Source organism: Tinamus guttatus, unplaced genomic scaffold (assembly GCF_059628265.1).
Source record: "Tinamus guttatus ecotype Peru unplaced genomic scaffold, ASM5962826v1 Tinamus_guttatus_pri_ptg000004l, whole genome shotgun sequence".
NCBI classification, from domain to species: domain Eukaryota; kingdom Metazoa; phylum Chordata; class Aves; order Tinamiformes; family Tinamidae; genus Tinamus; species Tinamus guttatus.
In genome coordinates this window covers 12,808,449-12,950,974 of record NW_028288538.1, presented here as the reverse complement: position 1 = coordinate 12,950,974, position 142,526 = coordinate 12,808,449, and the positions used below count along the sequence as shown (strand labels likewise).

The following is a 142,526-nucleotide window of genomic DNA, read 5'->3' as shown; positions in this document are numbered from 1 at the left end:
AATTGTTATTTCAGTCCTGGAAATTCAGAAAAACATTTCTTGCTGTGCATCTTCCCCTGTGGCAGCCTTCCTCGGTGAGAGCTGGAGCTCCCCCCAGCCGCTCTCCTGAGGACAGGGATGTGCTGGGGTGCAGGGACCGGCCTGGGGCTGCTGGTGGTATCTGGCAGTACAGACCTGCGCTGTGCTCTGCGTTCACCAAGCACCTGCAGTGTGTGCGGGGCGCTTGCTGCTAATCTCAAATTTTGTCTGCAAGCTGCCTCCAAAATAACGTCTTGGATAGGGGAATTCTGGTTCACATCTGGTCCTACAGGCAAGAAACCAAGAAAGCTGAAAGTGAGGAAAAAGTGAGGGAAAGTGGTGGGAGGAGCCTTTCCTCCGATACTAGCTGTGGGCTTTTTAGATCAGCCTTTCGCTGGCCCAGCAGGAATGCTCCTCATTTGCAAAAATTCTTTACCCCCAGCAAACAGGGTCCAGCCTAGGGTGTCCCCACACTGTTGCTGCATATGAAACATGGGAACACTTTACGCTCCTGGTATATTTGAGGGTCTCACAGAAATTGTGTAGCTCTTCCTTCCAGCTTTAGTCTAACTTCTAGGCCCTGCGGTGTCCTCGCTCTTATGTTTGTGGAAAATACAACGCAACGCTGGCAAGTCCAGTGCCCGAGTCGGGGAGCAGCCTGTGTAAGAGCAGCAACACGCGGGCCATGCCAGGGTCGTTGTCCTCGCTCCGTCCCTCCATGCCCGGTGACGCCTTGCTGTCCTTCGGCACGGACAAACGGGGCTGCAGCACTCAGGACGCTGCGTCCACAGGCAGTGCACAACACAAGCACCCAAAGGGAAGAGAGGTTGCTTTTAAATGCAACAAAAAAAAAGTACTCAGAACTGGTGACTTTGGAGAAATGAGAGACAGACAAAAGGGACCAGCAAAATTATCTGTGGGTCAGTTAGTGGAAGTCTAGTTACTGCACTGCAGTCAGTCTGGGGCAATTTTGGAATTATCACTTGTAAAATTTTAACATTTTGTATTGATTTCACATCTTGTTACCATGGTGTTTGAAATCTGCTATCAAGGCCCAAGATTTAGTAAGTATTCACACGTAACTGTACAGCTGAGAAGTGTTAGGTGCTGGGCTATTAACCATATCTTAGGTACCAGTCCCATTAATGAATCATTGTCATGGTAGTAGAGAAATTGAGATCACTAGACTATCAATAGGTGTTTACTTCTCTTAGTCATAGCAGTGATTCACTGGTATATTTTTGATTAACTCCCTTTTCTATGTAGTTTTCCATTTACCTGCCACTGTGACGCTGTGAGTGGTTCATCATCGTGTTTTCTATTTTATGACTCAGTAGAACAAAAGATAACAGGACAAAGATCTAAAAGTGTCATTTGCATTCAGATTTTTTGTTTAATTGCAGTAAAAATGACTTCTGATTTCTTTGTCTTGAAGTAAGAGCAGTAAAGATAATTTATCTAATTTAAAATCCTCTATAACAAAACTATATCGTCTTGAAATATATTTAATATGATATACAAAAATACTTTGATGATGTCCTGGCTTTTGTAGCTTAGCCATGACCACTGTTAATATATATATTCATAAACTGAAGATTATTTTATTGCCCTTTGAAATCCTGCAACTGATATCCTTTTATGTCCTTTGCTGACATTAACTCCTCCTTTAAGCACCCACGCTGGTGTGCGTTTTTTTAGAAGGACAGTTAAGTATTAGAGGATTTTCTTAAGGCCGTAAATGTATTTACTGTACAGAAAGAAACAAGCCAAATGTTGCCAGTGTATGTAAGATCCAGACCACAAATTGTGTCTACCAGGTTAAATGCTATCACTTAAGAGATGGAAAAAAATATTTTTTTTCAGCCTTTCAGGTGAATGACGGTTAATCAAGACAAAAGCCAAGCAGCTTTGCTACCAGATGAGAACTCACTACTGCAATAGAGTAATGAGATTAAATATTAATTTGTTTTTAATGGTTTTGATGCACGAGGAAGTGTGCCAGTGTGCAGTGAAGATCCAAATGCAGCTGAAAATCAATCATGTGCAGAAAGAAAAAGCTCCCTGAGATCTCTTCCACTGTTAGTCTGTAACTATGTAAGACCATAAAATATTAAATGCTGAAGATAAGAACTGGATGTATACTTAACAAAACAGATTGTGGGTTTATTTTTCTCCTATTTTTAACCACGGGAGAACTATTTTAAGCCCAAACCCCGCTTTGGGGGAGCACAAGTGGCGCTGCCGCTCCTCCTCCTCGTGCCGTTTCCGCGTCTCGCGGCCATGGCTGCAGGGCTGCTTTTCCTGCGGCTCCCTGCGGGACTCGGCTCTTCCTGCCGCCCGCAGCGGCTGGGGAAGCCCTGGGCTGGGGCTCCCGTGTGGGGCCGGGGCGCAGGCTGCAGGGGACAGGATGGGCTCTGCGCTGCCACCACCATCAGGCCCTGGCGCAGGGACACGTGCGGACAAGTTGCAGTCGCCTCTTGAGAACCACCTCACGCCTTCGCTGGAAACGCCCTCGTGCTCCTTTTTCGTGCGTGGAAAAGGGTCCTTTTTATGCTCGCTCTTTAGAAAAAAATGGAGATTCTTTATAGCGCCCTTGCCCTGGCTTCACACCCATCCCCTCACACTCTCCCTTTGCCCTCTGGTGCTCCCTGGCGCGACGGCTGCGCCCAGGCTGCTCCTTCTGCCACACGCGACGTCCTCGCCCGCCGAGCGCCCCAGCCGGGCGGGCGGAGGTGCAGGAAGGGCACAAAATAAGCAGCGGGGTTAGGCAGACCTTTATTTTAGAATAAATAAACAATAAAATTAAGACAACCACCAGCCAGCACGCGCATCTGGCCCTTGCGGGCACCAGCAGCGCCCTGGGCCGCGGCGGGCCCCGCTCCGCGCAACGGCCGCCCGGGGGGCGGGGCCTGGGGCGGGGCCGCCCCCCGACGGCGCGTGTCTCCGGGCGGGCCGCGGCGGGACAGCCAATCAGGAGCTGCGCTCGCCCTCGCGGGCGCCGCCGCGCCGCGTTCCCCGCCAATGGGGGCGCGCGGCGGCGCGGGCGCGGGCTGCGGCGGCGGCGCGGCCGGGGCGGGGCGGGGCGGGGCGGGGTGGCGGGAGAGCGCGCGCGCGGCGGCGGCGGCGCGGGGCGGGCGCCGCTCATCGGCACGGCCATGGCGGCGTCTCCCGTGGAGGTGTTCGGGCTTCCCGGCGAGGAGGTGAGGCGCGTGGCGGCCCCCGAGGCGGGTGTCCCCGCGGTGGGGGCTTCCTGCGCACCGGAGCGGGGCGCGGCGGCGGCGGCTTCCTCCGCCCGCCCTGCCGGGGTGACGCCTTTGTGTGGGCCCTGCCGGTGCGGGCTCCGGCCCGGGGCGCTGCTCGCTCTCCCGCACGGTGCTCGCGGGTGAGCGGCCCTGCGCGATCGCAGCGTCGCGGGCAGGGCCGGCCTGGCCCCCGTGCGCGGCGCGGGGCTGCCGGGGCGACCCCGCGGTCCCCGGAGCCGCCGCGAGCTCCTGACCCCCGCGCGGGGCAGCGCGCGCTCCTGCCGCGCTCAGCCAGAGGGTGGTTTTGACATGGAGCATCGTTTTTCGCCCGTGAGCCCGAGGGTTAACGGGTGTGTAGTGTTCCCGGAGGGGAGCAGGCACTCCGGTAAATATATATATATATTTTTTCTTAAAGCCTCAGTGGGGTAGGCATCCCCCTGGAAGCCAAGTGCCAGCACTCCCCTCCCTAGGTCCTGTTCCTGGTTGCTGGTAACTTTTGGGGCTCTTTAGTTGGGCTGAAATATTCCATGCCTTGGGCTCTGTGTTTTACTATATTTTATTAGATTTCAGGCAGCTTAGCTGTTGCCCAGCCTACGTGCTCCAGGGAAGGAGTTTTGCAATCGGCCTTTGCAGTTGAACAATTCTACTTTACCCTGTGCCCTTCGGAACATTAAGCCATTTGCAGGCAGGGGAAGAAAGCTTGTGTCTAACAATGATATTACATGTAATTCCTTTTCTATAATTTCAAAAACGTGTTGAAACTTTGTCAAGTCCCATTTTTTGAAAATGTGGCTGTTTGCTTTCGGCAACTTTGACATTCAGTTGGTTTGTATTGATAAACACTTAGAGAACGTGCTCAGTTTTCTTTGTAGTTTTGGCATTTAACTCTGCATGCACAATGTGAGCGATCTTAGGGTTATGGAAAAGCTACTGCCAGCTGCTTTGGGCTGGGGTGCTGGAGTTAAACCTAGAGTTCCTGCCTCCTTAGATTCTCTTTTCCTTTCCAGAGTTTAAAGATTGTATATGCAGAGTTACAGTGAAAACACTAAGTCAGAAAGCCAAGCTGTGCAGGAAGAAGTAGTACCGAGGAGCTGTGTGTAACCCCCTTGGGCGCCCGCGCGCTGTTCTGCAGCCTTCCCGTGGTTATGTCTGCGCCTGTTTTCCCCTTTCCCCAAAGCTGGAGCCTTTCCCCAAGAGGGGGGCTGCCAGGGCTATGTTCGGAGCCGTCTGCTTGCCCCAGCGCGCTTGCTGTAACGTGGAAGCAGCCGAACGCAGCATCGAGGCTTACGGACACAGCCCTCCAGGATGTATCCTGGGGTCTTGTTAACGTGACCCTTAGTACAGGGTCACTAATATCCTGTTGCTGCTGCAACTAAAATGATGGCAAAGAGCTGTGGGTCAGAAGGAAGCTGTAGCTTATAGGGCACAGTACGTACACTTGGACGTTGTATGTATTGTGCTGTATTTCAGTGTCTCAGTGTCGGTGTTTGAGTCTGGCAAATGCAGTTGGTTTTAGTCTTCTGTAGAATGGGTATCATACCATTTTGTCACCAACAGGACTTCTGTGGCTTGCTTGGGTATTGAAGTAGTGAGCATAAGAAAAGCCCATAAAAAGAGTTAATTCTGTATTCAGAATGAGTTCTTAACAGTACATGGAAGGCAGGATATGGGGTTGTATCCTGAAAAACGAGAAAGAAGAATATGGAATAGTTGCTCATTTAATACTACCAGTTTGTTTCCTTAATAAGGTGGTTGCCTCTTTAAAAATGTGACCTATGGTCATATCAAATTTTCTAGCAGGATGACATAGGCAGTCGCAGGCTAAAATGAATATGTGGTAGGAGCAACAGTAATTGCTGGATGATCACAGTTTTTGGTACCTCTCACTTTTTTTGGAGGGGGGAGGGAGGGGTAGGAGGGGCAGAGTTATCTTGAAGAACAAGGTTGAGTACTCCTCAAGTCTATGAATCTTTTTTTTATTGTAAATTATTCTACATTGCAGGAATAGTATTTAGAAGAAACATGAATGAAAAGAGACTACCTTCTGCAGTCATTCTCAATCTGGAAAAACAAAGATCTTTAAAAAGCATTTTTGTTGGTTTTTTTTTTTCAATTAGTTTTTTAAGAGGAAAATACTTTTAAGTGCGTTTCCCACCTGCAGGTCAGACTTTCTCTCCACACTCTCTGCCTGAGGCCACCTGAAACAGATCAGTTGGGAGCATTTGCTGCTGCAAACTGTGGAAGCTGCGGAACGGTACCTGTTGCTGTTACCACAGCAGTTAGTGCACTCTTGGAACGTGCCTGCCTTTGAGTTCCACATGTGGGGCTGGTTCGTAGATGCAGAAGCTGATGGACCCAACTGCTGCTGTTCTTTGTAGAAGTAGTGATAAATTGGCTGATGTTCTTAAATGTGCTCGTGGAGGTAGGGTGTCCTTGGCTAAATATTTTTGACTAACAAACTTCCAAACACAAAACTCTCAGCTTGTTCAAGTTTAGATATCTCTAAAGTTAAACTTATTGATCAAGCATTCTCTGACGCATTCACTCACTATGAATAAGTGTCTGTTTGTGGCAATCGGGTGCCATAATAAATACAGCAGTTTCCAAGAGCAGTCATGAAACCATCTTCTAAAAATTGAAGGAAAATAGTGGATATATCAGCTAATGCTCTGTTGTTTCTTTAGTTGCAGATTCTTTTTTGCTAGATTAAGAGTATCAGTGTTACAGAACTGTCTGGAATGATAAACTATCTATTTTTGTTTTCTATTTAAATTTTTCTATTGTAAGGTTTTGGAATGCAATTTGATAAAACTGTTGCTGCTTTTCTCTTTATATGTATTTCATAGTCAGTTTAATTAAAAAATTATATCAAAGTTGTTATGTTCCCATCCTGACTAAGGGCTTTTTTATTTTGCTTAGTCTGTTTCTGTTGCCTGAATTGCATGATGATGTTGTTAGCTTTTTTAAATCTGTTTACATTTTGTTTCAGGTATCAGACTAGTAATAAAAAGTTCCTAGTAATAGGAACTTCTTGTAGATAAAAATACACTTCCTGTGTATTTGCTGTTTTGGATTTCTCAATCACTTGAGAGCTGACCTATGTAAAGCAAGTGGCCTTCTTTTTTTGCACATCACATAAAATCTCTCCAAGGTGTATGGCATTTCGTTCTGGAGAACCGTAGGCCTGTGCTCTCTTGCCTTTAGGAGGATGTGCTGCTGGACCAGGTAGTTTGGGACTGGCTTGCCACTGAGGAGCTGGGCATCTTGGCTCCTCCATTCTCTTCTGTAGTGCTGTGTTCCGGAGGTTCTGTCGGTGGTGAGAAATCTTTCTGCCGTGACTTGTGGAACTGGTGTGAACTGAGCTCCCTCTGGGCTGCATAGGGTAGAACTGGTGATTTCCAGACGGGTGAGTAGCCTTCCAGAAAGCCAAAGCACATGCAGGGAAGTTGAGAAAGTACCTTGAGATTATGTTGGCAAGTGGATACACCCATTGATGGACTCTTCTGTTTTTGAGTCTTTTACTTAACTTGCAGTTTAACAGAGGTGTTAAATACAACTTGTAGCAGCAGCATCAGGCATTTCCTGAAGAATGAACCTTCTATGTATGAATAGAAAGTGCTCCCTGTGGTAGGATTTACAAGTTTATCTGCTGGCTTTGTGAGACTGAACTGCAACTGCCACAGGAAGGTTAAGGACTCTGTGTTTACAAGATTTAGTGTAGTTCTGTAACAGGAATCTCCCTGGAGCTAAAAGCTGCCTTGCTTATTCGGAGAGAATTTCTCTGAAGAAAGGTGCTTCACCTCTGCTGGCTGCTGTGGCAGGGAGAGGAATGTCCTGTGGATTGAGGATGAATGAGCAAGACCGCGGAGTTTCCTTCACATGGGGATGCCGTTTAGTATTACCTACAGGTCATTTAACATGTTGCAAGTTTGGCTTATTAGCAAGATCTGAATATTACAATCACTGTTTTCTTTAGATAAGGCTCACCCTTCTGTGGGAAACAGTCTTTCAAATGAGATGTTTTACAAGAGTGTTGCGGGGCCGATCCCTCGTGCTGGCTGTCAGCTCTGCCCCTCTGCTGCAGCGGCTGCTCAAGCCGAGGGCAGCGTGTGGAAGCGCTCTCGGTTTCGCCTTCTGCTTTCTAGGCAAAACCAAAGAATTTTGATTTTGAAGATTTAAAAAAAAAATTAAAGATATACTTTCTTGATAAGAACAGATCTGACTTATGTATTAATTGCTCTGTTTAAAGTTAGGTGGATGAAGGCTATCAAATATTTTCTTCTGAAGCACTTAGAATATTTTGGGCTCACCTCAGTGAAAATAATGGAAGAATCAAAATTCTAGCCATTCGGCCTTCAAAGCACTTATTTGAGATGAACAGACTGCTTATCACTCAAGTAAATATAATTAAAGAGTTTATTTTCAGGGTGAAGCACTCGGTCATATTTTTACAGTCAATAAGGATATGGAGGAAGAAAAGAACTTCATTCAGATTAGAAATGAGCAAAGTGCTTTTATATGGGTGATACAGACTGGGAAGCTTACTGAGGTGTGGGGATTTTGTTTACAAAACACAAGTTTTAACTGCTAGAATCAAGAGAAGTGAGAAGCTATTGTTCAAATAAAATATATATTCACTTGAGCTGTACATGGTTTTCAGTGGTATTTCCCAAAAGCTCTTGGGCTTCAGAGCTCTCTATCTGGTGATTTCTTTCTTTAATCAGCAACTTTGGCTACAAATGCAAACTGCTGATGGGGTAAAGCTGAGTGCCTTGAGTAAGGTCCTTTCACTGGTTTGAAGGGCGCGCCGTAAAAAGAAGCGGTGAATTTGTGTGAATCTTTTATACTAAGACTTGTTCTCTGTTGAGCTCCTGGCTTTAGTGAACCTCTCGACCTAAGTGCCCTAACTTTTCCTGTGTTTTGCTGCCGTTTCGTAGCGGTGCCTGTAGCCTGCGCTGCAGAACCCTCCATAGCAGTCGGTTGTCTTCCCCCTTCCCCCGAGCAGACCTCAGAGCTGGAACGGGATGCAGATAACGCGCCGATCGCTGGCCACCCCTTCCCCTTCCACGCTCACTGAGCCAGGCGCTCTGCTGGTATCAGCTGTGAACTTCCTAACTGTGCTGTAGTTGTTTCAACTTGCCATATTTACGCAAGCCCAAATTAGTATTTCTGTTTGCTTTATATCGCTGCATTACATGCAGACATAATACAAAACCTACAAAAACCTTACTCTATAATGCCGAATGTTACTCAGATCTTTAAAGGTGACGCTACCTAAGAGTTGGATGTGTGCAGTACCCTTGATGTTGCTTTCTTTTCTAGATTTAGTGGTAGCTGATTCTTGACCTAACTAGAACAAAAGAATAACAGAATAACAGGATGTTATTGCCTAGAGCAGTTGTTTACTACAAAATGTGCTGTTTAAGACTACTTAGACGTTTTTGAATTGGCTTCCTCAAAAGCTGTCTAGCAGTCCAGCAGACATCACTGTTTTATGTTGTACAGTAAATTAACCATTCTGTTTGTGGTTTCCTTTTGTCCTATGTTAATCTTTTCTGTAGTGATGTATTGAAGAAGCTTACCAAAAACTTGGCCCAAATATAAAATATGAAAATAGAGTTAACTTTTTATATACTGATGTAATATATACTCTGGAGATTCCTACTCTAGCACCTTTCTAACCTATAAATTGTTTGAATTTATGTGAATTTTACGTGCGATTTACATGAATTTTACATGCGTCTTAGATGTGTTGATTTGCTCTTTCTATATGGTAATTAATTGTTTATCAGAGTCTGTGACTCAAATCAGTCAACTGTGGGAGGTTCAAAACAGTCCTGGGATAAAGACACTTGATCATCATGATGTGATTTAGTCAGTACCTTGTACTTCATTCTTCACAACGTGAATATTGCTTAATTTACTCCTCCTTTCACCCCCCTCCTTTCTATATCTGCCTTTCACAGCCTCCTACTGTATCCTGGACTATCCAGCACTGAGTGAGTGCTGACTCTGTCAGTCACTATCCCAACAGTCTTCAGCATTAATTTCCAGTCACAGGAACTAGGGAAGAGGAAAGGATGGGATGGGGAAGGAGGACAGTTTTACTACCTGACCTTTATAGTTATTGACTATAGCAGCAGTTCGAACATTAGTGAAGACCATTCTATTCAGAAAAAAATGTAGACAAGTGTTAATTTTTTTAAAAAGCTTGAAGTTTCTCTGTCCAAGGACTTCTTACCTATATGTATAATAGTTGAATCTGCTGAATTCACCTTTCATTCATCAGACTGAATGAAAAAGGGATGGTTTGGAACTGTGAAATGTTGGTTTCAAACCATTTCACTGTAGGTGTAGTAAAGTAATTCTGTCCTTGAGTGGAGCAGACGTCTGCTGGCTGCCTCATCAGGGTGTTGGAAGAAAGGTTGGGGGAAAATCTGAGTGATCTTATCACCTTGAGGCTGTAAGGAGGTGCTGGAAGACCTGGAGAGAAACGGGGAAGTGCTCCCCCCACCCCTTTGAGCAATTGCCATTAATGGACTATTGACTAAGGGTTATTAAGGGTCTTGTCTTTCAGAGTCAACAACTGCACTTCCCAGATCATTAAAGTTGTGGATGGTTAGTGTTTTTAACTCGGTTCTTTACTTGAGGGCTCAGTGGCAGAGCAAGCAAACGTGCAGAGCTGGTGGATGCTGGGATTAAATCATCTAGAGCCACCTGCACGTAGTTGAGCCATGAGTTGTACTCAACTCACTGTGCTCAGTGGAGGGACCAGCAGTGTGCTAGTGATGCACAGGGCATGTCTATTTCAAAGAGACCATGGTAATCACAAAAGGTGGCACACTGGACAGTGTTAGCATGTGTGACATAACTGAGATCAGGAAAAGTGGTCCAGTGCTTTCCCTCCTGCACAATTTATATTCCTCAGCCAAATCTGCCAGGTGGTGGATGAAGTTTGCTTGCTTAAGGTTGTACTACAGCTATGTGAGAACCTAGTTCTGGGAATGACTGTACTTGAGTGATAAGCTTCTGAGAATAAAGCTGTTTTGACACTTCAGTCCTTAGCTGGCTCTGTGCACTGGTGCTATGGACTTTAGGGATCCTGGATTTACTGTAAGCAAAGAGCCTTCTCCTACGTAATCCTGTGACCAGAAGCCTGGAGATTTCCTCAGTGCTGGTAGTTTCTACTCTGCTGTGTTGTTGAGCAACAGAAGAAGAGAATGGAAACTTTGTTACCTCTTCTGTTCTTCACTTTGTGGTCTGTACAATCAAAGCAGTTAAATACATGATTGTCAGCCTCGTTGAAATTATCCTTCCTTTCAATATAAAACCACTACAGCCATTATCCATAGGAGGAGGCAGAAGATTGTGAATAGGTCCATGTAGTCTAAAGGGTCTTTCTGCATTTCCCTCACAAACTTATGCATCTGAGGCAGGTATAGCCAGAATCGAATCTCTGATGCGTTTTCTGATATTGTGCTTATATTGCATAGTCTTCAGCTGCATAAAATTAGATTCAGGCCCTCTGATACACTGATCTCAGTAAGCAGTTATTTGGGCCAGGTTTTGTGAGCCCTAGCAGCAGTTCCCTAGCAATTTTGTGGGTTATCAATGAATGGGGAGAAAAGGCCATAGGGTCACCCTGCAGCCCTGGGTGCTGGCAGCTGGCCTGTGTATCCTTTTCAGGTTGTAATGGATCATTCCAGTGTAATGCATTTCTTCTCACTGCATTTGTATCAAATTGTATGAATTTCTCATAACCTTTCTTTCTCTTCAGAGTGACTAGAGAACAGGTAGCCTTAAGAGAAGGGTCAGAGTGATACAGTGTGTGTTCTGTGGTAATGTACAGTCTCTTGTGTTTAAGTGTTGTCCTTGTGTTTTAGATTGGGGGTTTCCTCAAGGTTCAGGTGTTTTTAACTTGGAAAAGGAGAGGGGCAGTCCAGTACTCCCAATCAGTTAAATATATACAAACAAAAAAGATGGGATTTTTTTGGGGGGAGGAGATTGTAAACTGAAAAAGAGTGTAGAATAAAGTATTCAAATATATGGATGGCAATCTCTTGGTTCTGGTGTTGCTCTGTTTCAAGGAGATATATGGAGAAAAATTGTTCTGAATGGTCCAGAGGCTTTTAAATTGTTAATCTAGAAGGGTGTTTCTACATGACAGTTCATGGGCAGATGTCAGCTTGCGTCGTCGTTCTGCTGGGTTTACTAAAATCTTAGAGCTCCATTAGCTTGACACAGACCCCTAACAAATATATTCTGTTTCAGCAATGCCTTGCAGCGTGCCAGATGCAGGTGGTAGTTTTCTGAGATCATACATGAAGAAACTCTGTCTTTTTTAAAAAAAAATACCTTAGGTGTAGTAAAAAGTATTGTGATTCCAAAAAACAAACTGGTGAAACAGGGATTGCCCAACACCACAGTTTGTGGCTTATGATGTGGCTTATTTCTGTGTTTCTTCACCCACGGCCGGTGTGGGCTGTGGTGATGCTTTGACAAGTCTGTGTTTTGTGTGTCCAGAAGCAGCTCTCAAACTCTTTGCTCATGCCTGAGTAACAGTGATAAAAGGTCATGGTCTGAGCACCTAGATACGCTTGCAAGAAGAGGGATTTGTTTTTTAGGGCAGTGTATCATACCTAAAAAAAACATTTCTTCTTAGTTTCTTTTTGAGGAGAGGACAGTGGGATTTTCATGGAGTGGATCTTACCAGCTGGATCACAGTGGCTGTGACTGAGGCCTTTCTTCATGTGTATTGAGTGAAATAAGGAACTTCTCAGTGCAACAGAAGTATGTAGGTGATAACCTTTAGCTCAGTAGTCTCTGACATTCACTGGTGTTGGATATTGCTGAAGCAGTGAAATTTGCAGAAATTCAAAACTCCTTTGGAATGTCAAGGAAGGGTGGATTTAAAGCTAATTGCAATTTGTATATAAATATTAACAAATGGAGTTTCTTGGGTTGATGCCAGTCTAGTTTTGTATTTGTTTTCCTTAAACCTGTGGTTGCTGTCATAAAGCAGATTGCTTCATGCGCCTGAAAGCTCGAGCACGATGGGGAATTCGGAAGGATTAGGACACCTACTAGTGGTCAGTGCTGAGGTGGGTTTGTAGATAAGTCTTTGTTTCCCTAAGTATTAGATTTCCTTATAGGAGATATTCCTGTGAGGTAGCAGTAGAAGATGGACTTGTGCTGGACCAACTGATGCTTTTGTCACATAAGTGAACATTGTACATGTTCATCTTAATGCACATGCAATCACCTCTAATTATAGAGAGTGTATTGGAGAGCCTGTTTATTTTATTTATTTTATTTTTTCTTGGTTTAGGGGTTTGTTTTCAGCTTCACCTTGTGGACCAGCAGTCCCTACCTTGTCATCAGCACTCAGTCCCTCTCAGCTTTATGAACCTCTCCAGTTGGTGTCAGTTCAAAGTGCAGCCCTGTGCTTATGGAGGAGATAAAACATAAAGCAAACTTGCTCAGAGTGCTTCCTACATGTCTGCTTTTGAAGGCACTTTCAATCATATGTGGAATTCAGGAAGGCCCCAGGGGCAACATCTGCTTCACCACTCACTCTTGGTTTCTGTTTAACTCCTAAGCACCTGCATGGGGTCAGTGTCTGCGCGTGTGAGGAAAGGCCCCCCTGCCTGCAAAGAGTTTGTGTGAAACTGAAATCTAGTCTAGATTTCACAAACCTAGAAAATCTAGCTTTTTTTTTTTAATGCTATAAATATATACTGGCAAATTGCTTAGGGCATGTGCCTTAAATAGAAGGACTATGATCAAAAGTTTAGCTTGTCACTCTTGTGAAACCATAATTTGAAAGATAGGTAATGGAAAGATTGTTCAAATTAAGGAAAAAGTCACATACCTTGCTGACACTAAATAAAAATAGATGCAAGAATTTCTTGTTCTTACTTTCTTCGAGAATTCTCTACTGCTTTATTAATCTGTTTTAGCAAATGTGCTCTAGGTGTCCCTGCTTGAGCAGGCCGGTTAGACTAGATGATCTCTAGAGGTCCCTTCCAACCTCAACCATTCTGTGATTTTTCCTGTATTTATAGGTTATTTCCTACCCTCTTAAGTGTGCTGAGATAGTGTTAGACCTGAGCTTACTCTGCCCAGACACTTTTGTCTGTGTGAAATGCTGCTCACTTAAATAGCTAATGAGTTGTAGGTGGCAACCCATCCCTTCTTGTGTAAGAACAGCCCGGGCCCATGCGCACTAAAAGTTGTCACACTGTGCAGCACGCGTTCCTGCTAAGGAACCTGCCTGCTCTGTGGGAAGGACAGCTAAGAATTGCCTGCTGAGAAGCATTAAGAGCTGCTGCCAGAGCTGCTCCCAGGTGCTCTCCCCCAGGAGCTGGGAGATAGCAGAGTCCTTGAGCCACGCGGATTTTTCCAGCGGCAGCAGTAGCAGCTTGCTTCTCCTTGCTGTTGTGCCTAGGAGAAGGTTTTTGTGCGCGGGCTGCGCAGCGTGTGCACAGGCAACGTGGCAGGAGCGCTCTGCGAGCCGCGCAGGGGAGGCCGTGACTGTCACCCAGCACCATTCAGCCACGTCCCATCTCACTGCTGAGGGGCTCTGGGGAAAGAAGGCTGGTGGGAACGGTTGTACACTACTAGCTTACCAATCCTGTCACGTAGCGCTAAGCACCTTAACGCAAAATCCGACTCCCTTGGAATGCTGAGAAACAAAATCAAATGCTGAACTAAAAGAATCAAGATCTTGTATTGGCATTTCTGATTTATCGAGGTTTGTGCTTATTGTAGGTGGATACAATGATAATAATACTTTAAAGGGGACAAAAGCAGAATAAATTTGATGCTGATATTTAGAGCCATTTCCAACATAGAAAATAATAGCATCAGGCTGGCTATTGTTTTCTGTGTGAGTTGGAAGTTATGCTAATGGTTTTAGCTTTGTAAATTAAAAAATAATCTGAAGTTTAGATTGAATGTGTCTCAAATACATTATTTTGTGTTTTAGGATAATACACGAGTTGTCAGGGTGAAGATTATAGCTGGAATTGGCCTAGCCAAGAAGGATATCTTAGGAGCCAGGTAAGAATATATGTGGTTAATGTAAAGGGTCTAATACATTAAGGGATGCTTCATTTTCTTTCCACTGCTGTTGATTATGTATAGTGGACGTGATTTTAATAAATCCTACGTCTCTACTAGTAACTTTATAGAGTGATTAGAGACTATATAAATATGAAGACATCTGTTTTCTTGTCCAAGAGTCACTTGGACAGTTATGCATTGGCAAAGCAAAGTGTGGGAAGTTAAATCTTATTCTCTCTGTATGGTGAAATAGTTCTGGCACAGATGGGGTGTGGGGTCTGTGTATATATGTATACATAATGTATAATATTTTACTTCAGCTATGTTGTAGCTAAAATAATAGTTCAGAAGAACCAGCTGTAAGTGCTTATAAACCAAGTTCTGTCTCATCTGTGCTTTAAAGACTTGGAATGAACACAATACAAAACACTGGTAGGACCCAGACTATTTCAGCTCAATTTATATGCAGAGGAACAGCATTCACCACTTCTACAGATGTGGTAAACCATGCCAATGGCTTCAGGCTCTTTGTACACACAAATTTAGATGTTAACAATCTGTAAGGGAAGGAACAATTAAAGTCATTTAAAATGTTAACCACAATAAAGACCGGACTTTGTAATTGAAATGCTTTGCATTTGTCAAATTGGCAAGTGACAACAGGCAGCTTGTAGTAGAACTGTCTTTTCTCCTGGTCTGTATACAGAGGGCATAGAAAAGTACTGATGAATATAATACTACTGTCAGCTGTTTTGGCATGTGTACAGGAATGCTGTTATTTTAGCACTAGCAGTGTTATTGTTATATGTGACATCAGTTTAGCCTGAGGAAAAATTCTCGAGTGATAGTCGTATTTTCCCTTAGCCAGACAATTTCTTTCCAATTTGTTTTTTATGTATGAACTTTTTACTTTCAGAAAAACATGACACTTTTTTCCTCATCATAATGGAAATATGTGAAAACTGTATGCCCTCTTGCTGAGTGGCCAAGGGCTGTAATTACCTATGTTCATAGCCTGTGTGAGCAAATTGACAGGCTTGTGTCTGTTCATGAAAAGCAGAGAATCAGATAATCTCCACACAGGAGTCTTTAGCACAGGAAGAAGAAAAAAGAGGCACTGGGCCATTTTAAGCAACTGTATTGGACACCTTCATTAACAGAGAAATTCAATTGAACTCAAAATCTGTGAAGCTAACACACATTAATAAAAATAGTGTGTGTAGAAATGAGTACCCTAAATTCCAGATATTTTTAAATGTGTGTTTTTCTAATTAAAAAACAGAGCTTTAATTCTTCAGCCTTTTTCAATCACAACTGAAACTTCGATATGCATCTTACAGAAAGGCAGTAGGATCGCAGCAATATATAGAATGTCAAGTGGCATAGCTAGTATGGATATAATCAATAACAATAATGAGATTAGTTTATCTGCAGCTATTTAGAAAATATTTGTTAAGTATAAGCATGTAAAATGTTCAAAGAGTTCCTGGAACTGCAAATTTCCTGGCCTCCGTTATTTTAAGCCTTCTCAAACTCAACTGCTAATAATGCTAACAGAAGGAATATTTAACAAGAGCCTCTCCTTTTTTCTAGTGACCCGTATGTGAAAGTGACCGTGTATGATCCAGTGAATGGAGTCCTTACCAGTGTTCAAACAAAAACTATTAGAAAGGTTAGCCTTTTTGTTTTTGTTCCTAGCAGGGTGTGGAAATGTGCCAAATGTACCTCCAGAGTGAGAGGACATGGAAAATATTCCATGATTTATCCTGATTCTCTGTATATGTCATTGTTCTGACATCTTCCCTTCAATAATTTATAAATGAAAGGTAAATTAAAAGCCAAGTTAAAGCTGTTGTGCTTTCCTTTTAGGTGGATTATTAAACAAGATGAAATAGATATAAAACATGAAATGGTACCAGTAGTGAAAGGTCATTGTAACCAGTGTTGTCTTTTTTCGCTCCCCCTTCTTTATATAGTCCTTAAATCCAAAGTGGAATGAAGAACTTTTATTTCGAGTAAGTATTTTTTTTAATCTTATTATCTATCTTGGATATTATCATATTAGCAAAAATACTACTATTGAAATCAGAAATGAGGTTTTTATAATTAATGTTCAGATGTTTGCAAATTGCTTTCCACAGAAACACACTTGCAAGTATTAAAGCTTAAAATTTCATTCTAGCAGAAATAAAAATCTTACAGTGATTTAATGAGTTTGATTTTCACAAAGCAATAGTAACAAAGCAATTCATATATATTATGCATTTAATTCATTGTGGTTTAGATTCTTTAATGGTATCATGTAATACAAAGACTGTCTTAAAGAGAATCAGCTATATTCTTCCTACTCATTTGCCTTTTAGCAGTTAGATGCACAATCATGTTTTCTCCCTTCTTTATGACACCTTTTCTTCAAGGTCCATATTGATGGTGTAATTAAGTTCAGACAAGAATTTTTTCTCAGGTGTACTCTTCAATAGTGTGTTTTTTTCTCCTTCCTGTGATGTAAGCTCTAGTCTTTGTTTCATAAAATTAAGCAGAACAAGACAAATAATCCAGAAAAATTCAAAGAATTCTGATTTCATGCTTTGACACTTTATTGCTATAAAAACAGTTACTAAAATCCTTTTGAACCCCTACTATAGTTTGTGATTCTAGTTAAAAGGCTATACCTGCATACAATCTGACATGCAGTTACTCAAGAATCAATTATAATCTAGATGCCAAAATCGTTAAGTCACTTTAATTATAAAAGTCTCTTGTGTAATTTGGAAACTTATCTTTATATGTTAAATTAGAGTTAGCTCATTTTTGCTCAGATAGTCAAAACAGATCAAATATTTTCTTTGTTGTCAGCAAGGGCTTTTCAAGTATTCAGAGGATAAAGAGATTCTTTGTCAAATACCAGATATCCTCTATTACATATCATCAACTTACATGTAACTTGCTTGTAAGCATGTGATGTATAGCATGTAGACATGTATACATTAAATGTTTGAGAAAGCTTTTAAATGTTGTGGGGACAAATACTACCTGTGAGGAACATGGAGACAGGAGTATATACTTACAGGCAGTTGAAAATGCTTATCTTCCAGAATATAGATCTGCCTAAACTATTCATTTATTTATTTGTAAAAACAAGGTAACATTGTCAATTATGTTCCTGAGCTCACTTTCCAAATTCTAGGAGAAATTGCAGTTTGTAATTTTGTATTTTTATTAGTCTTATGTATACTCCCTTGTGTAAATTTGGACATTTTGCCAAATAAGACAAATGATGAAATTTACCATATGTTTTAACTAATACTTAACACTTTTCTTTTTCCTAGGTTAATCCTCAGAAACACAGACTCCTTTTTGAAGTATTTGATGAAAACCGTTTGGTAAGTCCTTTTGCGTTAATATTTCTGTTTACTAAAGACTTGTGTGAAAATGAGTTCGTCTGAATGCAATATAGATTAATAGGTTTTTTATAGTAAGAAGGTTCAAAACTCAACTTAGTTACTTATCTGATATTAATGCACTTTGCTATTTTTCTGAAACAGTAATATTACTAATGCTTAACTTTTAACTTGCTTTAACTTGTAAAAAGTCATCTTTTATGGTGCTTCCCAAATGACATGGTCAAATTCTTCAGTGGTTTTGAGAGCTATGCGCTGAATTCCCTATTTTTTTCAAACAAAGTAGTAGCAAGAATGCAAGTGTGTGCGTGAGAAGCTTTTTGTGAGAAATAGCTTGCGAGAGTGTGTGTGCATTTGTTGAAAATCCAGCAGTGGGGCAGTGGATGCAGACCTGGAAGATGGATGTCAGGCTCTAGGAGGCCGTGAGTAAGTTAGGGGTAGTTGTGTAGTTATTTCCAAAAAGAATTAATTGTAACTCTTCCTCTGACCCTGCTGTTATCTTCAGCATGAGCGTATCTGCTGCCTGTTTCTCTGTATTCTCCTGTAAATGGGTAAGATGGTGCAACACCGTTGCGACAGTTGCATTCTGCAGCTATTGAAGTCAGACGTTCGCTCTCCCTGGCGAGGCAATATAATTTTCACCCTGTGATGGTTTGGGCCTATTGTGTAAGATTGAGTGGTCTTTAGTTTATATTCTTAACAGTCTTGCTTTCATAGCCATTCTAAAGGATTTCTCTCTGTGTCTGAAGAATGTGGTGGCTATAAAGAACTTGGAAATAATTTAACAGTCTTTGGCTTAGGTTTGGAAACAGTGCCTTGTTTTCTATGTGTGATTGTATTTTGATACCAAAACAGCAGAACCTGATGAGTCATTGCATAGTTCTACCTTTGTCTCCCTACCAGGAAGGGAAGGGCAGTGATGTCGTTAAACAGATGGACCACTGAGGTGGTACTGAAATAACTAATGATGTTAAAATTAAGCGGGGGGTCTATTTTTTTTATGTCAGCACTGACACAGAAGCTTGTATTAAAAAGTCATTTTACACTGAAAAAGGAAGCTGTAGTTGCTTGGATGGAACTATAGATTTATAACAAAAGAGAAACGACATACTGAGAAATCTGACTGAAATTGGTAGTGCAGAGTTACCAATATCTGTCAGTTTATCATTTATATAAGTATCACTTCTATAAATAGCTGAAGTAAGTTTGGAAAAACACTTCAGGTTATTCCTGGTGGGCAGAAGGAAGGTGTTGCTTCCTTCTAGTAAAAGCAAAAGCTCTCTAATAAAATGATTCCACTTTGCATATTAGTTTAAATCTAGTAAACTATGCTACTAATAAGTTTGTTGGAAAGTTTAAGTTTGTTGCATTGTTTCCTTTTTTTTTTTTTTTTTTCCTCCTCTTGCATATATTCAAGTTTTTTATTTTACTTTTCAATATAGTGCTTGAAGTTCAAATGTAGCTTTTGGAAACTGTAACTAAAAAGCTTTTTAGGCTTTTTATGTTCCTTCCCACTTTCCCCCCACCTTTTTATAATATTTGAAGAAGTCCAGGTGGTGACATGTAATGAAATAGATGAGCTATTGTATTTGTTGGCCTTTTATGAATAAGCTAGTATTCGCTTAGTGCTGCATTCTAATAATGGCATTCAAGTAAAGGAGGTTAAGTAAGCCCTGGAGTATAATTAGAAAACAAATTTGTTGCCTGCAAACAGAGTACTGTGAATCTGATTTTTGGCTGTTATTTGGGAAGGGGGTATAAATGTTAATTTTATTGCATTCTAGCTTAAAATACAGTAAAGGTTAAATAAATATGAAGCAGAAAAAAATCCCGTAGTATGACCTATAAAAGTATAAATGGCCTAGTGTTCTCTTGTGTTTGCGCTTTTGCAGCAGCAGGAAGTAATGTTAGCATGGTGGAGTTCAGTACTGCATCGCATAGGGCTTCTGTATTCAAAAGCACTTTCATAGCTGAATGCTTGTTTCTAAAAACCACTTAAGAGCAAGATTGTCTTTTTTCAAAAGTCCCACTAGGTGCCAGCAAAGGCCCTTCTGTGACTATATGGAACACTAAAACGTTTGGAGGAATTCGGTCCCGTTACTTATACAATAGTCGACAGTCTGTTAATTTCTTTGAATGCCAATCACTTTATCAAAAAGTAAAAACCCAGTATCTGTGAATGTATGAACTGCCAGTCTGTATGCAATAGATCATATTGGGCAGCTTTTATTTCCTGTGATGGTACTCAATAATTATCTACTTACGTAGATGATCGGTCTACGATCATCTCAGTGTTTCAAAGTGTTTATATAGCTGGTCATATATTTGCATGCCAAAGCTACCTCTGATGGATGTCCATTTATTGTGGGCTTTTCAGCACACAACTTGAGGTAGTTCAGTTTGGAGAAAGAAAAAATCTTATACTGCTGTTCACAGTTTTAGTTTTGAAAAAGCTTAAAAATACATTGTTTAAAATGGTAGGCTGAAAATTAGTGCTGAATAACTGTTGTGGTTCTAATTCAGTATATTGCACTGAAAAATATTAAACAATTGAGAGGTTTTTATTATGTGTGAATCTGCATGAAGAGTGATTATTTAACAGTGTTTAGACTGAGATGCCAAGTTTTTGCAGGTTTTATTTAAATAACATAGAAAAATATTTTTTTAAGGGATGAGGCTTATTTCCCTGGTTTATGCATAATTCAGACCTCAGCAGTTTGCTAGCATGGTTACTATTTGGAAATTCAATCCTAGACTTGATACTCAATTATATGGGACTTCATTCCTACCAACTTCCTGTAATTCTAAACCTCTGGGTAAAAATATTAGTAGTCATACGCTGCTGAGGAAAGTCCGGACACATTGACTCAGCTCGTGCAGCTGCAGCAGGAGTTGCTGTTTTAATCTTGAAGTCCTGGGAGTTTATATTGTATTTGTTCGTGCAAATTGCCGAAGGTGGAATTGAAACAAGGCCAGCAGTGTTTGCCAGTGTGTTGCAGCTGAGGTCGTTGGAACTTAAGTACTTTGTAAACGAATGCTTTCTGACTACAAGCAGTCCAAGACGGACCAGAAACTGCAGTTCAACAAATTGCTGACTTGTTTCAAGAGGTACTTTTTTGTTGTTTGCTTTTTTACTTCTCCTCACTAGTATTCTGTAGAAACCAGGACAAAGACTGCAACTTTTATGGGCTTTTACTCCTGTAATGTGCTCCATCTCGGTTCTGTGTGGCTGCCTGTAGCCTTTATGCTGAAGGATCTTTGTGGTTTTCATTTGCTAACATGCATGGAAATGAGAACAAATGGCACGACAGTTAAGACTGCGTTTTGCAACCCAGAGAAGCAACACAGATCCATTATCAGAAACCTCTGAAGATGTTTTGGATAGTAACCGTCTCATGTACTTCAAAAAACCTTCACAGAATTCTGTACCTAATATTGCACAACTGAAGCCAACTCATAGACACGTTGCCTATGCACCTATAATGCAGGAAATAATTAATCAACAAGGGAATGCAACTATTTCTTCATCACACAAAAAAAGGAGCACCTCACTGCACATTTCTCTGCAGTCTAGAAAGTATAATGGATGTTTTCAGCCTGGTGATGGTGTGGCTGCTAGTGAAGACACCTCGTTTTTCAGCATTGGTAATGAAGGAGGCTGTGGCATTAGAACCGTGGTTGATCATGGATCTAATGATAGTCACCTGAACAGTGCTGCGTTGTGCCATGGCAGCCTGGGCAGCATCGCGGCCAGCGAGAACGGATCCCTCAGCAGTGCTGGCAGTGACTATGGATCATGCGCAAGTACCACCAGCGATGGAGGTTCCTACACCAACAGTATCATCAGTGACTGTAGCAGCTGTACCCTTTCAATAGGTGATGGTACTTTCTGTAATAATGTTGTATATGGTAATTCTTCGTATAGAAACATAGCAAACAAATGTAAACCTTGCAGGAACAGCTCGTCTCAGGAAACACTGTGTAGAGGTAATACTGCTTTTGATCAGGATGCTTTGACAGTGAGGAAGAAAACTAAAATTCCACTGCGACGTTGTTCGTCATTGGTAATCTTCCCTAGGAGTCCATCCAGTACTCCTCCGACTTCTCCAGTAAACTCAGGCCAGCTGTCGCAGAGAGGGGTCTATCAAACATCCCATAAGCTAATTATTTCTCCTGGCGAACCGGCACAAAAAGAAGATCCTACCATTCCCAAGGGATTCCTTTCCACTGCAGTCAATGGACTTCGACTATCTAAAGCAGTTTGCTCTTCTGGTGAAGTTAGAGATGTTCGACCACTTTACTCGAATAGTTCATTACAGGACAAAAATCAAATTTTGAATAGTTCTGAGCAGGCACCTTGTGAAGAAGTATCTGATGGTTACTCTTGTATTTCAGTCCATCTTGCTCAGAGAGCATTTCCATCGAGTAATGAAATGGTTAATGGCTGTTGCAGTCCAGAGTTAAATCTGAACTCCAGTGCAAAATATCCTCAGATAAAACTGGCACGCAGCACATCTGCATGTTTACCCTCAAAAATAGATTCAGAATATCAGATTAATATTAGTGAACTACGAAGACCGAATGCACAGATGAGCCGAACCCACCATGTTTTGCAAAGAAGTGTTTCATTAGAAGGATCATGTCAAAAAGTTTCTTGCTGTTTATCCAGTCTTAAATACAAGTGTCAAAACGCGAGGACGTCTCAGTTGCACATTCAGTTCAAACCGGGAAATGAAGCAAAACCAAATGGTGTTAAGAAAAGATACGGAACCTCTAAAAGGGAATTATCGAGCAGTTATTTGTGGAGGCCCCATAAGGTGAGTGCTGTGGTTTATAGAAAAAATTGACAGCATTTTACAAATTAAACTTAACTGGAAAATACTGAATATCATACTAAGGACTTAAATATAGATATTTAAGAAATTCGCAGTGGTGTTAAATTGTCACTATTAGGAGGTATAGTATTTTAATACTATTTGTAAAATGCTTGATTTTGTAGATTTGGTTTTTTAGACTGTAGTACCATTTGGTGAATAGTTGTTACAGCGCAATACCTGTATTTGAATGTATTATAAACCATAACTTTCTGTTTACATGAAGTCAAAGGGATTTTCTTGTCAAGTTAATTAGACATTTAGATTTAAAAACTTCACTTGCATTTTAGATGGAGTTTTAGTACATAGATTGTTCAATATGTATACTCAATAGAGTTGTTGAAATTGCATATAAATGCTTAAAAATTAATAGATTGCTATACTATCCTTTAGGTTTATGTAAGCTTTACTTTACAGAACAGTTTGCTCTGTGTTGAGTTAAAGATAAGTCCTATTTGAGCAGAGGAATTGTAAATACCATTTGTTTCTGTATACACCCTGAACCACAGGAATTTTCAGAGTTTCCTCTCCTTTTTTTCCTTCCAACCACTAGTTCAGCCTGAGCAGTACACTCTAACTTATTACTTCTCCCAACAACATTGCTGTCCAAATTATAGTACTTGAATTTATAAGGCTTATATTAAATATATTTTTTGGTAATGAAAGTCATTTGCATCTAAGATTCAGAAATATGTTTGCTCTTATTAACTCTTGAGGTTTGTTTACATTGGTAGTACAGCTTAAGTACAAGAATGGTGGATTTTAAAAAAAGGTTTTGAAGATAGGGTAGAATGGAAACCAAAAGCCTGAATGCCAAATTGTTGCAGCTCTGTTGTATTCTTCATCTATTTGCAAATAGCTGGAGTTATGCTTTGTTTAGATATGGATTAAAAGATGTAGAAAACTGGATCCTAAATGCTATATACCCACATCTTCTGTTTCAGTCTTCTTTGCTGAAGGACAACAGCCACAGGAGCCTTTGTGTCTTAAAGTGGTCCTTTCAATCTTAATGTAAAATCAGTTTCTATATAATATTCTGTAAAACACATTGTCAGAAGGAATAAAAACTCCTCAAAAAAAAAAAAAAAACCCATAGCTAACTACAGCAATTCAGCATTTGACTAGAATAAAATGCATCTTTGGATATTGCCCTTTCTATTAGCCTTCATGACAATTATAATAGGTTCTACAGTAATTATTTAATTATATAGGCCAGTTAATTATCATGGTGTATTGTGACTCATTTAAAAATAAACAACTCCCAAAATATTTCTCTTGACTCCAGTTAGTCTGGCCTAGTATATTGATATGCTGAGTCTGGGTTCAAATTTAACAAGTTGATACTGGAGTAGCATTTAGTAATGTCAGCTATCTGTACAGAGCAGTCATGAAATCAAATCAGTGCTTTGGTCAGAGACTGCAGAGTCTGAAGCAGCGAAAGGTCTAGGCATTCTTTTCTTGCATGCCTAGCTACTAGCCTTCAGCCACCTAATATCAAGTTTCCTGCTTTCTATAATCATCAGCTTGTTAAAGGCTGACTTGAAGAAAAAAAATCAAAACCATAAAAAAAGTTAGTGAGAAACTGTTTCTGTGACAACAGCCCTTGAATTATTTTTAATTAAGTTGAAAAATGTGGAGAGTTGATGGCCTGCATACCTCATGCATGCATTGGATGAGTTCTGCAGCACATAGTGGAATTTCATTTATGTGAAGCAGGAGGTGGAGGTATAAAAGTCTATGATTGCAGCATTTAAGATTGTCCTTGACTCTCTCTTTCTGTTTCTATTATTTTTCAGTGCATACAGCCCTTCTGCAAGTCAGTGCAGAGCAAAAACACTGTTCAGGCCAGTGATGCAAGGAAAGCAGTGGGAAGGGGGACAGGTTGCATGTCTACATGTATGCAAATATTAAGTATTAGAAAGGACAGGAGGAGCAGTTGGTACAGTTCCACTTGTAGACCATAAACATATGCCTAAAAAATGGTTAAACTGATTTCTTCCACAAGTATAATATTGTGTTGACTTTACTTTTAGTGGTGGCCATTCCTTCCAGATCAGGATCACTGCTGGTTAGAAAATATAAACATCTGAAGTGTACTTACAAATCTGTTTCAGCATGATATGCCTTCAAAATAATTTCTTATAAAACAAAGGGAAGCATTGTAGTCCTTTTTTTACAAGCTATTTTACTTAAATTTTATTGAATGGAGTGCAACAATATTGAAACAGAAATCTTCAGAGGTAGCATACCAAACTTTATATTGTCATTCTTGTATGAAGAAAACTTTCAATTGAGTTGAGCATGTTTCATCAGGTTCAGAACTCATTTTGTATTTGTAAGGGAAGATACCATTCAAATTTTCAATACTGATGGCAATAGTAGTATTGACTACCATCAACCATCTCTTTTATTTAAACTTGGATAAAAGGTCATGATGGTTTGGGGAGTTATGTCTCTTTGCTAACCTGCGACACAGCTGACACAAACATGCTGAGTGGACCAGAGCCTGCATTGGGAAGAACTTGATTCCTCTGACAAGTGCAGCACCACAGCTGCTGATGCTGGTGATGCTGGGAATGTCGTGTTCTCTTGCATCCTTTTGATGTCAAGTATAGCTTCTGTCCTTGCAAAACTCCTTCACTGCCTTCATGGTTCAGCCTTCCCAGGCCTCAGACCATGCAGGTTATAGAGCTGTTTGTCCTGCTTTGGTGCCTGGTGCTGGGAAGAGGGAGAAGGGGACAGGAGCTGTGGCTCCTCTCCAGCCAGCTCTGTCTTTATGTATTTTGAGCAAAGGGCCTCTATGGCTGTCAGTGTCTCCAGTCTGTGCAGGGAGATGTACTGCACACACAATTCTTGCGTCAAGGCAAATGAAAAACTGACTTTTTTTTTGCCTTTTGCTATGATAACCTCAGAACCTAATAATTTTCATATTGTTCCATATTGTGCATCTTAAAGGATCATCTTAGCGGGCTGTTTCCCATCGCTATTTTGGGTATCCTTTTAGTCGAAGAGAACTGAGGAGCTGTGTTACTGAAGGATCCTGATACCAACTACATTAGGCGTAAATGACATCAAAACTTAGTTTTGGGGGAGATTCAGATTTTCATGGCTTCAGCAAAGATCGTAAAAGGTTGGCTATTTTTTGTGTATTCTATTTTGTAGTTATTTCCCCATAATATTCTCTTTTGGTTTTTACTCTCACCTCTGGGCCTGCTGCAAATATTTCTCACTGTAACTTCTCTTCCACTGCATTTCTCCCAGCTTCTAATGGGATTTTTTTAAAAAAACTTATCTGTATCAGTTCAACTCATCAACCCTTTCACTCCACAAGCAGGGAAGCAGAATGTATTACTTGATCAGCAGGCCAAAGAATGCAGTCTTTTTTTGTGTGTTAATAATCTGATTATTGTAATAGAAATTTTGTTTTTTGTGTAATGCTGGGCAATAAGTTATTTTCTTATTTTGAAACACTATATAGTATATAAGTAATTTCAGAGCTCCTGAAACAGTTACATATATAGAGAGATTTTTAATTAACCCTCCTTCTAGTTGACTCATGGCCTTTTAATCTTACATGAGAGAGAGGGGCGGAAAAAAATAATGGTGTGGCTTCCTTAAAAAAGCCCCAAGTTATAGTGGTGCCATTTGTAAGAACTGCGCAGTTTTAAGAATGTGTTATAAAGTGAAACTTGCTTCCAAGGACAAAGAGACATTCTTACATTTACTCTTGACTAGACAAGTTGCAGGCTTGCAGATATATGACTGTGATCATTAGTCGGTCTACTTGTATCTACAACTCTTTTATTTTTTATTTATATTAAATAACGCTTTGTGTTGAACAGAAACATGCTCTAGGAAATGTAATACAGAAATTAGTCCTTTTAGTTACTATGGCATAAGAAAAATCCTTGACACAGTTACCAATACTTGCAGGTATTCTCCCAAGAATTGTCAAGAAGCTCAGCTACAAAATTGTTGAAATAGTCTGTAATGAATAATCTGTTAATCTAGTAGGATCCTTTACTGAAGGAAGGGTAGATGGTAAATAACATGCTGGTATTTTAAACAACCTAAGGGAATGGAGGGCATTACAGGTTCTTCTAAGAGGTCAATTTGGAAAAAGATTATGCTGAATTTGTAAAGGAGATTCACTACATAACTTCACTTTGTCTCACAACTAACCAACAGTATCTGATGATGCGTGATATAATTAATACATGACTCACTTAAATTTTCAAATAATACTTGCCAAGAATTCTGGAAAAATTTCCCCAAAATACAATCAAGGCATAAGTGACAAGATTGCATTCTCATGGTTAACAACTATTTGGAAGATAGGAAAGATAACTGAGAATTAAATTGTCAGCTCTGAAGTTGCAGAATATCTTGTGGTAGTGAGTGCCTAGGCACTAGAACTGGAGCTTTGAAAGTTGTTGTTGGTAAATGCTGAGGATCCTGCCCGGAGGAGAGGTGGCTGCTGATGCCTGTGCAGCAACTGTCTTCAGTGCCGCTCAGAAATATATTATGCCATGGTGAATGACTCGGTGAAAATGTCAGCTTCAAACTTGTTGGCAGTTAAAAGGTAAATTGAAGGGTGGGATTCATTAGAAAAGAAAAAAGAAATGAAATTAAACACCATTATGTACTTGTATAAATTCACATATCCGTGCTGTGCATAATTATGGACACCAAGTTTTAGAAAGTGTTTATAATAGAGCTATAAAAATAGAGAATGGTGACAACATCAGATGTGTTTTAAGGCAGGAGCCCCTAAATAAACGTGGGGATGTTTGACTTAGGAAAAGAAGAGTTGCAGGATGTAACACAAGTTTATAAAACCCTTGTGGACATGATGTGAAGGTGAACAAGGAATTTACTTTATCTTACAAAACAAATACTAGATGACATCCAATAAAACTACTTGTCAAGGGAACTTCATTCTCTCATTTGAGCTCACAGTTGTAAGTTATTTTTGGTACAGAAAGAATAAATGGATTCCAAAAAAAAGTGAGAAAAGGTCTATCAAATGTATGGATTTTAATTTCAGGATGAAGAAATCCCTAAACCATTTTGTCAGGAACTGGAGGGTATATTGGGGAAGTGTAATTCTTTACTTGCCCTACTTGCCCTGTTTCTCTCCTTTTCGTCAACATCAGCTCTTTAGCACTGTCAGGGCAAGGATACAACATGTCCAGAGCATGAGGCTTTTGCATTTGGTGCTTGCCCAGCCCTTCCAGCAGCCTGGGATCAGATGGCAGGAATGCTCTTTAAAGTTGCCCCATCACCCTGGGCTGTGGTTTCTCCTCTGTGCTCCAGCATGTGTTTTCTCATCTCCTAGAAGTGGATGAACTTCACAGATAGAGCAAATGAGCAAAACTGCCTGGCGTCTTTCAGGCGAGTCACTTGCTTATGACTGTTTTTACCCTTGTGTGAAGGGGACTGCCACGCATTTCTGCTAAGAGCTCTCCATTTCAACTGAACTTTCTTCCTCCCTCTGTCCGAGGAGCAGAACCTGCTCAGTTGGGAACACAGCCAGCAAAATGTTTGTAGCTCATTTCAGTGTTAGTTTATGGATCTATAATTCAACAGCACATCACTGTTTTTCCATCACGGTAGCTTAGGGTATACTGAAAGTCTGTTGATAAATACAGTTATTGTGTAAGACCTGGGGTTGCTTTCCACTATATCAAATGGCACCTAAGAAAACAGAATTTAAGGGTATCAGCATGTTCCTGTTGAAATTTTATGCAGACTTTAATTGAAGTCATTGAAGTTAGGGCATTTTGAAATGCAAATGTTGACAGTACAGCTACTCAGTAAGAGGAATCTGGGGAGAAACATGATACATGAATTCTGTAGGGCCTGCATGGCTTCTCTGGCAAACTGTGATTTATTTATTTATTTATTTTCCTTCTCCCCTCATTTCTTCCCCCCAGCATAAAGGAGAAATTCTTGTTCAGTAATGTGAAAGCAATAGGGCTTTTCAAAGAAAACCTTTTCTAGAATTTATGAACATTACTTATTCTGCAAAAGAGCTCCTACCTCAGCTAGTTGTATTTATTATTTTTATTTCTAATAAGTTTTCTTTGGGCTGAATGCCTAGCTTATAAAGAATAAATCTACAGTGGTTAACATTTGGTAAATAAACAACTAAAACACGTCTGATGTGGGAAGCATAGCGTAACTTCAGTAAGAAATGCCATAGAGCTTATCTAAAATAAATTGTTATACTGCTCTCGTCACAGAAGTAGTTGTGGGTAGATTATTTGTATTGTAGCTGCAGCGTGTCATAGAGGTTGAGGCATCCAAGGTCAGGTCATGCAGACCAGCTTAGGTCTGATAGGATTTATTAGCTCGAGCATAGCACAGCTGAAGGCAAACCAGTAAGTTCTCCTGGAGCCAGATCATCTGTGGGCTATGTTTAGGACTGGTGCAGGCTTGGAGCTCAGCGAGGTCACCACGTTCAGGCTAGGCTTCCAGCTAGGTCTGCAGGGACTGGGTGAGGCAGAAGAGCTTGCAAAGCTGGGTCGCAGCTGACAGGCCCCGAGCAGCGCTGAGGTGTGGAGGTAACGGGACATCCCGAGTCGGTGTTCATTTTTTGGTGCAGCAGTAGCAGAGTGGGTTTAAGGCTGCTTTTGAAAACCAACAGCCTAGCTTGCAGTTGGGCTGGTTAGTAGTCATGCAAGTCCTTCAGCATGGCCTGCTGAAGGCCTGGGTTCACAGAAACCTAGCAGAATGGGTCCATTGCTTGGACAGTCTGGGCCACGTGGTGAAGGCTGTAGCTAGGCTGAGCTGTGTGTGTGCAGAGAGCTGCTGTGGAGCCTCCAGGTCTGTGCATCTGCGTGGCGTTGCCTCAGAGCTAATCAGCTTTCCAGGAGTGAAACCATGAGGCAGAGATGCTCCAATTGCCAAATTATTCATGTTGATTTTTGATCTTGTTTTTCTTCCCCCCTTGCTCTGAATAATTTTACAATAAAATTGCCTGTCTTGAGTCCTCTGGCTGAGTGTTGTAGCCAGTGTGGCGAACATCTGTCATACCTCTCATTTCAGGGAGAAGATTACATACTCAGTTTTAACATTTGATAGGCCTTAGATTTTTGAAATTATCGGTTTTGATTATTAACCAGCGAAGGTAAAATTGTACATGCGGGTGCACACCTTATGCATTTGTTTTTCAAACTTTAATAGGAGTTGTAAGATTTGCCACAAAAACTCCTGCGAATAGATGCAAAAGTTGCATGTTTTTAATACCATTGTAAATAAGACTGACTTGTCAGAAGAAGCTTATCAAAATAGTACCTAGTAAAAATATGTAGTACTGTTTTCTGAAACTTTTTTAAGCATTGGTGAGTTTATCACTAGGGTGCCAAATCTGGATTAGTTCCTGACTTACAGAGCATAGTATTCCTGCTTTTTACATAGTAGATCACTTGACACACCTCTTCATAAAACCAGAACTCAAATTCATGAAAAACATGCGTTACCAATTTTTTGACATGTTCTATGTTTACATTTTGCTTAAGAATGCTTCAGTAGTATCAAAAGGTGTTTTGTCTTCCTGTGAGCCATGTGAAAATGGTCTTGTACACACAAAAAAGTAAAATCTTACCTTAAAGGAAATACTTTCATATAAGCACGAGTTCTCAAAGTTGCTAACATTGAATGGATTAATATAAAAATGTTATGATAAAATTACTGTAGACTAAATATGAATTTGCAGGGAAGTTATCTATAAAATACTGGTTCTAAATAAGAAGTACAAGCTCTGAATAGAGGAGCAGATGATATTTTTGCTCTGGCCTATATAGAGCAGCAGTTCTCTGAAAAGATCACTTAGAAGTGAGAAAGAATTAGGATAAATAACTTGAGTCTTGTTCCAAGCGCTGCCTGTTACCCAGATGATGATGCTGACGCAGGTTACGCCGACTCCTTGCTCTGGCAGCAGTTGGCAGGGTGAGGGTCCTGCAGAACACAGCTTGCAGAATAACCATCTCTCTGACAGGAGGTGTTTTCTCTAGTTGGAAAGTGCTGAGAGGTTCCTGCATCTTGTAGCTGTCAGCCGTATTATGGCCAGTTTGATGGTAAGTGTTAATTAACAAAGTGGTGTCTACATTTGATAGGCATCCTCCTCTTCTCCCTTAAAATACAGGAAACTGTGACTAGAATGCATTCCATGGAGGAGGGTACTTATTGCTTTGAATAACAGAGAAAACTGGTTTTTTTAGAATCCATGGATTTGGAAACAACTTGATGTGATAATTCGCTTTTGCTTTTCTGACGTTTTTATTTTCCTGTGATGAATAGCATATGCTGACAGTATGTTATGGAAGAAAAGAAGCTTGACTGACTTGATTTTAAGTTTGAGAGCCAAATAATATACCCAGTGCAGCATGAAAAGAAAAATACTTGATTTTGCTAGTGTAGCTCATGAAAGGTATTTTCTTTCTTTTTTTGTTTTTTTCTCCATTCTCATCAAGCTTGTAGCTAACATTGATGTTTGGGTGTTTAAGCAGGAAGAATGTTGGTTTTATAAGGGATCTATTGAGCTCTTGTTTTCTTTAGCAGCGATAGTCCGGATCACTGTTTGTTTTTTCAATTTGAATTGATACTTTGTATTCCCTCCAATAAAAGCTGTATGTTTTCCTCCTTTTCCCATACAGCTGTAGGTTTCTTCATTCGAGAAGAATGAAGACCAACTTCATGTACAACTAGCTGTCTGTTATATTAAGTAAAACCTGGGAATATACTTAGCTTGTACCTAGTTTGCTAAGACCAAAAGAATTACAGTCACAAATGTTGGTAGAGAAAATGTTATTTTAACACCTTGAACTTAGACAAGAGGCTTTTCAAATGGTGCCGTGAGGAATCTACCGATTAAGAAGGGCACTGAATTCAATTAATTGTCTTAGATAAATTATGGGTAGGGTTTTAAGTGATGCACTTATATGAGAGATTAAGACAAGCATGTGGATTAGTAGTTTAAAAACTTTTTCCAGTTTTTAATGGGAAATGTAAAAAAAGTTTCCGATTCTTAACTGTCGCAGCTTAAGTACAAATTCGTCAAATAGATGAGAATGAGTTTTTGATTTCAAGTATGTCTGCATGCTTTTTTAATGGTTTTCCTCACTGCGTGCTCGCTTTGGCATTACACTCGTTCTTTAAGTGCAGTGCGTACAGCAGCTGTCTCCCCTCTCGTGTTTTTAATAACTTTCTATAGACTAAACCACAGGATCAGTAATGTACAAGGCCTCTTTGTTAGCGTCCTGTATCATTAATTGAGGTTTGTGCACTTGTGCTTTGGCAAGCAGAAAGGCCTTCTCTGGCTGTCAAGAAACGAGGAGTCTGCACCCAGAAGTGCCCCGCTTGTCTTTTCGGGAAAAGCCGGCCCCTGCTCTCGTGACCCAGAGCTCGGGCGGCTCCGGCTGCACCGGCATTTAATGGTTAGTGCCCAGGGTGTCTGTTTGGACGCTGCCTTGGCACTGTTTTGAAGCCAGTTAGTCAGCTCGTCGCAGCGCGTTGCTGGGGAGCACGCCTGCCATCCGATCTACCTATTAGTAGTCTGGAGGTCAACAGAAATCTCCACTGGAGGATTTGGCTTTCTGGCTGGAGGAGAAAGTACTGTTAAAGGTTGGTTATCGAGGCTGGCTCTGCTAAAAATAGCAGGAGAGACAGCAGGAATAATAAAGCAAATAGCAGAAGCCCGTGCGAAGACCCTGCTGCAGCAAACACAATGTTCTGAGGTTTCTGCGGCGTGGCAGACTTTTGTCCCACATTCCAGTAATTTATCGGAAGGGCATGTTCCAGGGAGCAGTGCCAGCACCGCCGCAAATCCCGAGCCTTTTAACATCTCTCAGGGCTGGGCTGGGCCATTTTTAAAAACAGTTTCCTAGGCAAAAATGATAGCTCTCTTTTTCCAGAAGTTTGTGGTCTTTAACAATACAGAGTTTTCTCTTAGTAGTTCAGGGAATCTTCAGGCAGCTCAGGTATGAAAGTTATTGTAGTGTTTTAGCCCAGACCAGTTTGTGAACTAAAAGCAGTTTTCTTCTCAAATCCAAATCCAAGGCATACATATTTTTAAATAGACATACTGTATGGTGTGTCTCTAGATTTCTAGCATGTTGTCTTGTATGATAAGATCCAAATCTTACTTCTTGGAGAGGTAAAAATTTCAGAGCTTTGAAGGAACATTGTCAATCAACTTGTCCAAATGGAAGGCAATGTTTAGTCTAAAGGTGAAAGTGGCAAAAGTGGGCAGCAGACCTAGCAAATAAGGGTACCTCAGTTAAGGCAGGAAGAACTGCTTAAAAAAATACCTGTATCCTTAAAGTCAGAGATGTTAAAGTGGAGTATGTGTCAATGAGACTGAGGGAGTGAGCAGAACTGGAAGGGAAGGTTATTACCTTGAAATTTTGGGCCTGAGATACAGACACTGGTAATGGCCGCATTGATGGAAGAAGGTCAGCAAAACCTTTGGGTGTTGAGTGTGTGCAAATGTTTGTGATGCCCTAATAGGTTTAGCAAAGAACAAGGTCCTGAATTTTTTGCTAGCTGGAGAAATCAGGAAGGCTAGAAATCTAAGGGCTGCACATGCCATGCTCTTGAAGACTGCTAGTCTCCTAAAGACTTATATTCTTGTTATATTGTGGATTTTTGAAAAATGCCATAGGTTCATGCATGCCTCTTTAAAGTGTCATGCCCTCTTGGTTTCAGCTATATTTCGATATATATAAGCCGTGTATTTTCCTGCCTTTGTGAAGGCTTGTGAAGGCTTTTAAATGGTAAGTGAAATGGAAACAGCTCGATGCATACTCCAGTAGTCCCACAAGAACTCAAAGTATTTTGACTCTTGGCAGTGACTATTGGCAAATACTGAAATTACCTTAGTTGCCTAATGTACACTGTTTAAAATCTTAATTTCTTTGGCAGGAAAGAATCAGTGGTAAAACTATGCTGTACAGTGTTACTGTGTGTTATCATCACTAGCTTGGAGTGGGCTGGCTTGGAGAGAGCCAGGCTGCAAAGCTGCCGCATTCGTAGTCTGCCTGGAGTGAAAGCGTTTGAAAAGTGCAGGCGTCCGGGGTGGGCAGGACCTTTTAGGATTTTTTTTAGCTGTTAAAGCTAAACTTTGCAGAGCGTAGGTCAGTAGTATTTTCCAGAGAAATAACTTATACTTTGGCATATATTCTGATGTCTACAGGCGTGTTGGGGTGGGAGGTGCAGATCTGGCATTTTTGCTGCCAGGTGTGGGACTGCCAGAATAACTGAAAATGCTGAAGAACTGATCATAGAAAAAACTTGCTTGTTGCTTAGTCTTACTTTTCAGAATAGCTATATTGTTTTCAGCATTTCAAAATTTTTAATAAAGGTCTGTCTTAGCTGTCTTACGGAAATTGCCAGTCTCATTATATTATAACAGATGTCTATTAACATTGTTCAGATTAACTTGGAATTGTTTAATTACTTAACCATATACCAAGATTATTATTTTACTGGAACAGCTAAAGGGGAAATACTTTTTTGCCTTTTAAAACAGTATTGCCATTAGAGATACTGAGGAGCTCAATCCTGACACTGAACAACAACTCTTGTTATCACTAGTTTATGTAATTTAAAAAAAAAAAAAAAAAAAAGGAGGGGGGTATTGCTTACATGCCATTGTTGCGATTTTGAAAGAAGCACAATTTTCAGAGGTTGAGTACTGTGTTCATCAACTTCTTGTTTGGTCAGAACAGATTTTGTCTCTAATTTAGTGTGGCTTCAAACTCTTAAACATTACTGTTGTATTAGGGTTCAGAACAACCTTTGTAAAACTCTTCGCAACTTCAAATGTCTGTTTTTTTTTATTTTTTCTTATTTTTTTTTTCCCTAGACACGAGATGATTTTCTTGGGCAAGTGGATATTCCTCTTCATCAACTACCGGTTTGTGTGTGTTTATATATGTTTTTTAAGACTCTGAAAAGTAAAAGTGATTTTTGTATGGAACTGCATTACAGTCACCAACGGCATGGACCATATCCAGATGAGCTTTAAATTCTCCTGCTCTTGTTTTTAGTGCTGGTATTTCTCAAGAATCATGTAGTTTACTTTGCCTTTAGGTACTACTTTCTGCTGATAGAACTGAGTGCAGGAGTGCTTTTAGTTTCCTCAGGAATAATAAAAAAAAAGAAGCTTGAAATAGTATCAAAGATAAAGAAATTGTAAATATAGTCATAGCTCTGAACATACTCTTCTTTAGAAATTGTTTAGTTGTCTAAAATATTTAACCAAACTTACTTTTAATATTTTCTTATTCCCATAAACTAATATGAAAAAGGCTTAAGTGGAGAAATGGAACCAATAATGTTGTGTACATTCTCTTGGTTTTGTTGTTCTACTCATTCTGCAAGGCATTTTGTTAATTTTAAGGGAAGATCCCCAAGATCATTAAGATAAGTAAGCTTTTTCATTTTTTTTTTTTCCTGAGCTCTCAAAACACTAGAAAATATTTGCAGGCATATCAGCAACTATTTTAAATATAGGCAAAGCAAAGCCTTTGCAAGGGCAGTTGCTCTCTGTTCCGTTCGGAGATGGTGTGTGCGGGAGGAGCGACGGCCTCGCTTGGCATTTCCCGCTGGGACGTGGGATGTCCCTCTCGCTCCGCTCCCTCGCCCAGGTAGCGTGGCCTGCCGGGGCGAAATGCCTCGTCATGCAAACACAAGCTGCCCATAGCTGAAAAGAGCTTGTAATAAAGAAAATGTGAAAATGATAAATAATCTGTGAAGTAAGACGATCTACGAATATATATCTTGTATTTCCAAAACCAAAAATTATTGTTCCAAGTTTAATCTATTTTAACCTACTTAATTTTTTTGTTTTGTTTCTTTTTTTTTCCTTCTTAACAGTATTTATCTTGTCATTAAGAGTTCTACATATATTATAAGTATAAAAACCTAATTTTGCAGGTACTTCAATCTGATATATGTTACTGTTACAGCACAGAACATGTGCATTTTAATTCATTGAAGATTGAACGTTTCCTCTTGAGTGTGATATCTTTTATTTGTATTGATAAGAATTACAATGAAAAGCTAGAAATAAAGAATTTTTTCTTTCTGAAATGCAGTGCAACACAGTAAAATTTAGTTGGCTTAATATTAGTTAGCACTATATTAGCACTATCTCTGTATTAATTAAGATTCTTAAGAAAAAAGATAAAAATCCCTTTTTATGTAAAACTTGCAATAAACATTTACAAATCTTTCTAAACACATAGTATTGTAAAAAACAACATATTTCTGTGAGAATTGCAGAACAGATGTCAAGTGCAAAAATATATATGTTAATAGCAAACTAGATCTCTTCCTCCTTCACATATATTTAAAGAATTCTTTTGCCATGTTTCTGTATTTGCTTCTGGGATGTGATTTCTATTTGCCTCTGTCTTTGGGCAAAAAACATTTTTTGTGTCTGTTTTCTGTAAGTATATTAAAAAAAAAAATGAGGGAGGAAAGAGTTATGATAAAATTCTTTAACATGAAAACTGAGAAACCGTTTCTTGATTCCAGGCTAAGCAGTCATCTTTTCTCTGCTTTAGAAATTGTACAGTATAAAATGTAAGGTAAAGTGGTGGGGTTGTTTGTTTGTTTGTTTGTTTTTTGGTTTGTTTTTTTTTTTGCCCTGGACCTGGGAATTGGCTTTTCTCTATAGCTAAAGCAGGTAACATTGTTATTACTGTGCACAAATCTATAATTCAAATTTTTAAAGTGTCCTATAGACTTCAAAGTGGATTTATTTTTTAAATGCAAGTATTTGTTGGTGTTTGATGGTGTTCAGGACAAGGGGAAAATAAACAAAAAAAATCTGTCTTATTCCAGACAGAAAATCCCAGTATGGAGAGACCATATACATTTAAGGATTTTGTTCTTCATCCAAGAAGGTTAGTAAATGCCATATAAAACTTCTGCCTTTCATAGCTACACAGCGCTACTATGCAAGTGCCACTTTTTTTTTTGTCTTAAATTTGCATGTTTTCATCAAAGAGGTTTAAGTTTCAGTGGAATAAGATAGTAATGGTTCTAAGTCAGCATTTGTTTATATACTTGAAGATTATCCATTGAGAGCAAACAATTTTATTCATCTAAGACACAATTCTTATGACCTGATGAATTTACTCTTCACTCAATAGTGAAATTTGTGACCAATGTTATGTCATACTTGATTTACCCTCTTTCAGCTTCCTGTTGTATCCTGCCTTCCCTGAAAAGATGTCTGTGTTTTGTTGCCATTTCACATAAACAGTTTTTAGGTTAACAGTCTTTAGATTAAATTCACACTTATTAAAAATTTTCAAGGTCATTTTGAAGACACTTGATCTTGAAAGTATAAAGCCCAAGGTCTCACAGTGTCTTTTACTTATGGCATTTGTTAGCTCGTAATAACTTCTGTAGATGTTTCAGATGGAGATAAAATTATGTACTTCTAGAGTGAATTGCTGGTTTAACCAGAAATATCATCTTTCACATGGGCTTGGTAACAGCATTTTATTTTCTCTTCTGCAGCCATAAATCAAGAGTTAAAGGCCACCTTAGATTAAAAATGACTTACTTACCTAAGAACAATGGGTCTGAAGAAGAAACCACAGAACAGGCCGAAGAATTGGAGGTGGGAAAAGATGTATATATTGCTGAGAAACCTAGGAAGTGCTTGCTCTTCAGTTATTAAGGATAGCTAACATAAAGATGGCTGTTAGAAAATAGTGATCTGTAAACAGTCTTTTAGAAATATGACCCATCACTATCAAAACAAACCTAATGTACTTTTTTTTGCAGTTATTTTAGGAAATAGTATAAGAATAATATAAGGAAATGTAATATATTTCTTTAACTAGAAAATATAACTCCAGAATTTTTCAGACATTTTTACAATGTTACAGAAGATAGAAGCAAATCTGTTAAAACTTTTATGTAATTTTAATGTAAATTTTAGAAATACTTCAGAAATATCATTTCTCTGTATTTTTACTGCTTTTTAATATGGCTATATACTGCCAGCCAGACACTGACACTTTGCTATTTTTGGTGTTTCACTTTTTTTCCAATTAATAGGAGTATTTTACACTTTTTCAACCTTAGTCATTTTAATTGAGTGTTGTTAATATTATATTTCTTAGCCTGGGTGGATTATACTGGACCAGCCAGATGCTGCTAGTCAGCCACAGCAGCAGCAACAAGAATCTCCTCCGCTGCCTCCGGGCTGGGAAGAACGGCAGGATATCCTCGGCAGGACCTACTATGTCAATCATGAGTTCAGAAGAACTCAATGGAAACGACCAACTGCTCAGTATGTCTTTTTGCCTGTAAATTCAGGGGTTATATTAATTACCACCTCACTCTAAGTGAGATCTAGAAAGTAAACTGGTTGGTATTTGATAGAAGAGCTTTTGCCATTTTCATGTTCAAGCCAATGTTTAATGGCCACTGACTCAGGTGGTTAGTTTAACTGCACAGTCCTCTTTCTGTTCCCTAAAAAAGGTGTGTTCAAATGAAAACCAGTTCCAGATGTAAGAATTGACAATATAGTAATGGAAGGATTTTTTTTTTCCAAGTTCAAAAACTGGTTCCTCCTTCCAGACAGTGATTGCATGAAATTATCTGTCTTATTGTATTTTGACTTTTGTTCTTTAGCATTTGAGTTACAAAAACTCTCTGGTTCTTTAATTTCACTTACACTTTCTGTTGTTATGGACTGTCTGACTACTGCGTCTTCTGACAAAATGAATTTAATAAAAGTTTTTGGAGTTATCTTGGGTTATCCATTGCTGTTGAAACATAACTAATGTACTGTTGACAGCTTTGTGTGTGTGCGTGTATGTGTGTATATATATATATATTTTTTAATAGGGACAGCGTAGCTGTTTCAGATATGGGTAATATTCAGTTGGAGGCCCAACATGCATTTACCCATCGGCGACAGATATCAGAGGATACAGAAAATCTAGACAACAGAGATTCCCCTGAGGTAAAAACAGTATTGAAATGTTTATAAAATGAAGAAGAAGAAAAAAATTTATCTCTATTTTAAAAAGATAATTGTTATATCTATTTATAACTTAACAATTATTTTTAAAATATATATTTCACTCTTTTCTTTTTAAAGAGCTGGGAAATTATAACAGAAGATGAGGCAACGATGTACAGTAATCAGAACCTTCAAACACCTCTCCCACAGAGTAATTGTGATATACAGGCTCATCTTGCAGAAGAACTAAATACTAGACTTACTACTTCTGGAAATACAGCTACTGGCCAGTCAACAGCCTACACTGTAAATTATTTTTCTTAGTTTTCTAACATATGGAGACATGTAGAATATTTTACCCAAAATGTTACTGCTGTTAGATGCATTTTAAGTGTTTATAATTTCATATCAAATGCAGAAAATTAAAGAATTTACCTCCAAGCAGACATTTTATTCTTCCCAACTCTTCTAATATAGAAAAGGATTTTTTCCCTGAGACTAAAACAGATTTGCATTAACTATTTTTGATTGATAGATACATACTGTATGATGCTGTATGAATGTACTGATGAAAAGTACAGCTGAAGGAAAAGTATATGATTATCCTGGAAGTATAGTTATTTCTAAAGGATTAATGCTATACAGTTATTTTCTTTCCATGCAGACAAGGGCTAAGTAACTTATTTTTCAATGTGAATAAAGTTCAGATAGCGATGAGGTTTCATGATTGAGCTAAGCAATCCTGATGACTTAGTAACCCTGCAAGAAGAGGTCTCACTCATGTAGTTCCACAGCCTTTCATCAACTAGGACACTTGTCTGACCTCCTGGTAAATCTGTTCAATTTGCTAACCCAGCAAAAAACTATTAGCTCCCCCATGCTCTGTTTTCTGCTGATCTAGCCAGCTGAAACAGCAGCCTGGTCGCCTCTGCCAGTGCGACAAATGCCATTTTGGCAAAGGGGAAGCAGCAGGAGTGCACAGCCAGCAGTGAGGCTTCTCCTTCTGGTGCAGCAGGCAATTAAGTAAGCTCAGCTGTCTTGTGAAACCTGACCTTCACAAACAGCCCTGTTACCTGATATATATCTTGAGAAATCCACTCTCCATTGAGGAAAGCCTATGCAGAGAAATAAGGTGAACCAGACCATCTAATCCTGGTGTTTAAATCAAGCCTTTTGTTTTTATGATGCTGAGAATGCCATTCCAAATGTGGGTTGGAAGTATATTGTTTATGTTTGCAAGTCTGTCAATAGTCAGCTCCGGTGTTGCTGGAACTAGCAAAGTGGCAGTAACAAGACTTCACTTACCTTAATCTGTCTCTGCTCTTCAGAGTCCCGTGGCCAGTGGTAAAACTGTCATCATCTCAGCTTGCTTGAATAGCCTAAGCCAAGAAAGAAGCAGGTTACTTGCAAGTTACTTAAGTTACTTGCAAGATGCAGCTGGAATAACAGTCTTGCCTCTCTCCTTGCCTCCTCCCTCCTTTTTTTTTTTTTTTCAAAAAAAAAAAAAAAAAAAAAAAAAACAAGGTCATGCTCTTTCTTTGAAATGACCTAAACTGTAGATAGATAGGGGAAAACCTTTAAATCAATTTGGAGCTTCGGGAGCAAGATGAGATACAGTTGCTTAATTGTAACAGATGAGGTGTCTGAAAGATCCCTATAGCCAGAAAGGTAGAGACTTTTACTAAGTGCAGGAAATGAATTGTTCTTTTTGGAAACTATATGTCAGACTCCAGTATCTTCTTATTACTAACTTGATCTGCTGTCTGAAAAAGTTTTTTAGCTGACAGAGGATTTAGCCTATTGGCAAAATACATAGTCAACTTTGTACTAAAAGTTCAGTTGTGGTGTAAGTGCTTGCTACCAACAGTAATGTCTTAAATGCCAGAGTGGCTATTGTTAGAATTTGCAGAGCTTTCCTGAGCTTACGTATTACCCTATTTTGAAGTTGTTATAGACACACTGAGCCAATACTTACTGTACCAAACTTACTGTAACCAAAAGGTTACATTACATGGACATTCCAAACCAAAATATAGTACCTTGTTCAAGATGAAAAAGTAGTAAAGTGTGGTGATCATGTCTGAGTGTTTGGTACCTTACTCAAAGCTGCAGTTCTAACTAACGTGGCATTCCCTTTCACTGCTTCAAGAATCATTCCAGCAGAAGAGGTAGTCTGCAAACATACAGAGTTGAGGAACAGCCTGCACTTCCAGTGGTATGTCATTTTCCAAAAAACACAAACTGATGTAGCACAGAAGTTTAAAAATTTTCTTCATGTAGAACTTTCTTTTGACTATGGATTAAGTGCTGACATTTAAATGAGTTTTGGCCTTCTGCTTCTGGCAGCTGTCCTGCCAAAATTGCAGTTATACTAGTCTAGCAAGATTGGAGCTCAGTTGTAAAGCTTTCATCTTTCAACTTGATGTTTTGGTTTAACATTAGCTTAATGGGTATAGCCTCCTGAAAGAAATAATCTTCGCATGAAGATGTGAATTTCGTTTCTAAATTCTGCTTGCTTTACAACTAAAAGCTGTTCTTCCGTCCTTACGTTATGTTTCCATAGTGACATTGCAAAATTATGAGTTTATAGCCAGAAGTTCTAGGCTGGATCAGCCAATCTTAGTCCAGATATATTAACAAACATTTGCAAACCTTTCAGACAAGGAACCTGAATGCAAAAGAGATTTTTTTTTTCTGTAAATTCATACTGCAGAGTATGGATTTAAATACTGCTTTATTATTTTATCCAGTTTCTTTTCATATTTTTCTTATTTTTTTTCTTTTTTTTTTGTTACCACTAATGTTTAGTTACTACCTACTTCATCTGGGTTACCCCCAGGCTGGGAAGAAAGACAAGATGAAAAAGGAAGATCATATTATATAGATCACAATTCTAGAACTACTACTTGGATAAAGCCAGTTGTACAGGTACCTTATGTTGTGTTGTTTTATAACACCTATTACTGTTTCCATTCATACGAACTTTTAAGTGCATCATACAATATAATAATTTCTAGAAACCATTTTGAAATAAAATTTTGAAATTCATAAACCGATAAAGAACTACATTAAGTATCTGATAGGATTCAGGTGGAGTTAGGAATAAGAATATTTATGATAAGCTGCTCTAAGGTAAAAATTCAATCCATTCAGTATAATCCATTTTCTGAACGAGTAAGTGCTGTTTTCGTCCTTTGTCTGTTCTTTGGGTTTGTAAAATACAGTAGAATGTAAGTTATACTTGTCTAATTCTATTTATCCACTCCTGGCCTTTAAAATATGTATGTCATTTGACATGTCATCTCCTTCTAGGCTCATGATTTTTGTATACTGTCTCACAAATGAAAGTCTAAGATCCAGATCCAAATAGGTGTGTCACTACTATGTAAGTTCAAAAGCATGAATCAAAGGCTTGTCTTCCACCTCGCAATCAAATAGAAAACAAAAACAATAATTATAGACTTGCAGCACTATTTCTTCTGTTGTCCTGCACTTGCTCCAAGTGTGCCTAAAAAATGTCCACCTTTAAATTGAATGTCTGAATGTCATTAACTTTATTTCAGTGGTTATATGCCCCATTTGGCAAATATTTTAAAACCTCAAAATCTATTGTTGCGTCAAGAAAGCCTGTTGGAGTGTGATAGCTCTTTAAGAAGTCTGAAAGTCTTTTGTTAACTTATATAGCATAATCAATGTTTATTGGTCAAATGGACTCAAATTAGACTAATTGAATATCTGTACAGGTTGATATGTGCCTTATGAAACTGTTGTCATCTTTCAAAAGTATCGAAAGTATAGGTACCTTAATAGAAAAAAATATATATGTGTGTATACATATATATATATATATATATATGTTGGTTTACTGGGTTTTGGATCTTTTTTGTCCTTTGCTACAGATTGCAATGGAAGCGAGTCAAGTGAGAACTGCACAAAGTATTTCTGTAGGACGGCAACCACAGGCAACATCAAGTGATTCAACACAACAGTCTTCTAAGCAGCAGCCTGAAATGGAACAAGGATTTCTCCCTAAAGGCTGGGAAGTCCGACATGCACCTAATGGGAGACCATTCTTTATTGACCACAATACTAAAACTACTACATGGGTAATGGAAAATTATGGAATAAAATTCTAATAGATCTAAAATCAGAATTTTGATGCTTTCAGCAACCCTCTGTGGATTTTTTTTAGTAGTAGGATTTCAGTGCTATTTTATTTCTTCAAAAATAAGCAAGAAAAAGGGGATATCTTCACATACAAATTAATCATTCGTCATCAGCAAATAAGGCATTGGAGTAAATCCAAAGCCATTTAAAATACTTATGATGGGCAATACACTGAATTACACAAAATGCACTTAAAAGTTTAGCTTGGAAAGAGGAAACACTGATGTATAAAGGAATCTGTTTTGCACATGTTAAACATCTAAGTGGCACTTCTGTTATAACTGTAGAACTGTGATAATGTGTAAACATTAATAGAAATCAATTTTGTAAAGTTTTCTTCAGCAAGAAATCTAGTATCTTGAATTTCTCACATAGTACAGTATACAATGCAAATATTATGTGAATTCTTTCAAGAGCAGGCCAGGTGCAGCTGCAGTATGGATGAGGGAGTTGTACAACTGTGCTTCCACTGAGTGACACTGCACACCATTAGGCAGTGCTAAAGGACTTCAGCATTTAAAGAGTAGGTCAGTATTGCTGTCAGGTGAAAGGGAAATATAGAAACACATATCAAAATTGACTCAAAATAAACATTCATTTCCTCTAGATTGTGAAATTACTCACTTTAATTAAACATATACACACAGTGTGCCAGAAACCCTGTGGAAAGCTCAATTTGGCTTAGTTACACTGAAGCCAAGTTAAATCATGGGGTGTTGTTTTTTCTTGTTTTTACAATAAAGTGAAAGGCTTTCAATAAATTTGAACACTAGAAGATGGCTATAAACTACAAGAGCATTGAGCATCCCCAGCAGTCTGACTGGCTAGGAATATGTGGCAATTATCTGGTTGGTACTTGGCATGTTCTTTACATAGTCCTTGGGAAGAGGGAAGGTTTAAAAAAAAATAATGTGCTGCTTGCTTTTCTTTTCAAAGGAAGATCCAAGACTGAAAATTCCTGCTCATCTGAGGAGAAAGACTTCCCTAGATCCAGTAGACCTAGGGCCATTACCAGTAAGTAAAACATTTTGCTTGTTTTTCAAATGTAATAATAATTTAAATACTTAAGTTACCACTATCAAAACACCTGTATTAGAGAATGCAGTCCACGCTTTTCATACAAGCAATATCCAACTTTACATTTCAGTAGATATGGATTATATTCCTAGAACTACAGATCACTTTGGATTCTATGAAAACAGTATAGCTAGGAATTTATATTAAAAGTGTATCTCCTTTTTATAGCCAGGCTGGGAGGAGAGAACTCACACAGATGGAAGAATATTCTACATAAATCACAGTATGTACAATGTAGTATTCTCTCACTATTCATCATTTTATTACTGAGCATTTCCTAAATTAGTACTATAACTAATGAGCATATATCTTTCAGATACAAAGAAAACACAGTGGGAAGATCCTCGACTGCAGAATGTGGCAATAACTGGACCAGTAAGCAGCTTTATGCATTTTTTCAATAATTTTATTAGTAAAATCATTTATTTTGTCTGGAGTTGAAATTTCTAGGGTTTTTGAACAAGGCTTTTTAGTTTCTTTAGAAACAATTCAGAAGGCTTTTGTAGAAGTAGTTTTAAATGCCAGTAAGAAAAATCAGTTCCCACAATAATAAGAAAAGATTTCCTCATAGGTGAGGAAGATGGGGCAATTTGAAGTGGGTAAGAAACTTCACTTGTTATCCTGAACAACAGTGTCTAAAATAAAACTAGCCCAATTTGTGAAATAAGCTTGCAAAACATGAAAATTTGCTTTCATTGGATTTCAGGAATAAAATTCATTTTCAAATTAAAAATAATTATTTAGTCTTGATACTTAAGCACAAAATTGTCAGGCCTAATTGCAAAGACGATACACATTATAATTATAGATGGGTTTTAGTGTTCAACTGATATCTGTGTTTATTAATAGCCTGCATATGTAAACAACCTTCTCTCTCCATGGAAAATAGAGGTGTTTGTAGCCAGGATTCTCATGATGCAGCAAGGAAAGAGGATTTATTATATAAGTCACCAGAGGCATTTTGGTCACTTTGACCTGGGCCAGTCACCAATTTTAATCAGTCACATCAGTAAAATAGTAAAGTCCAGAGTAAATTCTATGCAGCAGATTAAAACAAATCTGTTGTTGCAAGGCAGTAGTTTGTTCCACATACTTTGAATTGTCTGTACATTTGGAAATTGAAAGCATACCTTAGTACTTAGTAAAACAACTATTCATGTTTTCTCAGAGATGAAATGTATTGTGCATGTCTGATTAAATCTAGACCGGTTTATATAAAGCTAACTGTTAGTAGAATATCTCAAGTAGTACTTTTTTTTTCCCAAGGCTGTGCCTTACTCCAGAGACTATAAACGGAAGTATGAGTTCTTCAGAAAGAAATTGAAGAAACAGGTCAGTATTTTGTTTTTGTCTGTTCATAGAATTTTCATACTCTGCAAGTATGAATGATACTGACTTTTGCTCTCTGTTTTCTTATTTTTTAGAGTGATATTCCAAATAGATTTGAAATGAAAATTCATCGCACAACAGTCCTTGAAGATTCTTACAGAAGAATTATAGCTGTAAAGAGAGCAGATTTCCTTAAAGCAAGACTTTGGATTGAATTTGATGGAGAAAAAGGTTTAGACTATGGAGGAGTGGCCAGAGAATGGTTTTTTCTTCTCTCTAAAGAAATGTTTAATCCTTATTATGGATTATTTGAATATTCTGCTACGTAAGTATGCAGTTCTGGAAGACACTAACACCAGTTAGGAAAGGCAGATCAATTTTATTTCTCACAAATACTTCTAAAACACAGTTAATTCATTTATTTGTTTCTCTAAACTGCACATATGGATTTGATTGATAATAGAAGTATTCTGTACCTTGACTGGTAAATAATAGAAATAGTGTCTGGATTTTTTTAGTATTTATTTATGTTTTTATGTATTTCTTTTCTCAGTGGTCTACCATGTAAGCTTTCTAGACAAATATACTTGCAACTATATGAGTATCGCAACCATATTGCTTATAGAAGGAAGAAGCAGAGGATATTATGACTGCTTTTAAATTAATAGGAGTTAAGCCTTTCTCCTTAGTATCTCTGTAGTTACAGAGGCAGTTTGTGATTGAAACTTTCTTCCAAGATAATAGATGCTTACATTGAATATTAACTACTCTTAAATTAATGATTAATTCAAATACATTTTAACTAAATGAAAAGTAGTACCTGATCTACAGAGTGATGTCTTTCCCATCTTCAAATGTGAGACTTTTCACACAGTACAAAACATTGTGTTTTTCTTTTTTTCCTCCCTATACCCTACCCCACCTTCAGAGATAACTATACTCTGCAGATCAATCCAAACTCTGGACTGTGCAATGAAGATCATCTCTCTTATTTCAAGTTTATAGGTCGTGTAGCTGGAATGGCTGTTTACCACGGCAAACTTCTGGATGGTTAGTATTTAGTTTACGTAATGTGACTTTTAGATTAATGTTACATGTGTTGTGAATTTTAAGTCTCCTACTATTCAATTTATTTGTTCTTTTTTAAAGCCTTTTTTATTCGTCCTTTCTACAAGATGATGCTCCAAAAACCAATAACTCTTCACGATATGGAGTCTGTGGTATGTAATTTGCTTTATTGTGTATGTCAAGATGTTTAGATTCATATTGTTTTTATATTTTTAATTATTTTATGGTTTTTTCTCTACTTTTTTCTCTTCTGTCTTGTAAGAATACAGAATATTTTGTATTCTTCACTAATGAGATCTTTTTGTTTGGTATTTTTCAGTATAATACACCTGAATTTTCATGTCTTAAGGCCCTTTGTATTCATATCTAACATTAGAGGGAAGACAAATCTAACACTAGAGGGAAGGCAAATACAGGATAGGGAACAGAGAAGAGTTCAAAATACGATGTTGTGGCATCTTGCCAATATGTTGCTATGTGAGAGATTTTTTGTTATTTCTGAGAAAGCTGGGTCCTTGGTTTCAACCATCTTTAACAAGCTTTGTGGTTTTGTAAAACATCAGGCCGTGTGTATCCAGTACAAGCTTATTCTGGATACTTTATTTATTCTTTACTATTTTGAGATTGCAGTTTGAAACTACAACATTGGGTATTTGTTTTAGAGGAGTTTAATAATGGTTTCTCCACTAGAAGAGATTGCTCCCTTTATATGGCTACCCATAGAATATATCATCCTGAATCTAACTTGCACAGCTACCTGTCTGGCAACAGACACAAGAAGGATCTGTATTTGTTCTGTTCGTGGTACCTGATACTTGTGGTGGGGCTTTCATTGCTGGGTATGTGTTTGGTTTTTGATTTTTTTTTTTTTTTTTGCTTTGCTTTTATGTACCTGTTAAAGGAAAAGAACAATACTGAAAGATCCAAAGTGACTGAACAGAATGAGAGAATCTCACCTCTATTTTGTTTTTGGAAAATGTGAACTATATAAAAGGGAATTAAATATTTCCTATTTTAGATTTTATATGTTTTAAATTTCAAACTTTTTGTTAATACTTCGTTGTTAGAAGTTTTCCAATACATCCTCCTCTTAAAATCCTTGAAAAATTGTTATTCTACCTTCAGTAGTGAATGAACTATGTTGCCTGCAGGTTTCAACAGATAAATAAAATTACTAGTACTGTTCACCTAGAAAACACCAAGAGATTTCATATAGTTGTATTAGGTTTAGGAGTAGTTGGTGGCTTGGGGTTTTTGTTTGTTTGTTGTTTTTTCTGCTTCAGGTAAGTCTCCTGTATTCCTTCACTAAGCTTGCAATTTTCACTTTTAGGATAGTGAATATTACAATTCTCTGAGATGGATTCTTGAAAATGATCCAGCAGAACTGGACCTGAGGTTTATAGTTGATGAAGAGCTCTTTGGACAGGTTAGTATCTTTCTTTACTTAAAGAAGAGTGTACAAAACATGAAACAAAACACTTTTCGTGGAAACAATTGACTGTTTTGTCTATATAGAAATAAGAGAGCATCATCTTTCAGAGTCATGTTGGTTAGTTCATTCACACCCTTACTCCAGCTGGCACGTAGCTATTCATTATTTTATTAATGTGGCCATGATGTGAGAAATGCCTTCTAAGCAGGGCTTTAAAACGACATGCTGCTTTATATCGCATTTAGACCCATCAACACGAGCTGAAAAGCGGTGGATCAGATGTAGTTGTCACCAACAAGAACAAGAGAGACTACATTCAGTAAGTAGTGTGTTCCTGTGTGCAACATAGCTAACCGGATATTTTCCCTAAAAATAGAAGCTATATGTTGTTTGCTGTATTTGTGTAAAAATTGGTTGCATCTTAAATGTGATTGTTCTTTCTTTCTCTTTTTTTTCTGCTTACAGTCTTGTAATTCAGTGGAGATTTGTGAGCAGAGTCCAGAAACAAATGGCAGCTTTTAAAGAGGTATAGTTCTAAATACAAAAGACATTTTTCTAAGAGTTTGCTCTGTGTAATCTTAAGATAAGATTTTTTTGGAGCACAGGATTCTAAAGACTCACAGGTTGTATTGTTACAGGTATAAAAAATGACAGTCACAAAGTTCATGGTGTTGACTGAATTATCTCAGATTAAATAAAAACCTATAGTGATATTTCTTGATACATTTTTCACTGAGAAGTTTAATTCTTATTGGAAAGTTTGCTTGTTTCTTAGTTTTGGCAGGCAGCTTTAACTGTTTAATCAGTTCTATAGAAATGAAACTGAAATCAAATAAATAGGCTTAAGTAAAATTAGGTGTTGTATAAATGCTATATAACATTCAGTGGAGCACAATAACGAAACATGAAAGATAGGGTCAGAGTAAGAAATACAAAGCAGAACTTGCAAGTAGTGGTGCCCAAACATTTGTATTTCATGTATTGCTATGTCTCTTCTTTCTTACATGCAAATGTAACTGTCTGTAAGTAAAAATGCTCAAATATTGTTGCTTGTTTTTAATTATTGTAAAAATGGATTGTGAATGTCTGCTTCATATTTTTTCCCTCAACTTTTTAGGGTTTTTTTGAGCTGATACCGCAGGATCTGATTAAAATTTTTGATGAAAATGAACTAGAGGTAAGTGTATTGTGAAAAAGAAAACAAATCTAGTTAAAACTTAATGCTACTGACTTAAACTTTTTTTTTCTTTTTAATATAGCTATTAATGTGTGGACTGGGAGATGTGGATGTAGCTGACTGGAAACTACATACAAAATACAAAAATGGCTACAATGTAAACCACCAAGTAATACAGTGGTTCTGGAAGGTATCACAAAGTTCTAATCTTTTGCATAAGAAAGTGTGTTCAAAAGTTGATGCTTTTCAGCTGAGCTAGTTTATCATGTGATTCATTAATAGGCAAGTATTGGACTCTTCAAAATTATGAGGAAAAATAGTAAGAAAACTGAAGGTGAGATGGTACTTTGAAAAAAAAAAAAAAAAAAAAAAAAAAAACACTATGTCTAACTGAGGTTAAAAATACTTTTATGTAGCTCTTCCTGGCACAGTTACACTAAAGAGGTGCTAAACTCTTCTGTTTAATAAATTACAGGAATTTGGCTGCTAGTTCATAACATCAGGAAACTTCAAAGAAAGTAGGGGCCAAATCTTCAAGGGAAGTATTTTAACAGCCTGCTAAACCAGTAACCATGTTCTTGTTACAATGCAATAAAAAAAATTGACTTCATAGCTTTTAGCAGTAGGCAGAAGAGTAGATTACGTGTGTCATAACAAATATAAGACATAATTTCAAAATTAAATCATGTTGCTTAAGTCTGCTAACTTAAAACAATGGTTTAAAATCTTTAAATCTTTAATTGTAATTATTATCGTATGTAGGCAGTCTTAATGATGGACTCAGAAAAGAGAATAAGATTACTTCAGTTTGTTACTGGCACATCACGTGTACCTATGAATGGGTTTGCTGAGCTGTATGGTAAGTACCTATGGTTGTGGTCACAATATATGGACTAACTAACAGAATCTGATGTTGAAAGTGTCATGATATTTGACTTGAAATGTAGGCATGTTATTTTTCAATTTCTATTTTTAAAATTTGTTTCTATTGGCAGTTATAAATACTATAACTGATATATACTAGCAGTTAAAGAAGCAAAGTTAGAAAAGAATCTCACCTGTATTTCTCTTTTTCTGTAGCTAGTTCATTTTAATTCTTTTTTTTCCCCACAAGTTTTTAAATGATAAACTGTGCTAATGAAGGTAGGGTTTCAGGTACCTCAATTGTTGCTACAATCTCTGTTAATATCTGACTGAGCTTGAAGAAAATTCTCTGTTACTTAAAATGTAGCTAGTAAGGCATGCTGGCGTCAGCTGATAACTTGAGTCTCATGAATTCCCCACTTCTCTCTGCTCACAAGCTGCAGTTGTGTGGATGTAATTATTTGTAGGGCTACAGTCTACACCAGATCACTAAAATCATCTAAGTTAAAAGTAATGCCAAAAGAAAAGCAGGGAGCCTACAATGCAGAGGTTGAAACAAGCACATGACCACAACCACAGCAGTAAGGCAGTGGTTTGTATTTTCAGCTGCTTTTGGCTATTACATTTTTTGCAGGGCTACTTTGTTTTTTAAGGCTAAGGATGCTATGCAAGTCACTGAACAGCTTAACTTTCCTTCCTTGTAAACAAGATTTTTTTTTTTAATATAAATCTCTGCGTAAATACCATGCACTGGGTCCTCATTTCTTCTTCCCTTCATTTTCATTGTTACTTTGATTTTTATTTTTCCATTCCATCAGCCAGTGACTTATAAGTTACAAAGAAAAACTAGTGGACTTGAGCCATGCATCTGCTGCCGTACCTAAACCTGACCACTACGGAAACTGCTGCATGTTTGTGTTGCTGTGCAATTTGATCAGGAGTCTACGGCCTGTGTTGGTTTTGTTTCTTTGACTAAAAACACTACCAGTGAGAAGTCAGGAATGTTGTAGGGAAAACTGCTGAAGTTGAAGGGAAAACTGCTTAGCTTCCCGTTACCCAAGGATTAGGATACATTCTGAACGAGTCCCACTTTGTGTAGTTCTATCCACTCTAATAAAAAGTTTGATTTGCAGTTACCTTCCATGGTGCTTCGTTTCTTTCTCTTACAGTTATTTGTGCTTTACTGTGGCCAACATACTAAGCTCACTCAGCCCAGGAATGGTCACAATCATGTTTACAGCACCTGCTTGTGTTTGAAGAACTGAAAGTGGCTCTTGGGTGCTGCGTGGCTGCTCCCTTCCTTTGGAGCTCACTTCGTAGTGGGACATCTCCCTCCCGTGGCCAAGCAAGGCATTTCTGTTCATAAAAAGGGAGTCTTTGGTGTCCAGAGGAGAAACCGTTTAAATCTGAAAATTAGGACACTAAATAGGGAGGCTTTTTTTTATTGCCCATATCAGCCTCTGCTTAGTTGCCTGGAGGTCTAGACTGCAGACTTGCACTTAGCTATTAAGAGCAAGTTTTGTCTTCTTGCAACATTGCAGAAGAACTGCACGTTGGTAGCAGAGTTGCTCCTCTGCCTCATCTTTTGTCCAAGCACTCTTTCTAGTAGACTTTTCTAATCAATTTTCTGTACTGAAGAAGTATATTACCCAAGGAAGAAAGTAAAGGCGAGGAGGTGGAAGTGTTTCCACTACTGCTGACATGGCCTTACCACTGCTTGTGTCACAGCATGAAGCACTTGGTGTCTGCCCTTGTCTCTGTCTCATACCCTGCGTTTGTAAAGAGTAAAGCTTCTGCTCATAGGTATCCCCTGCCTCTTTGTGTCTGTTAATACTTGTGGGAGTATTTTCTCCTCTTGTTTAATGTTCATCTTTGGGGAATTTTTTCCACACAATCATCGCCAGAAATTCACAAATGCTTTAAATAGCTTAAGCAAATGATTACAAAATGTCCTTTGGATCTGCTTGGGGAGAGTTGAGAGAGATTTAAAAAATTGTCAAATATTGCATTCTATAAGACTGTTACTAAAGACATAGGTGTGGGCAAAGCTGCATCTGCTAGCCAAGAAGTTCTGACTCGCATGCGTGTGTGAGACACAGTCCCTGCATCTCACATGTTCTCAGGTACTTTATTCTGTTATTGTCTAGGCAAAGGTATGCATAAAATAATTAACTACTGGTTATATAATATATAACTATTTCTAAATATACGGTTTTAAACTGTTTAAGGTTTGAATATATGTTCTGCATCTGTTTGCTATGTCTCTTATTTTACATATGCATTTAGGTCTCAGATTTCTGTTCGAGGTATAAAAATTTCTTAAAATTAAGAGGTAGCAAGAAAAGAAATACCAGTGAATTGGAATTCCTGGCCATTAGCGAACTTGAACTTTATTCAGTTCATGTAGACAGCTCCTACTTATGTCAAAAATGGATGGCAAAAAAACATGTATCTTCTAACTTAAATTGCTAATGATAGAGAAAAGAATCATATAATGGGGAGAAAATTAACATATTTTTCCCTGCAGGTTCAAATGGACCGCAGTTGTTTACAGTTGAACAGTGGGGTACCCCTGAAAAACTTCCCAGAGCTCATACCTGGTGAGTATTTATGCAAACGATGTGCTTAAGTAACAGTGAGCAAATACTTAAGGGTTTTCTTCTGTTTTTCAGCTTTAATCGTTTGGATTTGCCTCCATATGAGTCATTTGAAGACTTATGGGACAAACTACTTCTAGCGATTGAAAATACTCAGGGTTTTGATGGGGTTGACTAGGCCACAGGCATAAACTATATTGGTCCAGTGCTGCATTTTCATGTTAAGGGTTTACAAGCAAATTTGAAATTTCCAGGAACTACCATTGTGTTTAGTCACTTGGCTATTAAATCCTTTGTATTATCACTTGTAAAATAAGTAAGTATTAAAAAATCACTAACTTTTGCCATTTCCACAGTTTTGTGTACTTTGCTAATAACCACCATATATACATTGGATAGACCAGTGCCAAGTAAAGGTCTAATACTAAAATGTCTTTAAGCAGTTGCCTCTTCTATAACGTTTGCCAGATTGTCCTACAGTAAACTACTGAAGTAAAACTGTGAGGGGGAAAAAAAAAATGCAGAGAATGTAAATTTGAATCACTGCTTCAGGAGGAACAGCCAAAATGGTTAAAAAATATTTTGAAAAAAATAAAATCCATGTAATGCAATATTGTAGTCTGTGCTGCTTCAGGCTGTTTGCTACAGATCTGCCCAAAGCACCTTATACTTCAGCATATTAGGTAAAACATTGGAAAACATTTGTTTGCATTATCAGCTGATTAGTTTGCAGAACATTGGCTTGCTCATACATTTTATCTCTTAGATTTTTTGTTTCTGACTTTTGTTAAAACAGTACAACAAAAACAGAACTTTTGTATAAGACACTCAAGCAGCATAGTTCTGAGTTGTAATGAGAAATTATATCTTTTTTGGAGTCTGAATTTGTATACTTTCATTGGTTTATTGAATGTTCATCTCTTTTTTGATAAATTTGTAGTTTAACAATTTTCAATTCCGCCTTTTGCAACAATCTTGAAGCAAAGTTTATATGAATATCACAGAGTATTAGTTATTGGTAGTTGGAGGCCTTTATTATCCATTCTTGCAGGATTGCACTATGTAACAATAAAGAACATGTTTACAGGGTTTTCTGGGCCAAATTCAGTGGTCTGATGTGTGCAGACTTCTGTGAACTCTGTGGAAGTCATGCACATGTAACCAGAGGCAAAATTTGGTCCTGTAATATGTTTACAGGTTATGCTAGTTTCTATATTTTTATATTTTTTCTCCACTGTTAGTCTAGAAACCAAATTTGCTAATACAGTATAACCAAAGTCATAACCAACAATGTGCAATTTATTGTAGATGAGCTCTTCATATAAATATTAGTTGGATTTCTTTTGTAAATGTGGGTATCTTTTGTATTAATGTTAGCACTCTGTTTGAGCAAGTGCTGGTTAAAAAGATTATCAAATCCAGTTCTAAGAAAAAAGTACTGGTTCATATATCTGACTTGTTTTAATTTGAACATTTTGTTACCAGTATGATCTTAGGAAGTGACAGTACCTAGCTTTGGCCAGCAGCTTTCTGTTTGATCACAGTCTTTATAAATGTGCAAGAAGGAAGTGTAGCACATCTCAAGATATGTAAATTATGTAACAAATGTAATGGGTCTTAAAGGGGTGTTTAAAATCCCAATTTGTTTTATCATTTGACTAGATCTTTAGGGCTGAGAATATTACATGTAAATAAAGGTAACTTATACGAAATTCCTGAATCTATATGCAGTTTTGTAAAACATGGAACAATATATCAGTAAATCTGTATAGATTTGAATGTAGCAGTATTTGTTGCATACTTCAAAGTATAAAATAAGGATCCTGAAAGCAGTAAATAAAAGTTTATTCTAATAAAAAATTGTGGTTCACTTAATTGAAGTGCAAATCAGTAGTCTTGAAATAGCAGAATTTAGTACTTTTGGTACAGGCAGAAGTTTTGGTACAGGAAGAAGACTTTCTGTCCCTACTGTGATTGCTGGTTAAGTGAGAAAACTTTAGGTCAGTGATACAAGTGCTGGGACGTGGTGATGGGAGTGGGAGCAGCCTTGTGAAGGATGCCACGTGCTGGAGAAGGCCCAGCTCCAGTGCCAGAGCCAGGGGAAAAAATGCAGACGATTGGGGGGGAAAAAGAAGGCAGTGAGTGCTTGACCCACAGGCACAGCGTGAGCGAGGTGTGTGTGCTGGGAGCGCTCCCGTGGCCGGGGACCATGGCAGAGACATGGGCAGGAAGAGCCACCCGTGATGTGAGGTGGCTGCCTCAATGTGCCTCGTGGTGATGAGCAAATGGGCACAGAAATCTCCAGATCACAGATTGCTGTGGAGGACTCGACTCTGACACTTCCTTGGTGGGCAACGTGAGGGGATGCCCAGAGACCTGGACGGTTTTTGGAGGTTGTCAGAAACAACCTCAAGGGCTCCAGGACCAGTACTGGCAGTCTCAGCAACAGCAGCCGGGAAGCAGCTTGTTTTACATTTTTTTTAAACAAGAAATATGTAAGTCAGAAAAAATCCAGGTGGGTAAGAGATAAATATACCAATCTGTTGATAAAAATGGAATACAGAATTGCTGTTTAGTAAGGGATTTTAAGCACGCCCAATTAAAGAGGCTAGTTCTGAAGAAATTCACAGAAAGAAGAGTGCTTGCATGAGCGGCAGCAGTGACCATCTTCCTTCCTCCAGCATGGAGGTGGATGCCCTGAGCATGATGTCACACCTCTGGGAAGATTTTCAGAGGCTTTTCCAGGTGAGGTTAAGCTATTTCTGCTTCATTATTTAATAAGGATGAGCAAATAAATTTATTGTGCATTAACTGTTGCAATGATACAATGAGCAGTGTTTCCATGTTAGTTTTGTTTAATGTTAAGCATGATCAAACAACAGGCTTTCAAATCACTGAATTTGTTTAATCTTAATGAGATAATCTTAATGAGAGAAAGTATACAGAATAATCACAACGAGCGACAGAGGAAACTTTGCGGTATAAATAATAATAATGACCTGATTAAGATTCAGAGGTCTACTTAGACTGCTTTGGGAGAGGTGTTCTTATAACTCATGTCATTAGTATGATTTGTATTGACTAAAAGTACCTTGGCTTGAAATTGTCTTTCCCTAAACTCGCTTGTTTACTCCAGAGATTATAGTGCATGAGTTAAGTATGCTAATCATTTTTCTACTCATTCTCATTATCTCACTCTATCTTCTTTGACGTTTGATTTGTCCTGTCAATCCATAGCTCAGTTTTGGTGCTGTTTTACTAACTGTGTCTTTACAAAAAAAAAAAAAATGTGTGCGTCTCAGATGGTCTTTCTCTTTTGTTCTTTTTTTTTTTTTTTTTTTCAGTGTAACTTAAATATTTTTTATGAATTTATTTAGCAAGTGCATCATATCCACTGTGGAGGCTTTTCAAGTTTCCAGAATGGAATTTATCTAATTAAAATAAGAAGATGCTAGAATACATACGAAGTAGCTAATATTGGAGAGAGAGATTTTTAATAGTTTTAAGTCATTTCTTGTCATCAAAAATAATGCAGCCGCCTTGAAACAGAAGACCGGCTTCTCAGCAGTCATTCTTCATACTGTTCACTTATTTGTATTCTTTTCTGCTTCTCGTTAATGGTTTGTTGTAATGTTGGAGTCTTCACACAGGGTTTTATCAAATGACATTCTTTTAGATTCTGCTTTCTTAGGGCAGTTTGTTTATTTTAATGTCTCCCCTTTCCAACATGGCGTTTATCTAAAGGAATAAATGTGCAGTTCTCATGTAAAGTGAAAGGTGCTCCCTTGTTTACCTGCGGTCAGACACCACCTCCACAAACAAATCCATGCGTCTGGTCCCAAACACTTACCGTGCCGAGATGTTTTTAAAATGTGCTCAATGCCGACCTGCCTCCAGGGTTAGGAATGGGAATTAAGCATTTAAAAGCTGCTCCATTGCTCTACCTCGTCCCCAAACCAGTGTCAGATACAATTGCTTGCTCAGTACTCTTACACAAAATTATTTTTCTTTGAAGTAGAGCCTTAATTGCTTTTTCTGTGTGGAACGTGTACCATTAGCAGTCTAATCGGAGTCCAAACAGCCACCAAAGGGGATAATGAGGTAGACCATCCCTATAATGCTTAGTTTACATTCATGTGACTCTGTAGAAAAATGTTTTGTTTTGCTGAGCTGTCCTTAATTTGAAATTTTGCTTAAACAAATTGCACATTGAAGGTTTCAGGTTTTCGTCTCATAGAGAGACTTGGGATTGAGGAAAAGAGAGGGGGGAGAAAAAAAAAAAAAAGGCAGCTTGGAAAACGTGAACAAATACGAAATGAGCATAGCTCTTAAGGGAAGGTGGACAAGACAGCCTTCCAAAATGGACAGGCTAGAAAAGTTTCTGTTTAAACACATTGCGGCCTGGAAAAGTGCATCAAAACTGTTCTTTGTTATACCCTCTTTATACCCCTTTTTAGCAAAAAAAAATAATTTAATGGAAAATATCTTAATAATTGTCTGACAGCTTTTCTGATCCTTTCTGCGGGTCAGAGTGTTTCTGACGCAGACTTTGTTTGGAGGGCCGCAGCGCCGGCCCTTGGGCGGCTGCGAGCGCGCACGTCCGCCCGGGCGCCGCCGCTCGGGCGTGCTGAGCGCGGAAGGTTTAAATCAAATTGCCCCGAGGACTGATGAGTGACCTCCTGAATGCAGAGCTGTCAAAACCTTCAGCGAGGCGCTGGCCGGAGGAGAGCACTTAGGGGAGAGCAGCGTGCGCAGAAAACACTGACTTTTGGAGCCTCTAATAAGAGCAGCAGCAGCGGTGGTGGGGCTGGAAGGGTGCCTGCAAGTGAGTCCATGTTGCATGCACACTATTTTGTTTTTTGGGCCAAAGATTTAATAATCCCGCCTCAAGTATTAGCAGTTTCTATTGGTTGCCAGATCCAGATTTAGTTATCTGAGCAGGACGCTTCATTGACTTCAAAGGGATTTTTGGTCTACCTAAGGAATGCAGGGTCAGGCCCTGAGCTGGTGATAACTTTCTTCAGTGGGTTGTCAGATGTGACAAACTGTGGCATTTTGGCGGCGGTTGCCCCCAGCACACCGTGCCACCCCTCAGTTCCCAAACCAGGCAGCTGCTCCCTTCCCTTGCCCGGGTGAGCGCCTCTCTGGGCTTCAGAGCAGAGCTCTGAAGTGATTCCTTACCCGAAGCTGCAACCTTTCTGCACATAAGATGCACTTTCTTCACTTTGAGTAACTGTAATGTATTATTTTCTAGTTACAATACATGACATAATAAATTCAGATGGGTAAGTGTTTGGAGCAGTTACAAGTCTCCCTGTCCTACAAGCTGGTCTCCAGCCATTAGTTGTCCATCCTTGATAGTTTTATTCCCAGTTATCCATGCACTAGCATTGCTAATGCATAGCTTGCTCCAATACAGAGTTTTAAATAAATACCTTCCTGCCTGTTCAGGCTTACAGAAACAGCACAGAAAAAAAGGGTTCTGGAAACTGTTTGTGTGTTGTGTCCCAGCCCAACAATTATGAGCATCCTGGACAAACGAATTGGGCAAACTCACACATCCTGTGCTGAGGATTCACTGATGGGTTACTCTGTAGGTCACTAAAAGTGACTGTCCTGGCTTGGGGGGGGGCTGTAGCTGCAGTTCTGCTAGCGCAGGTAGGAGGCAGCGCGGAGAGAACTGGAGGTGCTGCCTCCTCCAAGGCAAGTATTGTTGAGCTCTGTTCACATGTGGGTTAAAAAGGTGTCATTTACTAAAATTATTTCTCTTCACTGTCATCCCTAGGTGCATAATCTGTCGCAATTGTACCACTCTGAAGTCTGATTTCATTTATATAAGCATTTATGATTGTTTATAGAGAGAAAAGACATGAAGTTGATTTTTTTTTTTTTAATCTCCCCACATTTGAGTAAATTTGAGTTAGGAGAACAAACAATATGTTGTTCATGTGAGTGTGTTTCTATTTGGTTATTTCTATGTCTAATTGGTTATTAATTGATTAATTGATCTCTAAAGTGCTGTCCTGGAGCAGGCCCAGCGTGTGCTTGTTGGCTGCCCAACCTCATCCTCCTCCTGCGCTGTCATCGGGCTCGTTGGGGATAACGCTGCGCTGACGGTGCGCACAGCGCAGGTGGTTGTGTTGGACTGTTACCACGTAGATGGCTGGGGTTGGTAGCGCTGTGTCTGCTAACACGGTGCGCCTCATGGAGTCATGAGGGGCAGGGCTGATAAGCTGCACCTCGATGGGTTTATCAGTTTGTGGAGAAGTCTGGATTCAGGTACGTTATCACAGGTCTGCACTATCTGCAGCCCAGTTAATTACTGGAAGCACATTAAAATAACAACGTCTGACAAAGCGGAGAGGCGAGGCTGGGCCGTTGCAGTGAGAGCCCAGCTCACCCGGCGCGTGGGAAGGGCTGCTTGCTTTGCTTACCAGGAACGCAGGAAGGGGGTTTTGTACGGGCCGTGGCAGCGTGGGGACAGGCAGCGCTCTCCTGTGTACCTGCTGCCCGCGACCCAGCCGAGAGGAGACTCCACGCTCTGCCCATGCCCACAGGGACCTTCCTCCAAGGAACAGGGCCCATCCTGCACACATTGGACACGATTTTGGAGGTCCCGCTCGGCAGCAGCATAGGGACAGCCCAGACCTTTTGGCAGGGACCCACCTTCCGCAGCGTGAGCGGTTGCTTCTCTCGGTCACTTTAAAGGCCACGGCCGCAATCACTGTGAACTGGGCCAAGAGGCCAGGCCTCCCCTGGGGCCATCCCAAGCCTTGGAAGAGCAGCCCCCCTCCCAGGGCAGCGCTCCCGCCTCCCCTGCGCCCCCAGAGGGGCTGGAGCTGGGGGCGGAAGCTGGAGCTTTTAATTTTCTCCCAGTGTAAATTACACTGTCCATGTGACAGAAATCATAGCGGATCAGAGCTGTACCTCAAATTATATCTAATCATCAGCAATCTGTACCAGAAATCAACCCAAGTGATAAAGGTTTATTTGGTAATTATTTATTAAAGATGGGTGCATTTCTTTATCACAGCATAAACATCTGGTACTCTCAGACTTATTTAACTGGAAACAGTTGTGGTGATGTGGCTGAGGAAGATGTATGTTTCTCTATTTGGTCAGATTTGCCCTGGTAAAGTGCTGCCAACAAACAAATCTATCCAAAGGGATTTAGCAAGGGGATGCAGGTCAGCCAGACCTTGAGTGTGTCTTAACTTGTTGTTTCATAAATGTTAGTTTGAGAGTCTCTTGAAGCATTTAAGGGTGCATAACATAAAAAAAATAATGTGTAAGTATAGCATATTTTTAATTCTGTTTTTTTTTTTTTTTTTTCAGATGAAGTGTAGAAGTGTTAAGGGACACCTGTCCCTGCCCTTGGTGTGAGCGGGAGTGTTTTGTTGAAATCATGACGCTTCAGACAGTTTCTCATCCCCCATCCAAGAGGTCCAGCACGTTCCCAGAGCAGCCAGCTGCACTAGAGTCATTGGCACCTGAGAAAAAGAAACAAATCTTGAAATGCATCCCAGATAATCTATCTTAAAGATAACACCTACTTTGACACCTCTTAAAAGGGAAAATTACAGATAAAAAAATGCATTTGTGTTTCATCTCATGCCCAATTTTTGGTTTGCCCCAAAGAGGAGCAGTCCTGTTTCACTCCCCAGCTGGTGGCAGAGAGGGGGATGCAGGACAGGGGCCTGGCGCGGCTGCTGGGGCTAAGCAGGGAACATTTTCCACCAGCCCTTGGCGCATTGGCTTCCCAGACATGCCAAGGTCACCCAGGAAAGCTCTCACCTGGGTCACTTGCATCACCAGGATGCAACAGGAGAGAGCACGGGGAAGAGCTGCAGATAGTAGGGTGAGCTCCCTACAAGCAAAAAATACACCCTTAGTCGTAAGCAGGATTATTTAGATTGTTTTTGAGTATCAGTAGGTGATGCTTTTTTCATAGTTCACATTTTGGTTTTTGAGACTGAACAAGACAAGACATGGAGGAAACTTTGCAAAACACTCGGCCAAGTTGTTCCTGTTGCTCTTATTTGGACACTGAGTGATGGATGTGCAGGTGTGCACATCCGGTCACTGCGACGCCCCCGGGAGTGCCATGATGGACATTGCAATTGGCACCGAAGGCAGGTCGGCCCTTTCTTGAAAACTCGGCTCAGAGCTGGATTCTTCTGCTCACTTACTTGCAGCTCATAAGGAGGGTGCCAGGGCCAGCGCTGGTTCATGCCGTCTGCCCCCAGCCCGGGGGAGACGCTGTGGAGGCCACAGCACGGCCGGGGCCAGCTAGGCCCCGCACAGGGTTCCAGGGCCCTGAGCTTTGCAGTGCTGGCAGGAACAAAACGCAGTAACAACTTGCTTGTCACTGAAGTCAGCAGCTCTCACAATGAGCGCAAACAGGGGGCAAATCTGCTGAGTAAGAAGATGCCTTTTTACCCGGTAATTTTAGAAACCAGAGCCCTGCTCTCTGCAGACAAAAACGAGCTTAGCGCCAGGCACCGTGCCCCGAGCACCACGCAAACTAGTGAGCAAAGCAGAAAGCGGCTGTGAGCAGGACCACGTCTGCCTTCGCTGCGCTGCCTGTGCACGTTGCTCCGGGGCGTACCAAGCGCTTGCTGCGTTTCAGCAGGCTTCAGGCCGCAGCTGGGCGCCGGCTCCGTACAGGCTGCATGGCCGGGTGCTCCCCTGCCGCAGCCATCTGGAAGTGGTTTGAAGGATGCTGGAGCCAGGGGGCTGCCAGGACTGCAGACAAAGGGGCCATTCCCATCGTGTCACCGGCTCTTCCCCATGTCTGTCCCCACATGTGATTCCCACGTGGGCACCAGGATGCTCTGGTGAAGCTGTGTCCCACCTGCCCCAGCACAGCCCAGCCCTGAACCTGGGCATCCGCGGGAGCTGCGGCACTGGAGCGAGCAGAGCCGCATGCGGGTTGTCACCAGCTGAGCTCCCTGGCCGCGGCTCTGTGCAGAGCTTCCCAGTCCCTGACACAAGTGGAGAGGGAAACGTGGGGAAAGGCCTGAGCCGCAGCCTGGTGCTTGGCCCCTGTTGCTTTCCCCGACACAGAAAGAGTCGGGGGACAAACCACAGCAATTACCCGTGCTTCGGGCACAAACTTTGGGGAAAGTTTTGTCCATCCTGGCGCTCGCGGGGGCCCTGGGCTCCCCCTGCGCGGGGGGCCACTCCATCCCGCCCCGTCCAGGCGCGGCCCTGCCCCCGGCCCTGCCCTCGCCCCTCGCCTCCCCAAAGGCCAATGGGGGCGAGATGCGGCGAGCGGGGCCGGGACGGGCGCGACGCGGCCGCTCCGCCCGCCCTCCCGCCCTCCCCCCGTAGCGCCGAGCGCCCCGGCTCGCCCGCCGGCCGAGCGTGCCCGGCGGCTCCCGCTGATGGCGCCGCTTCCCCGCCGGGCGCCGCTCTGGGCGCTGCTGCTGCCGCTGCCAGGTGAGTCCCGCCGGGCCGAACCGGGCTCTGCTCCGCGTGGGCCGGGCCGGGCGCCCCTCTCTGCCCCGCCGCCGCACGTGGCTTCACTGATGCGGCCCCGGCGGGGAGCGCGGGTCACCGCGGCTCGGTCCGGTCCGGTCCAGCCCCGCGCGGCGCTTTGTTCGCGCGGCGGCGCCGCGACGGGGCGGGCAGCCCTAGGGGAGACCCCGGGGCGCAACGAGGAAGCGCGCGATCAATTCAGCGCGCGGAGCGGAGCCGCCGGGGGGGCCGCGCTGCCGCCCGCCGCGCTGAACGCGGCTCCGCTCGTAAAGGCGCCTCGTAAAAGCCGGCCCTGCGCGGCCGCCCGCTCTCCCGACGGGCTCCTGGAGGTAGCGGCTGCTGCGGCTCTCCCGACGCGGGGGTTGCGCCCAGGGTGTGAGGGCAGCGTGGGCCCGGCCCTGGGCTTCAGATTTAGGGTCTTGGGTCTCAACGAGGAGCGTTGCCCCTTGCCGGGCTCCCACACGCTACTCATGGGCTGTGAGTACCTTCGTTGCGGTGCTCACCGCAGCATCTTCTCTGCTCTCCCCTCAGGAGTTTGGTGCTTTAGCGAGCTCTTCTTCCTGAGGGAGCCCCAGGATGTGACTGTCCCCCGCAAGGATTCGGTGGTCCTGGACTGCCAGGCCCGCGGTGAAGCTCCCATCACTGTTACGTGGCTGAAAAATGGAGGCAAAGTGCCTGAAAATGAGCGGATCTACACCTTGTCCAACGGCTCTCTGTACATCAGCGAGGTGGAAGGCAGGAAAGGGGAGCCGTCGGATGAAGGATTTTACCAGTGCTTAGCTCTGAACAAGCATGGGGCCATTCTCAGCCAGAAAAGTCACCTTACGATAGCAAGTAAGTCCCAGCTCCCCCATCCGGGCAGTGATTCCCCGGTCAGCACGCGGCAGCCTCTTGTTTTGGTTGCATGTCTCGGCAGGCAAATTGTAACAGTGGAGGGGAGGTCGCTTCTGCTGATTGCTCGCATCCTGCTTGGTGTGTCTGCGTTCCGAGCGAGACCCGTCCGATGGCCGGGCACCTGTGGGCCAGTCCCTGGGCGTGGGGCGGTGACACGGGCTGAGCTGCTGAGGTGGATGGTGTGTGTGACGTTACTCATGTTCTTGAAGCACTGTTCTTGCAGCCTTGCAGGGGTTATCTTCAAACTTAATTCAAAAAGAAAATCTTTTATTTTTCCCCTTGTCAGGAGCTTGATGTTGTGTTGGATGCTCTTGGGGCTGCAGCTACTGGAGTGTTCGGTAGAAGGGACGACTGCCCTTGGGAGGGGGAGAGAGCTCCTGGTCTGCTCAGGGCTACATCACCAAGTTCTTGCTCATCTGCTGCTGCTCCTTTGAGAAATGGGCACCACTCCTTGGGAAACTGTTTCATGGTACTCATTACCTGGCCCCAAGGGTCTGTTGTGCGGTGCTCAGGGAGCTGCGAGTCCAACTGCAGGCAGTGCTGGTACACACAGCTGCAGCACTGGTGAGTGGGATGGCTGCTTTGCGCCCTCGAGGCCTCACCAGATCAGGCCTTGCCCACTCTCCTCCCAGCGTCCTTTAACATCCTTTAACGTGGGAACGAGGCATGTGTGTAGAATCCCAGTTCTCTGGCCGTGCAGATGCCATTGGGTTTTGCATGCAGGCTGGTTAACCAGCACAATGAAAAATGGGGACGTTTTAAAGGAGTTTACCACAATTTAGGTTGTCCTGTGGTGTTCCATGTCTAGTAGGACTAATCTAATAGGAGGGTTTCCTTTGACTCTTCAACTTTATTCTTGCTTGCAAGTTGCGCTGAGCTGTGGCACCTCGATGGAAACTCGACGTGAGCTTGATGTTGGGGAACTGGAGCTGAAACTACTTGGTGCGGTTGGCACATTTGATCTCACTGAAAGTGTCTGAGTGTCAGTGCACTGCGTGTGTCCGAACAGGTTATAATAACCATCTATGAGGTGCCGGAGGAAGGTGTGAAATGCCTTGCTCAGGGAGGCAGAGCTTTGAGCAGCCAAAAACCCCTCTGGAAGCAGGTGGCACTGAGCAGGACATGAGCTTTCATGTGAGAGGCAGGCTTGTGACTTCTCCATTACTAAGCACTGGCTATTTATCACTTCGTACTGTAGCATCTTGTGGGTGGACACCTTCTTAGGATGAACAGACCTGGCTGTTCTTCGGTATTTCTGAGAGAACACTAAGAAATGGTGCATTAATAAGGCTCACACTGAAGAAGTTGTCATCAGGTTTCCTAGTGTCTGCACCTGTAATAAACACACTGAAGAAAGCCTTTCTTAAGAGGAGAGTTTTAAAAAAATATATAGCAGCGCAGTGAAGGATAGAGTCTGTGTGTAAAAGCGAGCGGAGAGGAGCGAGGGACGTGTGGTACGTGGGGCTACAAGATGAGGTCTGTGTTCTAGGTGTTCTAGATATCCGGGAGCTTCTGGAACAGCGCAGGGCGCTGGGGCGGTAGAGCAGCGTAACAGACCTGTGCCGTCTGCTTTCGTTCAGGCCGTGCTGAACTTTCCTTACTGTTGGTCCTATAAACTTCATTTCACCAGAAAGCTGTTCGTTTTTGTTTTGGGGGTGTGTATGGGCAATAAACGTTTAAGATTTTATTTATTTATTTTTCCCCCCACACACAAAAAGAGAGTTGTGACCAGTGGACTACATGCTGTGGAATGACATTCTTGTTTTGCCGCCTCTGTGCTACTTTTATTTTTATTTTTTATTTTTTCCCTGCAAGACTGTGACAAAAGGTTTCTCTTCTTTTAAGGATTCAAAGTAGGGAGGTGGAGGGAGAGGTTTCCTATTTCTGTTGGAGAAAACTCAAAGGAGATAGTGGATCTATCATGATCACAGAAGGTGTTGCTGACTTAGAGATTAAGTAGTTAAATAGTGACCAAATGTGAAGTTAGTTTGTGTGGCAGCCTCTTCCTTTTGGTCCTACCCCAGTCTGATTGGGCTCAGAAGTATTACGTCTTTTTTGTAATATTGAAATAAGGCAGTGATTAATATAGCTATATTTTGAAGCCCACAAGAGAGAGATGCAAAATCAATTTTATATACATATATATATATATTTTCTTTTTGCAGTTGTTCTCCCTCTTACCATGATATGATTGATCTTTGCAGCTATTTCAAATGAAGGCAGCTGAGGTCTTGTGAAGATTTTTTTAGGGTTATGATTTTGTTTAGAGTCTGTTGTCCATTGCTGTAGAGGGAAATTACCTTGTGGCCAGGGTATAGAAGAAACTATACATATTAAACAGGTGGAGAATAGGCATTAAATGGGCATTCTTTCTTTGGAGAAAAAAAAGCAAATGCTCTCCAGTCTCTGGGAGCAGCAGGGTGTGAGGATGTGCTTTTACTTTGCGTGGTCAGAGCTTTTGCCATAAGCTTATCTTCTGCTTCGGAATTGTAATGTTTAGTGTGGCATTTGGAAACCAAAAACTTTAATCTGTCGAAGAGTTTAAGATGTGAGCACACAAGGAGATCAGGTCTTGGTTTCTAAAGTTAGGAACTGGAAGCTGAAGGTTGCACTCTTGGCAAGAATTCCATTATTCATGTGCAAATTAAGAATTCACAGGGTTAAAAGGTTAGAAACTGGCCAGGATGAGGTTTACCCTTGTGATAAAGAGCAGATGACCCTCATTCATTGGCCAAAGCTTTTATGTAGCTCCTCTGCAAAGTTAGTGATTGCCATGAATTGTTCTTGAGGAATGCAGAAATTCAAATGTGAGCAGGCCTTTCCTTAAGTGTCACTATGGAGCCTTATCTCACGAGCACATCAGAGTAGGTCTGCAGGGACAGGGTTCCTCCCCAGAGGCCCCAAGGCTTTGCTTTCCTGTTGTTCATCCATGCACAAAAGAATTTGACTAATTTAGGGCTTTTTCCCCCCTGTAAGATCCCCCTACTTTTTTTTAAATGAAACTGTGGAGCTGAGGTATTACTTAGGTAAAAATAAATATTAGCCTCAGTGCGCGCTTGGAGCTGCTTCCAAAGCTGGCTAATTGACCCGGGGGGGAGGAGGAGGTTCCCTGTGATCCTTTGTAAGGCACCATGTGGGGGTAAAATGCTGCTCTGAGGAGAAAATGACTTATTCAAAATTCAATTTATTGCTGCCAGTGCTGCTAAAAGAGGTCTCTTTTACCCGAATATAACAGGAATGTGGACTATGGAGAAAATCTGAGCATTTTTGGTACAACTTTGAGTCAGTAAAAAATGAATACTCTGAGACTTTTTGCATTTTTTTTCAATCGAGAATAAAAGTTTAGTCATAGAGGACTAAGATATAAAATCAGAACTGGGCTTCCAATAAACTGGTATTAAGAAAAAATGGGGAAGAGGGATGATGTTCTCAAGTGAGTAACCCTGCCTTCGGGTGGTGATTGGACAGGATGCTCGCTGTTTATTTCCTTCCCACAAAAAGTGGAAATTGAAGCTTTAAGATGAATGGATGGGATATATGCAGCTGGCAGGGACATTCCTAGATAACCCTCTCTCCTCTCCTGGCTTGGCTGAATTGATCTTGGTGTTTGGTTTTCAAAGCACAGGAAACACAAGCCCGGTGTCTCACGCGCGGCTCTCTACGTTGCGCAGGAACGAAAGGTTGTGCAAGCAGGAGGGCTCCATGACGAGGAGCTCCAACGTGTCCCTGCCAGGGAAGCCGTGTGCTCCCAGCGTGTCCCTGGTAGAGGAGCTTTTTGCTTGCTGTGATGCAGCCCTGGAGCGCAGGGGTTTACACGGAGCAGAGGGCACCCTGAGGAGGCTTGTGCTCCTGCTCACCTGCTGCAGCCCTGATGGGCTGTACCTTCCTGTGGTCCTGCCACAGTGTCAACAGCTGGTAACACTTGTATTTGGATACCCTAATAACATCTTTTGCTCTGGTTTTGAATATTTGATTACTTAATAGCGCGCCCAGCTGAGCCTTGCGCTGCAGCGTGGCAATCACTTTTCCTAGCAGCGTCCCACACGCTCCAGCTGTTTGCTCACACGTCGGCGCCGTCCCCTGGCTTGTGTGGGCACAGCGGCCTGTGCGTGAACTGCACGGGGAACTGAGCCGGGTTAAAATAATAGAATTAAAACAGAAGATGGTGTTAGCCCAGAGGAGCTCCCTGAGGAGGCACTGAGTGTGCTGGCGGGACCGCGAGCAGCGCTGTGGGGCGGGAAGGACGGGGGGACAGGGGAGGGCTGCTGAGCGGGGCTGCCCCTGAAAACGGGATTCAGCTGTGGGGCTTTTGTGGACCTGCCTGTCAGCAGAAATGTTGCCTTTACAAAGGAATTGTAGAATGTGTTTTTTTTTTTTTTTTCCTCCTCTCCCCTCCAAACAAGGGAGGTTCTGCTGTGGCAGAGCCCGCTCTAATTCCCATTTTGCATGGGCTCTGCCATGTCAGGTATCCTCCGTGTTTGTAGAGCCCTACAATATGTTCGTGTCAGAAGGCAGTGGCGTCGCTACGAGCTGGAAGGGGCGGGAGGCAGGAATGTGTCCAGCCGAGGTGGAAGCCGAGTGGCAAATGGCTGCCGGCGACGGGGTCTGGCTTTAGCAGCGAGGCGCCACGAGCGTGGTCCCCCACTGGCACCTTGGGGAAGCTCTCGCTTTGGCAAGCGCTGCCTTATGGCTTTGGCGTCGCTCAGTCAACGTGGGCGCCCTGGGAGAGGAGAGCCTGTCCCACCCGCTCTGTGGGCCGAGGTGGCCAAGCCTTCGTGATGCCAATTCCAATGCTTAAAGCAGGAGGGCGAAATTGGATGTCCCTGCCGGCAATGCCAGGTGACAGTTGTAAAGAGGAGTTAGGATGGGTTTTGTTCTATAAGTGAGATACTTGCCTCTCTTTCCCCTCCCACTTTTTCCCCCCTTCCCCTTAATTTTCTTCTAGAATTTTCTTCCAGAGCCTCCCTGGACATCCTTTGCCCTGAACTCCTGCATCACGCTTGCGGAGAACGCCTTCAGCATCCTTTTGAGATGTAATCTCTGGTTAGGTTTTGCTCAGGACATGCCTCGTTGTTTCAGCAGTCACTGGTGGACACTCGTAACAGCTCTTTCCTAGGCTGAGGGTTGGGGTTTTTCATCCTTGCCGGGACAAAAACTCCTGTGAAACTCTATGCGCTGCACGTGAACGGTGTTTGTTCCTACTAGCGAGTCACTGGAGAAATGAGCTTTTTATGGGTTTCTTCACCTCTTCAGTTTCAAATTTGTGTTAACCATAATGACAAACTGAGCTGTTTTATGCCCTTGCTTTTCTTCTTGGCTAGTAAGGCAAAAGCTGCGGGCTTTTTTTTTTAACTGCTTTTTATCACCTTAGCTTTATAATGTATAAAGTTTTACCAGCTCCTTTTTTTCAAAGGAGCACTCCATCCTATTGGCAGCGTGTAGCTCTGTAGCTAATAAAGCCTCCACCTCCCGGAGAAACGCCGGGGGGAAGCCGCTGCCCTGCTGGAAGCTGGGGCTAGAGGCACTCCTGTCGCCTTCCCTATGTGAGGTTGCTGCACTAAACCATGAGATTTATTTTTTCCCCCCAACTTGCAAAGCAATGTACTGCTGCAAACGATGCTGTGCCTGTCTTGTAATGTGGTGCTTTTGTCTCCCCCTCCCTGTGTCCCTGCATTTCTCAGTGCAGAAATTGTTGAAAGGGCTTTCAGAAAGGCCCCCTTTTGTCAGCCAGCTCTGATTATCCTAAAGAAAAGGATCTCACTCAGAGCAGTTGTTTGCCCAGGGACTTGTTGTCACGTCTTCACAATTTAACAGCTGTGGCTATTGATGCTGTGCAGAACAATTTAAGACAATGACAAGAGAGAACCTTGGAGGAAGAATTTAAAAGTTACTAAGCGTTTTCCTACACACACATGGTCATTTCCGTTGTTGGACGCTTTCGTGGTTAGTTTTGAGGTGCCTTCCTCAGCATTTCTTATTTTTCTCCATCTTATCTCCAAAATCCTGAGCATAATCGTTTGTTTAGTTTTGCATTGTTTTCTTTTTCTTTTTTTTTTTTCCTCTCTTCCATCAATAGGCCCAGCTGTTAAATTGGGATTGATTACTTCCAGTCTTTATAACTGGTAATCACCACCTAAGTGAAAAAGTAATCAACTACGTCAAGTCTCCACATTTTGTTGAGCAAGTGTGGGTTGTATGGTCAGCGCTAGTTACTAGGGTCGACCTCCAGGTAGCTTTTAGCAGCAGCAGATTTCTCTGTGTTTTTAAGTTGATTGTCTCAACAATTAAGGTAGGGAGAAAAAACTCCAAGCAGGAGGTGATGTGTGCTGGGGGGTTGGGCTGCCCTTACATCCTGCATCTGGACTGGAAGCACTTTTTGCCTTTTCTCCCTTGTGCGGGGAAAGTTGTTACTACTTTATGAAGGAGAGAGAGGGAGGGTTTATCTATGTCTCAATAAAATTATCGTAACTTTTTTTGGAACTTTTATATATATATATATGATTGAGCAGGAGGTGGCCTTTCTTATATGTTGGAAGAAAATGTTAATAAGCAGTGCTAGACAAAGAGATTTGCTTTACTGCTTTTGTTATTTTGATGTTTCCTAACTCAAAAGCTAAATGTGTAGTAGTTTTTTTTTTTTTTTTTTCCTAATGATCTAGAATTTGATCCCCTCAGGGGAGGGGAAGTGCCTTTTTCTTTGTGTCGTTTTGCCCCTTTTCTTTTTCACAATGTGAACATTCACTAAGGCAAAATAAACTAAGTGACATCTGGATAATGCAATTACCATTCTGAGGCCTTTCCTGAAATGCTTGTTTCTCTGTCCCCTCTCCCTGCCTGGCTGCTCCAAGGCGTCTTCGGATGCATCCGCATCACAGGGAGCACAATCTAGATGCCGCATCCCTCCAGGTGCACAACATTACCATAATTTTATCTCGAAGGAGAGCAGAGTGCAGTTTTTTACTCTTTTGCAACCTTGGTCCTCAAGTTTGCAGCTGTACGAGCTGATTTCTTTACTCCGAAGAGAAATCTTTCTGTGAATTTCTCTTCTATGTTACCCTGAAGTAACTCAAGAAACAAAACAACCTTCCCAAAAAAGTCCGTAACAATAACTTGGAAAACTGAAAAGCCAAAGAGCAGGTGGTGAAGCCAAGACTTCTGCTTTACGAAAATGTGGGTAAATGATTTGTAGTGTGTAAGTGTGGAAGTCCTGCCTTTGGATAGTTCGGTAGATATTGAGCAGCTTTCTCAATGGCCTTTTTTGAAGGGACATTGCTGCATGAGGAAATACAGTTGAGCTATCTGTTCATTAGTAAAAGTTAGTAAAATTAGTAAAAAAGAAAAAATGGAGATTTTTGTATAAATAGTGGTCAGTACTTTTTCTCTCAGGATTTTATGGTTATGTTTTGACCTCTCTCTTACTACTTTTTTTTTTCCCACCAGTGCAAGAATATTTAACAAATTAACTGTCCAGGCTTTGCAAAGAGCTGTGCTTGAACGAGGTGACTCCCACGAGAGCCCCTGTCAGGTTTTTGTAGACAACAAGGAATGGGGTTTTCCTGCTTCTGACTTAGGATGGAAACATGATGTGGAAAGCACAAGCCTGGCTGCAGAGAGTTTTCAGCAAGCTTTTCCCATCTATAGGGACTGACCAAGACTGGTGGGATGGGTGTCTGCTTTCAAAACATTGCGCTTCACTGAATTTGTGTTCACATGAGGAATATTGTTGCCACGCATGCACTTTGGTAGGTGTTGGAGCAGTGCAGATTGCGCACAATTCTAAAGCTCTGTCCAAAATGGATGTATTTTCCTGACTCACGACCTCAGGAGGCAAGAGTGAGATACTTCAAAAGGGAGAGAAGAGTTTATCAGTAATTACAGGCCCCACTAAGTGATATATTGCTGCAAAAGGCGCAATTCTTACCTAGTCTACAAACTTCTAATACTTGCCTTTTCTAGAATGTGCTAAAACTCTACTTTTGATCTTCATGACAGCAGTGCTTTGCATTGTGCAAGTACATGAAATGGCAATTTGCTGGCTAGATCTTAGGTGTAGTCATCACTTCAGAAGTGATTTAAATATGAGATACAGCTTTGAAAGAAGTGATCGGTCTGCTTGTCCAGGGTGAGGGATATGCAAAATAATTACAAGCATTAAATATGCTTGTATGTGTCCTTCTAGCACCCCCTACATAGCTAGGGGGTTCTTAAAACTAACAGCCTGATGTGATATTTATCTCACATATGTGGATGCACGAATGGTGCAAGCTGAAGAGGATTCAGAGAACAGAAACTACCCTAACTTTGGATGAGATTCCTGGCCATGCTGATTGATGGTGTCATTTATTCTCATTTAATTCACACCAAACTTACTGTGTGCAAACCTACAGCTCTTTGTCACTGGCAAATGGATAGAATTATAAAAGGACAGAAAAGGCTGGATTTTTAACTGATTGGTAGCATCACACAGGTACCACACAGTAGTGTCTAATCTGCTTTAGATGTCCCAATAGATGCAGATAGTTCTATATTCAAATCTTGGGTTGTCCCAAAGATCTTTCCAAATCTTCCACTCAAGAGGGCTTGGAATTTTGATTTTTACCTCTCCTTTGAGTCTTGCCAGATTAAAGACAATACAAGGGAAAATCCAATGAGAAAAATAACTTTTGTATCTCATCAGTCTTTGCAGCACAAGTTTCTCACATGAAGTATCGGTGGTTGGCTTTCTTCTCTACCCCTCAACTCTTTGAGGCTCTCTGTGGCTCTTCTAGAGTGGGGTTGTCAGTTCCTTTAGACACTATCACTTTCTGGGTACCTTAACATAACTCTCAGAGAAAGAGTACCAAATGGAGAAGCTTGTCACTTACTTGCTGTTCAGTCCTGATGTTCAAAATCCCCCTTTCTTTGTGTCCCTTCCACTGTTCCCATGTGCTCCGAGTTCTCAAGTCAGGTGCACATTATTTTTTCTTTTTCTTTTTGTGGATTAGTCATATATGGTATGTTCTTGCTCAGGATTTTCAAAACTGTTCCTGGTAGCCCCCTTCTCCCTCTTGTTCACTATGTTTACTGCCTGGAAGGAAGGAGCTCCTGTGTACCGGGGAAGCTTATTTTCACAGCTGTGGCCAAGGAGGGAAGTGTCATAAGATATTTTGAGGTCACTTTTGACCCCAAATTTAGATTAGTTAAAAATGATTGGACAGCAGTGCACCATCTTACTCAGCTGGTCAGATAATAATTGCAGTTAAGGAAAAGCTGTTTTGATAGCGCTTGCATTATACATTGAAAAGGGCTTAATGTTACCTAGTGTTGTCTTTTGTTTTACGTCTTGTTACAACTGGAAGTTATCAAGCCATTTTCTTTTCAAAGTTTTAAAATCAAACTCAGGGTCTTTAAATGTTGAAAAGAGTTGTAAACAACTTCTTTTGCTTACTTTTGCTCTTATGATCTTCAATATATTACTGATTGTTAGGTAATTTATCAGTAGATTAACTAGTGTATATTGTTAAATTACCACTTCATTGTCCACATCAATGTCTCTGGTAAAACTCTAATAACTGTAACATGTGCCTCAGGCAGAGCTGTGCATTATGTATGCTCTTTGTAACGAGGATTCATTGACTTTATGAAGCCATTGACAGTCATTTATCATTTTGTTCATTAAACTTGTCTGTGACATCCGGCAAAGTGATGTTAAGTGGAAGTAGTCCCTGGCAGTTCTGGCACGACTCCATCGTTTTTGCCTGAGGAGAGAGAAACTTTGTGCGGAGCATGTCCCAAATTACAAGGGTAAAATTTCCTTCCCGCTTCCCCCACCTCCCCAGAGCATCAGTGAGCATCCGAAGGGCTCTCTCTCCTTCTGCCTTTTAATGCTCATTTATGCAAACAGCCCACAGGTCGCAAGCAGGCTTATCCCTAATCTTCAGCAGAGGCAGAAATGCGGGCGCTGCGCTTCGTCGTGCGGCCAGGCTGTGCGGGAGGGCGTCTCGGTTTGTGTCACCCAGGCACGCCGCCGTAGGAGCGGGCATCGTGCCGCTCCGCAGCGCCCGCGCGTTGCGGCAGCCTGTGGGTTTCAGGTTGTGTGCTGGTGTGCTGCCTTCAGTTGTAATGTTGTATTTGTTCAGGCAAACAAATATGTTCCCTTTTCTTAAGAAAAGAAGACTTATTTGGGTGTGAGAGTTTGCTTTTTGTTTCTCATTGGTGGAAAAATTTGTGTTTAATCCAATTAATAACTTCTTAGGTTGTGATCCCTACTTCTAACAGTAATTATGTTTTCTAATATTTGGGATTCTTAGTTACTTGCCTGCTCCAGGGTCCAGTGTATTCATAGAGGGACAAAGAAACCGACTGTGGATTTCTTGTTCATGGGAGTTTTGTGATATTCCCAGCACATGGGTTTGCATTGCTATTGTTAATAGTTGTCATTTTACCTGATGCTGTTTACTGCAGATTGACAGAGAGTGATGCAGTAGGTGCCCAAGTGCTTTGCTGAAGGACTTTGCAATACTTGTCATAGAGCAGTGATTCATTTGATCTTTTAACATGAGCATGTTAGGAATGATGGACAATATCTCATTCATCCTGCTCTTGAGCACCCATGGAACAACGGGCGCTTGGCGCAGCCGCCTGGCTTGGGCTCTTGTGGCAGCCGTCTCTGATGCTGGGCAGGTTGGTGGTTACCTGCCCAGGGCCCCCGTTCCTGCCGCGTGCCTGGCGCTTTCAGGTGGGGCATGAAAGTAGTGGTGATTCCTAACACAAACAGCTACAATAATGACTAGTGGGCCAAAGACCATGTTCAGATTCTAAAACCTTCCAAAACAGGAATCTCCAAAAATCCATTAGTAAAATGATCTTTTGTGAGAAAGAACAGTTGGCTCTCTAAAATATATTGCGTCCCACTACATAATAGTTCACTGGATTAAATGAATTTATTGATTTTTGCTTCTTTACTGACACACATTTATGAGCAGTTTCTTTGGCACCATAGCCACGTGTCAAAGGTCACAACTTTCCTTCACCGTGGAAGAATAAAAGCTTTCAGATGGTGAATCCCTCAAATCCGCACACTGCTTTATTCTTTTTCCCGCCCGTGTATAGAATTACTGGGATTGTATGACTTCAAAAGCAAAAACAAACAAACAAAAACTCTAAAGCATGTCTATGCTATATATACACACATACTATATATAGTATATGTGTGTATATATGTACATATATATATATATACACACTAACACATGTATATCTGTCTTAAATTAACTACAAGAACCTACTGTTCTGCACAAAAGGAGTTATCTAATCTGCTAATGGCTGTCACATATGAGAGATGTAAGATATTGTATTAGGCTTTTCTATAGCTGTAAATTTTACTGAAAATTCGTCCTTCTCAAGAATATAATAATCATTTCTAATGAACAATTTCATTACACTTCAGTTTAGGGACAGTGATTATTTATTTATTTATTGGGCTATGTAAGGGAATATTGCACCAGAGGTAATATTTGAGTAGATCCTTTTGAGAGAAGGAACCACATTCAAAAACTGTGCCTTGCATTTAGGTGAGCCTTTAAAAGGTTTAGAGTTGCTCTGATGCTTTCCATTAGTGGTAGTCTGTGGGATTTGGGGTACGGACTAAATAAATCTGCTGGTGACATAATGAAGTGAGTCTGCCAACCAACTGCTAACTTTCTGACATGTGAACCATTTCCAAAAAAATCTTTCATGGCAGTATATGTCCCTCTTCATATATTTCCAAATCTGTTTTATAACTTCTGAGGTAAAAGCTTGCTTTTTGCACACATTAATCTTGGACTTGCTCAGTGTGACAGAAGGTGCTGTTGGTGCTGAGCACCGCGTGGTTTCTGAAGGCCGAGCTGGCCTGGTCCTCTTGCGGTCCCAGCCATGGTGACCTTGCTGCTTCTTGCCGCTCTGATTTAGCGAGGAGCTGAGGTGTGATTTAACCGGGCCTGGAACAGCCAGCTGGGATAGAGAGCTGGAGCGAGTGAAGCCAAGGCTCTAATTACCTGCAGAGGAAGTTTGGGGTGGGAAGGTGATGAGGTGCAGGTGTGAGAGGTCTCATGTGTCTAGAGGGGAGAAAGGAGAAGGAGAAGGGAGCATGGCACTGGGAAGAGACTCACACTAAGGAAAACCTGTGGGGGGATCCCTCGGGTTATGCAGTTTGGGTACAAGAATGGTGTGGATGGATCCCTTCTTGGAGCACATGTCTGCCCTAGGGACACCAATTGTTGGGACATTTTCAGCCTAAACGCTGATTTCATTTCTCCAGCTTCCAAAATACGTTGGGGTATTTTGGCCAGGGAAAGAGGTTTGGTCTATTGGGGTGGCACGTGCGGGTCGAGAGGCCCGGCGCGTGGCGCTGCCCTCGCTGCGAGAGGGCTCGCACGGTGTGCGGCGGCCGCAACGGGGCCCCCTCCCTGCCACTTGTTCTCTGTGTTGACAGAGGTGTTTCTGCCAGCAAATCCAGGCTTTTTTTTTTGTGATTAGCTGATAGGACAGCTGATATGACATTCGTTTCTATTAATCCAACTTCTAACATAAATATTAATGCTCCTAAAACCTCTCATGTCTATGGTGATAAGCCATCCAGAGAAGCCTGGTGTAACTAAAAGAAGATCAGTATGTTACTTGTGTTTACAGTGGAGAAAATGGAATAAATTCTGCGGGATCAGGCTGATCAATTGCTTTCCTGCCGATGACACAGGCAGCAGCGAAGCTGAGGACAGAACTTAGGATCTTCCTCCAGCCAGTCCCCATTTGCAGCTGATAAGCAACTTTTTATATATATATATATATTTGTTTAAATCCATCGTTTTTTAAATAGGCAGAAGTGTCATCTATTTTTTTTTCTTATGCTGTTACAGGATTACGTTTTTTAGCAGAGGGAGGTATTGCTATAAAAAGCTTGAACCGTTTTTGTAATTCTATAACTAATGCACCAAAATACCCTCCCCTCCTGTTCCCTTTGGTTGGACCAGCTTCCCTGCGCACTGAGATCCTTCTGCTGATCTCTCCATGAAGAGCAGAGAGGGAGAAGCCTCGTTGCTTGGCTCCTTCCACTGGAAATAACAGGCATTAAAGAGCAGATCCCGCCAGTTAACCTCCTGCCTCTGTTTGAACGAACATGATGAGCTGCAGCACATGAAATATGACCTTCAAGTTTCTTTACCCCACTCATATAAACTATGTATTGTTTTGATTTGGCTTATTGAACGCATTATGAGGGATTTCTGGCTGGCTGCAGGCCAAGGTGTTACACTTCTGCTGGTTGAAGTACAAGTGCGTAATTTAGAAGAAAATGCTGAGTGACTTGGTCTACTGTAATCCTCTCTCTCCCGCTTTTCAGAGCCGGGGGAAAGGGAGAATTTTCTATTTGCAGAGATAAATGAGTGGCTTAACTACCTTAAGAGCACAAGGGAGGAAGCTCGTCTCCGTGTAAGGGTAAATGCATGGTCTGTTGAATCAGCCTCCTTTACCACCTGCACATAGTTTTGCGTGAGGCTTGGCCATGCCGTGGTCACACAGCCGTGTTTTCCAGGTATTTCATGCCGGCTGGTATCACCTCCTGTTGTGGGAATGTGTTTGGGGCTGGAGGAGCCAGCAGTGCTCCAGCCAGTGCTGCCTGGGGGCCTTTCTGGTGACTTCAGGTACTGAGTTGGAGATGCTTAGCAAAGCTTCAAAAATCAAGCAAAAGGAGAATGGTGGAAAACTTTAATTAGATGTGATCACACTTGATTTGCAGGGGGCTTAATTGTGCTGCAGACTTGTCCCTGCAATACAGTGGCAGAATAAAAATGGCTGTTTGGGTTTTTGTTGTGTGTGAGGGTAGGGAGGTACCCAAATAACAGGTGCTTAGTAGGATGCAGCTACCTGCACGGTGGCTGGCAAACTGGAAACCCACTTGTGCCCTGCTCTCCCCTGGCAGTCAGCAGCTGTAGCTCATAGCCTAGAATAAGGGCATTTACCTGAAAAAAGAGGCTCTTCTTTTGAAGGCTTTTTCTTTTTTTTGGGTTTCTGCTATTTTCATTTTTTAGGGGGACTTCTAGGATGCATTTGGAATCAATTTGCAGCGCACTCTCCAGCTATGTTATAGAACCTGAGAGAAAAGATACTTGGGGGAAAAATAGAGATTTCCATAACATTGAATGGAATTGTATTTTATTTATTTATTTATTTTTAATCTGTAAGGCACATCACTGACTTGATTTATATAAAAATTGCCAGAATTTTGAACTCCGCTTCACCTACTCCCTGAAGTTTTACAGATAAACACTTAATTAGAGGGTTTATAGAGGGTAAATAGTTTTCAGTACCAAAAAAAACTTCTGATACTTTTTGTTTTTGTGTGTGTGAGGCTTATATCTGTTTTCTCCTTGCTGCTGCTGAGCTTCTAGGCATTCAGGATTTGGCTGCTCGCTGCTGTGCAGTGTAGGAGGAGGCTGGGCTACTGTCGAGGGCATTTGGCAACAGGGAAATGACTTAAAGGCATTTGGCCCTTGCGTGTGGAGGCCTCTCCTTTCCTTTCCCCCGGGGAAAGCGGCAGTGTTGACATTTGGAGAGGGGGCGGAAGGGCTTGAATTCCCCGTGTCTCTGCCCTGCATTTTGCAGCCAAATCGCATGTTTCATCCCCGCACACCGATTCTGCAGCGCCGTAAGAAACGGACAGTGCTCGTGTCTCTCGGGGATAGTGTTTCTGCCTGTCTGAAGACTTAAAACACCCGGGTATCAGCTTACACCCATTCATAGGGGCCGTGTGGGTTTGCCACCCGAGGAAGGGAGCCTCTTCCTCCGCCTCCCCCCAGATGTGAGGGCGGCGCGGGCAGCGGCGCAGGAATGTGTGGGGCCCCCGCGTGCGTCCGGGGATGCTCTGGGCCGCGCTCGCCCTGATTGATGAGCGGGCAGGGGGATGTGAGGAGCGGGCGCTGCGCTCCGCCGGGAGCCTGTTCTGACCTCCTCCTCCTCTCTTTTTTATTTTTTTTTTCCTCCTCCTTCTGTCAGGAATCGCCTTTATTTATTTTAAAAGGTGCCTAACTGATAATTGGAGATTTTACCCTTCTGCTGGCATTTGCAGGAAATACACTGATCAGAATGGGGCTGCTCCCCAGCTTGCAGCCCTGGAGGTCCTTGTTGCCTAGTGCTGAAATTGCCTTTTTGTTTCCCCCAGGATTCTCACTTAGGTGCCCTTGTTCTTTTTTTGGGTTCTTCTTTTGGGGAACCTTTAAGTCATAGCAGTCAATTTTTAATTTTTAACTACTGTTTTTCTTTAGAGATCTTTTTTTATGCCAAATTAGGGTAGTTGTGGAGGGCCGTGTCTTTTGTTGCGCTGCCCTGCTCGTGCTCTGATCCTTCTCCCCATGTTGCAAAACTCAAAACTGTGCTGGATGTTCCCTGTGCAACAGTTGGGCTATTAAGCAGAACTAATTCTTCACAGAATGGCAACAACTCCAAAGAAAGGCATCTGTAGGATTAAGCACAGACACTAGAAGGCAATCGCTTGGCAAACTGCTGAAGGAAAAGCAACTCTTGCGAGGGAAAAAGTGGTGTGTTCTTTCCCCTGAATGCAAGCAGCCACACAAGTTGAAGACCTTTGAAGCTGGTTAATGTGGCTTAGTGTGTGCCTTTTCTGTACTATTTCCTGCATTTCTGTCTGCAGAAGAGCAGAGGGGAATTCCTCGATAAGTGCATTAGCATTTATTGTGCACTCCTGTGACCACACAGTGCTGCCTGGAAGATAGATAAGCTGGGAAGGAAGACTCCAGCTGGGATGCCCTCAAAAGAGAGAAGATCAAATCTCTCATGCTCTTTTACATGATTCAATAGAATATATCAGTTATACAAGCAATAAACTGCTGAAGGTACAGAACCATGTATTTCTGAGCATCCACCTTTTACCACATTGAAAGCAGCATCAAGGGATAACTCCTAATTTTGAATTCAGTGTTATGCAAAGAAAGCTTGAATGGCCAGCCGCATGTGTGGGTGCTGAGAGCTTGGGATGCCCCTTAATTTGTCCTTTGCCCGGAAGGACAATCTTTGGAGGCTGGAACGTTTGCGAGGCACTGGATAAGCAGCGGTGTCGGAGCTGGCTGCTGCCCTTGGGGATGCCCCTGTGTGCAGGAAGGGGTGGTGTGTGCTGAGCTGCCCCGCTGGTGCGCGGCTCTTCCCGACCCCGCGCCGCCTGTATTTTGAGGCTGGTTTTTTCACTGGAGCAGCTAAGCGTGGTGCTGCCTGCTGGAGACCTGGTCTCCAGCTCTTGCACTCTCAGAAATTCAGAGGGAAAGAAAGTTTAAAAAATAAAACAAAAACCTTAGGGAAAAATCACATTGTAGAAGATAATTCCTTGTGGGAGGAAAGGAAACAATTTTCTTTATCTCACCTCAGCTCAGTCTCTTCTTTCCTGTGAGTTCTCTTTGCTCTGCCTCTGTTTGGCTCTCTGCTCTTGGCTTTCCGCCCTTTCTGGGGCATGCCAGGAAACTTGCTTCTAACATGCTCTTTCCAGCCTGCACATGGAAAAGCCAGTGCACTTTCAAACTTTCGAAGTTTCTGAAAAAAAAAAAAAAAAAGGAGCAGGAAAGAAAAGAACAATTTATGCAAGCATTTCCCTAGCTACCTAGTCCAGAGCAGTCCAGCTGACTTCAAAGTTTTCAGGAATAGCAGATACCACATATGAAAAATCATTTATTTTTGCAAAGCTGATGGTGCAAAGTGTGTGTCTGTGTGTGTGTCCAGAACAAGTTTTACAAAATCTAGCCCTGATACTAGTTGGGGAGAGCTCAGTGATCTCCAGGGGACATACCCAGACTCAGTTATTCCTGTACAGAGATTTTTAAAGTGATCATTTGTCAGCCGCTGAATTAGGAGCTTTAAAGAAAGGAGCAGGGGGACCTGAAAGTGTTAGAGGAAACAAATGAGATTGCAGCTGACATCTCCAAGGGAACTTTTGTTCAAGGGTGCTCAGGCTGTTGACCTCTTTGCTTCTCCATTTCATTGCCTTTAGATTATAGCATTCTTCACTACCAGAAAACTAGTGGCTAGTTTGGAATGGAGCAAGGGCTACTTTAAAAAAGAGAGAAAAAAATCCTTGGACGTTGTTGTCTAGAGACCTTAATGCATTAAGTAATTCTCTGGCATTGTATTGCAAAACAATATTCTATATGAAATCAATGACTTCTCTCTTTCCCCTTTCCCATCAGATTAATGGGAGATTAATTCCTAGTGGTCTGTATATTTGTTTTGAAATCACTATATGAAGTTATAGTTAAATATCTGCTAGCAAGTTGCTCAGAATAAGAGAGGAAAAATGAAAATATAGTTAAGTTAAGTTAAGAATATCAGCCTGGATTAAAAAGAGCAAATTAAGAAGTATGCAGGCAGAGCCAGGAAGTATTGATCCGCTGGAGCCATATGTGAAGAGACTTCAGTGTTTAAGGAGAGACCCTTTCATTCTTTTTCTATCTGTCCTTTAGAAGTCAGAGGCAAAAATCATTCTCATGGCTTTAGTTTTGCCTTTTTCTTATGCATTTATTCATTGAATGTGTGTGCCTGCGTTTAGACTGGCGTTAACTGATAGAAAATAAACCAGTCTTGGTGTGTGGGACTCTGGTATTTCATTCATCACCCTTTAGTTTAATATGTTATTTTGATAATATTTGTTTCCTAAGTTTTTCCTTTTTTTGCTCTATCTGCTCCACTGGCACAGAGTTATTTATGGAAATGCTGTTAATGGATAATACCATTAATTTATTACAATTGTACATATAAAAATATACTTTTATTGGGTGCTCTTAGAGAGTGTTTTTGCTCTTTAAGTTTCTTGGTGCTGTTCAATTGTGCAAGTAGAGATCTTGATTGAAATATAAGAAGCTGACCTGAAATGTAATAGTAAACTTGGATTTAGGCTGTTTCTTCCTTTTCTCATTTTTCTTTATTGCATCTCCATCTCCTTGTTTAGTGTTGGTACTTGGCAGAACTGTGTTTACGTGGACAGAGGCAGATGTTTTTGCGAGGTGACCAGGGCGTTAGCAGCGCGGGCGGGTTCCCGGGCGCAAGGGATGCGGCTCGTTGGAGATGGAGCTGCAGGAGGCTCTGGGAGGAAGGAGCTCGCCCTTGGGCTTAGCCAGTGGGGCCTGGCGAAGGCTTGGCCGGGGCAGAGGTGATGAATCGAGGACAGCAGAAAGGGCAGATGGCCCAAATCCTCCCTCATTATGTCACCCGGGTCCCCTTGGTATTATCGGTGAAAGCTGTCTCTAATTATGCCTATATGCAGAGCAGATTTTGGTCCTTGCAAAACTCAAAATGCTGGGTTGTTTTTGAAAGGGTCTTGCAGACTAACGCCACCAAAGGGTCTGCTCCTTGCTGCGAGCTGCCGGCGCTGCGGACGCTGCGCGAGCACCGAGCAGCTCCAGGCGCTGCGTTCCCTGCATCGCGCAGCGAGCTGTGCGTCGGCGCCCGCCTGGCTTCCGCAGGGGACGTCAAACCCCGCGGTCAGCCCTGGCTCGTGAGGTTTGCTTGCGTGATTCTCACCCTGCAGAAAGGAGGCTTCTAATCTTGCTGCTTTCTTTTTTGTTTCTTCAATACTTAGAGCATTATAAAAATTTTATGTTCTAGATTTGTGTTCATAATTGAAGAATTGGTCAAGTTCACACTCAAAAAAATATTTTTAAGGAACATAAAACAAAAGAACAACAACCACTTTCCCTTTGTGGTCTTCCTTCTCCTCCTCCTGGTCCCAGTGAAGCAAAACATGCCAGGGTTCCAGCATCATGTGTGCATCATGTGCGGGGTAGATAAAGTACAGTATTTCCTTCATGAGGGATCTGTTATATTTAACATAAGGCCCTGACTTAAAGCCCATTGAAATCAAGGTAAGACTCCCTATGAATGTCAACAAAGTAGGGGGGCAAAAGAGAGGGAAAAAAAAAAAAAAAGGTATTTGTCATTATTCTTAAATGTCTTGGCCTTCATTCTGTCTTGATTTGTGAACATAACTTTTGTGGATACTAATAATAAGCTATTTCAGTAGCTACCAGATTTGTCTAGCCATTTTGATTAAAATCTTAGAAAGATGGGAGGGGAGGAGGAGCCTGAGCTGTAGTGCTAAACCAAAGGCTCCAAAATGCAGCTCTGCCTTTTCCCGTCCTGCAGGCTTTTCCATAGCATTGCAACAGTAACAATGTGAAATACAGTTGGATTCTGGCCAAGCTGAAATTCTGATTCTCCTCCTTTAAAATTTTAATACAGTACCTGCTAGGAGATTGAAAAGGTAACTTGCTAAAAAAATCCTTGAAATAAATGATATGGGGCACTTGTTATTCTGTTTATTGATAAAGCCAAATCAATGCAGCAGCTTTAGTCTTAATTATCCTCCCAGTTAGTTAATTGTAATGCACTAAGGTAATTGCTGCAGATTGGACTTCCTTTCCAATGTCATTGTGACTCGTCTCCTTCAAAGCTGCTGCCTAGGTGTTCATACTATTGCAGGCCAAGAGTCTCTTGATATTGTACTCTTTGATCTTTTTTTTTTTTTTTTCTCCATTTTAGGAAAATTTTGTTAGCTTTATCCTGGAAATACCTTTACATTAGGAAATATGTGTGAAAAATAGAGCGCAGTCTCCTTCATGAATAGTGTGTGATGACTAAACGTTATTCTGGTTGCTGATATTTCCAGTTTACGGTGGAATTTTTCGTTGAGGGCTGCTGGACACTGCAGAGAGAAGGTGGCAGCAGAGCAGGGAATGCTCTCTACCTTTCCTAGGCTACTACTTTGTTTTGGTGAATTCCACATTTGTCTCAATCTAGTCTTTTTCCTGAAAAAGTGGAGATCAAGTTAAACTTGCAACCTTTTGCTTAGTGACTCAGATTTTCCACAAGTCAAAGTACAAGAATTTCTTTAAGTCCATTGCTACTTGAAGTGACTATATTGGCTTTTTTTTTCCCCAAAGATGTTATTGAGGAAAAAAATTCCTGATATTTCTGAGGCTCTGTCAGTAAAGGTTTGGGGCTAAATGCAAAGTTTGTTTGTTTGTTTTCATAATTTTCTTCCTGACAGCATGGTAGTTCTTACTGCTATAGTGTATTTAAAGCAAACACGTAAGTATGTATTTAAAGCAAACACGGAAGTATGCTCTTTGTCTCTTCAGAAAAGTCTCTGCTTATTAACCTATATGTTCAGATGTTTCTGAAAAGGTGTTATTGGATAACCTGAAAAGTAGTAAAATGTACACTAAATTAGATGCAAACCAAGCCTTGTTTTGTGGCAATAAAAGTGACCAAACAACATATGCCTAGTTATAAGGACTTTTGAAATGACAAGATACTGTGGTTTGAGAGCTTATTTTATTTATGTAAAAATACTGTGTTTTATTCATCTTCCATGCACGTGCACTTGTTCTCTGCCTTTTTTATTCTCACTCCTTCCTGCTTGCTTCCTTCTTTCTTTAAAATGCTCACTTTTTCCCTGAATCAAGTTCTGCTGCCTCCCCGCTCTCATTTTGATGTTCAACCTTTAGATTTTCCAGGTAAAGTGACTTTTTCTTTTTAGGGAAATAAATGCTACAACCCCTAATGGCAAACTAGCATGTTCCTATTGCCTGCTGCTAGTTCTGTATCCTGTCATCTTCCTTAGAACTGAGGTCTTAATAACTACCTTGGCAGGATAAATGAGAGGCAGAAACCTAAAACGTGAAGCCGGCAAACAGAGCAGTGAGGCCAGAGGAATACCCGTCAGCAGGGAACACGCACAGCCGCGTTTCCCAGCTGTCCGAGGGGAAGGAGGCTGGTTTAAAGTCCTGTCAACCGAGCGCGGTTACTGCCTCATTAAAAAACAAGGATTAATAGCAGCAATCGTGTTGCACATTAGAAGTTTAATTCGGGATTAGTGGGTGTAAGATACTGTTCTAGCAAAACTGCTGCTTTGCTAGAAAGTATCAGTGTATCAATGCAGTGAAGTGGGATGGTTTAAAGAGTGGCATCTCTGACTGTCCCCGTGGTATTCATCTCTGTATGTATTTTAAACTTGCCATAAACTTGTCACACTGGTTTCCATCATTGTGGTCCATTTATGCTGGATTTTGTCCATCTTGATGAAGAGTATTAGATAGGCCTTCCCAAATGTTTTAGCTCGTATTTGTTATGGGCAGCTGTCTTCGTCTGCCCAGCAGTGCAGAGCCCCTCACGGCTTCTCCTTTTCATCTCCTTTCCTTTTGCCACAGCAGTGGCTGTGTCTCCGCCGTGACACCAGCTGATTGTCCACTTGCTTTCTCAAGTGACTTCTCAGTTACGGATCTACTTGTGTTTGCAAAGAGTTGCTTTTTCTTAATGGTTTTAAGATTCTTGCAAACTGAGATGAGGCCGCAGGTTAACACAGAGCATGTATTGTGAATTAAAATGCTTATAATGGAGCAAGTGCAGGAAAAAAAGGGCAGTGTATCTGTCCCGTTTGCATCTATGGGAGTTATAACTGATATCAGACCTGTAGCTGTGGTTTTGGGGAGCTGGGAGTAGCAGATCCTCAGCCCCTGAGCAAAATACTCATCCTCGTAGGAGCACTTAGACTGTAAATGTTGTCTGAGTCAGTTGATGCTTGAGCTGCTTCCATAGCTGCTTACTAAAAACCTGGCATTTCCAATGTTTCAAAATCTATCATCTGTCAACTACCTGCATCTCGTGGAAACCTGGGACTGAGCTAGTGTGGGACTCTGATACTTGTATGTAAATGTTGAGTTGGGGCATTCAGTTGTTTTTAGTAAGACCATGAATTTTATATTGAAAAATATTATAACCAGTTTGTAGTTGAAGGGGAGCAAATTGTGTTTAACTTTGAAAGGTTTGGGTTTTTTTCATCCTTTTCTTGCACTCTGTATTGTTCTCCTGGCACAGATGTCTTGCTGCAAAAGCAGCGTTCTTTTCTAGACTGCTGGCTATACATATATAATATCGTATATATCTTTTATCATATATATGATTAAAGGTTTGGCGGAGGGACTGAATGATGTATGCTTGTGTTGCTGTAAAACATACAAATTCAGCTCACTTTCAAATCTTGAATACAGCTACATTTTAAACAAGTAGGTTGGTATTTTATACTCATATGTTACTACAGATACCCTCCTCTTTCCAGTGTAACTGAACAGACATATTGCATTAGGGAGGCCATCCTCCTGGGGCCCTTGATCATCCTGTCACTTTTCTCTTCAATAAATTTATTGATTTACTTGGGTTGAAGAGAACGTAGGTGTGTAAGGACGCTGCAGGAGAGCGCAAAGAGGTGTCTGAGTTCCAGGTTGAGAGCACCACACACCTGAATTGACCTTCATGCCTTTGGACATCCTTTGCTGGCATTTTATCCCAGAGAAGGAGGCTTCTGGCACTCTTTCTTAGATATGCTTTTGTTTGTGTACTAACTTCGTTATCTTATCTCCATGGATGTTAGAGCCTACTGATGTAAAAGGCAATATGCTGATAACACTCTGAAGAGCAAAGAAGAGTGAAAGAGAAAGGCTGGGGATTGCAAGGGTTGGAAATGGAAAATCGTTTATTCAAGGCTCCTTATACAAATTGTGTTTTTGCTTGGGGACAGAAACTAACAGATTCTGGAGGTTTCTGAGAGATAGAATGGTTCCCTTCAGGAAAGCATGCGTACAGAGGCATTTGCTGCAAGGTGGTGGCACCGTTGGTGTTCATGCCTGGGGTAGTAGGTGACGCCCACGACACCCCTTTCCCTAGTGAGTCCATTGCCTCCTGTGCTCGCCTGTTCCTCAGCGTAACGTGCTGCGCTGATCCATCTCCTTCCACCAGGATCCCTGAACATCCCAGCCATGGCTAAAGCCCTTGGCTGCTTTTCTGCTCTCACTGCTTAATGAAATTCATTCATCCTTGTCCATCCTAGTATGAATTTTGTATATTTGTAAGACACGTAAGAGTCATTTCTCTCTTCAGTTTCCTTTCTGTGAGCTGGTCAGGTCTTCTAATCTACTCTTGTGGGGCAGATTGTTTTCTCCTGAAATCTTGGTTTTTTTATGCCTCACCTTTGAATAAGTCTTTCTGTCTCTTCAACAATAATAACAGTAGCTCCCAACACTTTAAGTTTGACGTAAGGGTGGAGGAGAGATGCCGCTGTGCCCATACAGGACCCTCTCCGCGACAGTGCCTCCTTACTTGTGCCTACGAGTAACGTAATGCACATCACATCGTTTGTGTGAAGTTCACCTCCGAACTGTGAGTACTTAGCAGCATCTGAGCTCCTGGATACTCTTTTTATTTAATTTATTTTATAAAATATTTCATTTACTTTAATATAAATATAAAATATTTAATATAAATACATTTAATTTAAAATAAAATATTTAATATAAATATAAAATAAATAAAACAAATGGTTTAATTAATTTTCACCATCATGTCCTGGGTAATTTAGTAAAGATCTGCCCATGAGATGACTCCAGCTCCACGTGCCCCAGCTGCGGAGCTGACCGCACTCCTCAAGCGTTGCGCCCCGTCCGGATCCAGGGCAGAGCAAGTGGTTTGGAAATCTGCTTCCGTACTCCGCTTGTAACCAGTGTGAAGCCTCAGTCCTGTAACAAGACATGTGCCCTCTTAAACATACAAGGGATCCCACTGAACACAAACTGTAAAACACTGTAAGAAACATATATATTTGTTTTATGTTTAAAAACTGCTTGGTAGCCACTGCTGTGAAAAATATATCAAAAAAAGAGGAAATTGGACATTAGGTTTATCGCATGCTGTAATGGAAACCATTGCATTGAAATAGTCGTAGCTTTTGGATAATATGCAAGCTTATTTTCTCAAGTGAAAGCACTTTCACGTGAGAATTAAAAAAAAAAAAAAAATCTTGGTTTCATGTGAGGGGCTGGGGTTATTGTGTGGTTCCCTCAGCATTAGTAGAGGAGGTCTCTGAGCAGCACTGTGCTTTCCAGTGCGCAGTTCATCTCTCTGAGTGGCTGTTATCTCTTGAGAAATACTTAAGTGGTCGGTGTCCTGTGGTGGAGAGTTTCACAATATCTGCTGCAGCCTGCCCAGATGAAAACTGATTCTGTGCTACTATTTCAGGTCAGGGAGTAATTCCAGTTCAGTGGGTTTATCTTCCATTCTTCTGATTTCTTTATTATATAATTGCAGAGCAAGCTGGCTTCGTATCAGCTGGCCTCGTGTCAGCTGGCCTGTGTGATAAAACTTAGTAATAAATACGTAGACTGTTGAATTTATTGTGCCCGTTAAGCGTCTTTCCAGGAGACGTCTCTGTTAATGGCCCAGCATGCGTGAGGTGGCCGTGTGGGCTGGTGGATGGGGGAGAGTGCGTGGGCAGAGCGGCCACCCCGGCGCCTGCGCTTGGGAGAGCGGCGGCGCTGCGCTCAGGAGTGACAGGAAAGAGAGGGAAGGGCTGCGGTGCTCCAGCAAACAACTGTGAGGGGTGAACTTCTTATGAGGTGTTTTGCTCTGGATATTTAGTCTGTAATCTAGTGTTCGTGTGTAGATGCCCCAGGTTTTCTCACATTCACACAGCATGGTGCTCAGTTGGTGAGTGTTGCAGTAGGCACCCGCCGTGTTTCTCTGTGTGATCTGCGTGCAATGGCAAGCGGTAATGTCTGCTGATCCTGAGGACGTCCCCGCGCCAGCGCCCGGCGGAGCCCGTGCACACGGGGAGCGGGCACCGCGCTGCGCGTCGCCTGCCCTCGTGCCTGCGGGGCCCGGCGCGTGAATCGCCCCGTTTTGTAAACGGGAAAGCAGTTCCCAGCTCCCCTCTCGCTGCCCTGTGAGCAGCGTTCTCTGCTTGACACGTTAAAAATGTTGGGAGTATCGTTAATTGTTTTCTTTGGCTATAAATCTGGGAGCAAAATGATTTAAATAGACTCGAGAAGGGGGGAGAACCTCAAATAAAAAGGTACTTACATTTATTGCATTTTGCAGGGTCATTTTCAGGAACAACACACCTCTCTTGAGACTTTGTTTCTTATCCATTTTATAGAGCTCTCGCCTCTTAACAGCACTGCCTTAATGACTCGGTTTTGGGGTTCAGAGTTGGTGTCAGTGCTTGCCCTGAAAACAAGCCTGGTACAAAGAGGTCAGGTTTCACAAGACAGCGATAGACTTGTAAAAACGAATTTTACTCGCACAACTAAAGTTAGAATTAAGAAGAAACCAAAGATACACGTAAAGAGTAAGCTACAGAAGGAACGAGTATTCAGCTAAAATGAAAAAAGGTGTATAAATTGAAATGGATTGGGAGATAAACAAGGGTGTGTGTGTGTTTTTTCCCATTTTGAAAACCACCCTTAGCGTCATTAATGAGATTTTTTTTTTTTTTTCCCCCCTATAATTCCGACTTGCTATCTTGAAGATTAAATTTCTGAGAAAATAACTTGTTCCTGCTAGGATGTGTTTGTTGTTGTTGTTTGTTTGTTTGTTTGTTTTGTTTTTAATCAGCTTCAGTTAGTAACTTTCATTGGATCCCTTTAAATAGTGAAATAGTGTAACTGAATTCCTGAGTTTCTCTTCTGGTGCTTGAGAGCCTCACTCTGTCGTTTACTCTTCAGTGTACAGGATGCATGGGAGTAAGTCATTTTATTTACCTACATTCTCCTGAAAACTGAATATTAGGTTTTTGTGTTCGGAGTGTGACTCTTTAAATAACCTTGTCAGTGTAAAGCAATTCTGGGTGTGATTCCATAGTCTTTACTGAGGCCGAATGTTGAAACACGGTGCTTTTGGGTGTCCCAGCCATGTGGTACAGCTGTGCTGCAGGACAGCTCCAAAACCTCTTTGCACTAAGTTGATTTGTGTTGTCTATAGTGTTATCTGTGACTTTATAACATTCCTAGAGATTTTATTCAAAAAGCCAAGCAAACTTGTCTAGTTTTCTACAATATCAGCCTTTCAGAAAAGCTTGATGAATGCAAAGCACCGCATTTTCTGTTGTAAAAATCCTGCAAGCACAAGGCTGACCCTGCATGCAGAACAAGTGAAATAAGGAAAAGTGGGACCAGGGCCTCTGGATTAAACTTTGCTTGGGGGGCTCTAGCCCTGCCTGGCATGAGGGCAGGCGCACGGGGGCCCACAGGGTGCCGCGGAGGTGCCGGCATCGAGCGTGGCCATCGGCAGCTGCGGCCACAGCAGCTCTGGAGGGGTCCCCGGAGCCTCCTGCCAGAGCCGGGGTCCAGGGGCCATGTGTCTGCATCGGGTGGCAGCTGGTGACTGGGCCGGACAGGGCAGCTCTCCCAAAGCCCTCCTTAGCAAGGAAACCCGTCTGCCCGCGAGGCTGCAGCGCGGTGACGCTGCAGGCTGGATGGGAACACGTGCTTTTCTCTGGCAGGTTGTTCAAACCTGGAGCTTGGTTTACCCAGGAATTTTCTCTTCACATTAGTTCTTTGAATTCCTCATTCTTTCATTTTTAGCCATTTCTGCCTTTGAAGTCCAGCCACTTTCAGCTGAAGTCCAAGAAGGTGGAGTAGCTCGATTTGCCTGTAAGATAACAGCAAGCCCTCCTGCTGTCATCACGTGGGAGGTGAATCGGACAGCTTTACCTCTAGTCATGGACAGGTATGTAGGCCTGCACGTGTGGGGGTGCTGTTTATTTTCTGTAATGATTTTGAGCCAACTATAAGCAAATTACCTGTATGAGATGCAGAATATCTGGACTTTGGCTGTGGGAACAGTTTGAGCCCATAAAAGAATTGATGCTGAACATATTTTTCTTTACAGAGCTGATGAAGAATTTTATGTGCAGAAAATCGAGTTGAAACACTTAATGCTAGGGGCATTCACTGAGAGGGACTTCTCTCTTGAATCTTAGCTTGACATGTGCAGCCTGCTCCCTGCAAGGTCCTCTCCCTGTCCAGAGCATTGAACCTGCTTCTTTCCTTCTTAGCACGCAACTTTTCTTGACTATGTTCAAGATACCTAGCATGCAACAGCAAAAGAAAAGCATAAAATTGAAAACACTTCTTTTTTTTTGGTGGGGAGCAGAGCCATATGCCTTTTTTTGTGCCAGTATATTGGAAATTACTGCCAAAAAATGATCCAACCTGCATAATGTGACTCTATTAGTTGGCTAAAGAAGGTTGGAATGGTTGCTTCTGAGAATGAGAAAAGATTTGCTGATTAAAAGTAAATTCCTGTGCCCTCGTGGAGGAATCAGTGCAGGGAGATGAGTCACGGGTAGAGGATGCTTTTGAGAGACCCCAGCCTGCTGCTGCAGCTCAGTGCAGCAAGGCCTATTTGTAGATGAAGCAGTCCTCGCCGTGGCTGTGTTTGCCAGGTGAGCATTTATCTACGTTTCTTTTCTGTTTCCGTGGCAGGGTAACGGCTCTACCCACAGGAGTTCTGCAGATCTACGGCGTCGAGCGGAGAGATGCTGGGAATTACCGATGTGTTGCCACAACGATAGCCAACAGGCGTAAAAGTGCCGAGGCAGTGCTGAGTGTTATCCCAGGTAGCCAGCCTACGACATGCTCAGTGGCACTATAGTCGTCTTCATAATACAGTAAAAGTGTTTACATGCAGTGAACAGCTCTACCTGTTCTGTGACACATTCACTTGGGAATAATAATTTTGCTTCCTCATATCTTGTTAAAAAAAATATTTGGTATAACTTATCAGAATTAAAGATTTCTTTTTTGCAAATTTAAACATCCTTTTAAAAATTGTCACATGTTATTTCAAGTTTAATTTCTTTTGTTTAATTTCTGATTTTTTTTTTTTCAAAGCATCTGACTTGAGGCCATTTCACAAGCCAGCTATAATAGCAGGTCCTCAGAACATTACAGCTTCCCTTCATCAGACAGTCATACTGGAGTGTGTTGCCACAGGGAATCCAAAGCCAATCGTCTCATGGAGCCGGTTAGGTAAGTCTTAAACTTCTAGCACGCAACCTCCAAACTGCAGAAAGGAAGTAAAAGGGGAAAGGAAGGATTTCAGCAATTAGTTTACAGTTCTGGGACTTCATGTAGTAGGTGGTGGTTAGTAGGTTGGCGCAGGATAAGTGAGAGAGTGCTCAGGGCTCGCACGTGTCCTGCTGTCCATCCTACACTGCCCCCAGCACGGTGCCCACCCGAGACTCAAAGTAGAAACTGTGGTGAATTAAAGGACTTGGTTGCATCCTGCAAAATGTTCCTTTAAATGTTTCTCCCTCTGTTCTTCTTAGCAACACATGAATGAGATTTGAATGCTATATAAATGGGCCGTTTGGTCTTCTGATAGCCACAGTCAGACACCTAGCAGTCTGAGTGGAAGGGGAAAGAAAAGAGGACGTGCAATAAGAATAATAATCTTGTCAGCCAATTCTGTGAAAATTGTCTCAGTTATGACAAATATCTCAGGAAAGTCAGGGCTTTACCAGTAGGTGCAAAACATCAAATATTTTCTTACACTTTATTCTGAAAGTAGAAAAAATACATGTGTATTTCTTGGTTGATGCAATGATTCTTCTAGACAGAGAATCAGGAAAAAAGTAGCATACAGTCCACTCTGAAAACTCATCTGTGATCTCCCTTGATATCTCTTGACTTTAAAACCCTAATCCGTCATGACCATTTTGGCAACCATGTTGAGATAGGCTGTTCAGGTACATCCAGCACCCTCGTAACCCGCCTTCTCTCACTCTTTCAAAATAGACCATAAGTCCATTGATGTTTTCAATACCCGTGTCCTTGGAAACGGGAACCTGATGATCTCGGACGTGAAGGTGCAGCACGCTGGAGTGTACGTCTGCCGAGCCACCATTCCCGGCACGCGGAACTTCACGGTGGCGATGGCAACTCTCACTGTGCTGGGTGAGCTGGCTGTGAGCAACTCGGGGTGCTCAGCACCCGCTGTGGTCTGCACTGGGCTGCTCTTTTAATTTTTTGTTTCGTGTATTTATTTATTAAAATCTCAAGCGTAATAAATGAAGTGTAATGACTGTGCAGAGGTCAAGAAGATGAAACAGATGATAGAAATGTGGCTGCCTTCTGCTTGTTGACTTAGATGAAGAGTGTCAAATACTTGGCGTTTGGGAGTTATGAACTAGCAGTTTGTTTGCACTCAGAGATAGCCGGGTGCAATGTTTGCTCTGGAAAGACAGATTTTTCAACAAGCAAAGCGATCCTATGACTAAGTATTTAAATATGTAAGATACACACAGCCTTTGTGTCATAGACTGGAATGGTTATTTGTGTATTTTCATAACTGCATGAAGAAAAATGTGTATAAATGTTACTTTCTGTGCAAGTAATACATATTTTTTTAAGACACTTTGTCTGCATGAAGCACATGTGCTTATTGCACAGATATGTCTCTGTGTTTTCCAAGTGGCCTGAGCAGAGAGGCATGTGTGTGGGAAATGCTTTATTCTGGAATAAAAGGCTGGCTTTAATAAATATAATTTAGCTATAAATATGGCTTTAATGAATAAAGCCATAAATATGGCTTTAATAAATATAATAAATATAATAAATATAATAAATATAATAAAGGCTGGAATAAAGGTTCTCCTTTTATTTATATGGGCTTGATTTTTGCCTGTTACTTCCCTGTAGCTCCCCCTTCGTTTGTGGAATGGCCGGAAAGTTTAACAAGGCCTCGGGCTGGCACTGCTCGTTTCGCCTGTCAGGCAGAAGGAATTCCAGCCCCCAAGATTTCATGGTTGAAAAATGGAAGGAGAATACACTCAAATGGTAGAATAAAAATGTACAACAGGTAAGGTTATTATCAGTGCATGACAGTCGTGCTTGAATAGTATGCAGAGTTAAGAGCTTTTACTGAAGGATGAAATTCCTGTAAATAAATAAAGCTAGACAGATAGAAAGATATAATTCAAGTAATCTTAAGTAAAATTGGACATTAAATGCAGCACTATAGATCTCTCCCAGGGTAAAGGAATGCAGATTAGTCAATACCCAAAATCCTCAGAGGACCTTTAGTGATCTTTGCCCTACCTGGAGGAAACTGAAATGATTTCACCACTTTCTGAGAAGCTACTGTAGATTTGCAGGAGTGTAGCAGGAATCTAACCAGTTGTTTGAGACGCCGCTTCAACTGCTTTTGTAGACTAAGCAGCTCATACTAAAGATTTTTAAAGAAAAGGGCAAGTGAAAAGTAACAAACTAAGAAATGACAATACTAAGGTTGTGCTTTTTGCAGGGGGAAGTAGATTTATAGTTTTGTTTTGCCACTGCCTGGCTTTAAGGGTGTGAAGGTGAATGCTGACATGGCAGGTTTGGAAGAGCACTTCAGGTTGCTAAATTTCACAACTGCACAACGGTTTCTAGGTGGAAAGAAATATAAGTAGAGTGTGAGTCACTTAGAATAAACTCACAAAGCCTCAGAGACAAATACATAATTGTGGTTGTGTTGTATTGGGCTAAGTTATTCAAAAGTTGACTTTTTTCTTCTTCTTCTTTCCTTTTGGATTCAGTAAACTGGTGATTAACCAGATCATTCCTGAAGATGATGCCATTTATCAGTGCATGGCTGAGAATAGCCAGGGCTCTATTCTGTCCCGGGCCAGACTTACCGTGGTCATGTCAGAAGACAGACCCAGCGCGCCCTATAACGTGCACGCCGAAACGATGTCCAGTTCCGCCATCCTGCTCGCGTGGGAGAGGCCCCTGTATAATTCAGACAAAGTGATTGCCTACTCTGTACATTACATGAAAGCAGAAGGTAAGCAGTGCTTGATATAAAGTGTGCCTGCATACTTTTTCCTTATGCATGATAAGAACTTGTATGGCCTTGCAAACCCTGCCAGATGTGAACAGCTGGGGCTGCATCAGGCTATACCTATATAAAAACCCATGTGGTTTACAGCAAACTCACTTAGGGAAATAAACTTTTGCCAAATCATCCCTCATGGGGCTGTGTTCCTCCATTGCACCCTCATCCGATCTCTCCAGCGAGCAGATTAGAGTGAGGAAATGATCTCTAAAGTAGGGAGGGACCTCTGTGTTCCTGGCCAGACTTCCTCCGTGTCTTCAGCAGAGCATCTGCCTGCTCTCATCCACACACGTGCTTGGGGCAGCACTGCCAGCGCAGCATCGAGTGTCTCGCTGCATTCAGCTGTCTTGTCTACATCCATGAGGTCTTTTCCTATATTTGAAAGCATAAACAATTGAGACTTCACTGGTTTAACTCTTGTCTCTTGGACTCTCAGCTAAATGAGATAATTTTGCTCTGCTTTTGCCCCCTTCATTTTTATAACCAAAGAATATACTAGGTATTAAAATATGTTGAAACAGCCACGAGCACTTTGTTCCAGTTTGAAATGTTATATATTTTTCTATGTAAAAGGAAATAGCTAAGCAGGATAAAAATGAACAACTAAACTTTTTAAATCATTTTTACTATTATGTCATGTCTTTAAGTTAGGGGAATCTTCAAGAGGATCAAAAGCTGAAATATTTCATAAACAAAATCAGTGACTGTGAAATGATTTTGAAATTTGCTAGGTGCATGGTTTGAAGAGAGGAGACACATCTCCTCTGAGCTGCAGCTCTGTTTTTTAGAAGTGATTTTTTTTTTTCTCTCCCTCCCCCCCACCCCCATCTCTATTCACTAACTAGTTTATTCAAGGACGGGGCTGCAGATGCTCAGCTCTCAGCGAGGAATACCAGTCTGCCATCTGCTAAGCAGAGCACAGGAAGGACAGCTTAATTACTCTAATACTGATGCAGGAATAGCTGCCTTTGCTTTTGCAAGTGGGATTTTTCAGGACACAAGAGAATTTTGTTTGAGCGAAGGAAGGAAAGAATTTTAAAAGATAATGAGGACAAGAGGTGCGGGAAATTACCCCCAGTGCTTTCAGTCACCAAGGTATTGTGCTCGCAGCCCCACTCAAAGCTGATATGAATAAAGTCACACTAGATAAGCGAGCTGGGTAATTGTGTGTCCCATGCCAGTGCAGTGAGCAAAGCCGGGCAGCTTTGAAGGGAACGAGGCAAGTGCCTTAGAGAAGGAAGTACTCCTGCAAAGTATGGAGGGATCTTCTGCAAAAATTGTGTTCTGTAAAACTATTGCTCAACCCCTGCTTCACTTCCTTGTTTATCCAAAAGTTTTATCTTGTGCAGTGAGGTTGTAGCTTGTTTTGGAACAACCCAAACCCTGTGTTATTTGAGCTTGCTGTCAAAAATCCCCCTTTTTTCCTTCTTTCCAGGCTGTCTTGTGATATTTACTTTTATTTTAGGTAAGGTGGTTGTGCATCCTTTCATATCAGTAAAGAACTCCAAGCTGGAGAATTGGGGAGGGCTAATGCACCAGCAAATCTGCATCAGGGCATAGAAACACTTTTGTTGTCTTCTGTGTTACTGAAAAAATGGCACGGTTCAAAGACTAGTGGATTGCATCTCCTGCAAAAATAGTTGTTTTCTACGCGGTAGACTGTGAACATCTTTGAGAGTGTTAGGCACATGTTGGAGGGTGTTATAGAAAAACTAAAAGTGTGTGGTGTCATATGAGTCAGTTTTGTAATGTTAAATGCAGAACCAGCTTCGTTTAGAGAAAAACAAATATTGAATCAAAAGTTTTTCCTTTCCCGTAAGAAGACATGGGCACCATCGTCTACTGCTAACATAGACTGGTGACATTGTCAATGCCTTGTTTGCTCTGTCAGATTCTGAATATTTAGGTATTCCTGTAAATAGTCCCTATGAATATACTGCTGACATTATTTTCTTCAGTCTGCCTTTCCCCGTCTACCCTCACAATTTGTTTGAGTCTCTAATGATTGTTAATTTATATCTTGGTGTCACAAAAGATCTGCTTAAAGTTTGTAGTGTGTGTAACCTTTCTCTTTATACTTTTTATATTGATATATTGCTCTTATTTGTATTTAGAAAACTCATTTGTCAGTATAAATGAGTTAGCAACCCTTCATTGTAAAAGAAAATCTAAACCAGTGCTTGCTAAATCTCCTGAGTTATACTGATGCCTGTGATCCCATAATCTGTACAGAAGAAAAGTTGCGATAATGCATTCATCTCATGCAGTTCCAGAGACTTTTCTCTGAAGTGTGCATGTGGTAGGTGCTTTGAATACAAAAGGTACTGTCATTTATCATTTAATTTCACAACTCAAGTATTCAGATGGCCTCACTGTAAAAACAGGTTCAGGCCCTCATTCCTATTAAAAAAAAAAAAAAAAAAAGTTAGTGTTTTAATAAAGTTGGTTGAAGAACCTAACAGGTGTTTTTTTTGTATTTTTCTTCTTCCCTTTTTTTTTTTTTTTTCCTTTAAGCAGAATATTTTACATTCGAATCAGGGTCATAGTAGCAAGAAGAATAAGGGTCTGATGAGCGTGCATGTTGGAGTGTGTTAATTCCTTGTTAGTGATTTAGGGGAGGCACAAAAGGGACACTGATTGTGGTGGAAGGGCAGCCTTGTTCTCTATTATGGCTATTTCATTAGGGCCCCTGCATGAGGCCTAGCAATCCTTTCAATGAGAGAACAAGTCCTTTTAATTTGAGCTCAAGGATCTTGTTTAGCAGGTCAGAAATCGTGCCTTGCAATTCCTAATTAACAAGCCATTAACTAGTCTGTTGTGAGATGCTCGTAATCTTGTCTAATTAAAATGCTATCAAGTTAATTCATAAATGTGGGAAAACTTAATGGTGGAATTTGCCTTTCGTTTTGTTTATAAATTCGGTTGTGAAGAGGAGGAGCTGGCTCTTACAGAGTTTTGATTAAGTTGACGTGCATTTGGTGTGAATTGTTCGTTAACACAGCAGCTTTCACCACACTTATTCCACTTTATAGCCTTCCTCTATAGGGATAAAGCCCAACAAAGGCAAGGACTGCTGCATACATTGCTATGCATATCTTAATGTGAATTGCTGAGAATTTTTTTAACAACTCATTAAGGAGCAAAACATTTTCGAAGCTCTTTCTGGGCCGTTCCTATTGCCCTCTCTCTGAATTAAAGAAAAAACCATGTCAATCAAGCGTAATAGAATTTGCAGGGCTAAAATGAGATCCTTTTGCTGAACAACTTCTCTCTGTTTGTTTTGTTTGTTTTTTGTTTTTGATAGAGTGGAGCCCTCGCATTCCTCCCAGTCTGCTATAGGAAGGCTCTGCAAATAGGTTTTGAGAAAAGCCCTGACTCTAAACAAATAGTTTTAAAGGTTTGCTATGAATGATAAGACTATTAGGGCTTGTCTGTTGTGTTACTGTACATTGGGCACAGTTTGTTGTGACTAATTCTAAAAAGGGGTTTAGAATTGCATTCAGCATCCCTTATTCAGGAAAATGCTGAAACACCACAATCTCTACCACAGCAAGACACAGTTGCTCCTGTGCATAAAAGAGCTTTTACTTTGTAGGGCTAAAAAAATAGTGAGAGCTAGGCTGGAGAAGAGCATGAAATAACCTGATAAGCTCTCGAAGACAAGATGGTCTGATGTTTGGAGATTGCCAGCAATTATTAATTATATATTTTTTCTTAACGTTTGTGTTATGTCAGGTTTAAACAACGAAGAGTACCAAGTGGTCATTGGAAATGATACAACCCATTACATTATTGATGACTTGGAACCCGCCAGCAACTATACATTTTATATTGTCGCCTATATGCCTCTGGGAGCTAGTCAGATGTCAGACCATGTGACTCAGCATACCCTTGAAGATGGTAAGACCAAAAAGATTGTCTAAAATTAACTTTTTTTTTTTTTTAGTGTTTGCACTGAGATGTGCAATCTGGTACTGGCAATTATTGAGGTTCCCAAATTCCACTGACGTTGGTGAAACTTCTGGCTACACACGGTGGGAAACTTGTTACATCAAGCGCCCTTTTTTACATTGAAATAATATTAAATTACTTAAATGACTACTCTATATCTTTGCAAACTTTGCTGTAGTCTAGGATTTTGCTCTACTCAATTTTAATGCTAGGTAAATTAAAAGCTTTTTGACTCTGGCAGCCGAAAGCTTCACTGCTTCTGCATAGATGAATGTGATGTTCTCAGGCATCTGAAATGCAAATCAAACTGCACACCCAATTGCATTGCCTTCAACTTTTGAAGGAAAATTTTGACATACCAAAAAGTTAAGGTATTTTTAATTGTTAATGTGTATATACTTGTTACCAAAACCAGTATTTCAGAAAGATTACATAAACTATCTCTGCTCAGTGATTTAGCTAACCAGAACACAGTGGCAACAACAAACTGGGGCAGTTGGTTAGAGGTAACTAGCAGGTTGTGTCAGTGCTAACTTTGGCAGGGTGAAAGGCTCCCACTTCCACCTGTCTCGTTGCCAGGAGTTACTGCCATGTAAAATGGTTGGCAGAAGGAGACACACGGCAGCTCTTCAACACTGCAGGTTGTTGTCCAGCCTCCCAATTTAAGCTACAACATCTTAACTTTAACAGTCACTCTCGAAACCGTGAGGGTACCATCAGTTACTGCTGGCAGGAGTGAGAGGATGGCGGGGAGGGTCTTATAAGGAGGAGTTTGCTAAATCTATATTGTGTGGAGAAGGTAAGAAGTATGAGATCCCCAAAACAAGCAAGAGTCTGAAAGCCCTCTTGGGTAATACACACATATTGCTGGTACCTCAGTGTAGATTTAGGTGTCAGATGTAAATTTTACATCTCTCTCTTCCCTGAGCTCAAAAATTTTGTCCTTTTTCTTTCTAGTTCCCTTGAGAGCTCCTGAAATCAGTCTGACAAGCCGGAGTCCTACGGATATTCTCATCTCTTGGCTGCCAATCCCAGCAAAATACAGGCGAGGCCAAGTGGTCTTGTACCGTTTGTCTTTCCGTCTCAGCACCGAGAGCAAAATCCAGGTGCTGGAGCTTCCCGGGACGGCGGACGAGTATCTCCTCGAAGGCCTGAGGCCCGACAGCGTCTACTTGGTTCGGATCACTGCTGCGACGAGGGTTGGCTGGGGAGAGGCGTCGCTGTGGACTTCCCACCGGACTCCCAAGGCTACGAGTGTGAAAGGTAACTCTTGCATTACCGGCAGCCTGGGAATGGGGTCAACTGTAGGTTTTGACCAAAGGCTACACTTTTTTTCAGACAAGTAGTATAAGAATTTGAAATAGATTTTCCTGTTACACATACTGGCTTTGGTGATCCAGAGAATAGTGCTGTAACCATCATTCTGTATATAATTTGCACAAACTTGTAGTTCCTGTAATAAATTAAATGCAGTTAATACGTAGTTTCAGGAACACAGATTGGAGAGGAGCTAATCTATCTTGTGCAAGACCTGACATGTGAAGTAGAAGCAAAAGTGCATGCATTATTTTGTGTTTACGTTGATTCTTTACTCATGTTAATGCTCACATATTTGACATGGTTGCTGTGTAAGTCAGGCTAGCTCCTCTCATAAAGAAATAATAATGCAAGCACCCAGATGATCTGGAATGAAACCCTTGAGTAAACTTTGGAGTGACAGAAATCCGGATGGAACATGGAAGTTATTTGTTTCTAGAATATAAAAATGTTATGTATGTTCCTCTAAAACAGCACCTAAGTCTCCTGAGCTGCATTTGGAACCGATGAACTGTACGACCATAACAGTACAGTGGCAGCAGGACTCTGAGGACACTGCAACTATTCAAGGGTACAAGTTATATTACAAGGAAGAAGGTCAACAGGAGAATGGACCAATTTTGTTGGATGCTGGCGATCTGGAATATACTGTCAGTGGTTTAGGTGAGTAATAAAATATTTTTAATTTTGGAAGAAAAAAAAGGGTATCTGAAGAAGCTTAAATCTTACTTGAGACCTATAAGACAAAAATGTTACGTTTGGCTATTTTGCCAGCAGTGAGCTATGCAAGCATAGCTGTGTTATTGATGGAATCATCTTAGCCTTAGAGATGCTGCATGACACCTAGATGACCAGATTGTACAAACTTTATATAAATTGGAAGAAGGATCTCCAATCACCTTTCAAGGTTGGAAAACGCCAAAGGGTTTTCTCTGTAATTTCTAGCTATGCCTTTTGTCACTGCTATAGTACACACCGAGCACTGTCAGTGTGCTCACTGCTGCATGGCTATAAGACATATCACAACAAATTCCTTAAGGTAATTAACATTTAAGTAGTACTGGTAAATATTTGCAGGATTTAACACAAAGATGAGGGCACAGAGTTTGCTGAATCCCACTGGAGCCTTCCCATTTATCATCAGACTCCTATTCTTCCTGCAGCAGTTGCAATCTATAGCAGTTCAGAAACATATCATCCCTAGGTAGAAAGCGTTTTTGTTTGTTTATGTAATCAACCTTTTTTATGTACAAAATATGTGGCCTCTAATGCAATCAGCCAAAACAGTATAGAACTTGGCGCTGTGTTTTCAGTGTGTCAAAATATTTTACCTAGCGATTGCACAGAGATCAAATCCTGACTAAATTATCAAAACTGACCTGCAGTCTTCACTGGGTCAGATGTCCTCTTGTCCATGTTCAGATATTCTCATCTGCTGCATAGAGTTTGGAAATCATTTTGGTGGAGATTTGAGGGTTGCATTCAGCTCTGTTAACTGGACCACCGACCATCTGTGACCTGCTGTCCAGAGCATCTGGCAGCAGCCAACTGTTGAACCACGCTCTGAGACAAAGGGGCAGCGGGCTGCAGGGATGAGGTGTCTCTATCCTACAACATATATACATACATATATATATATACACATACATACATATATATATATATATATGTATATTCTATTTTCTCATTATGCAGTTACAAAACAATTCCGGACAGAGGCAAACCTAACTGTGAGACCCCCTACATCTTCTCAGTAGGTCTTCTCAGTACACAAATCCCTCCTCAGATCAAAATCTTGAAAGTATTATATTGAAAATATATTTTATCCATGTGTTTTACTTTTTTTGCTAGTAAAATGTGTAGGCAGAAGAGAAAACAAAAGCAAAGCAAGTTGGGGAATTAAAATTTTGACTTAATCGCACGGTTTCTCAACTTTTAAGTGTGAGTATGGAAAAGCTCCTATGTTTCGTTATCCATACAGCCACATTGCATGCGGTGTTTTGAGTACTCCTCGTAATTCTGTGCCTAGAACACGGTGTGTTTCATGAGCTGATTGCCATCCTTTATATTATTCTCATGTGTGTGTAATTTATGGTGCCATATGATAGATCCACTGAAGAGCATTTCTTTCAAGTAGCTTCATTAGAAATCAGCTTTTTTGGGGCGGGGCTGGAGGGTAGAGGAGGGCTTGTTTTTGTGTATTGTTGAGTTATTTGATTTGAACGTGGGTATCAAATACACGGAAATTGTCTATCTTGTTTTTTTTTTGCTTCATAGCCTCTAAGGAAAAAGACATTCATTACCAAACCTGCAGAAGGATTTTCTTTTGCACAGAAAATTGTATTAGGTGGTGACTTGCCACTGCTAAGGTGACTAAATGTGTTGAAGCTTGGGAAGTTTGCACAGGCTTGTGCTAGTGATAGTACCTGCTTTGACTACTTCATTTGCCCATTGAGAAGCTGTGTGTCCAAGCTAAGTTAATCCTTGAAAACACCTGACCAACCTTTCTCTGCCCATAGTAGGTGCATATGCTGCATATGTGGAGAATAAAGCACACCAAATTGTGTGTAACATACAGCCACAGAGAATGAGGCAAGATCCACACACGAGTAATTAAGGACCAGTTTGCTTTTCTTTTTATTTCTCATCTTTCTGGACGAGGGTATTTCATTTAGATGTTTCTAATTAAAGCAATAGGAACTGGTTCTACCTAGCTCAATTCCAGCAAATGATCTCTAGATTAAAAAAAAAAAATCTTAGTGAACTAGGCAAAGTCTTTGAGGTCTAAAGTTCTGCCACGATTTGCCTCTCCTGAGGACATTATTTTAAAGAGGCTGTCAATAAATCAGTAACTTAAAGGACCTTTAGTGTCTTCATTATGAGCTACAGGCATTAGTACAATACTGGAAGTGTGAGATTTAAAGAAGATTTAAAGGTTTATTAAGGGTTTTCAATTTTATACTTGTTAGGTGATACAATTAAAAAACACAGAAGATTATTCTACGGAAGAATATGGAAGAGTACGCTAGTAGTATGAAGTGATTCCCAGTAGCAAAACAGGAGTAGTTTTTCATGTGTTATCTATTAGCACTGAAGCTATTTGGATTCCAAACATCCCTGAAAGCACTGGTGAACAGCACACGCCTTGCAAATGCCTACAGGAGTTTTGATGCAAGGATAAGTCTGATGGACAAAGCAGAAATATCAGGGTCAGTCTGAAAGAGGTTACCATGAATGGACTTTTAAATACAGCAGTTTGAATATTATGCTGTGTGTTTTCATCTCCTGTTGGTTCCTGCCCTGTGTTTTCCAGACCCAGCCCCTCTCACTCCACTGTAGGTCTACCCAGTTACTTCTGTGTGTTTTTTAATGGGATTATTTAGCATCATAGTCACCGTGTAAAGAGAGTTAACTGCTCCGATCAGACGCAGAGCTGTCATTCTCAAAATAAACGCTCACAGTTTCACATAGACGTTTGTTTATGTTAAAGGTCTTGGCATTTATTTTTCAACAGCAGGCTGCTTCCTATTCCAGTGTAAAATTCCATCAACACTATCGCTTGAGTTTGCCACAGGAACAGACCCTTGGGTGCATACCAAGCATTTTTGCCTCTATTTTTAATTCTGCCTTTGCTTCCTCTTGCTCTAGAAGATTCTGACTCTCACTGACCCGCTCCCTATCGCGATCCTTCATGGATTGCCTGGTCCAGCTTCCACCCTGTAGAGTTTCAGAACATGTGTTCAGAAATGGAAGCAAGTTTACTTGGTGAAAGAGTTTGCCTGGGAGCCTTCCCTGGCAAAGCTTGAAAGTTAATGCCAGGGAAGCTCATTTTTGTCCTTTTATTCATCTTTGAATTAATTTTTCAAAGAGCATATTGGACAGATGCACGTGTATCTACTGCTGGCTTGTCCCAGCTGGCTGAATTTGTACGTGCATGGCCTGGAAGAGGGTGAGAAACTCTGGAAAGAAGGGAGGTAACTCAGGAGAGACCATTTTCACCTTGTCTGGTACATGGGAGTTGGGAACTTTGTTATAGCAAGGTGGGAATGCTGACAGATCTCATCCTGCAACCTGCATCTGGAAAGATCATGGGTAAAAATGAAAGGATAAAATGAAATTCAGCTTTGTGATTACAAACTTGGGAAAGGATGAGCTGTTCTGAGCTGCACTGTTCCCCAAGCTGCCTGGAGAGGCATTCTCCCTTTCTAGGATCCTGAGCTGTGTGTGTCGTTCCAGGTCGGGTGCCTTTACCAAAAAGCAGGCTAAGAGCAGGGGTATTTTTGCAAATGGCCGTGGGGAGCTCTGTGCTGTCGGTGGTGGGGAGGGCAGAGCAGCCTCGCGCTCTTGGTAGCCGCGCGCACAGCCCCGGGGCAGGGATGCTGTGGCCGAGGTGCTCACAGCCTGGGGGCCCTTGGGTCCTGCTGCGTGCAGAATGATCCTCCTATGTAACTGTTTTCAGCCACACCCTGAGGGGATAGAAAAACTGGTCTGTTTGCTTTGGCAAAAATGCTTTGGGCATCCAAGACCACATACTTCAACCTAGCCCTGCCGTGGGACCCCCAGGAGAGCCGCCGGAAATTCCTGCCCTGCCACCGCACGGCCCCGCGCTCCGGCGGGTCCCTGCAGGCTGCAGTGGGCTCAGCCTGACCTGGGCCCTGCCGCAGAGTCGTCCCCTCGGCTCCCTGGCCTGTTCCCGCGAGGCTTCCTTTCAAAACATTCTTGAACCTTAGCTCCAATACATCTTTCTCATTAAGGATTCTAAATACTGTCATATTTGTAAGTAAGAAGGGATACTAAAAGCTTTTTTCTTACTTTTTATTCCATGATTATCAATATGTTCATGTACTTATTTGTGATAATTAGGTCTTCAAGTTCAGCTTGATCCCAGGTTTCATGAATGTCAGCATAGTCACATTTCTGAGATATTCCAAACTGAGTCTATGGAGATTGATACTGCTCCATCTTTCTAAGTTACTATGGAGTTTCAGCTTGGGATTCCTGTACAATTTCAGGAACCAGGCATTGGAACAGCTTCCTGAAATAACATATCAGACTGGGAAAACAGCTTCCGTGTCAGCTGAAAACAATAAAAAAGTGTGAATATGCTCAGTACTGAAAGCCAGGAGCATCACTTCCATATCCTTTTGCCTTCCAAAGACTGTCTCCCATATATTTCCAAGGATTTTTTTTTTATGGATGGTTGATTTGCCTTTTAAGTTGCAAAAAAAGCAACAAAAATAAATCTTAACACTCAGTTTGTTTCATGATTAATTGTTCCCAAAAGTCATTCAGTAAAGTAGAATCTAATGATTACAGATCACCTTTGCTTCAGGGATTTTGTGTTGAGACAAACACATAGATTTGAGTAAACTACAGCTGTGCTAAAAAAGTAATAATTGAGAAGTGACTTGACTTCCTCGTAAAGATGAGCCAAAAGGCCCTGGTATGGCTGTCCCTATATGCTGTACGTGCTGTAGGTGTTGGGAAGACATTATATTTGAGTTGTTGCATAGTGAAAAGTGTGTCTATTAGCTCCATAGGTGACCAGGACAAATATTATCATTTATTAGCTCTGTTTACAGCTGGGTCAGTGTAGTGTTTACTCATGCTGATTACATCCTTAAACTAAACCTCTTATCTGTCCGGTGCCCTGATTGCGTGGAGCCCGTGCGCTGCCCTGCTTATCAGCTGCGGCAGGAGGCATCGGCGAGGGCGGAGGAGTGATCGTGCCGAGTAGCGAGAAAGCCAGGAGCCCTGGCAGTGGGGCGGGCGTGTTGAAAGGCAGCCTTTTCCCTCCCCGACTGTGCCTTCCTGCAGCACAGCAGCGTATCTGTGTGTTCAGGATGAGGGAGGGGAGTATTGGGAAGTTGCACAGCGCAGATGCCCTGGCGTGAGGTGAGCAGACAAGCCGACGTGCAGACCCACCCTCTCTGTTTGTTCCTCCCTTATGGCTGAAAAATACTGAACTGCCCTGTTTAGATGAAAACTTGATTTCTTTCAGGTTGCAAGTTGAATTTTTACTGGGCAGAACTGAAGCTACATGTCTCGTAGTTGGAGCATGTTGGCATAGCGTCCATTACAGCAACTGTCTCTTCCTCGGCTTTCTTTAAGCTGTCCTAAATGTGCCAGAGTGGGACTCCTCAATAAATACGAGCTTGTTCTGAGCAGCTTTGCTCAAGAGAGGGCAGTTACCGTCAGCTGCTAACATTGTATACTTATTATGCAGTTCAAGTGCTGCATCCGTAAAAGCCTAGTGCCTGCGTAGTGCTCTAAGTGTGTCTTTTTGTCCGTCACACTGAGACGGATTTGTCTTCAAATTACATATTTTCACCTTACTTTTGCTGTTGGTATTAGGAAAAAAAAGTTTACTTTGGACATTTTTTTTTTTTTTTGGACACTATTTATTTGCTTCTCTTCAAGAAGTTTCAGATTTATCGATTTTCAGGTTTTTAAATGGCCTTATAAACATATCTGCCATGTCATCTTCATGTACTACATTTGTCATGGAAGCTTTAGTTAAAGTTTACTGTATTTTACAATTTTACAGCTACATTGTCGATCCTCTCTATAATTTGCTGGTTTAGTCAGTAGTCAATTTTAATAGGCTTTAAAATACTGCAGTTGTAACATCATGTGCTCTAGGTGCCCCTGCTTGAGCAGGGGGGTTGGACTAGATGATCTGTAGAGGTCCCTTCCAGCATCAACCATTCTGTGATCTGTATGAGCAACGTATCTGTTTTGATACTGATTAAAGGTGTGACATGTGACAAACTTAAAATAATAGTAAGCTCTAGGCTTAAATGCTTTATCATTTCAGATTAAATGCACAGTTGTGAAATGGCTTTAAACCTGATAGAAAATTATTAAACTGTGTACATGTGCAGCACTGATCTTGGGTCAGAAAGTTGTATGCCTGCTCCCTTAGAGAGTAAAGATCTTAGAGGAACAAGCAGGTTCTGTACTGGAAGGATTGCCTAATTTTATCTTTTATAAAAAGCCTTTCTTGAATGCGCAGTCTGGGCTTTTCCAGTTTGAATCCATAGGTCTGGGAAAAAATAGTCGCAGCACCCTCATTTAAACAAGCACTGACTTTTGTGGTCTTTTGTCTTGACTTCCCAGGCTAGCTGCCCTCTAAAGGGGAAGTGAAGGTGAGGAAAGGTCCCCAAGCACAGAATAAGGCCTGAAGATACCGTACCCCACAGAACACAACAGTGCTGAGACCAGTTGAGCCTGGCTTTCCAGGCTCCCACTCAGGAGGAAGGAAGCTTCATTAATTCATGGGACACTGCCTGGTCACTACTTTAAATATAAAAATGCAAAGATAGAGGCCTCACTAAGGAAGCGGTAGTGGTTATCTTCCATGGGACAGCAGCATGGGGGCCTGCTGCCTGCATTGGGTCAGACTTTCTGCCTCTTTGGCAACTGTCCCCATAGTTGAGGTTGCACCCGGTTGTTTCTTTAGGGACACAGGACTAATGACCTGGGACTAATAGCGTAGCAGCGGCTCTGAGAGCTGGAACCGAGGTTGTTGGAGGGAGAGGCTCTTTGCTTGTGTCAAGGTAATTTGCCAGCCTCTAGAAAAGCAAACTGTGTCATCTTGAAAGTATTTAAAGGTAAAACTTTCAGTGGTGGAAAAGCGATTATAATCTTGCAGGAAATGCTCCTTGCGTTCCTGAGGCCAAAAGTGCCCGATGCAGAACTCAGCCCGTGTGTGTGGGAATGCGGCTGGGAAATTGCATCATGTTGATTGAGTAACAGTTCGGACATATGGGATGTATGCAAGGAGTGCTTCACTGCTCCAGCATTTGCTGGAGCTCAGAGTTAAATTTGCTTCATGAGAAGGGCACACTGTCACTTAAAAAACATTCACTTTTTTTTTTTTTTTTTGTTAGCCTCAAAGTTGTTTTCGGAAATGTTTCTAGGCATTACAGTGAGTATTTTGATAGATATTTTGTAAAAATGACCAATAAATTTTAATTTCTTATGGTACACCTTTAATTTCTACTCGCCTTTTAAAGGAAAAAAAAAAAAAAAAAGGGCAGTTGAAATGGCAGAATTGACCAGATAATTGTTCATATTTCTTACAAGGAAGAAGAAGAAGAAGAAAAAAAAAAAACACTACATACACATTAGATAGTCTTTTTGTCTCTAGGTAGAATTTTAAATTACAGTGCCTTATTTTTTTTTTCCTTTTTTTTCTCTCTCTCTCTAAAAGAGGAGCCTGTGACTCTGGGTGGCAGCATTATTTAATTTGCTATTTATTGGACTTCATTAGTAAAATGCTTAAGTCCTGGATTGCAAAGAAACGGCTCCTTGGAGAAGGCTTAGAGAAAACTCCTGTTATAGGAAATTAAATCAACATTGTCCATTAATCATACTGCATGTCAACCCCCAGACCTCTCTTGATTGTTCTTGGTGAATGTGAGGAACCATTAGATGTGTGAGGTCCTTAAAGGTCTGAGTAAGTCAAAGGGGAAGAGTTTAAAAAAATGCCACCATTAGCACATGAAAGAGACTTCAGAGTGGACAGAAGAAAACATTTGCTGTACAGGGCTGTTACATTTCTTAATTTTTTTTTCCCCTGTGTTTTTTTTTTCTTCATTTGTTTAACAAAAATCCAGATGTTGTGATCAAAATGTTAACTGAAGTGATTAATTTCTCCTGAGTTTTTGTTACTCTTTTGGGTCGTGTGACTTGTGATAAAGTTATATGGGAAAGTTAAAAGTTAAAAGTTTTTTGTTTTTTTGTTTTTTTTTTTTTTTCAAAATCCTTTATTAGCAATAAGTAAATCCACTTCTAAAGCCGAGCTCTAATAAGCTTCCCGGTAACTTTGCTGCCTTGAGTTAAATACCTTATTTAGAGTGTACGTGTCATGAGGGCATTATTGATACCTGAAACTGTTTTATTTTTTGGTAAAAGATGCAATTGTGCCAAAGCCCCTGTTTTTTCAGGCTGTCTGGAGTTTCACTTTTGTGACAAATGAAGGGGGGAGGTGTGGGAAGAGGGGGAAAGCAACCTTCTGTTGCCATCAGGAATTCTTGCCATGAAGCCTCTCTTCTCAACCTTTGTTTTGGTTTTGCTTTAATTTGGGGGGGGGGGGGGAGAAGCTTAGTAATAGTTTTGTATAACAAGTGATATTTCAGCACTTAGACCAACCTCTGCACTATTTTTGCTGTGCTCATAACAGAATATTGTATCCTGCCTCAAACTGGTTGATTTTGCAAAACAAAGATACCTGGCATTAATGCACATATGCATAACTTCTATTAGGACAAGGACGTATGTTCTTGACCCCAGGTTACTGGCCAGTGAGCAACTTCAGTTTTCCCCCTCTTGTTCATGCTGGTTTTGGGGCTCTCTAGGTGCACCCAGATGTGGGAACTGCATGGATGAAGGCACTCACATTGCCTGTTGCATGCGTGGCTCATGCGTCTCCATGTGTGTAGAGCGACCCTCGAGTTAGTTAGAGAAAAATGGGGCGCCTTTGGTCCCAATCCTCCCTCTTTTGGTCAAGCTCAGTGTTTCTTCTCCATCCAAAATGCACCTTTTAAAATATCAATTCTTTGTGTTCTCTTCTGCTGATAGTGGCTAGGCTGGGCCAGCGTCACCTCTCTTCTGCACCCACATCTCTAGGCCTCTCCCTGCCGCTCTCGATGTCCTCCTCGCCTCCGGCTCCTCTTCGCCTTCCCCCAGCCAAGAGCCCAGGCAGGGGCTATGGGGGGCTGCGGAGGCCCCTTTGCTCCAGGTCTGGGGTCACCAGGAGGCAGCAGCTCCCCGGGCAGGGAGGGCCCGGCTGGCGGCGGTGGGGAGGACAGAGGGCGGCCTCCATTTGCCGCTGTGGCGGCAGCGCTGCCCCCAGCGCCCACCGGGCCGCAGGCTCCATTTAGTGTGCGTAAAACCAAATTAATGATGGGAAACGCTTTTAATTGTACAAAGGCAGAGCGCTCCGAAGAGCTAAGTAGCTGTGTGTTTATTTTACGTAAGTAATCAATCAGGCTGCTTTCCACTTTCTAAGTGTTGTATAAACCTCATATACAGAGGAATTACATCAAGATTTTTTTTTCTCCTCCCTTTTTCAATCAAGATACTAATGTGACTTGGTTTTAAATTGAGAATGCATTAAGAAAGATAGCAAAAAAAAAATAATGACTAGCCTCCCAATCTCTCCGACTTGCAGCTTGCTAACACAATGTTTGACATGTATTCAACACTTGTTCTTCACAAAATTAACTCATCAAAAAAATATAGCAGGTATGGTGAGAGATTTAAATGACAGCTGCTCTGTGATCAAACAGTCTGATGACAACATTGCTTCCCATTAAAAGTGATTTGCTTAAAAAAAAATTTTTTTTGAAGGAAAAAAATCAACTAGGCCAAATTCCAATGTATATAGTTATGGAAAATACTTTAGACACATAAAAGCATTCTTGGAAAAAGGACATGGTCTGTGAAATTCTATTCCAGATACTGTAAAGCTGTAATTTACTTTCCCATGTTACTGCTTTTCTGTGCATCCTTGAGCATCCTTAAAAGTATTAAAGTGATATTTACCTGTAGTAAGCAGTGTTTATATTAAAACATCTCGTTTTCTTGTAATCTGTTTCCAAATGGGGGAAAGTATATATTTGACATTACAAAACACCACAGAGATTTAAGAAATAGTAGTAGTGTGCTGTCAGCTAGAACAAGATTTTCAGATGTTTCAGGTGGCCGGGTCATTCAGATGACCCTTAATATGCTGATGGTTTTTCATATAGACAGTGAACAACCATTTGTAGAATGGTATCAGTATGTGGGGTGTAGTTCAGGGAATGAAATCTTGCCGTTGAGTTAAGGATTTGAGCTCCTGAGAGTATTAGGACCAAATTCGGAGTGTATGAGCCAGCTGACCCCTTTGCACCACCTGCGAGGTCACTGTGGTGCTTTCAAGAAGACTGTGCCAGAGATTGGGTCCTAATTAAATAGTCTTCAACTAAACCATTATTATTATCCATTTAACTAAAAGCAACAGCAAGTTGCCCAGCTGCTGCTGCTAATGGAGGTTCATCAGCCTGTGGGTGGAGCAGCTCGGAGGGGACAAGGGGCCAGGGCTGTGAGCAGGACATGTCCATTGTGAAGCGGCCTGGGTGGCAGCAGGACGTCATGGTGATGCTGTTTTGGTGGGAGCAGGATGTCATCATTGAGAAGCAGTTTTGGTGGGAGCAGGATGTCGTCGTGTTGTGGCTTTGGGGGGACCGGTGTTCAGGAAAAGTTAGTGCAGGTCTTGCAGCTGTTGAGCCAAATCTCCTGACCTTCCAGGGAATATGTGTACGGAATATGTGCTTACTGGATGTCTTCAGGAAGCAATGGGTGTATGTAGCATATCCAGCTTCATTGCCTGGGGCTGTGTTGTCACTTGCTATATTCTTTTAATGAACTTTTCTGCAAATTCTGACACAGAGCTCCTATGGGTAACACATGCCAGCATGCCTTGGACTAAAACATGAGTGCATTGTAGAGCCAAGGACACAGTAGGGTTCTGGGAGCTTTTCTGATGATTACAAATGGAAATTTTCTTCAGGGCTTATTTTAGAAGTCCAGGACGTTGCTGTATGAAAATGTAAAAGCTAAAAAATAACCCTGCTGTGCCAAACCACTGGGGAGGTTGTTCAGCATAATCTAAATGTAATTTAAATGAATACCCTTGTTAAATGTCACAGATGTGCAACCAGTCAGAGGACCCTGTGGAAGATGAGGCAGCTAAGAGGATGGCAAGGGAAAGTAAGAGCCATGCTCGGGTATGGAGAGAGGTCTGGGGTGGATTCCAGCATTGTGGAAATCGAGGCTGGTGTCCTCGTGCCGCCACAGCTAAGGTGAAACAACCTGCAGAGCTGAGACTGAGCACTCCACAAGTGATATTAGCTGGCTTCCTTGCTTCTGCGTTTGTTAACCTGTGTGACTGGAAAATGTTTTTCCATTATATGCCAAAGTTTTAATGGGAATTTTGCATTGCAAGTAGTGTTCAAAGGCAACTTGATGCCAGCCTTTTCTTTTAAGCCATTTTTAATGCATTTGGATTTAACTTGAGAAAGCAAAGTATGAGAGCTGCCATACTAAAGGCAGTAAATGTGCATCAGGACAGCTATTAGTCTATGAAAAATGCATCAGTCTAGAAAATTTGCTATAAAACTTGTCTGCCTCCTAGATCAGCCTCCCCCTCCACATTGTATTCAGCAAATGCGTGCCAGATTTTGAGTTTGGTGAAGCAGCAGCTTGATGTACGTCTGTGAAAGCCTGCGTGAGCGCTGGTGCTGTTGGTGGTGCGCGTGGGTGAGCGTCACGCGTGGAGCGCGGGCGAGGTGTCCGTCCCGCAGACAAACCGCCTGTGACGGGAGCAAGGCAGCGCTGTGCGAGGGCCCGCGACACCTGCAAAAACACAGCTCCCTGCTGACGTTTGGGCCCTAATTACATATGCAGCTGCATATGGGCCATGTAACTAATATTTGGCTTAATAAAAATATAGCAGTGGTTTCTGCTTACACATCTTTGGTGTTTAAATAACCGCTAGTTTTCCTGTCCTGTCTGACGTGTTCCCCATGCGGCAGTTTGGAAGTGCTTTGGTACTGCTCTCCTTGTCCATCTCCGGGAGGAGAGAGCCAGGCTGAGTTTGGTGGGTTTACCTGAGGCTCTTGCACCTCGCAGTCATGCTCGCAGCAGCGCAGCTCCCGTGCTGGAGCGCTGAGATGAGTCACCAAGCCACAAATGGTTTTGCAATGAAACTGTGCACCTCTTAGAAAGTCACTGTGCTGCAAGTAATGATAGATAGTGTTTTCATTTTGCTGCACAAAAGGGTCAAAATGGCATGGGGAGCCCATGACAGCACAGCAGAAAATGTTAGTTCTGAAAGGAAATTTATTTCATAGCTTTGGGGGAAAGCTTGGGCACTCTGAATAGATCGCCTTTGTCAGTGTGGAAAAATGTGTCATTTGCAAGGTGATGCTGGATGTCGGGTGATGGGTGTGCGTGTATGTTGCTGCTTGGTGCCCGAGCAGATGTTAAACCCAAGTGCAGAGCGCTTCCCGCCTTGCAGTTAAACGTGTGTCAGCGAAGCAGACCCCTTGGTACTAGAGTCAGGCAAACTGTTTCTTTGGCAGAAGAGTCTCCCCCGTCGTAACTGAGGGGAGCTTCGTGTTGCTGCAGTGTGAGGCGCGCTGGAAGCGGCGCCCGCTTTGCCCGGTGCTGGGCTGCAGTCCCCGCTGCCCTGGCGGGCCGGGGCGCTGGGGTCCGGCCGGCGCGGGCGCCTCCCCCTCCTCAGCTCCTCTCCGGAGATGGCCTCTCTACATAATTCCATTAAAGCGATTGTGCGCCGAGGGGGGCCGAGGGGCAGCCGCTCGGCTTTCAAAGCAGGACCAATGAGCTATGCGCTTTCCACTGGGCACCAACAAAAGAAAAGGTCTCTCAGAAGAAAAGACGAGCACAAAAGATCAAAATTAGGTGTTTGTCCAGGCCCCGGGTATTGCTTTCAAGTTAGCTTTTGAGGACTCACTTTGAAAGCTGTGAGCTGAGCTAGTTACCATAAGGGTGTCTGCGCGGTTTAGAGTGTGCGCTTAGAATAATATTGGGAGAGCGCTCTTTGCTCACGTGGTTTAGCAGTTCTCCAACACACAAGAGAAACGGGGGGCACTCATCGGGCACAGCACCCGTGTTGCTCAGCTCATAGGAAAATGGAGCAAAAGTGAATTAAAAATCCTTGAGCCTGGCTGAACTTCTTCAGATGAGATTGGAGCCATGTGCGGAGCCGTGGGCAGCGGAGGACGATGCTGCCCGTGAGGGGCCGGGGTCCGCGCGAGGCTGCGGAGGGAGGCTGAGCTGGCCGCCCCTGCACAAATAAACCAGAGCCATCCCATGCCCCGGAGAGCCCGAGCGTTTAGCTGAACCAATTCACATGTGTCGTATGTTCTCTTTTCTACCCAAATAAACTTCTACGGCGCTGTACAAAGAACAAATTGCTTCATTTTCTACTTGCAGTTATTTGGTTTGCAAAGGAAAACACGTGGCTCACAGGCAGTCTTTGTTCCTCTGAACTGTTTAAAGTTACCTTTAAGTTGAAAAACAAACCACATGAGATGTAAAGTGTTGGTAATTTGTAACCGCTCAGAAACTATTTTAATCTGATATTGAGGAGTCATTATTTAAACTGTGTGAGCTAATGAAATTCCACCTCCCTTAGATAAAGAAATCCTATTAAATATTATTGTATGAAACTATTAACAATGCTCTAGAAGCTATTTATTCAGATCCCACAGGAGATTTTAATAGAAAATGTTTATTTGCTTACTTCTGTGTACCTGAGCAAAGCATAGGGGCATTTTTTAGGAAATAGAGATAAAATCCAGTGCTGCAGCTCCACGAGGGAGCAGCTCCTTTTGAGGGGCAGACGCAGCTCTGTCGTCCCCCTGCTCCCCAGCCTTGTTATGTTCTTGTTTGCCTTGATGCGCTTCTCTCTACCCTTTTGCCGAGTGTTTTTGAAATGTATTTGCTTATTTTCCTAATAAGTTTCTGCTGTATTTACATTGCTTTGCTTCAAAAGTACATTTTTAAGGATAGTATTTCTTAGTTCTCTTCCTTTCCCACCCTTCCCCCTTAATAATTCCCCTGGACCTCTGTTGCTCAGAGCAGACTTTGGCTAGCCCAGATCCGATGTCAAAGGCCGCGACCCCATGTCAGAGCGGCCCATGCTGCCGGCCTCTGCTTTGAATAATTATCCGGAGGTTATTGTGCGCTGGGGCCGGGCCGGGGGCGCGCGCGGCCCCGCGGGCCGGCCGCGGAGTAGCCAGCCGCACCACTGCCCCACAATGGGGCTCGGAGCCGGCCCCACAGCACAGCTCCCGCACAAAGGATTACATTAAAAATGGACATTTGGCCACGTCGGTTTGGTCCTTAGAGCAACCGTTTTTCCAGCCTTTTGAGTATAAGGCTGTTTTGATCATTTTAGTTGAAAAGGAGGGGAAAAAGTATTATTTAACATTTTGTAGGCATGTGAGAATAAAATTGAACTGTTTTTCTCACCACCCCTTGTGCAACTGTCTGAACCACCACAGTGGATGTCACATAAGAAGTTTTTTCTATGCACTAAATTAGACTTGGAACATTAAGTGACATTGAGCTGCTTGTTGTCCTGGATAAGAAATTCTCCAAAGTTCTGATTCCCTTAGGAACAGGAACAAAGCCCCAGATACTCTCCTTTCTGTCAATATTTTGCTTTTAAAATGCTGAGAACAGAGGTGTTCAAAACAGGAATGAAAGTGTGCTCTGTGTCCTGACTCAATGAGTCAACAGTTGATGGTAGTAAAACGTCTATTTTCTTTGGGCTCCCTTATCTATTTCTCTCCCCAAAAAGGACTTAAAAAGTCTGAAATCCAGACTGTGGAGTGCTGTCTCTCCCTTATCAGGACTGAATGAAAGGCTGCTGGAGGTGGATTCGCTCTTCTGGAAGGGGGGAAAGGGAGGGGAAAAAAGTTCTTTCATGGTCTGACCTCAGATTCTTTCTTAATTTTATCTAGCCCTGACCTGTTGGCTCTGCTCTGGCTCCTTTCAAGGCCTTTGGAGCTTCACAAACATGTGGCAGCTGAAGGAAACAATGACAGGGGGTTTAGGGGTTGCAATATTACACTCTCCTGTAACCTTGGCTAAATGGACTGTAAACAGATGCTTTCTAAGATACGTTTTCCAGAAAGTCAAAATTTTGGTTGTGTCAGCAAACACAGCTCTGTAACACTCTCCATTTAGGATTCTTCATTCTCTTTTCAATATTAGCTACAGCTGATCGAGAGGTTGCCCCAGAGTTTCTCTGCTTTAGAAACAGGATCATGGAACCTCCTGTTACATATTTTTTTGCTGCCATGAATTTATTAGGACTAGAAGATAGAAGAGTCATCTGAATACCAGTTATCAAAATCTGAATGCAGCAAGCAGTTTGTTGTTTTGCACAGGACTCATTCAAAGGCCATGTTAAAATGTGATCAGGAAATAGGCGTTTCTATGCTTTTGAGAAGGGACGTTGATTTTATAGGTGGCTGAGGGTTGTTGACTGGGTGTTCCTAGTGAACTGCAGCTCTAAGCTGAGAGGGTTTCAGTCCTGAAAATGGAATTTCTTCATTTTGTGGTAAATGTGGAAGTCCTTTTTTGCTAGGATGTTCCCCCCCCCGCCCCAAAAAAGCTCAGTTTGTGCAAACTCAGTAACTTAATAATGAAATAGTTGCATTAAAAACTACTTTACCATCTCCAAAGTGACTGCAAGCCCTTTTTTTTCCTTTTAATTGCTTTAGTGCTAATAACTGGCATTTTCATATTTGTTTAACTGCTAATGGAGGCGTTTCATCTTTGCCCATGCTCCTTCCAGCTGTGCTCACTGGAAGTCCATGAGGACACCATCTGGCAGCAGGGAGTACAACTCTGCCACATGGAAACGAGCTGCCTTGCTTGGGAGATGTTCCTTCCGCTCTCCATGTCATCTTAATCACTGGGGAAATGTCTTCAAAAGAGAGGAGTTTTTTTTTTTTTTTTTTTTTTTTTTTTTTTTTTTTTTTTCTCTCCCCTTCCTCCAAATAATGGTAGTTGTGACAGCGAAGCACCCCAGCTGAAGCTAGGATTTCTGTGGATATATTTCAGAGGCCTGTAAGGGTCAACAGCAGCACCATTTATTCTGTTGTGCAGCAGTGCCAGATTATGTTACATGCTTCTTGCTATTTGTCTTGGAGCTTTAGAAAGAGCTAAGTTTAATAGACAATAACTCTGCAAATCTGTGGAATTAATGCACTAATATACACTAAAACTAGCTCTGGTGTGGTAACATATCACCTTCATTTTCTTGTAAATGCTTTTGCTTCCAATTGTAAGTATTTACTAAATCATTTGTAAATGTAAATCTAAACCATTTTTAACTGATCAGTATATATAATTTGACCATTGAGCTTTGGAAAAGAAAAAAACAGAACATAGTGCTGCTGGATAACTTGCTTTGTAGTAGCAATTTCTGCCCTTACTCAAAAAGAGGCAGATTTCCATAGAAGCAAGGCTGGCGAATGCAGGAGGAGTCCTGACACCTCTGGGCTGCTTCAACCAGACACGGATGTTCCCCTGTGCTGCAGAGCAATGGAAGGGCCAATAAATTGGATCTCGGTTCCTTGCGATGCTGTTGGATTACAGTTTCCTGGTTCCAAGCTGTAAACAGCTGTGGTTCTCTCTCCCTCCATGCTGGGAAATGCAGTGTCTTGTCGCAAGCAGGATTGGGACACGGTAATATTTTTCTGGAGGGATCTGGTTTTAGAGTATTGACAGTGGTATCTGCTGTGAGCTTGCTGTTTGCTTCCTGGGAAACCTGAGTATAACCTTGAAGATTTCCGTTCTGGGATGTAGTAAGGCAATAAAATATAGAAGTGAAGCCTCGTCAGAACTTCTACCATATTTCAGCTACTTTAATGGTTTATTTTTTCCAAGTTACAATCCGTGTGTTAAATGATAGTTCAGCTGAAGATTTTTTTGCCGCGCTTGTGGTATTTAGCCGGGCCGTACTTCTACCCTGGGTATAGAATCTGCCTGTAGGTTTCCAGGCTGCCAAGGGGCTCCTGGACTGCCTTGCTCCGGAAGCCCCGTAGCCAGCACGTTTCCCTGCGCATTCCTGCAGGAGCGACGGCTGGGATGCGGCGTTCCAGAGGGCATCCCTGGAAGAGTGTGCTTTCCAGCCCGCGTTGCTGCCGGAGGGCAGCGGCTGCCCCCCGCATTTCTGCTAACAGTCTAGTTTTTGTGTCCTTTCCACCAGCTGATCTAATTATGTTTAAGCAATAACGATAAAAATACCCATAAAAAGCTGTAGGTGTGGTGACACTTAATTATACAACATCGTAATTTAGCCGGCAGCATTAATAAATAAATATATATATTCAACAGGAACAAATTAACTTTAAAAAAAATCATCCCGTTGGTAAATAAGCTGCAAATTCACACCTGTTTACATCATGTCGAGGGAAAAAACAATACTCAAATGCCCACAATTGCGATTGCAGTAGTTGAAAGGGCATGTGGTGCTATCAAGCTATTTGGAGAGATCACAGAAATGCAGAGGTAGAATCTAGACTGAAGGACTGGACTTGGTGTTGCAGAGGTGGGTGAATCTCTGGGCTTCCCCAGCTGCTCCCAGCAATGCTGCTTTGTGGGAGGGCAAGTTGACCCTGGCTCTGTGCTCCCTTCCTGGCTTCCCAAGCCCTGGGAGCCTCCTGTCGCTGAGAATTGCGCGTGGACGGCATATACCAAATTGGAGACTGTCAGCCCCCCAGGTGTCCACGCCATCCCCAGTCTTTTATCAGTGATTTATGTGTAAACTATGGAGGATACCTAGGCTGGTTTAAGATAAGGACGCTCCTTAAGTTTGTTTTCTCTCCAAGGAGATGTCTGGCTTTGAATGTTTGATCCAGCTGGGAAGCCGCTAGATGAAAGCGGACGTGCCGTGTTTGTGCTGGGATTGCCATTTGGGAATAAATCACATCATAAGCCAGTAAATGAACCTAACAAATAATTGTACTGATATTCTAAACAGAGGCTACTTCGGACAAGAGGGATTATCCTCCACTTTGTAAAGCAAATGATGCGCGAGTGTTTGGTGTAGCTGGAGGCAGTAGTCATTTTATTTTGCATATGGTGAAGTTTTTACCAGTGTGCAATAGTATCTCGGCAGCTATTTTGAAATGCTCTTTACTGGTGTGATACGTTTGACCTGTGAAGCAAGCTTTACATCAATATCTCTAGCTACTCAGTGTGCTGCCTTAGTTCCTTCATCTTCTTTTTAGACTAGTACCATAATGCTCAGGCTTTCCTAGGCAGGCACGTAGCTGTGGTCCCTTCAGTTACTTGTTCAGTGGCACATCACGGCAGATGGTTGTCACCCCCAGGAGCTGCTCGGATGTGGGGATCTGGCAGCCTGGAAAAATGGTGGCTGCACTTTCAGATTGAACCAGCCTGGCTACCAAACGAACTGTGATGTCCTGAGTACCAAGTGGGAAAATTCTTGCTTTTTAAACGATAGCAGCTAGTTGAGAAACTTTATATAAAGGTTCTTCTATGTAAAGATATTCAGGGCGGGGGAGGAAGTTGTTTTGTTATACAAGTGTAAGATAAGTGGTATTCAATATTGCGCTTTGTGTAACGATGTTGCATTAGTGAAGACATTTTGAAAAGGGTGGATCAAAACCAGCATTTTTCCATGAAGACATTTGAAAAAATACTATATATATATATATATATATGTATATGTATATTATTTTTCCTTTTTGGTGGGACTTAAGTATTCCCAGCATTCTGCTGTGTCCCATTATTCTTCTCCTCCCCAATCAAGTGTTAATGAGGAATTCAGGTTTTTTTTTTTTTTTTAAAAAAACACCTCAGTGAGGATAAACAGACCTCACAGGCTTCTCATTGAGCTCAGCAGGGCACTAGACCTTAGCTATTCTTCATTTCCCAGTGAAGATGATCAGTTCTGGGTGAGCACGTTCAAAGGGCACGGAGTTTTTGAAGGTGCTCGGCGGGATGATGAATCGCCGGGGCTGTCGGCCCGCGTCGTGCGGAAGTGCAGCAGGGGCTCTGCTGCAGGAGCTCGCCAAGGAAAAAAGAGCCAGTGGCGCGCGGGCAGCTGGATGCCGCTGCTGTGTGTGGAATCTCTTTAAGGTGTGCTGAATAGGACCAGGATTCGAGATTTCTCTAAGAGTAGATGGGAGAATCATGTACTATAACCGCCTCCAAAGTGTCCTTCTGACTATCTCTTGCGAGGTATCCTGCTGCTCTCCACTTTTAGCTTTGGCTTTGCTTTCTAAGACTTGCGTGCTAAATGTATGTATTCCCAACATAAGTTAGGTAGGAATGCGTGTAAGTATATATTTCTGCTCTCCTGGGGACGTGCTCTGTAATTCATCTCAGTAAGTTTTTGAGTTTGATTTTGACATATTTGGATCACTTGGTACTTTTGAGGTTTGTTTGTGGCGAGACTCAGTGCTTTTTGAGCATTGCACAGTCCCCTCCTTTCAAATGTCTGTTTTGTTTTCTACAGACTTTGAAGAGATTGCAGTGATTGAGAGAGAACATCTTATTATCTAAATCTTCCATGTTAAAAAATCATGTTTTTTTCTTAGTGTTCATCTCCCTATTTTCTCTGATTGTGATTGGCAGAAAGCAACAGACTTTGTAAGCTGTTAAGGTGATACTTTTAATAGGAAAAATGTTTCAAAACAATCATCTTAAGTGATAATTTTTCCTAGTATAAGATTTTTTATCAATTTGTTATATATGTTGTTTACTTATAGCATTAAAGACTACTCAAAAAATGGGAATAGTCTTCTCTTGCCTATTCTACCATTAATATTAAACACATCATTATTCAAATCCAAATTTAAGAGCCCTTTTTGGATGCCTATTACGAGATTTGAAAAAATAGTCTTTTAAAAATAAAATTTAAACTTAATCTCCCATTGATTTCTCATTAAAGCCTGCGTGGGTGACTCCAGCACACGCAGGTTTTTCGGGATGAACCTGGACGCCCGTGGAGCAGCACGTGCGTTGGGAACGGCGGCGTTTCGGGAAGCACCGGCGATGGTGCTGCCGGTGCCGCGACTGCAGAGGGCGCTGCCGCTCCGACCTACGCGAGGGCCGGCGGCCTTAGGAAACACCAGGGAATTAATCGTGTTTACTCCCTGAAAGAGGCTGTGTCAAATCCCAGATAAAGAACACAGCTTATTTTGAGAAGGCATAATATTATGGTATTTTAGGGCAAGGAAAATATCTAGATCAATGCTATTTTATAACATCTGCATAGACCATCTTAAAACCTTAATGGAAGGAAATGGAGTCTGTGACCCTAGCGCTGAAGGAGACCGTGTCCCAAGAGCCGCGTCAGCAGTGGGGTGAAGGCTGCCTGCAGCTGGAGGAGGGTGTCCGCGCTCGTGGCTGCCCCAACGCCTCGCGAGCTGCCGTGGCAGGGGAGGGATTGGTTGCAAACAGCCTCCCGGGGTGCAGCTGCAGACCAGCCGCCTCCGTCAGCGCGGCCGCCGTCCTGCTGCCCTCCGCCGGTGCCCGTGCCAGCTCCTGGGTGGCGCAGAGCTCCCCTCACTGTCCAGCTCCTCTCCCTGCACTAACCCTTCTCTGCGATGAAGGCCGCGGAGCTGCACCCTCCTCTGACCCGTAACAAAATGGAGGGCAGCAGCAGAGGGGGGCTCCAAGCCTTGGCCAGGGAAGGGGTCCCCGGAGCTGGGGACGCGAAGCATGCCAGGAAAGCACCTGCAAGGGGAAGCTGCAAGTGAGAGGCAGCATTAACTAGTGCTGTTCTTTCATGGTCTGTTCTCAGGGAGGTGGGAACTGAAACGTTTCCTGTGTCTTCACTGAGTCCTGTCTTGATGCCTTAGCCTTGCCCTGCTCATTCCAGCCTATTTCTCCAGGGATAAATGTTGGTTTCTCTGGAGCATATCCTCTGCTATTTGTTTCCATGGACCTTTACAGATAGCAATTCACAGATAGCAATTTCAATGGGCTGAGTAGTACTGCTACACTGTCCAGCTCTGCAGCTCTGAAAGTGTCTGTTTATTATGGATAGAAACGTGACATTAATCCTGCTCCCACTGAGATCTGCTACAAAATTCCGATTCAGGCCCCTGGAAGCAAGACTGGGAGATGTGACTAATCCCAGTGCAGTCTGCAAAGAAGGATTTGGGAAACTCGCTAGGAAAAAAACACATTTTGGGGCGTGCAGCCCATTCATTGTGGCAGACAAGTTTTTAATCAAACTTGCAGTGGAATCAAGTTATCTGACTATCTTTGGAAATCAGAAAAGCTGTATGTTCTGACTTGAGCCTTTTTCTGTCTTTGCAGATCCCAGAAGGAAGTATCATGTAAGGCTGCTGGCATATAACAGTATGGAAGAGGGTTATCAGGCAGACCAGACAGTCAGCACCCCAGGATGTGTTTGTAAGTGCCATAGCTGCACCAAGAATTCATTAGGACCTGAGATGTTTCAGGATCTCAGCAGCTGTTTTGTATGTGTTTTTAACCTATAAATAATCTATTATTTCAACTTAAAAGTAGAGAATGAGAAAAATCATGTTGGTGACAAATGCCATCCTAGTTATCCTGCATCTCTGAGACAGTCTCCTGTCTTCATGAACTGCAGCTAAGGAAAAAGAGAGTTCCCAAGCAGCAATTGCTGCCCCTGTTGAGTTGTCAGTATCATCTCATCAGTGGTGTATTATGTCCCTGGTTCCTATTTGTAGCCTTGATTTTCTTTTAACTAAACAAAGGAGTTTGCTACAGAAGTAACATATGAGGCTGTATTTGGTGTTAGTAGGGATCTCTACTAGCTTGACCTGAATTCCTAGATCTGAATACCAGGGAGGACTGAGTTGGGGGAAGATTTGGAACCTCTCTTTCAATCTTGTGAGCATCTCTATGTGGTTTGTTACATAATTCTTGCTTCTTTTTTTGTTTTAAACAGCTGTCCGTGATCGGATGGTGCCTCCTCCACCACCCCCTCACCACCTCTATGCCAAAGCCAACACTTCATCTTCTATCTACCTTCACTGGGGTAAGCCTGCCTTCACGTCTGCCCAGGTCATCAACTACACCATCCGCTGCAACCCGGTGGGACTGCAGAACGCTTCTCTGGTTCTCTACCTTCAAACGTGAGTGCTCTGCTACACAGGAGTCTCGTTTTTCCTATTTCCTATTTCCTACACGTCCACCTCAGTTTTTACTGGCATCTTTTAATTGCCTTTTACTGTAACACCGTGTACCTGCCTTTGAGGACTGTGTGTTTCACTCTGACTGCCAATTCTGTTTATGGAGTTATTTTAAGTTTTAATCTTACCTTGGCTACTGTATCCTTAAATTCACCCTGCTATATCTGAAAACAACATTTTGCCCTAGAGTTAAAATAGAGCAGAACATTGACTCTACACATTTTTTTAATATATACACACCATTGATTTTTGGAGCAAATACTAAATTGCAGCATTTGAGTTAATTTTACAGTTTATAAGTTATGAAATGTGGTTGACTACAAGATGAGTAGGAAGCTTTTACATTCTACAGAGAACCCCTAAACATGGGGCGATAGAGGCTGTAAGTGCAAGGGCGGAATTGCACACACACAGCCTTTGTACTGTGAACTGAAAAGCAGATCCAAGCATAGGCAGTAGAGCCAACAGCTTGTGCCCTTTCAGCTGTGGGTCTGGTTGTAGTTGAAGCATTTCTCTAGCTTAAGAGGCTGTGTGCTATGGATGGATGGTAAAGGCTGGGCTGGGGAGACCTTAGCTCTCTGGGCCGTGACGTTCTTGGATTTGCTTATGCCTCAACTTTGCACAAACCTGAGCTTAAGGTAACATAGCAAATAGTGTCCTCCAGAGAGCTCCAGAGTTAACACAAGTTATCAATGAATGTTTTCAGGTAGACAGTGCAGATGACCTGTGTGCCTCGGCTTTGTCTTGTGTTGAACTGACAGAATCACTTTCCATGTCTGAGGGATCTCATGCAGGTTTGGGATCATCAAGTCAACTCCTCCTGTTAAATTTCCCTTATTCCTTCTTCTGCACAGGTCAGAGACTCACATGTTAGTTCAAGGTCTTGAGCCAAAAACCATGTATGAATTTGCAGTTCGGCTGCACGTGGACCAGCTCTCCAGTCCCTGGAGTCCAGTGGTCTACCATACTACTCTTCCGGAAGGTATGGGCACAGTTGCCTCTAAAAAAGAAGTCCTGTAAGCCAGTGGTCTATAAACAGTTGCTTTATTAATTTGAAGCAGTCTGAAGAAGAGAAAAGTACTTTCTTTTGAGATAGATATTGCTATCCTCAAAGTAAGATAGAAAAATGCTCTTGGGAAAATCCACATGGTCGGGAACAGTGAAATTTTAACAATGGGCACAAAATCAGCAATCGTTTTTATATGAAATGCTGTATCCTTACACCATTAGCGACAGCTGAATGGAAATAACTTTAGTAAGAAATTTAAAATGTGTATTAAAGAGGTACAGTTGATTCTTAAGCATATACTAAAAAATATCTTTTAAAAACAGAAGTTTTAGAAACTGTAAGACTATTACACATGCATTATCCTTTCTGTTACCCTTGCTGCTGATTTGCTGCTTTGTCAGCATGATCAATGAATATGAAATAACTTCAGTTCCATATTCTCGGCATTGGGATATTTGGGAAAATCATTGCGTTTGCTTTTTGTCAGTATCTCTTTTCCCCTATAGTTGAAGGGAAAATATGAAACTTTTATAAACATTTGATCATTTAGAAATGAAATTGATTGAAATCATCATTTATAAAAATAGGAATGTTTACAAAGTCTAAGCTTTGACCAGATCAGAGTTAACAGGAGAGTGTTTGTTGAGAGGTGCTCAATAGCTGTTTGTTTGTATTTGTTTATCTGGGATGTAGCAGTAGCCATAGGGTCTGCACATCAGTTTCTTTTTGAGCAATTTAATTGCATATAAATTAGCTTAATCTAATAGTATTGTGTTACTGTCCTCACAGCACCATCTGGCCCTCCGGTGGGAGTGAAGGTGACTTTGATAGAGGATGATACTGCTTTGGTTTCCTGGAAGCCACCTGACGGTCCTGAAACAGTTGTTACACGATATACTATCCTCTATGCATCCAGGAAGTCTTGGATTGCTGGGGAATGGCAGGTGTTGTACAGAGAAGGTAAAATAAAATCATAAACGTACAAACTGCACAAACAATGGTGTTGCTTGTAAGATGCTCTGTTACTTTCAGCTCCCCTGGACTACAATAAAAAACAGAATCATAAATGTTCACATAAAAGTTATAATTAGTTTGGAATTATTCCCAGGACTGTGATGAAAATGCATTGAAAAGCAGCTAATACTCAGAAGGTAAAGGGAGAGGAACTGTATTGCTTTGGAGCTCAGTAGTACATGTGAACTAAAATGTCTCAAATCCAGTTACATCCATGTTAGTTCTGTTGTGATAGTGATTGCAGTGGTTTCATTTTGTAAATGCACATCTGAAGTCTCTGGGATGTCTTTCTCTCCAGAAATAAATTTATAAATTCGGCTGTGTGGGTTTATATGTTTCTTTCAATCATGGCCAATCTAGTTAGCTTAGTTTGCTTGATGAACTTTCCCCTACCCGCAGCAAATAGCTCTGCAAATTCAATTTAGTTCTCTGGCTCTGCTCTACAGCTGAGCCTGGCTAGCTAATCTAACAGGAGCTCAGGTATGTTGATGTGAACTGCAGTCGCATCTTTTTGATTAGATACAGAAATAGTCCACATTTTTATAGACATTTTCTAGAATAAAGTTACAAGCTTAAGAGCTGCTTCGGGGGAGAAAAAAGAAAGAAAAGAAAAAGGCATATATTCTTAGGCTGGTTTTCAAAATACACAGAAGCAGTATAATATTCTATTATTGCATTAAACCACAGTGGGGAACTCACTGTTACACAGTAAAATTACATCCTGAGTAGCTTCTTAAGAGACTTGCCTGGAAAGAAATACAATTTTGTTGTTTTGTTGCTGTTTCATAGCTGAAAGCTTGCTTGGCAGCAGAGCGATGCTTTAAATTTCCTTTACAGAAAATACACAATACTTAGTGATATTCAAAATGATTCGCAGAGGAAAAATTCTTGGTATCAATGAGTTCAAGGATGGTGGTTGTCCCTTATGCTGCTCTTGAAGAGAACGTGAGGGCCCACAGCCCTTTTGAAAGGTGGCAGTTCCTTTTGCTTTGGCTGGGGTAGGGTATTGCTTGTCTGGCTCTGCTCAAGTAGTAATTGTCAGCTGAAGAAAATAACAGAAAAAGGACTGATTGCTTCAGCAAAATTTATGAAAATTAACTAGCCTTTAGGTGAATTCTAACTACAAGGGGGAAAATAGTTCATGGTTTCTCTCTACTAAAACAATGCAAGTAAAAAGTGACCTAATTTCACATTGTTGTATTAACCCATTTAACATTAACTTTTATGCACTAGAAGTATAGCAGATTTAATCTTAAATTCACAGAGAGCTTGCATTTGAAGAATAAATACTGTAATTATAGCACAAACATGCTGTATTTGTCGTATGAAGCACAGCAGTTAAATTGTTGTTTCAGGCATATATTTCAGCTTAGCTGTGATGTGAAAGTCTGAACAGCATCTCAAACAGCTTTTTACCAGAGGTATTTCAAAGGAGGGGATGGCAATAATGATAAACATTTTCATGTGTTCCCTTACTGACAGTGTTGGAGGGAATGGGCAAATAGAGAGCTATAAATCTCAGTGCATTACAAAGTTGATCAACTTTAGAGTCACTCATTCCATATTCTGACAGCCCTATCGGGGATGGAGGCATGACACACAATTTGAGCATCTTGACACATGAGAGCAATCAGTGGAGCTCTTAGTTAAAGGAAGGGTAAAAAGCTCAGGATAGAAAATGAGTGTGTAGAGGAGGACTGGACAAATACTGTAATAGAGCCATGACATTCCCTTCACAGGGAGCTGGAGATAAGAGTAGGGCTTGGGGTTTTTTGTTTGTTTTAATGCATTTATTCTGATAAGATCAATTAACCCTATGTGATAAATGATATTGCTTTATTTTGACATTAAACTTGTCCCACAGATTATTTCTGAAATCTTAACCTCATAAAGTCCCCTGAAAACCAAAGGAAAAAAAAATCCTAGTTTAGGCTTTAGATTTCCTAATGAGATTTCTACCAATGCACCAACTTAAAACCTAAACCCCTCTCATCTGACCAAGCTTGTGTGGGATTTAAAGTGAACCTGCAGTTTGCTGCTGCTCCGTGATGCGAGTGATCTGCCATGCAGCTCCCCTCTTCTCCAGCTCCCTGCAAGTGGATAAGAAGTTATGGCCTTGGCGTGCCCGATGGGCAGTAAATCAGTACAAAGCCACTGCGTGCGGTAGCAGCGCAGCAGATTGGAAAGGAGCTGGTGGGAAGAGCCTCTAATATTGAAGCATGACTTTTTGCCCTTGCTGGTGCTAAATATTACAGCTCCTTTGGTTACAGATACCTCACATTTTACTTCAAATGCTTTCAGCTAATGGGTATTTTTTATGGAAGAGCTGAAATAGCTTTTGAAGTAGCTTCCCTTTTGCCAAATGTATAATCTTTTCTGTCAACAAAGCAGCCATATATTTTATATGCTCCCATGATGCTATGAAGTCTGGCTTCTGAAAATGATTTGAAAGCCGGAAATTTAGACTGAAATCTGAGAAAGTGAACAGAATATGTGAAAGAGAACAGGGGGTAGATTTGATCCTATAACTGCCACTGTTTTGGAAAGAAAATAATATATTTCTACAGCAAGAAGAAACACAAACGTTTTAGAAAGCAATTGGAATTTTAAGCAGCAATCTGCAGTCCCTGGACAGGCAAAGCTCTCACTGACTCAAGAATAGGAGTTTTGCTTGTGTAAGGACAGTATGAGCGAATCCTATTTATGTTCTTAATCTGTTTCTCTTGCCTTCAGGGATTTAAGGAAATGAATCCTTAGCATGTGAGGAAAACATTTTCCATAATATTTTTAGTAGCACTGCTTAGATGCACAATAATCAAGCAAGCCTACACAGGTCTAAATAGAGTTTAATTTAGTTTGAAAGTGCAGTATAGTGTACTCCAAATCTCTTCTGTCCATTTTCCCAAATAGACCTGAAATTTGATAAACTAAACCTTAATTATTTTGTTATGATGATTTATATTCACATTCATGGTGCAGTATGATTGCAGAAGCGGATTTAGGAGGCACAGAGATTAATATAGGAGTGACTGAACATCCTGCTTTCTGTGTCTGAAAGTCTGGTTAACTCCTGAGGTGCCACCTTACACACATGGTCACAGCATTAACACTGGCACGCTGCAGTTCAGCTGGGGCTAGATTTGGGGCCAGGTTGCTGTGGAGAGTAGCCAAGAGACAAGTACTAGTCTCTTGATTTTGCACTAGGCCAGCACCTCTTTGCACCATGCCATGTTCAAGCAGTGGAGAGGGAAGAGCCCGAAGTGATCAGCAGCCATTCACAGCTGACTGCAGAGGCAGGTTAGAACATGTAGGAGTGACCATGGTCCTCAGACAAGAACTGGACGTAGCACTGGGAAGGATGTGTAGGTCCCAGTGCCTACATCTCAGCCTTTCCCACAGCATTTGTCTAACTGGAACTGCTTGTTACATCCTTCCATAGGAGCAATGACCATGGCTCTGCTGGAGAACCTTGTAGCAGGCAATGTCTACCTGGTCAAAATAGCGGCCTCCAATGAAGTGGGAGAAGGACCCTTCTCAAATGCAGTGGAACTTGCTGTCCTGCCAAAGGAGACATCGGAGTCTAATCAGAGGCCTAAACGCTTGGATTCAGGAGATTCCACAGGTCAGTAGTGATGTTTTAGTTACCATGTAACTGTTTCCTGGACAAACCATTCTGCTTTTGGTGAGGCAGTCCTAACAGCGTGGTGCTTTTTCTTAAATGAAGCCAGTTTGAAATTTCACGTCTCAGGACAGCTCAGCGCTGGTTTCATTCTTTTGCTTAGAAGTTTGAAATTTGCCTTTGTAATGAGAAAATTGGACTATTTAGAGTCTTACATCAATGCCAACTTTGCAGTCACTCTATTCAAATATTTGCTATAGTAGGTCCCCTATTTGACTTAAGATAGCAAGTATCCCTTAGCTGGTGAGAACCTGACAGCCCAGCAGAGATGAGCTGGCATCTCAAGTAGGATTGCTGAAATTTTTGCTGGTTCTTGAAGCAGCCCAAGCCGACCTGTCAGGCAGTGATTTACTGGCATATGTTTTCACTGAAGAAGTCAGCCCACCTGCAGTTCTCTGGAGAAAACTGTGCATTACCTTGAGTAAATTTAGATAACTTCAGTGGTTTCTCCGTGTAGGAATGGAATAACAAATTGCCTTTGTCACAGAATAGGGTTTATCTGAGTGCCTTCTCACTGTTTTTAAAGCCATTTAGGGATGGAAGAGCTAGTAATTATTCAGGTATATTCCCCTTTCAGCCTTTGCTTGTTGCTACACACTGAACTGTGAGTAAAGCACAGAGATTTTTCTTACTGAGTTTCTCTTCCATCCTGAAATTCAGTGGTATTTTAGGCCTGGATAAGCAAACAAAGTAAGGCCTGCAGGATTAGATCAATAGGCATAAGAAGTCAAAGCATAAAAACAACTGAGCCCTCCTAGGGGACAGTGCCTGGAATTGCCCAGGGCTCTTCGCTTTCTTCTCTAGTAGCACCCCGGGGCCAAGGCTGGAGAGAGCTTGCTGATGCTGTAACGACCAGCAAGGTGTGTGCTGTGGGGCAGTCCCTTATTCCCCTCCCAACCTGCGGCTGCCTACGCTCCTCTGTCTGTGTTACAAGTTTTATTTTCAAAATTGGCAAAATGTATGACAGAGAAGGTCTGGAAATTGCATTAAAAGGAAGCATTTGTCCTTGTGGTTGTGATTGTAACCCTGTTCATTTCCTGAGCGGGAGCAGGGAGGAACTGTTCATATTTACTGAGCCTTTCCATGTTCTTTTTTCACTATAGCTTATTCTGACTATTACCATCTGGACCAGAAGTCAATGACTGGCATTGTTGTTGGAGTATGCATAGCCTTGACCTGCATCCTTATTTGCATTCTGATCTTAATCTATCGCAGTAAAGCCAGGTATGCTTTTGTTCTTGAAAAGTGACCTCTAAGTTCTGCTCCTGTATGATTACAAGTCACTCGAGACATGCCTTCTCCTCCAGAAGCTCTAAGTTCTCTGAAGCTCTCTGTGTCTTCACCTATTCTTATCAGAAATGGTAACAAAGCCCCAGGCTTTTTTGGTTGTTCCTGCACCATCCTAGACCCCACTACAATGGAAAGAAGGAAGAAGCAGTAATCGGTAGTGCTTTGACAAGTAAATATGAGGCAGGCATCCAAACAGAACCCTTTCAAGTCAGATAAGCACTCTGCTTTGCATCATCTGTTTTGTTTTGTTTTGTTTTTCCTGCATAACCCTCTGGCCTGCACAGTCTTGGCTTGCAAGACATTAACCCCTTGGTACTGCTGGAGAAGAGCTCCCTCCAGCCAAGGAAAGAGGGGACATGAAGCAGTTCCATGATGCAGTTCCAAAGCACTGGCACAATTCACTCTCTCTTTCCCTTCTTACAAGCTGTTATGGAGCATAAACTGGTTCAATGACTTTCCCCATAATTTGGGGATCAGAACAAATACATGATCTTTGCAAAAAATAAACAAAACTGCCTGGAAGTATATTTTAATAACAAGAACTTTGTAGGACACATGCAGGAGAAAGTGTGGAGGGGGAAATAGCCTCTATATAGCATGGCAGAAAGGCCTTAGTGTTGTTAGTGGTTATATCTTCCAAGTAGTATTACTGATCATGAAAATTCCTGTCTGCACATAAGCTATTGCCTAGTCTGTTTGATTAACTGAAAACAGATGTTACTTTTTTTTCACAAGGAATAACATTTAAATTTCAAGAGAGTTAACACTATCATATAGTAAAATGTAAATGTCAAAAGTATACCAATATTGCCAGATTAATAATAGCATTGCAGTTTTACCTTTAATTTTATGCATTTTTTTTCCTCTGGGTCAATTTTATTTTTGCTTAACATTGTGCAGGAAAACATCTGCTCCTAAACCTGTGCAGCAAAGCACTGACCAGCTGTCACATACCAGCATCTCATTAGCCAGTGCTAATGAGGTGGGGAAGAGTATTGAAGGAATTGCAGAGAATGAAGAATCACTATTGCCAATGATAGTGGGAAACAGCTTCATCGATGCTAAGGTACTGTGAGCTTAACGCATTGCCAAAACTGAGATCTTTCATTGTAATTCATCACTATTACTTATGATTTCTTACCAAACTTATCTAAACTACAAACTAATGGCAACTTTATTAATGTGACAGGCACAAGCGTAGCAACCCCACAGTCAAATTTTCAAGACTCATTTTCAAGTTCAGCCAGAGATCTACTTTAATACATTTGTCTTACACTGTGCTCTGCAGATTGCCAAGTTTGCCGCTGGCACAGTGTCAAAGGATAAACACTCCATAGGCTCGCAGCTGTTAGGAGGTCCCTGCTGGCCCAAAAATTTTCTATTATAACACCAGGAAATAGATGAGGGCCCTTTTCAGCACCTAGACAAGTTAATGCTTCACTCTAGTCAAGTATGGCACTAAACAGATAATGAAAGAAAATATCATCTTTTCTTTATTTTTTTAGTAAGATAATATCTTTTGTAAACTTGTACTTGTTCAAATTGTAATATAATCTAGATGACAGGATGTGTCAGTGGATCTGTAGTCCCTTCCTGTAGAATCTCACAGTCCAAGTGTTCAGTCTGATAAAAACGCAAGTCTGCCCTACATGCAGACTTAGTGATTAGAGGCATATTCCATATACATTGCAAACCTGAAGGGAGCTGTTCCCTGGGGATATTTGAAAGAACTGGAAATTTGTGGAAAAGAACCCCAGTGGAAACACAAACCCTGTGTCAGTAAATGGTCACATCGTAAGTAGCAGAGTAGGAGCAGTGGTGGAGGGCATGTTTCGGTAGGGCATGCCCTACCCGTTGCATCTGCCCTGTGCATTTGCCAGGTTGAATAGATCTGGTCTTCTAATCATTTTAAGCAGTAGAAAAACACTGAATCAGTATGAATACACAAAAACTGTTCGAGCTGTGAGATTTCCCTTGTCTCCCTTTTGAGCTTGGAGCTGATGGGTAGGAATAAAAAATATTTTCATATATCTTAGATGTTTAGTTTGCTTTCTTTCTCTATTGTAGGGAGGATCTGATCTGATTATCAACAGCTATGGGCCTGTCACAAAGGCCAGCTGCAAGAAAAGGTGGCTGTTCTTCCCAGATATGAAGAAGGTGAAAACAGAGGAGGTAACTGGTCCAGGCAGAGTTTCCTCCTGAGTTTGTAAAGAGGAATCTTAGTTTTCTATTTATTGAAAAGTATAATTAGCCACCTAAACTTTAATGGATGGTTTCAGTGGCATTAAGATTGATGTAGCAAAGTCTTCTAGCAAAATCATGTGAAGAAGTTTTTCATTTCCTGCCACATGTTGTCAGATATTGTAGCTTTTCACAGTTAGCTGATTGCCTGTGCTCTCTCAGTGAGCAAAAGGATTCCTGTATACATCTGCAGGGGCTCAATATACATATGGGTTGAACATATATTTCTAAAAACAAATTAAACAGAAACATATGAAGACTCCCCCACTACTGTGACAACTATAACCCTAAGTTTGTCGAAGAAAAAATAAAAGAGTGAAATGAAATGATTAACACAAACTATCGAAGGATTTTGGAATCTGAGCAAAAAGTGTCTGGCTTCTGAAACTGTTGATCTGGCTGAACCTGCTATTTGCATGAAAAATACAGCAGCTTAAAAATGAAGTGTTAAACCAAATCCTGAACATTGTCATGCAAATTCACACCCACTAGGCATCTAAAATATGTTTATTGAATTGTAACTTGTATTGTACTCTTGTATATTTAAGCAATAGGAAGTCTTGCTATTCATGCTGTGAATTCATATTTCAAAATATTTGCAGGAGCATCTGTGTATTTCCAGTGCCTCTCTGAACAAAATATTTTCTATCATCCAAGAAGTAATGCCTAAAGAATATGTATGAGGAGATGGAAGAGAGCTCTACGCAAGTGTGTTTTTAAAATACCAGACAGGTCTCTCTAGTGAAATCATTCTTGGTTAGCCATGCTTGGCTGGAAGGGATTATTTTGTCTAGCGTGAAAGAGAAAAGTATAAGCAAGACTTGAGACTGATTCTTTTTATCTTCATGTAGGAAAGCCCAAATTGCTCTTCCAAGGCAATGTTGTTGCAGGCCCTCTGGCACATATACGTTAGGCAGTGCAGTGAAAACTCAAATGATGGCGCAGGTTTACAGAGATGGAACAGTCTTTTTCTCTCCTCTTTTTCAGCCTCAGGGAAGATTTGCCCAGGCAGTGTGTCTGTACCAGCCAGGCACCACTGTGCTGATCAGCGAGGATGACTCCCCCAGCTCCCGCGGCCAGCAGTCGAATTTCCAGGTGCCATTCAGTGTTGTTGCTGATACAGAACATTCAGCCAACAGCGAAGGAAGCCACGAGACCGGAGACTCTGGGAGATTCTCTCACGAATCCAACGATGAGATCCACCTCTCTGCTGTGACTGGCAACACCCCTCCCACCACCGCTCCTTTTGAAGGCAGTGAGTCGGGCACGAACGTGATGAACCCTGCTTTAAGCAACTGCAAAGAGTGTCCCCTGCCATTCGCTGCTGACCAGCCGCCTACCTCACCTCTTCAGATACAGTCTGCAGTGCACAACTGACGTCCGTAGGCCCTGCCAAGCATTCTCGCAGGATGTGTCTGTTCGAAGGACAATGAACAGGAAGCCAAAGCTTTTTGTGGGGAGCCTGACTAATCTAGCAGGTGATCCCATATTTCTGTTGAATGTTTCCTTCCTTTTTTTTTTGTTTGTTTGTTTTTAAAACTCACTCATTTTGAATGTTCAGTGGTGAACAAATATGAAAGGACAGTGAAGATTTCTGACTAGAGTTAAAAATGTATCACTGGAGCAAAGGGAAGGCTGCTGGCCTTTTTGCTGACTATCTACCTCAGTTTGCCGAGAGGTGAACTCTGAATGATAACTGCTTTACCTCATCTGTGTTCTAGTTCATCTCAGCTGTGGAACTGATGATACTTCCTAGTAGTGTTGCTTTAGTTTGAATTTCTTTCTTTGGATGCTGTGTGTAGAGTGTGTGTGTGTGTGTGTATGTGTGTGTGTGTGCGCGTGTGCGCACAGTGATCAGGGAGTTGTATAGGTAGATGAACGAGATTGTTTAGCTGAAGCTCTGTCTTTAAAAAGAAGGAAACCTCGGAGTATAAAATGCAATGATGGCTGTCTCAAAAGAAGTTAAAAACTGGGAAAACAGGGGTTGGTGCTTTCAAATATACAGCCGCATCAAATCTTTTGTATCTTTTGGCCTCTCATAGCCCCAGTAAGCCTAGGACAGTGCCTTTCCCCCTAAAACTTGTGCCAGCGACTCCTTAGGGCTCTGGGGACATGTTGACTTCCTCCAAACGACAAGACATTGCCTCTGTTGAGAGTTAATGCTAAAAAGCATGGCAAAATGAAGAAGTATTTAGCATTTCCAGCCAGCTCGTCTCTGCCTGAGAGTCATGGACTAGACAGTAGGGCTGAGTATTCCACTATCTCAGTACTTCTTGGCAACAGTGCCTTGAGTTAGAGATTATGAAATTATTGATTTGCCTTTTTAGTATTCATTAAGTTGCTTTAGAGTACAGAAGGATGCCTTAAATGCTTCTTAGCTGTTACCGGGTGAACTGTATGGTGAGCCGGTGCCCCGCGGCGCAGGTCCTGCGAGCGCTGCCGCGTGTCCCAGCGCCGCCGTTAGGCCGCGGCGCCGCCGCTCGCCTTGGCCTGCTCTGCCCTCAGCCAGGCCTTGGCGCTCAGGGAGTCCCCCGACCATGAGCCAACCCACAACTCTGATGAGTCTCCCATGAGAAATAAAAAGCCAGAGCTTTAGCTGAAGAGTCTGTTGAAGGAGGTGAGTATTGCTACTGCCTCACACCCATACAATTCCTGTTTTATACTACCTCCTTTAAAAGATATTCTAGTGTTTTTATTCCTTTTTTTTTTTTTTTTCCTGTACTCAGGGAACAGTATGTTACTTTTGAGCTGCGTCACGGAAATGTGGAGCAAACTTGACAGGGTATCTTGTTTTGTTTTTTAACAGGAGAGAAAGAGGAGGCTAGATTCATCTAATGTTATATACTTGCCCATATCCATAGAGAGTCCTGTTCTCGCCTCCTCCTCTTTCCCCATTTTACTTTAAAAATAAAATAAAAATATAAAAAGAAAGTTCAAAGCTTGATGTTTTGACAAAGCAACCGTAGGAACTCCTGGCTCCATTTAAGTCTGTCAGAATTCCCACTGACTTAACTGGGGCCAAGATGTCCCCATTAGGGTAGGCAGTCTGGCTTTTGTATCGTCCCTTCTGCATCAAAGGTGATCAGAAGTCAGCAGTAAGCCCTACTGTTTTGTCTGTTTTATTTTGGTGAATCAGCCTGTAGTTACTGTAGATGTTCAGCTTATAACTGTTTGCTAGTTCCAAGCCAGACAGTCCATGTCCACCTCTTCATACTAGTGTTGATTCAGAGACTTTAAAAGTAATCTTGTACCAAAGAATTTTCTGTAGCAGATGCGTATTTTCCAAAAATGACTGAACTAGTTAAAAACTATAGGTTTGAAGAGCTGAATATTTTTATTGTATTAGTAGTTACTAACCCAAAACAATAGGGCTCCTATTGATTGTAGCAGTCGAGTGCGTAGATGAGCTGTGTGCTTCTACAATTGTTAACAAGAGCCTTTAAAAAAAGCTATAATAATACCAGCAGATATCTCCAAAGACTTCCGAGTGTAATTCTTTTCTTCAGCATGTAGTTGATCAGTAATACAGTATTAAATAAAATATTTTTGAACAGTTTTTATCTACTTGCTGAAGAAAAAGAAAACTTTTTCACCAAAGATTTATTTTTGGTCTCATCAGGCAAAATGTTTAGTGTACAGCAGAGAACTGTTTCTAGTTAGGTAAAAGTGTGAATTAATGGAAACTAGATTAAGAATGTAACTGTAGCATGAAGTTTCACACTTCATCTTTCTGATTAGCCTCTTTTATTAGTTTCATTCCGAAAGAGCTGATGGTAACTATTTGCTTCTCCAAAGACTTGTTTGCTGTGAGTACTGAGAACTTGATTTAACAATCTATTAAACCGGTTTGTAATTTCTGCCCTACATTGCAGGCAGTATTCCAAATCCTAAACATTTTTTTCATGACAGAGATACACCTTGTAGTTTAATCTGTGAATAAGTTGAATTTCATGTAACATGGGTCTAATCGATGCTCTACCTTCAATAGTCAAAGATCAAAGTATTCTATTTATTAAAGAACAGCACATCAGTCAGTTGATGTTTTTTTTTTTCCTTAAAGTACTTTCTAACAGCAAATAAAGAAAACCAAAGATATTTAAGGTTACCTCAGCATATAGGCAAGCCTAGTTAGACATTAATTATTCTGTTTCTTTTTTTAATTTTTATGTTAAACAAATATAATGTTTCACAAATATAATACGTTTCTTCAGAACCCCGTTCACATTCATAAGCTTCCCATTTATTTGTCATGCAGTTATTTCTAGATGTATTTTGATTTTTCTTCCAGAACAAAAAAATATGATCTAATCAAAGATTTGCAGCCCATTGTTAATTTTTCACAATATTTGCAAAAAAAGCATCTTATCATTGAGAAGACAACCAGTGTGAGCAAAGAAACCTCCAGAAAAAAAATATATAATTTGATATTGTCTCTGCTGAGCTCAGTAGCAGAATTCCTCATGATTGAAACACTGCAAAATCTGACTTGAAGTGTAGATGATTTATGTCATTGAGGTGAAAGCATCAAATAACAGGTATGATATTAATGCATGAAGTTTCTTAAGTCATAGCTGTTGCAGCCTAGGAAATCCCAGGTTTTTATGTGTAAAGTTCATTCATTCCATTTGTCTAGGAAGAGCCGACAGCACAGCAGGCAAAATGGGTACAGGTTTTCCAGTAATTTTTCTTGGTTATGTCTGTGGTCACTGGGTCCTGGAGAAAGCTTTATCATTTTTTAATTATGAATTTTACTAAATATGTTCTGGAAGATGAACATAAATATGGAATTTAGTGTTACACTATGTTAATTGATTTTGTTTAATTGTTTTAAGAATGAAAGAGCCATGGTTGGTGTAATGAGCGTATATGTAACCCCTGTATTTAAAAACAAGAGAAAATGTTACTGTTGATGTGACTTGAAAAGCATAAAACCTTACAGAGGAGATCTGGAAACTGGCTTTCTAGGTTCCCTGTGTTGCCCTTCCCGTGCATCAGCAGCGCCCGCTCTGCGGGACCCGCAGCGGAGCCAGACGCCCCGTCTGCGCAGTCACACTCCTCACAAGGAAATAACATTCCCATCTCTCAGCAGTTATCCGGGATAACTGGGAATGTCTATGCCACTCAGAACTTGGCTATATCAGTAGATTTTTTTAATAGCTCTGTTCTTAAAAAGAAACTTGAAAGTCTACATATCGCTTAATAACTTTCCATATTAATTGACCATTTTCTGTCTAATTTATTGGATGTTAACAGAAAAAAGTACTAAGATATTCCCATGCCTGTTTTTATTATATTTAATACTTCCCACTTTAGTTTTATCCCTTGTTTTAGACCAGGAGCTAAATCTTGTTTAGCTTCTTCAAACTGGGGTCCTTATCCTTTATCTTTTAAAGTCAGTGGGAGATTTCACTTTCATTTCTGTGATGAGATTCACATGGGATTCTGCTGATTTCAGTTTGCATGATCTAGCCAAAAAAAATCAGCTATCACTTTTTTTTTTTCTTTTAAAGATCTTCTCAGCATTTTACTACTGGTAAAGGACAGAATTTCTAACTGTTAGAATTCCTATTAGCAAACAGGTTTTTGCAGAACAGCAAGTTACCACGCAGCAGGAGCCCACTGTAACTCTGCATGCATGCAGCCTACAGCCAATACTGAGTATTTCAAGGCAGTTTAACTCTGCTTTTAGTGCAAGCTAACTGAGATTGAACTACTTAACATTTGCTGCAGCTTGATCATGCGCAAGAATAATTATGATGGACTGAGTCTCAGTAATATGTTAATCTAAAGCAGTTTTTGAGCCCTGAGCAAGAGCAGGGCTTTTGCCCTTTGTTAAAGAGTGAAGTTCTGGCAGAACAGGTTCCTTTCCTAACAAGGGGGCCGCTTTTCAGTTCTGCAGGGCGCTGTGTGTTCAGCCCTAAACCTCCTTGCGACCAGTTGAAGAGATAGCTGTGCAGATGTAGCTCTGGTGATGTTCCACACAAGTCAATTTGCTGGATCTGCTCTGTTAAAATGGAAAGCAGAATTTCACCCAGTATGTGCTAAGGGTACTTGTAAATTCCTGTCAGGCGGCGCCTCTTTTGTTCTGACTTGCTGGATTACAGCACTGCCAATGCACAGTAATTCCTAATGGTACAGATTAATTCCTAATGGAGACGTATTTGACTGTCTCCCGGAAATACTAAGCGCTTTTTTATAGTAACATAATTACAAATACACTTTTCATTAAAGCACATATTTTGGAGGCAGGGTTTAAAAGCACTATTCTTCAACCTGAGTCCAAAATCCAAACCACCTCATGTTAAAATAATCCCTTTTTGTTAATATAACCATTTTACAGAACCACAAATGCAATTTGGGTAAAGTTCTGCTCTCAGTCCTGATATAAATGAAGTTTAACCTTATTTCTGTGGAATTTTTCTAGATTTACACTACAACTTTGCCTAATTTACTCCAAGGGGACATAAGCCCTCTGGTTCCACTGTGAGTTGAGCTCATTATGGAATTGCTCAGGCTCTCCCATGTTACATGTACTTGCATTGCATCTGCCTGGTGTGTTCTCAGTAAAGACTGAAAAGTATATGAAAAACTTATAAAAATGTTGCTTTTTGGTTGTTTGCCTTTTGTGTTTTAAGTGGTGAATGAATTGCCAGTGTGGGAGCCAGGTGTGTATCTCATGCTGTGGTGGTCTGGATCCTTTCACTCCGTGTGCCATTTCCCTCTAAGGGCGGCAGTGGCCGACCGGCTGATGGAGGATGGAGCTGAATTGTATTAATTTTATATTTGTCTCAGGGGATCAGCTCCGTGAATTCCATTGCATGAGGAAGGCTAATGTTTGCCCTGATTTGAATGTAACTTTTTAATGTCTTTTAAAAATATATTTTGTTTAATAATGTGGATTTGTTTTTCTCTTTATAGCATTTTAGTGAATGTTATCTAGTGTGTTGGTTCTTTTTTTTCCCCTCCAGGGTTGTTTATATGCTACCCCAAGGTCATGCCAAAAATTAATAGAAGTTTAAATGCCAAATGTTTATGAAACTGCTGTCTGGATACTGATTGATTGCACAGTTTAAATAAAAGTTTTCCTTAGTAAAAGTGCGTCTTTAAAAGAATTTCATTTTAGTGTCTCTAATAGCTCAAAACAAGGAAGCTGTAGTAAATGGCTTCCAGGAGGAAGCAGCACCTGCCTTGCAGTGTTGGGTCTATGAAAATGTGCAGTTTTGCTGCGTCCATTCCCAGCTGCCTTCTGAAACCCCGTATCTTCCTTGGCGAGTCATGGCCGAGGTTCACCCTCCCTGCCCAGCACTCGGGTAGAACGGGTTTGTATCGTTTTCAAGCGTGAGGGTTGCCTTGCAGATGCAGAAGTGCACCATGGCAGCGGCACTGTGATTTGATCAGCCAGGGGCTCTGGGGAGGCAGCATCAACACGCAGAGAAACATTCCCTGGAGAACCGGTGCCTCGTGGCAGTGCCGGTGCACAGAGGTTTCCTGGTTTCCTGTGCGTCTCCAGGGATAAGAAGTGCAGGTCCCTTACGGGGCAGCTGCCGCAGCTGCCTCCAGTCAGGGCATGAGCCTTCCCGCTCAGGTGCAGCTTCTGCTGCTGAATTGGGCTCCCTGGATTCTACACTAAAAACATGGTGTCTTCCTTACCTTTTAAAATCGGAGAAGACAAAGGAAATCTAAAAAGCCTCCTGCTGCTGCTTTATGAATCAGGGCTGCTCTTATCTGTAAAGTCTGCTTAGGAAACAGTTCTGCGCAGTGGGTAGCTTGTGTGGCCGTTATCCCTGGGAGTATTACAGAACCAGTTGGAGTGTCTATTTGTAAACAAACTCTAAACCAAAATTTCTTCTGTGTGTATATGTGAATAAACGCACAATGAAATACATTTTTTCAGAGGTAATTGAGAAAATGTGGCCCCTGCTGAAAAAAATAATCTTAGCAGTGCACTTATAAAAATGAATAAATGTTAAATATAACAGATGTGTTATATTTAAAGGCATAATGAAGCTTATCTAACAGCTGGGGAGCAATCAGCCTTGGACCATCCAGTGACATGAAACATCTACTAATGCCGTCTACCAAAGATGCTGATCTTTTTCTAAGAACAGCAGCAACCACCTGCAGTTCTTGATTATGTTAGTGCTGATTAGTACAGCTACATTTCTGCACTCTAGAATCTTCATTAGCAATAAATAAATAATAACCTACATCTCAAGGAGTCATCATTTCAAAGAAAAGCTTCAAAGTGAAGCCTTGGTCTGTGACCCGATGCGGTGCCACCCGCTTGCAGTCTGCCACCAGACAGGTGACCTCTCCCATTCAGCTCTGCGGGCCACTTTCTATTGCATGTCCACATTAACTGACATGATAAAGTTATTTCTTTGTTCAGTTTATCAGGGGCATCAAGCTACTGTTTTCATTAGCTTTTTTTTTTGTTTTTGGGAAAACAGCTTGAGAGCACAAAGACCAACCCTGTGCCAAACGCTGCGGGTTGCTCAGCCCCCGGCAGGGCAGGGACGCGCGAGGGGCAGGATGTTCCTCCCCGCGCGCCAGGATGGCGGCAGGTGAAACGCCCTCGTGCTAGGCCGGGTGAGCAGCAGTTGCTCATGGGTGGACTCTCCACTTCGTCGCTTTGTCCTTATCCTTTCACTCAGCAGATAAAAGCGACTTCTGTCACGAAGCAGAGTCACAGGGACTGGCTGTCTCTGCACAGGGTACCAGGCCTTAGTGGTGCTGCGTGCCCCAAGGCCTAAAGTGATGGCAAATATGACTAAAACCAGCCTGGTTCTCCTACAAATCTGGTGCTCTGGCAACTGCAGGTGTGAAATTTCCTTTGAATCTAAAGACAGGCTGTTAGTTACATCTGTTTTCCTTACATTTATTCCTTATTCTTCTGAAAATTTACATGTAAATCTAACTAGGTTTTCTGTTTGGGTATACATAAACAGTTGTCATCCGCAGGATGGTAACACTTGTTATCGTATCTTAATTCTAACAACTCTTCACCCAGCGGTGAAGAGGATGGGATTTTAACAGCCCTCACGTGTCTGCCCACGAGCATGTCAGGTAAGCAAAGCTCAGGCTTGACAGAGAGACACTCCAGTGTTTGTGGCTGAAAGCTCAGGCTTACTTTTCTTTAGCTTTCTTTAAATACTGTTATGGATTAGACTATTGCTTGTAGATTATAGTGATTTACACCAGAATGCATGTAGAAAGCTATGTAGAAAATGCAAATAATTAAGCATCTAGCTGTATCTCACTGAAAGATGAAATGCACCGACACCCTTCGTCGAAAAGACCTGCTCTCTAGCAAGATCTGTGCTCTTGCTAGATCTCTAGCAAGAGTTCTGGGGCTAGCAAGGGTTTGGGTGTCAGCTGCTCTGTGAGAGACTTCTGCCTTTACTGTCATGGTAATGACAGCTATTTGGGGCACGCAATCTTGGTATGGCCTTGTTGAAGCTTCTAAAATCAGCATTGTAGTGAGAGGTGCCATGAATCCCTGTTTGGCTACCAGAACCATTCGCGATTGGTGATGCTTTTCAGCAAAGTTGTTGGATTTCCTCAGGATTTCTCTGGAGAGATTGCGCACGCAACCAGAAGATGAACAAGGCTCCAGACAGGTGCAGGGGATGTTGCGTTCTCTGATCTTCTGTAGTTTTGAAGAAGGAAAGTGATTTTTGTGAGTGACTGAGAAGGTGTTTCCTATTATACTGCTGTGGATGAAGTGTGAAACCAATACCCAAAGCTCTGGATTATGCTTTATTTGGAAATAAAGACTGGGAACTCCCCAAAGGTCATGTTAACAGAATGGTTTTGACTCTCCTCCTAGCTGCATGGCAGTATATTGAGAAAGAAAAAAAAAAGAAGAAGAGATCTTCATGAGCAAAGTGAGCAAAGCAGCAGCAGATTTCTGGCTAGGCTGCTGGGCTGTGGCACCACAGGAAAGCAGAGAAGGTGCTGCTGTCACTACAGCCTGTAACAGTGCAGGGTGCGCTAGGAAATGAATTCTCTGCTTTGCTGGTGGTCAGCAGCGGGATAAAAGCGGCAGAGGTTAAAGCATGCCGGCTCCTCGCTTCTTGCTGTTTTTAGTGATATTAGCTGAAATCATTCCCACTCAGCTGCTTGCTCACAGCCTTCCTTATGTTAGGTTATACAATTTAATTGGAAGTAAGATAGTTTACAGCAGATTGTGAAGTAAAAATACAAATGATTTCCATTAAAATGACATCATTTGTGTTAGCAACCATCATACTTTGGAATAGATTCTGAATATTTAAGAGTCAATAACAGCTTGCTTAGTCGCTATCTAATAAAACAATCTGGCTTTGCTTTGCACAAAGCCCACAGAGCTGAGGCAGAATGAATTACTTGAAGATTTCCAGCTTCAAAGAGCAAGTTAACCCCAAGCTGGAGTTCTAAGTATTTCAATTAAAATGCTTCTACAAAATGAAAAGCAAGACAACCTTTAGTTTGTAAAAGAACAGAATTCTGATACTGGCTTTTACAACACTTCACATAGGAATGACTATGTTAAAGTGCAAAGTGCCCTCTTTTTAGTACTCCACCTCCTGCATTGTCATCTACTGTGGTAAGATAAAAAGCGGTGAAGAGGCTCTGGGAATGGGGAGTCCCTGCAGCACGGCCTAGCTCTAGGCAGCGGGTCAGAACCCAGGTCTACCCCAGGAGCAGACTGAGCGGTTCCTGCGCGGCCGCTTTGGAGGCCAGGCCCCGGCCGGGCCCTGTGGGCAGCGTGCGCTGCCTGGAGCCCCGTCCCGTGGCTCTGGAACCGCAGCGCGAGCGCTCGGGGGGCAGCTGTAGCGTAGTCCTCTTCCAAGAGGAGCCTGCTGCAGCCTGCTGCAGCGTTCAACAGGGTTTTGAGGGGTTTTCACGGTGCTTCTGTTCCGTAGCCCACCGAGGTCAAGGCTCCCAGGCCGGCCCTGCAGATGGCCAAATGGCAGGATTCTTCTAGAAGAAGTGCAGCTCCCTGAATCCTCTACCCTGCACATTGCAGATTTCAAATTGTACCCATTAGGCATAATGCATGTCAAGCTATTTAATCCAGTCTGGTGTTTACAGGCAGATAGCGCATATATTTAAAATAATTAGTTCCACATTCATTTTTTTTAAATCCTGGATTTCCTGTGAATTTTCATCCAGGGATTAGGGAAGCTGCTCTCAGATGCAATGGATGAATGTGGCATCTATGTAACTAGGTCACACTGTACTTTGGTATATTTAGTTATTCGTTTTTGTGTTCTTCCCCACTTTTCCTATAGAATAAACAAATGACGTAACTAAGTTTGATTCCTAATTTCCTTGTAAAGGATGGCAGAATTCTGAGATTTCATAGTGGGCTTTTTAGTGCATTTTTTAACTGCATGTTAATGATACATTTTCTTTCTTATAGAGGATTATTTTCTTGTTGCTTTAGCTGCCTTTTCCTTTAATAGTCCACAAATCCCAAAATTCAGACACTAGTTGGTTTCTCCTTCTTCCCAGCAGATCTCCTACTACTCATTGTTACTTGTTCAAAGTAGATTTCAGGGTGTTTGCTACTGTATTCCAATAAACATCAGCCTTAAAAAATTTAAATTAACTTATAATTGCTAAAACAAATTGTGTAGCACATACTGTCATGCACTAGTCGACTGTCTTCTAACTACCTTTCCTTCTTTACCTGCTTGTTGTGGAAATGCTCGGTAATCGTTGCAAATATATGAGATCTCATAATAATAATATTTGTAACATTAATGACATTTTTGTACTAAGATTTTGATTCTGGTTGCTGCTTTAATAATACAGCTGGCATCTGGGCATCCTGCTCTTCCCTCTGGATGGAGGACAAGGCATTGGTACCATTTATCTGATGTGAC

At 41.6% G+C, this 142,526-nt stretch overlaps 2 protein-coding genes across 3 annotated transcripts; both read left to right on the top strand.

The window, feature by feature from the left end:
* The first annotated feature begins 3,135 nt into the window (after positions 1-3,135).
* On the top strand, positions 3,136-52,805 carry NEDD4 (NEDD4 E3 ubiquitin protein ligase). Of its 2 annotated transcripts, XM_088520044.1 has the most exons (29): positions 3,136-3,218; positions 14,248-14,321; positions 15,918-15,996; positions 16,301-16,339; positions 17,654-17,707; positions 34,469-34,519; positions 36,454-36,515; positions 37,138-37,240; positions 37,749-37,918; positions 38,479-38,596; positions 38,735-38,902; positions 40,746-40,811; positions 41,405-41,524; positions 42,496-42,702; positions 43,700-43,777; positions 44,009-44,063; positions 44,157-44,215; positions 45,107-45,172; positions 45,265-45,494; positions 46,098-46,219; positions 46,319-46,389; positions 47,568-47,663; positions 47,915-47,988; positions 48,135-48,195; positions 48,787-48,846; positions 48,929-49,036; positions 49,609-49,705; positions 52,238-52,310; positions 52,383-52,805. In XM_088520044.1, the coding sequence occupies exons 1-29, from the start codon at positions 3,174-3,176 to the stop codon at positions 52,483-52,485; spliced, it is 2,709 nt and encodes a 902-aa protein (XP_088376170.1). In that variant the 5' UTR covers positions 3,136-3,173; the 3' UTR covers positions 52,486-52,805. The 2 variants fall into 2 exon arrangements, with proteins under 2 accessions (XP_088376170.1, XP_010217603.1); XM_010219301.2 differs by lacking the exons at positions 3,136-3,218; positions 14,248-14,321; positions 15,918-15,996; positions 16,301-16,339; positions 17,654-17,707 and adding an exon at positions 20,992-22,542.
* An 8,888-nt stretch (positions 52,806-61,693) lies between these two features.
* Positions 61,694-132,030, top strand: PRTG (protogenin). The gene is made up of 20 exons (XM_088519978.1): positions 61,694-61,748; positions 62,319-62,621; positions 89,105-89,249; positions 90,008-90,141; positions 90,416-90,553; positions 91,322-91,480; positions 92,225-92,384; positions 93,103-93,350; positions 97,137-97,301; positions 98,310-98,615; positions 99,144-99,332; positions 120,558-120,653; positions 121,177-121,363; positions 122,275-122,402; positions 123,219-123,389; positions 126,883-127,065; positions 128,226-128,346; positions 129,313-129,478; positions 130,480-130,584; positions 131,641-132,030. Exons 1-20 carry the CDS (start codon positions 61,694-61,696, stop codon positions 132,028-132,030), a joined length of 3,549 nt encoding a protein of 1,182 aa, XP_088376104.1.
* Positions 132,031-142,526: the final 10,496 nt, after the last annotated feature.

Excerpts from the sequence above, each read along its gene's own strand:
- PRTG (XM_088519978.1), top strand. The coding sequence starts at position 61,694 with ATGGCGCCGCTTCCCCGCCGGGCGCCGCTCTGGGCGCTGCTGCTGCCG. Across the intron at positions 90,142-90,415 it reads AGTGCTGAGTGTTATCCCAG|CATCTGACTTGAGGCCATTT; the intron begins GTAGCCAGCCTA and ends TTTTTTTCAAAG. Across the intron at positions 128,347-129,312 it reads ATCTATCGCAGTAAAGCCAG|GAAAACATCTGCTCCTAAAC; the intron begins GTATGCTTTTGT and ends AACATTGTGCAG.
- NEDD4 (XM_010219301.2), top strand. The coding sequence starts at position 21,025 with ATGGCACGACAGTTAAGACTGCGTTTTGCAACCCAGAGAAGCAACACA. Across the intron at positions 38,903-40,745 it reads GCCAGTCAACAGCCTACACT|AATCATTCCAGCAGAAGAGG; the intron begins GTAAATTATTTT and ends CACTGCTTCAAG. Across the intron at positions 40,812-41,404 it reads AACAGCCTGCACTTCCAGTG|TTACTACCTACTTCATCTGG; the intron begins GTATGTCATTTT and ends ACTAATGTTTAG.